This window comes from Zingiber officinale, chromosome 7B (assembly GCF_018446385.1).
Source record: "Zingiber officinale cultivar Zhangliang chromosome 7B, Zo_v1.1, whole genome shotgun sequence".
NCBI classification, from domain to species: Eukaryota; Viridiplantae; Streptophyta; class Magnoliopsida; order Zingiberales; family Zingiberaceae; genus Zingiber; species Zingiber officinale.
Window position 1 is genome coordinate 11,170,622 of NC_055999.1, and position 143,479 is coordinate 11,314,100.

Genomic DNA, 143,479 nt, shown 5'->3' on the forward strand with positions numbered 1-143,479 from the left:
ATTATTTGTTTAATTAAGATTTAGGTTTAAATTAATTAACTTAACTAATTAAGCTTTAAGTTTAGGAAATTCAGAGCTCACCTGGCACGGGTGGAAGAGCCCACCTGGCACGGGTCAATGGTTACGGTGAAAGTCAAAGTCAAAATGGTCAACATCAGAGCTCAGAGGCTCAACCGCGTCGCCCGAGAAAGAGGGGCCTATGTAGGCCGATCAGAGGAGCCGCTGTCCGGTCGGCCGTCTGGATGAAACAGCGTCCAGTCAACCCGATCAACAGGAGAGTGGGTCAAGCGAGCCACCCGTCCGGCTCGAGGTATGTCGTTGACAGTGTAATGAACCGATATAATAAAAGAAGAAAAGACGGATAATAAGGGGAAGAGAAAACAAAAGAGAATACTCCATCTATCATTAAATGAGGAGAAGCCAAGACAAAGATGTCTTCTATCTGCAATTAATATAATTAAACAGAGGCATATGAAGGGTCACTAAAACAGGTATAAAAGAGTATGCTAGGTATGAAGAAATGAAAGGATTCATCTATATCCCTATTATTTTCGATTCTTTTTCTTCTGTTTCTAACTTAAGCATCGGAGGGCCAACACCAGGGACTCCTTCCCTGGTTTGGTTTGTTTTGCAGATAGGAGCGAGGTCTTCATCCAGTCAACGAAACTGACACATCCTCGGCTTTCCAGTTTCACGCCTTCAGATAGGAACATTTTGGCGCCATCTGTGGGAATGTAGCCTGCATCCGAATGAGAAGATGGAAGATGCTAGACAACTCACAACAGTGATGCTAACGTAAGAGGATCTTGACGTACTAATGCAGGCTCGAGTGACGAAGGTATTGGAGCAATATCAACAACAGGCGTTGGCCGATCGCCAAGCGCAGGAGCCTGCAGCCTCCACAGCAGGTCGCCAGGCTAAGTGAGGGAACCGAATGGAATAGCTTTCCATTCCGGACCTGAACAAGAGGCTGATCGGCAACTATAGGGAAGCACCTCATGCCCCGGTCCCATTACACCGAGCGTCGTTATGGACTCCAGCAGAAGAGAGGGTCCGAGCGGATAGAGACCGGAGATCTTCCTTGGATGAGACACTTGCTCAAGAAACAAGGAAAAGGAAGGCACCCAGAGAGGATAATTTGTTCGAGCGGGTCAATTAGCAATTTTAGGAGGGGATTCTAAATGACCCTTTGCCAAAATATTACACCCCACTAATGATCGGGGAATATAATGGAGAGACCGACCTCGATAACTACTTAGCCAAGTTTGATAACATGACCACACTTCACCAATACACGGATGGGGCGAAATGCCGAGTCTTCCTCACCACGCTATCTGGATCGGTGCAACGCTTATTCAAGCGGTTGCCGAGCAACTCGATCCACAGCTTCAAGGATTTCCGAGCGACCTTCCTGCATCACTTTCTAGCAGATGCCACCATTAGAAGATGAGTATAAATCTATTCTCACTAAAGCAGGGGCCCGAGAAGCGTTAAGGGCCTATATTCAGCTCTTTAATCAGGTGGCGATGGACATCCCGACAATCTCTTTGGACGTGTTGGTGAGCACCTTCACCCAAAGGCTCATTGAAGGAGAGTTCTTCCGAACACTCATTCGGAGTCTGCCAAGGGACTTTGGTCATTTACAAAAGAAGGACAACGAATACATCAACGTGGAAGAAGCCCAGGCGACAAGGAAGAAGGAGACGCATGTCGAACCCGCAGGAGTATCTGAACGGCGTTGGCCGAGCAGTCATCAACCTCACAAGGGGCCTCGATCAAGAGGAGCCTCACCACACGAGCCCAAGACACATGTCATACAGTATGTGGCGGTCGCTCGTCCAAAGGTTGCAAAAGGCAAGGTGTGGAGGCCGATGTTCTGCTCCTTCCACCAGTCAGTGACGCACAACACCTAGGACTGCTATGACTTGGCAGCCACCAGGCCAGCCCTACGGGGATATCACCATCACCTGATCGGAGACAAAGGCGCCGATCAACTGTCCGAAGGAAGGGAGAAAGGACTGTTGGGCGCTTGGGCATTACTGGAGACGAAGGGTTTCCCTTCGTTACTCTCCTTTTGCTGCAAACGCCAAGGAGACGAAGGGGCGTCCTTTCCCCTTCGTCTTCCTTAGCCTTCTTATAAGAGGCGTCCAAGTGCAGATCTAAAAAAGAGAACTTTTGGCGAAGGTGATCAGGGAGCGCTGAGGTGATCGTAAAGGGAGAGATTGTGTGAGAGCAAAGGGAGAGCATTCGACTGGGATTTGGCTCGTGAACTTTGAAGTGCTTTCCGGTTGCTCCGTGATCGTGCTTCCGACAGCGGCAACCTCTTCGTCGACCGCCAGCGTCTTCAACAGCACTTCGGGAGATCACTGTGAGTTTATAATTACCGCATCGCTTTGTTTTATCTTTGTATAGTTTCAATTTCATGCTCTCAAATTACCAACAATGGTATCAGAGCATGCTATAGATTTGAAAGCATGAAAATCGACGCGAAAAAAAAAAACTCGCGTTTTTCTTCTTCTGTCGCGAAGAAGATAATGAACAGTGCATTTTTTTATTTTAATCGATTGTTTAATCGATTCAAATATTTGAATCGATTGATAAAGAATTGAATCGATTCAATTGATGGCACAGTGCCTTGCTGAATCGATTCATGAATTGATTGAGAAAAAAATTGCTCACAGAATCAATTATGCAATCGATTTAAGAGAAATCAAAATCACGAACAGTGCTTTTTACGAAGAGAAAAAAAAATATGAACTGAATCGATTCATGAATCGATTAAAGATATGAACAGTTTGTTTTTTCTCTCAAAGCACAGTAAATCATGCAGAAAAAAAAACGTGAACAGTTGTAAAATTTAATTATAAACATTTTTCTTGCATGGAGAAAAAAAAACGTGAACTTTTGGTGTTAAAAAATTTAATTAAATATTTATTAATTAATTAATAATATATATATATATATATGTATTTAATTAATTAATAAAAATATTTAATTAATTTGTGGTTCAATTTACAAAAAATGGAACCAGACCAACTTGTCCAATCAAACCGAGGTCTGGTTTAAATTATTAGCTGATTTAGGCAGACCAATTTGATTCAATGATACCTAAAGCTGGTTTAAATTATTTGTTGGTTTAACCAGTCCGGTTTATTATTGAATTAATTGGGTATTCTTGATTACAGAAGTTGGGTTGATCAAATATGACCGGATTAGTTCCGTTGTGTCAAATTTGATCAGAAACATTGGATTTGTTCTAATGAGTCAAACTTAATCCAATGGGCAATTGGACGAGTCAAACGAACCTGAGTTTGATTAATAAGTCTGTGATTGACTCAAATGGGCTTAAACGATAACAGAACATAGGTCTAATTAGATTAGTTCTAATGAGGACAATAGATTAAGTTTAAGATTCGGATTCATGATCGACCAATCCAATGTGTCAGTCACATGAGACTCCCCAAAATAAGGAAATTTGTTTTTCTTAATTGCTTGTGTATACTGTATATTTTGTTCTATATGTGGAAATTGAATTTGACCGGTTTTGTACTGGTCAGTCGGTTTTGTACTGACATCATGTTTTCAATTCCAGATACAAAGAACGATATACTCGATGACTGGTCACTATGAACGACAACATTAGAGGAGATCAAGAAGCTGGAATATGACCCGGATCACGGAGTCGGTAGACTTATTGGTCGGCTCGATTGGTTGTTCTTGAATCTCGAGCAAGAAGGGTATCCAGTTCAGGAAACAGAAAGAATATGGTATCTGGTTTATTCATTATCGGAACATCTAAGGCAGATAGCATTCCAACTTTGGGATGAGTCTGAAGGGCACATCTCATACTCAGAGATGTGCAGACAGTTACTTCATTTAGAATGAGGTCCTGATGAATCTGAAAAGAATCCAGATCCCGAAAATATGGGCCTCGAAGAATTTGAGGAGGATCCAGAAATGGATTCTGAAGATTTAGAGGATCCAAATCCCGAAAAATATGAAGATGATCCGGAAATGAACCTTGAAGAATTTGAAGAGGATCGAGAAATGGATCCTGAAGATTCAGAGGAGGATCTAGAGATGGATCCAGAAGAATCAGAGGAGGATCCTCAAGAATGTGTAGAAGATCCAGAAATGGATCTGATGGATACATCTGAGGCTAATCCACCCATCATAGAATCCGGGATGAACGGGATGCAATTACCCACTGCTCTAGCATTTATCCTAGTGAGAGTAGTGCTAGCTTATCTAGTCTATTAGTGTTCTTTTTACTGTCGTTATGTATGAACAGTGTTAGCTCATTTAGTTTTGAGTCATGTAATAATTTCTGTTGTTTTGTACGAACAGAATTATATAATAAAAGTTATGTTATATGTTAACTAACTTGGAAATGATTAGTTCATTTCATGATATGATTAGTTCATATAAATATGATTCGTTCATATTAAATGATTCGTTCATTTGATGGGATGTGTGCAATAAAATTGATCAATGTTGATTAGATTAGAACATACAAATGATGAGTGGAAATAATGTTATCACTTGATTTTGTAAACTAATTCTAATTTACACTGAGTCAATGATTAATTGCACATATATGAATTACACTGAAATAATAAATAATTTGTTTATTTATGTAGATCATGGTAACTAAAAACATCATAGCTGAACTCAATAAGGGTGAGAAATTATATGGAGATAACTACAAAATCTGGCACCTCAAGATACAATATGTTCTTGAGGAACAAGAAGTTCTAGAGGCTGTAAATCAAATCATAGAAGAACCAGCTGATGGTTCTACAACACAACACAGACGTGACCTTGATGCCTATAAGGCATGGAAAAGGAAGGACTCTATTGCTAAGGGTATATTGATTAGTTCAATGGTGGATGACCTGGTATTTGAGTATGAGCCGTTACCATCGGCTCATGCTGTCTGGGTAGCCCTTAGAGAGAAGTACAGTGGAGTCAGTCTGAGTAAGCTCCGTCAGCTAACTATCAAATTTGATAGTTGTAAAAAGCGCTCAAATGTTACGATGGCTCAACATCTCAGGAAGATGGGTAACATGATTCGAGAGCTTAAGACTGCTGGTTATACGTTGACCGATGAACAACAGGTTCAGGCAGTTATCCGTTCCCTTCTTAATTCTTGGGAAACGATGAAACAGAACCTGACCCATAGTGAGAGTATCAAGACTTTCACTGATGTCTCACGCCATGTGGAACTTGAGGTGGAGAGGATTCAATCCGCAAGGATTTCGGGTCAAGCTTTTGTAGCTGAAGGTTCTGGTTCCAAGAATAAGAACAAGTGGTTCAAGAAAAGAAAGGGGAAAGGAAAGGAGGCTAATGCTGTTGCTACGAAAAACCAAATCAAGAAGAAAGGAAAGAAATATGGACAAAGACCTAAGAGCAGGTTGACTTGCTTCAACTGTGGCAAGAAGGGCCATTTTGCTCGGGATTGTATTGAGCCTAAAAAGGTAAGTCCAGTTTTGTCTTCTTTCCACGAGCAATATGTTGCAAGTACAGTGTTGTTAGCTGATTCGTATCCTTTGTGGATTGTAGATTCAGGAGCAACGAACCACGTAGCTCGTGATCGAGCTACATATATGGAGTACCGTCGGCTACTAGCTAGCAACAAATGAATATATGTAGGAAACAATGCAAGAATTGAAGTCAAAGGAATTGGCACTTGCAAGCTCAACCTACGTGGTGGAGGCACCTTGTTTCTACATGATGTCCTGTAAGCTCCTGAGATTCGACGGAATCTGGTTTTCGTTATTTGTCTTCTTGATTTAGGTTACAATGTAAATTTTTATAGCCGTTGTGTGGAACTTCGAATTAACTCTGTGTTAATTGGATATGGTTATGTAACAAATAGTTTTATGGTTCTTGATGTAGAACCAAATAATAATAGTTGTTTTTCAAACATTGCTCTTACTAGTAATGCTGATGTTAATGATGAAATTTGGCATGCTAGATTGGGACATATAGGACAAGAACGAATGAATAGATTAGCTAAGGAGGGCCTATTAGGCACTCATGCTAAGATTAACTTGTCTGTATATGAGCATTGTCTTGCTGGAAAGACGACTATGAAACCGTTTGGTAAGGCTATTAGGGCTGAATCATCATTGCAATTAATTCATTCGGATATTTGTGGTCCGATGAATATGAAGGTTAGAAATGGGAGTTCTTATTTCATTACATTTATCGATGACTTCACACGTTTTGGTCATGTGTATTTGATTTCTCACAAATCTGAAGCATTGGATTGCTTTATTCGTTACTTGAACGAAGTTGAGAATCAATTGGAACGTAAGGTTAAAACCTTGCGCACTGACCGTGGAGGAGAATATTTGTCTGATCAGTTCAAGACAATGTGTAATGAGAAAGGGATTATTAGACAGCTAACTGTCCCTGGAACTCCACAGCAAAATGGGGTTGCTGACAGAAGAAATAGGACTCTTCATGAAATGGTTAGGTCTATGATGGCGCAGGCTAATTTGTCAATCTCCTATTGGGGAGATGCATTATTAGTTGCGGCCTATATACTTAACAAAGTGCTTTCAAAGTCAGTTCCATCTACCCCACATGAACGTTGGACAGGCAGAAAGCCGGATTTGAGTAATCTGAGACCCTGGGGGTCAGCTGCCTACGTTCATGATAAGACTCACGAATATGGAAAATTAGGACCTAGAGGTAAGAAGTGTATCTTTATAAGGTATTCTGAGACTTCTAAAGGTTATGTTTTTATTGGTGAGCGACAAGATGGAATCATATCTGAAATAGAGTCAAGAGATGCTACTTTTCTAGAAACTGAGTTCCCAACACGCGGTGAAGTTGATGAGACAATTCCTCTATATGAGATAGAGGAGGAGGATAATGTTCCTTTATCAACAAATCAGGAGATGTCAGAATCTAGTCAACCGAGTGGGAGTAATTTGCCACTGAATGAGTCAGTTTATCAACAGTCTAACCTTCGAAGAAGTAGTCGTCAGATTATTCCTTGGAGAATGTTTGATATTGAGAATGAGGCATTGATGGTTCTCCCAGTTGATGATGAGGAACCTCGAACAGTTGAGGAAGCTTTGAGAAGCTCAGTTAGAAAAGAATGGAAAATTGCAATGGATGAAGAAATGGAGTCAATGAGAAAGAATCAAGTTTGGGATTTAGTCGATCTTCCTCCGGGCCGAAGGGCTATTGGGAATAAGTGGATTCTCAAAGTAAAGAGGAAAGCATATGGATCTATTAATCGATACAAAGCTCGATTAGTTGCAAAAGGATATACCCAAATGGAGGATATTGACTTTGAAGAGACATTCTCCCCAGTTGTGAAGTTTGTGTCAGTACGTGTCATCCTAGCTATAGTAGCACAATATGACATGGAATTACATCAGATGGATGTAAAAACGGCTTTCCTTAATGGTAATCTTGACGAAGAAATCTATATAGTACAACCAGAAGGTTATGTTGCTGAAGGCCAAGAGAAAAGAGTATGTAGACTTCGGAAGTCTATATATGGGCTAAAGCAAGCGTCAAGACAATGGAACATAAGATTTAATGAAGTAATATTATCTTATGGTTTCGAAATGATCAATGAGGATCATTGTGTTTACCTAAGAAAGGAAAAAAGAAAAGCTTGTCATTTTATCATTATATGTTGATGATATGCTAATAGCTGGAAGTGACATAAAGTGTGTGATAGAAGTCAAAAGTTGACTTTTATCACAATTTGACATAATAGATATGGGAGAAGCAGAGTACATCTTAGGAGTGAAGATCGTTAGAGACCGATCAAAGAAGCTTTTGGGTTTGTCTCACGAAACTTATATCACTAAGATGCTGCAACACTTCAATATGTCAGATTGCAACATTGAACAGACGTCTATTGCGAAAGGTACTGTCTTGAGCAAAAGTATGTATCCCAAGACTCCTGAGGAAATAGCCGAAATGAAGAAGAAACCATATGCCAGTGATATTGGTAGTTTGATGTACACTATGTTGTGTACTCGTCCCGATATAAGCTATACTGTTGGCTTAGTTAGTCGTTTCCAGTCAAACCCAGGATCGAGACACTGGAAAGCGGTGAAGAGGATATTCATATATCTTAAAGGAACAGCTGATTATTGCCTCTGTTTCCAAGGATCAGATATGAGCCTAAGTGGCTACTCAGATGCAGATTGGGCAGGGGACCTTGATGACAGAAAATCCATATCTGGCTATGTCTTCTTGCTGAATGATGGCGCCATCTCATGGAACAGCAAGAAGTAGTCTTGTGTAGGCTTGTCGACAATGGAAGCTGAGTATGTGGCTTGTGCAGCGGCTGTGCAAGAGGCTGTCTGGCTAAGAAGGTTCCTGAAGCATCTGAGGATTGCCGAGGATAGTGGGAGTCATGTTACTGTGTACTGTGACAGTCAAGCTGCGATAGCTTTTTCCAAGGATCCCAAATACCACAGCAAAGGCAAGCATATAGAAATTAAGTATAATTTTGTAAGGATATTGTTGACAAGAAAAAGATTATTCTTGAGTACATCCCTACACGGAATATGCTTGCTGATCCTTTTACTAAGCCATTGACTAAAGAGTCATTTCATGGGCATATGAAGTCTTTGGGACTTCGGAGAATGTAACAATTGTAAAGACATTTTGATAAATGAAAAATTCCATGATCTATTCAGTGTATATGTCTTGGTTACATTCGAATAAAAGTCTCGATAAGCATGTTGGCAGATTGGGATTGGTCCACTCACATGGACAATCATCTCTATTTGTTAAGTACGAATAGAGGTAAGACCGTTGCTTATGGGACAGCTTATGTAGCTGTGAATAGAGACATACCCATAAGTTAAGGTCGCCTTGATATTTGTGTCAAGATGAGATCATTTGGGTAATGATTGGAGTAAATGCACCCACCATTTACTGAATCTGATTGAAGCCAGATTAGAATTCATATGTTTAATTCAGGATTAGACATTGGGAATGTCTAGATCGAAATCTGTACGATGTTAAATTTGGAAAAAAAACATGCGCTCTTTTTAGTAAAGAGAATAACATCGTAGCATGTGATTCATACCACATGTGCTATGGCGACAAAAATGGTAGTAGGAGAATGGATCCCTGCTTCTCTACTGTGTAAGACCCTTGAGATTATAAGTTAATTTCGATTTTACCCTAAGTGACTATTTAGCTGTCTACTTGAAGTTCTGATTAGTGTCTGCTACTTTAGCATGTTTCCTATTGGCAATGGATTATTCGGTCTATGGAGCATAACTAGGAAAGCGACTGATTAGAATGAATGAATTCTAGCTAAAAAGGAATATTAAGATTGATTTACATCTGTGACATTTATTCACTGGTACCGGTTACATTTTTAGTTCAGTACATAAAATGTAATTGTGAATAATTTGTTTAATTAGAGATGTTGAACATGCTCTTGACATATGGTCAATATGAGGGATTAGAGATGTTCATGATGATGTAAATAATTTAATCTGGGGTAAAAGAAAGCCAATAATGTCTTTGATTCGTTCTATGGGCATTTATGTCTCTGATTCGTTCTGTGGAGCAGCTAAGTAAGGGGTGACAATCTTCTTAGCAATTGAATGCTCACTGTGCTTGCTGTCGCATGAACTATTTTCCCTAATGTATGGAATGGATGTTCTTATTTGGTCTTTGTGACTAAATTTTGCTCTGGTCTTCGTGACTTGATCTCCATAAAGTCTTCATGACTTATTTGGTCTTTGTGACTAAATTTTGCTCTGGTCTTCGTGACTTGATCCTCATAAAATCTACGTGACTTATTTAGTCTTTGTGACTAATTTCGCTCTGGTCTTCGTGACATAATCACCTTGTAGTCTATGTGACTGACATGGTCTATGTGACCATATGGATTCACTTGGACGAGTGAGAGATGTTGGGCGTTTGGGTGTTACTGGAGACGAAGGGTTTCCCTTCGTTACTCTCCTTTTGCTGCAAACGCCAAGGAGACGAAGGGGCATCCTTTCCCCTTCGTCTTCCTTAGCCTTCTTATAAGAGGCGTCCAAGTGCAGATCTAAAAAAGAGAACTTTTGGCGAAGGTGATCAGGGAGCACTGAGGTGATCGTAAAGGGAGAGATTGTGTGAGAGCAAAGGGAGAGCATTCGGCTGGGATTTGGCTCGTGAACTTTGAAGTGCTTTCCAGTTATTCCGTGATCGTGCTTCCGACAGTGGCAACCTCTTCGTCGACCGTCGGCGTCTTCAACAGCACTTCGGGAGATCACTGTGAGTTTATAATTACCGCATCGCTTTGTTTTATCTTTGTATAGTTTCAATTTCATGCTCTCAAATTATCAACAAGGACAACGCCCAAACCACGCCAACATCATCCTCAGCGTCGGAACATTCGAAGTCCGGCTCGATGCTTCGCCGAGCGGAACAAACCATCAGCATGGGAGGAAGAGAATCAGAGTAATGCTGCTCGAGGGGAGATAGGTATGATCGCAGGAGGACTAATCGGTGGAGATTCTAACCGAGCAAGGAAGCCGTATGCTAGGTGACTCGAGATACACGCTGTTGGCTGCAGCAAGGAGAAAGCTGAAGGACCCGAAATCAGCTTCACCCCTAAATACTTAGAGGGAATAGAGATCCCTCACGATGATGCACTGATCATCCGAGCGGTAATTACTAATTATACAATCCATCAAACTTTTGTTGATACAGGCAGCTCGGTGAACATCATATACAAAAAGGTATTCGATCAGTTGCAAATCGATTGGAGTGAACTATTGCCAATGATAACCCCACTCTACGGCTTCCTAGACAACAAAGTGTTGTCAATCGACCAGACCAAGCTAGCCATTTCACTTTGCCAGGAGCCCTTGAAGAGGAGAAAGACCACAAACTTCATTGTGGTAGACACACCGTCAGCATACAACGTTATATTAGGCCGACTGGCCCTAAATGAGTTCCAAGCGATGGTGCCCATCTACTGCCAAAAGATTAAGTTTCCAGTGGACGACAAGGTAGGAGAAGTCAAAGGTGACGAATTGGCCGCTCGACGATGTTACATCGAGATTGTTAGATTAGAAGCAAGGACCACTCAGAAAAACCCACGCTTAGAGGTGAACGCCATCATTAAGAAGGCTCCTGTGATGATTTATGAAGAAAAAGAAGAAGCACATATTCGCCCAAACCGGTCGGATGTGACAACCTTCATTGCCGGTAATCTGGAGAGTGAGAAAAAGGTGGAACTGTCCGCTTGCCTCAGGCAAAATCATGACGTGTTCGCCTGGTCGACCCATGAGCTCCCCGGGATCTCGCCGAGCGTCGCCCAACACGAACTTCATATTTGATCATATGCCTGTTGGAACCGAATTTGAAATTCGGTTATCGTGGTTCTACACTCCTATGCACAGCAGAAATTTAAAATTTTATTTATGATTTAACAATTAAATCAAAGGAGTGTTCGTATGATTTTCAAAACAAACATAAGCATGATTTTTATCTAAGCTTGCATTACAATCTAACCATATAAAGTAAGATCCTAAAAGCATAACAAAGATACATTATCATGTGATTGATTCATATAATGTTAATTTAATCATTTTATTTATACATGTTAAACTATCTAAAATAAACATATTAGATCATTTAAGCATAACATAAATAAAACTATTAACATGCATTAACATACATATGATTCATAGTACAAGCATAAACATACCTTCCAAACAGCCTATGTTTGGGGATGACTCTAACTATTCTGGTTGTAGCAAAATAGCTCTTCGTTGTTGTCACAAGCTCGTACTTCCTTCGACTAATCCGGTCTATGATCGAAGTCTACTTTCCAACACTTGATCGCATTAGAGATCAGGTGTCGTTTTTCGTCAAAATAATCAAAACGACTTCCTCAAAGATGAGGAACGGGCTACCCGATTACCTCTTCACAAGGGGTTATCTAATAGCTCTCAAGAAGGAGCTACACCTTCCAAAATTCTGCAAGAAGGTGGGCACCGATAATGCTTCTCGAAGAGAAGTAACAAATAAGGAGATCGAACTTTTCGATGGAAGAGAGTGAAGAAGATCTCTATCTTCTTCTCTGGAAGTGGCGGCTGAAAACTCTAGAATATAGGATATGGCTTCCAAAACTCCAGGGAGAAAGAAGAAAAATTCTGTCCGAATTTTTCAAGAATAAGCTCTCTAAAATGTTACTGCCGAACTCTGCTTTTTCAACAAACGAAGCCCTTTGTCATAAAGACTCACCACTCAACTCTCAAATGAGAATGACAACAAGAGTAGGAAGAAAAAAAAACGTGGAGGGAGAGGAGAAAATGGAAAACGTAGATGAGTGGAGTGGAGAAAGTGGTGAATGTGGCGAGGTGGGAAAGGGGAGGAAAAGGGAAAAGGAAATTTAATTATTGTTCTTTAATTTTTTTTTTTCTTTCCTTGGTCTCATCACGTTGAAATGAATTTTTTTTATTTCATGATGCAATATTTAATGTATTGGCTTAAATTTGTAAAGCCGAATAACTTTTCCATCTTTATGTATTTAATTTTTAAAATTTTTCTAGAACCCAATAATATAAGTTTATTGTAATCATATCAATAATTTAATATCGTTGACACGACAAATATATTTGCTCGCTATTACAATAATATAAATCTAATTTATAGAATTTATGTGGAACTCTTTCACTTTCCTTGTTTCTATTGATTGGAAATCAATCTAATATTTAATCATATCAAACTTTATTTGTCGATACACTGTTTGATCACATCAAGCTTATTCGCCAAATTCAACTACTTGAATTTGACTTTCTCAACAGGAAATAGGGAAACCAATACTTGTGACCCTCAATGGTTTAGGGATACAACTAGACATAGGTTCACAACTCTTTGTGATTTAGGACTATACTTGTCCTTTATTCGGGCATACCCTTAATAGTCTCATCATATGATTAACTCATTAATTATAGAACGTCAAAACTAATTCTGATTAACACCCAACGAATCATGGTAAGAGCATCTAGCAGCACCGCCCCATGATTCTCTAGGTATCACTAAATAGTGCATGCAAAAACCAGTCGATTATGGTTAACATACAGTCTGGTCCCTTTATCTCATATATCTCGGTCGAATCTACAACTATTGGTACATCGAAGATTGTATATTGATTTGACAACCATGTGATATATATTATAGTGATATCGCATGTGTAACTAGGAAACTCCTTTCCTAAAGTACATCTTACAGCTCTGATCAGAGACTTCATTCACTATAAAACAATATATTACATAGGATATCCACACCTATGGGTGTGTGGTAAATCCCCGACTACAATACACTGACTCCTATATATTTCGTTACTACACCCAATCTCACCACCTGATGACCCTATTATAGTCGGTAAATGAGTCAAAGTACAACCCCAGCATATAGAGTCTCAGTGTTGTCCCGGGTCATAAGGACTACTAGTGTACAACCACAACCAAAGACTTATCCATTCAATAAATGATAACCACTTGGAAAGTCTATGTGAAGGATGTTCGATGAACTCATCATATGATCACCCATTTGTATGTTTGAACATCTCTATGTCCTTACCAATGAAACATGGTACACTACATCACAGATGCTAGTCTCTAGCTCAAACAACATTCTATCCTTGTTTATTATGCGACCCAATTGACTAGAAATAAATTTAAAATATACGGTGAATATTGATGTATTTCATGATGACCATCATATGTACTACCACATCTCACTATAATATATTCAAGAACTTTATCTATGCATATAGCATGAGTATAAAGATAAAGTAATGTCAAACTGAATTGAATTATATTAAAATAAAAGTTGTTTATTTACAAGAGTCAATAAAGCCTTGGCCAACAGTTGGCTTTGTAGGGCACCTACTCTAACAATGCCCGACCCGTGAAGTTGCGGAAAAAGGACTTCAGCGCAAAGCAGAATCTGATCATTCGGGCAGAAATAGAGAAATTACTGGAGGTCGGCCACATCTGGAAAGTCTAGTTCCCGAGTTGGCTCACTAATGTCGTGCTGGTCTCCAAGCCAGGCAACAAATGACCAGTGTATATCGACTTCCGCGACATGAATAAGACGTGCCCGAAGGATTTCTATCCAGTGCCCTGGATAGACCAGATGGTGGACTCTACAACGGGCTGCGAGATGATCTGCATACTCGACGCATATCAAGCTACTACCAAGTGTCGCTCACCAAAGAAGATCAAGAAAAAGTGAACTTTATCACGGTTGATGGAACATTCTGCTACAACGTCATGCCGTTCGGACTAAAGAACGTCGGTGCCACCTACCAAAGGCTCATGAACAAGGTGTTTCGGAAGCAGATCGGCGGCAACTTGGAGGTATACGTCGATGACATATTAATAAAGTCAGTCTGAGCTGTTGATCTGTGTGCAAATATCGAAGAGACATGTCAAACCTTGAGAGCATACGACATGAAGCTAAACCCGAGCAAGTGTCTGCTCGGCGCTAAGAGTGGACACTTCCTCATATATATCACCACCGAATGGGGTATCGAGGCAAATCAGAGCAAGGTAAAGGTGCTGCAAGACATGCCTCCGCCATGTAGTTTAAAGGAGGCCCAACGACTGACCGAACAGATTATAACATTGTCCAGATTCATATCCAAGTCATCTGACCGGAGCCTATCGTTCTTCAAGGTGCTGCACCGAGCGACAAAAGTCCAGCGGGGCATGGATTGCGACCGGGCGTTAGAGGATCTCAAGGAGTACATAAACACTTTACCTGTGTTAGCTAAGTCGAGCGTTGGGGAGCTGCTTTAGATCTATTTGTCATCCACAGAGTATGCGGTTAGCTCGACATTAGTCGAGCAGAATTACCATGAGAAACAACCCGTGTACTTTTTAAGCCATATATTGAAAGGCATCAAATCCCGCTACACTGGTATGGAAAAATTAGCTTACACTTTGGTGCTTGCCACTCAGAGACTCCGCCCGCACTTCCTGGCTCATCCAATCATCGTTATGACTAATAGTACCTTGGGAAGAGTCCTCCTCAATCGAGAAGCGTCCAGGCGGCTAATCAAATGGACAGTTGAACTAAGTGAGTTTGATATCCAGTATTAATCCCGAACGACAATCAAAGCTCATGCCTTTGCTGATTTCATCATGGAGGTCCAGAACACTGAGCCAGCAGCAACTTGGAGAATATATGTCGATGGTTCACCCACTCGACAAGGCAGCGGGATCGACATTTTGCTTATTTCACCACAGGAAAATCGGATGCAATTTTCTGTTTGGCTGGATTATCGGGCCACCAATAATGAAGCTGAGTATGAAGCCTTGATAACCGGCTTACAAGTAGCACGACATGTCGGAGTCACAAAAGTCCTCATTTACTCGGACTCTCAGTTGTCCGCCCAACAACTATCAGGGGCGTTCAAGATTAGCTAGCTTTCGAGAAGATGAAGGTAAATTTTCAAGAGTTCACTATACAGAAGATCTTCCGATTGGACAATCAAACAGTAGATGAACTGACTAAGTTAGCTAACGCATTATCACCAATCGTGATCAGCCAGGCGATCAAACAAGTCTCATTGGTGGCGCACATCGACCAAATGGAGGGAGTGGTCTTCTTGAGTGATAAGAGAACGTCACTGATTTGAAGTGCATAAATCGAAATGTGCAAGTACGAAGGAGCCGAAGCACAACATCGCCCTCAAGGCAGTGAGAGACAAACATGAGTCAGAATCTTCTCTCGACGATGAGGAAATGATAATGATGGTAAGGCGTTTTAAAAAGTTGTTTAATTCAAGTAAAACTAACCATCAGCAGGGTAGAAAGAAAATGGCGATCAGATGCTACTACTGCAACGAAGAAGGGCATGTCAAAGACAACTGCCTCAAGCTAAGGAACAAGGATAATGACAAAGGAAAGAAGCATGTCCAAACAAAAAGGTTCAAGACACTAAAAGCGACATGGGACAATACGTCGTCAGAATCGGAAATCGAGGTCTTCTCCGGACTTGCATTAATGGCAAGTCATCAAGACGAGGACTACGATTCAAGCTCGTCCGAAATGAGCATTGATGAAGGGGGAGCTACATCGGAAAAAAAAACAGCAGTTCAGGGGGAGTCACGGATAACTAGGTCGACAAGGTAACTTAGGTATGATCTCTTCCTCCTGATAAATTATTTAAGTTTGTTAAAGTATTAACTAAAGATTGTTGTAAATTATAAAAAGAGTTTAAAAATTTAAAATTAATTCTACCTAAATCTTGCTTGTTAGAAGAGTTTGACAAAGTAAAATTAGAAAATGATAATTTATAAAAAGAAATAAATAACTTAAAAAATCTTGCATGCTCATCTAATACAAGTTATAGAAAATTTAACAGTCTAAATTGGTACTTTAGATATCACAAAGGATAAATTAGGAAACTTTCTAAGAAATACATTCCAAAGAAATTACTAGTTAACTCAGTCGGAAGGAATTTACTGGGTTCCAAAGTCTTATCTTAATTGAAAATTTTAGGATTTTCAGAGAGTTTTTTAAATATTTAATTTCTCTATGAGGCTTTATCTAGAAGTGGTTAATGATCCAATAACCAAGAAGGCCTAGTGTCTCACCACAGCCTGGAAGCTGAAACATTGAAATAAAATGTTTAATTGATTAACTGATAAAACATTAAATTAGGATTAGTTAATGCTTTAAAAAAAAATTCAAATATTTTTCTTACTTGGAAATGTCTCAAAAATATTTTTGCAAAATGTCTAACTTAGATTTTTTTGGAAAAGTTTTTCGGCTTGAATTTGTTTTCTCTTAGAAAATTATCAAAAAAAAAATAGTCAAAAATATTTTTATTGAAATTTTTTACTTAAATTTTTTTTAAGGTTTCTAGAATTATTGTAAATGTTTTGTGATAACAAAATAATTTTCAAAACTTTTTCAAAGTTTTTTAGTACCCTTAGATTTTTCTTGATACCCCATTTTTTATGTGATCAAAGGGGGAGAAAGAAAAGATTAAGTCTAGGGGGAGGTAGATTATAATTTTTTATTTTTGGACTTTATTGCAGAATTTATTCTTTTAATTTTATGTCTTTTTACCCTAGCTTAACTTGGGTTCCTCACATCAAAAAGGAGGAGATTGCTGGAATCCCAAGGTTGTTTTAATGTGATCAACCAAGTTAGGTTAGGTCCTGTGGTGTTTTTAACCATGTGTCTAAGTGTGCAGGAGCTTAGGAGCATAGAAAGTCGAGCAAAAGATGCAGCTAGCGAGAAGGATGATACGGGAGAGTAGACGAGTTCGGTGCGTCTGAGGGACGAGGTGCTGCAGAAGAGTACGCAGGCGGACGTGAAAGAAGCGCGCGATGTTTCTGAGGGCGAGAAGCCGGAGCGGAAGGTTGCTCGAGAAGGCTGAAATTGGGTTCAGGTGAGCCTTATTTTGGTTGGCCGAAATCACCCAAACAAGCGGAGCCGGAGCGGAAGAGCTGAACCGAGGCGAGCAACACCGGATCAGAGGGCCCGGACCAAAAGTTAACTATGTTGACTTTAGTGGTCCGGGCGCCTGGACACAATCTGGGCGCTCGGACCAGTCCGTGCGCCCGGAGCGATTCCGTGTGCCCGGAACCCGATTTTGATCGAATCACGTTTAACCGCGATCCGTTGTGAAGGGGATAAAACTTTATCCCCCTCAGGCACCTGGAACGTTTCCAGGTGCCCCGACCAAGGCTATAAATACAGCCTTGGTCCAGAAGATTTTCATTAATTTTAATTCAACAAGCAATTGTTACAACACTTGTGCGCTTCTATTGTTTTGTTTAGCTTCCTTATTTTTGTGCTTACACTGCTGTAAAAAGAGGCTTCTCCGCCTGAAGTAGAATTTAGTGCGATCATCTTCCTTGAATTAACAACCTCCCCAGTTGTAATCAAGTAAACTCCGGTGTCTCTTTTCTTTTAAGTTCAGTTTTTAAGTATTTATACAAGTGTTATCTTAGAAAGTTTGAGAAGCGTATTTTTATTTCGTAGGGATATTCAACCCCTTTAACAACCGGCAACCAACGGTCCACAACAACAAGGTCGTACAGAAACTTCATTCGGGGGCATGCTATTTGGAAGACGAAGACAGAAAATGGCTCGAGCGGCCATGGAGTGCAAATCATCTCCAACCCTACAGGCCCGGATGAGAGGTGTGTGAGCAAATATAAATGTATTTGTGTATATGCCTTCTGGATGTAGGGCATACATGAATAAACGATAAAAGTTTTCTAGACTCTTGAGTCGAACGACAAAGTTAAAAGTTGAGCGGCAACTATAAACCTCAGTCTTCACCAACGGTCAAGCGGTAACCTTAAATCCTTGTCGTCATCAATAGTCGAGCGGCGACCTTAAACCTTTGTCGCCATCAACAGTCAAGCGATGACCTTAAACCCTTGTCGTCATCAACGGTTGAGCGACGACCTTAAACTCTTGTCTCCTTCAACAGTCGAGCGGTAACCTTAAACCCTTGTCTCTATCAACGGTCGAGCGGAAACTTTAAACCCTTGTCTCCGTCAACGGTCGAGTAGTGACCTTAAACTCTTGTCTCCGTCAACGGGCGAGTGGCGACCTTAAACTCTGGTCGCCATCAATGGTTAAATGGCGACCTTAAACCCTAGTCTTCACTAACGGTCGAGCGACGACCTTAAACCCTTGTCACCATTAACGGTCGAGTGACGACCTTAAATTCGGAACTGATCGATCGACTATGAAAACAGATAGCCCGTTGTCGATCGAAAGATCACGAAGCCACACTTGGGGGTATAAGCAACTCAGTTTCACTCGAGTTTGCGTGGCAACGCATGAACTAAATGCAAGTTGAAACCGAAAAGGTCGAACGATGAGAAAAGGACAAAAGAAAATAATGCCAGATGAACGATCATTTATTGATACTTCAAAAAACTACAAAAGCAAAACTCTCATAGGCTCACTCCAAAAAATCCAAAACATCATCAGGCAGTGACTCAGTCAGTTTGTCTCGACTAATGACCATGCTTGTCAGAATGGACGGGAGATAGTCTCTTTCCTTCAGTTGATTGAGCGTCCCGTCGATAGCAAGGTCGAATAGACGGAGTGCCTGATCGGTGACCTTGTCATTAAAAGTGTCTGAGCAGATGTAGGCCTACTTCATGAGATCGAACCTGCTCGACTCAGCTCCCTAATAAGTCTCTAAGGCTGCTCGAGAGGCCTTCAACTCTTCCTTTAACTTGGCCAGCGCTTTATCTTGGTATCGAATTAGGTCTTTGTTGTAGACTGATTGGCTAACCTACCCTCCCGTTCGACGTCCAGAGACGCTTCTGTATCCTTCAGTTTCTGAGCCAACACACCAAAACTCCTTGTTTTTGATATCCAAGTCCTCGATGGCCCGGAGTTTCCTGGTGTTGGCCAAGTTGAGCTTGGACTTGAAGGATCTGACCTATTTATCCAGCCGAGCCAATTGTGCAGCCTGCTCGGTGCCTTTGCTCTTCTCCGCCTCCAACTGCTCGGAGCTCTTACTCAGGTCGACTCTTAGTTGAGTCATCTCAGCACTCATCTGCTCCAGCTGTGCCTGGGAAGCAGACGATTGGCCACTCGGTGCACGCAGCTGCTTGACTTCCTACTTTAAAAATGCGACCCTTTGGCACATGGCCAGACTCTCTATCCAATACTGCAAGGAACCCAGAAAAGTATTAGAGCCAAGAGGAAATAGATCAATACAAGTAAAATGTTCCCCCAGTGAACATCTGGTTATGACTATCGGTGATTGCTCCCAGAGGTATGACTGTCGCACGAGCCCTAGCGTCGACCCATATCTGGACGAGCGACCTCTAGATAATTATTTGGTGCTCAGGAGATTGGGATTCGTCATTGTCTGAGGCATGCTACTCATCCGTAGGCAGATGAATGACTGTTGTTATGTGGCATCGACCGCTCGGAGTGGGCGAGGGCTGATGTTGCTCTGCCAGCCGAATGAGGCGATGACACCAGTTGAATGCGGGACACTTGTGCCATGGGCAAAGGGAGTGGCATGAAGGCGACCAGTGGTGCAGCTATTAATCTCCCGGGCAGACTGAACAGTGATGATGTCCGGTCGAAAGATATAGAGCCTGGGAGAACAGTGACTCCCTGATCGAGAGCAGGCGCGGAGGTTTCTCCCAGCTCGGAAGGGGGATGAGAGACGATCGGTGTTGGAGTATGCAAGGTGGAAGTCGCAGACCAAGAGGAACCCCCTTCCACTTGCCGCCTCTTGCGGTGTCGCAGGGGCTCATTGGAAGTCACCAACTCCAAAGCGACTGCTATCGGGACCATGGAGGGTTGTTCGGGCAAAAGATTCGTTGTTGCAGCTACCGCATCGCTCGCAACTAGTCGACTTCCTCTAGCACCGCTCCCTATCACTTGAGTTCCCTCCTCCTCACCGAGCCGATCCTCGTTGGAACCGACCGGCTGCAGACCGCGGCTCTCCAGCTTGGCCACGACCACAACGTTGATGTCTACGTTCGCAAGCTTACACTTTCCGGCCAGACATGCTCACAACATGATTCGAGTTGCACAGAAGGAAGAAAAATCAGTTAGATTCAAAGGTTGAGGGAAAGAAAGAGCATACCTAGGCTGGATGGAAGCCTTGTGCATATTGGGCTCAGGCAGAACACGTAGAGGACGCCCTCCAGCAACAACTTATGGATATGGTATTTTTGACCGGCCAAGTTGGAAGTTGCATGGAGGTAGTCCGATCGACTCTTGTATTTGTTGAGCTTGGGAGGATGCGACACCTCTAATTGCCAGTTGGTCGAAAAGTCCGGCCGCCCAAGAAAGCGAACAGAAAAATAGTAGTCATTCCAATGTTTATTGGAGGACGATATCTTGTCAAAGAAGACTAGGCCCACTCGGGCTTGGAAGAGAAAAGTCTCCTGGTAAGACAATTTGGGATAATAGAAATAGTGGAAGAGCCGAGAAGTAAAAGGAATGTTGTGCAGGCGGAACAGAATGATGACCCCACACAGCAGCCGAAAGGAGTTCGACACTAGTTGATGGAGAGAAATACGAAAATATTTACAAACGACAGAGAAGAAAGGGTGGATCGGAAACCGCAGACCGACGGTAAATTGATCCCTAAAGAAGCATACAAAATCTGGAGGCGGCTCTTTCGGGTGGTCAAAAGCCGAAGGAAGACCAATTTGATAATTAGAGGGAATTTCAAAGGCAGCTCTCAAACTCTCAGTATCACCTCTGTCAAACCTAGACTCGATGGATGTGTACCAGAGTCCAGAGACGGAGACAGGAGGTTGAAGGGGAGGCTTGTGTTGGGGAGGTTATAGTCGTTGAAGACATATCTTCTTGTCCAATCAGTCAGACTTGCAGCCTCATTCGACTAGATTTGAAGGGGAGGCTTGTGATGCGGCAGAAAGGAGGTGCCCACCTAGCACGGGTCAACACCCATGGTGGAGGTCAAAGTCAAAACGGTCAACATCAAGGCTTAGAGGCTCAACCGCGTCGCCTGAGCGAGAGGGGGCTATATAGGCCGATCGGAGGAACCGTTGTTCGGTCGGCCGTCTGGATAAAACAACGTCTGGTCAGCCCGATCGGCAGGAGATTGGGTCGAGCGAGCCACTCGTCCTACTCGAGGTATGTCGTTGACAGTGTAATAAACCGATATAATAAAAGAAGAAAAGACGGATATTTAATAAGAGGAAGAGAAAATAAAAGAGAACGCTCCATCTATCATTAAATGCGGAGAAGGCAATACAAAGATATCTTGTGTCTGCAATTAATATCACTAAACAAAGGCATATGAAGGGTCACTAAAACAGGTATAAAAAAAATATACTATGTATGAAGAAAGGAAAGGATTCATCTTTGTCCCTATTATTTTCGATCCCTCTTCTTCTGTTTCTAAGGTGGTGTTTGGTTAAATGATAGGAATGACTATGTGTATAAGTTTGATAGTAAGGTAGAATGAGAATGAAACCTACCTAATTATATAGGTTTGGTTGATTCCCATAAATTTAGAAATCATTCCTAAATTGTCATTCCCAAACTCATAATTCAAAAACTATCTTTTACTATCATTCCATTATCTCATTCCCAAACCCATCAACTTGAGCGTCGAAGGACCAACACTAGAGACTCCTCCCCTGATTTGATTTGTTTTGTAAATAGGAGCGAAGTCTTCATTTAATTTGTAGAACTGATATATTTCTAGCTTTTCAACTTCCCGTCTTTAAATACTAATATTAAAAATTTCATAAATATATCGGCATATGTACGGTATAATGTTATTTTTTATATTTACTTTCTAGAAGGGAGGTTCAAAAGCTGCCTTGGGCGGATGGATGGTGATCCTGTTGTTTACTTGGGCGGATGGCTTTGAAAGGGTGGAAGATTAGGTGAACCAAAATGCACTTTCATCTCCCATGCTACACAAATACGATCTCTCCAGTTTCATGGTGTGAAGAATCTTCCTCAGCCCTCACAAACACAACCGATTTTTCTGTTGTTCAACTTCTATTTTCAGGAATCCCTTCCAGTTCAAGTTCTGCTTCCTTCGATGAAGCGCCTTGACAAACTTTTAAGTTTGTATTTTTACAAGTAAATTTTAAAAATGAAGATAATTCTTACAGCCGCATTTTTCTCTTTATTTTCTTTGATAAAAAAAAATTTAAAGAAAAAGACAAACAATATTTTTAATAGTATTTCAGTGTTAGGAGCTCAAGTTAGACAAATAAAATAAAAAATTATAAATTTATTATATATATAAAATATATTTTTAATATTTTTTCTTTTTCTTTCATGAAAAATTTAAATAAAAAATATTCTGTTTTCTTTTAGTGATGGCCCACTTAAAATTATAAAATTTCTAAAAGACTAACGTAATTTTTAAATTTTACCTTACTCTTTATATTGTAATTAAACCCTTGCTGAATTCTTTTTAAAAAAATTATTTTTTAGTAAAAGAAATAATAAATCTAGTTCATCGGTCATTAGGATAAATAAGAAATAGTCACGATAAACGACCAAAAAATATGACATCTTTTAATTACGTACCTTATTTAAAAAAAAAATTATAAATTTACCATATCTAAGCTTTGGTGAACAACAACAACAACATCATCATCGTTGATATTAGGATGTATGTCACAGATTTTAGGATTTATGTTTCAGTGGTTCTGATAAAATTAGCATTAAAAATATTTATAAAATTTCTTTTTTCTCGATAATTGGATTGGTTCAAATTATTACAACATCACGTGAGAGACACGTGACATATGTTCGAGCTTCCAATCGAGGGTTTTGCAGATTTCAAGTTAAAAACCCTCTTCTGGTTCTCAGCCGATCCAGTGCCTGGCTGCAGCTCTGCCTCTGCGGCCGCCGGACTACTGCAGTTAGCTGGCGGCGCACAAGCCGAGCCTTAATCCTTCCGTTATATCAATGAACACCCGGATTTTTCGATTTGTATCCCCCGTTCATTTCTACTCGCCTTCTCCTCTCTCCCCTCTTCGTGTTTCCCTCCTCCTCATCCACTCGGTCGCCGGCGGCGCAGCGCTTCCGCGGAGGCCGGACCTCCCTCCGCGACTGCCTCGAGCTTTCTGTCCTACCCATTCTTTTTCGTCTTCCTCGAAGAAGCATCACGAGGAGGATGGCAGGGACGTGAAGGTCGCGGTTTGGTGGGACTTCGAGAACTGCAGCATACCTGCTGGCGTCAATGTTTTCCTGGTGGCGCAGCGGATCACTTCGGCGCTGCGTTCCAATGGAATCAAGGGTCCGGTCACTATTACTGCATTCGGTGACGCTTTGCAGCTCTCGCGGACCTCTCAGGAAGCTCTCACCTCCACTGGGGTCTGTCTCACCCATGTTCCGCGTGGTTGGTTCATTTTCTTTGCTCATATTTGGTTTCTGCAATCAAGTTTTCTCTTTACTATTGCCTATGAGTTTTGTCTTAGCGTTGGTTCTGGTTTTCATAGCTGGAGAGCTCTAATTGTTTTTGAAGGATGAATTTTATCAGGTGTCGCTTATTTATTGAAGTTATTGTGTTCAAGGATAAAATGCTTTTGGAGCATAAGTGGTATACAAGAAAATTACAGCTCAAGCATGGGAATGTTACTCCTATTAGTTAGACTTTTTATTCTATTTCTTGAAAAAATTTGTTAATTCTAAAGCCTAAGAACGGCTTGTAAACCTACTTGTTTTTCCTTCCCGTTTAAAATTTATGATTTTAGACAAAATGTACTCAGTTAGTCATATGCAAAAGGCTTGGATTGTTTAGTTTTCTTATATTTTTTCTGCAAAAATTCTAAGCTGATCGTGAATTTTCATCTAATTGTTTTTGTAGTAGTTGTCTAATATCTTTAGTGCATTGATGAAGTTGAACTATCAGTTAAGATAATTTTTTTTTGTCAACCTTGTCTATTAGATTTCATAAATATATCTTTAGTGTGTTAAAAATCTAGAACTTTTGTTTCATAGGCGGGAAAAACAGCTCAGATAAGTCCTTTATGGCCGATCTTGTCTATTGGATTTCACAAAACCCACCTCCTGTTCATTTCTTTTTGATATCTGGTGACAAGGATTTTGCAAACATCCTCCATCGCTTAAGGATGAGCAACTATAACATACTGCTTGCCAGCAGGGAATCTACCCCGGCTGTTCTCTGCAGTGCTGCCACCATGATGTGGTCCTGGGCTTGTTTAGTTAAGGGAAATAATGCAACTGCCAAGCATTTCAACCACCCACCAGACGGTTTATATGGTTCTTGGTATGGACATCACAAAAATGCCTTGGATGATCCTTTCTCTGAAATGGAACAAGCTAATGGAAAAGGCGAGGAATCTGTGGAACTAAGTGCTGAAAGTAAGCCTCGCCCAATTCCGAAGGTTTTTGTCAATGCAATCCGGCAAATTCTGCACTCATATCCTGAAGGGATCAATATGTCAGATTTACGAAATGAGCTCAAAAGGATTAATGTGAATGTAGATAGGGATTTCTTTGGTTATAAGAAGTTTTCCCACATTCTCACATCAATGCCAAGCATTTTGAAGTTCATACCCAGTACAAGTCTTGAAGGTCAACCGCTTGTGGTCAGTAGGCATTTTAAAGCAGCAGATTCGTCTCCAATGCGATCTAAAACTACGCAGGATTTTGATCAGAGTGTTGGAGAGGTGAGCCATACTCCAAAACAGGATGGGAAGTCAATCTCTGTGGCTCCAAACAATGATGTGGGTCATACACCCCTTACACCCGATAGTCCTGCTAACCAGGAAGAGATTGACTCAGATAATAATAAGAGGTCCTCCCGTACCCATAGGCAGTATGGTGTGAATGAGGGGGGAGTATTTCAAAATTTTAAGAGATATTTTTTCAGGTTTCAGCAACTCAAGGAGCCATCTTCTTTGTGTGCTAAAGAGAATAATGCTGAAGCCAATCATGATGTTTCCACTTCCAAGCAAAGAAAAAACATATTTGAAAGCAGATTTCTGCAAAGGATCTGGGTACTTATGAATCATCCTAGTACTAATCTTCCAGCTGGGAGAATTGCTAGCATTTCTGGTCTGGATTCTACCTCTAATAAGGATTCTGGTGAGGCAGAACCAACCTGTGATGTAATTGAGAAATTAAAATGTGAAGACAAGAAGACAAACTGGAAGAATAAGTTTAGTCCTAGCAAAATTTTTAGGGAAGTTAGTGAATCACCTGAAACTGATAAGACTACTGGTCATTCTGACATGCAAACCTTTCATCCCGAGACAAAACAGAACTTCTTCAAGAGAATTGCAGGATGGTGGTCTAAGAAATCTGAGAAAGACCAGGAAGCTGTTCTTGAACCAGGAAAGGAGGTTATCAATAAGTGTACAATTGTCAATCAGACACCACCTCTTGATGTTTTCTCAAAAGGATACTTTTGGGATGCTCTAGAGTCATTTTTACTCACTTCAAAGGGAGCTGAGCTTATCTCAAAATCAAGAACAAGGCAAGTCTACGTTGTTTATTTCATTTTCTTATATAGAAGCACATTCATTGTTAGAAAGCTATTCAAATTTCATTATTACTATTTTTCCATTATAATGTCTGAATGCATTGTTTGTACAATTTTTGCTCGTTCACAGTTGTTTAACCTCTATCAGATGTAGAGATACATAGATTGTTTCACTTCTTGCCAATCAGAAGCATAGATAACTTCTACTCCAAAAAATTTCACTTCTTGATGCCAAACTACACATAAACTTCCAAGATGTATTCCAATATCACTATGCCAAGCTTCAAGGATGTACTAATGATCTTTGTTGTAGTTTGAGCCACAATGAGTGGTCATTTGACAACATTGTTTTGAGACTCAATGCTTTTTGTTTAACTGCATAAATTGTCTTTTCGATTTTGTAGATTCTAGTGTTTCCCGAAGCAACAAAATTTGGATGCTGTTCCATATAAAACCTGCTCAAAAAGTGATTAAGAAAGACCTTTGACATTGATTTGAAACGTCTCCCAACTTTAAGTAACAGCTAAGGAAATTGGATGGTGATGAAATTGAGATGAGCAACTGGGGATGGCATTTCAAAGCTGTTTTAGTGCAATCAACAGGACTTATATCAATCAATTTTTCCATCCAAAACTACTTAACTATTCAAATGGACTGCACAACAACCTTTGTGTAGTCCCCTAGAAAATCCACTTTATACAGTTGTATATATCGTCCAAATGGAGGCCTTTAAATCTATTCTTAAATATATCAAGACTACTAGAATAGGTTTTTTGTAGGTAAACCTATGGCACTGAGAATAATCACTAATAAATAGATGAATGAAAAATGTCATTACTAGAGTGAAGACATTCTGAACGTTAGAATGAACCAGATCATTGAGAAGAATAACTGTGTTCACAGTACCAGAAGTCAAACACAGAAGGCGATCTTTGTCAATCTTACACAGGCATTTGGCAGAAGTCAAGATGAAGAATGTAAAACATCTTTTGACTATCAATCAAATGAGATGAGTCACCATCATCTGGTAATTCCTAATCTTGGATCTTAATCTCAAAGCTACTACAGAGGAAGTATTGATGGTAAATACAGACAACCTTAAAATTGTTTATACGTGACTGAATTAACACTAATGGCCAAGAATGTTGAATCAGATTTAATGATAAAGTGAGAATGACATCTGGAGTTGTTCGCATTTCTATCCTGTTTGATGGATATTCAGTGCGACTACATTCTATATAAGATGAAAATGGATTCCAGCCTATTCTATAACCACATACATCATTTTCACAACCTCGTCAACAATATAAGGAACAATTTCAAATGAAGATGTGCATGCTGCAGATGCATGAGCTAAGTGCAGAGGCCTACATATTGGAGGGAGTTGTTTTTTGTGACATTTCCAAATGTGGTTGAACAACATTGTGATAATTATCAAGACTGGACAACAATTTTTCCATCTTGAATTCTTTAAGTTGGCACTTCAGAATTTTAGGATAAAATAAAATAAGGTGATTAAGCTTTTAAAAGGTGTTTTAGGTGGCAAGCAATTGACTCACTGCATAGCACATATGTTATGTTGTTGATTTTGAAAATGGATTAAAATAATTGAATTTATAATAAAAATGTTTAACATATATATTTAATGAAGAACATTAATTATTCAAAACAAGTTCATGAATAAGCAAATAGTTGGATAGAGAGTCTTTCATGATGAGTTGGTTAAGCAAATGTAGAGTTGGGAGATGCGGACAAGGGAGTGTGCTGCAATGAGGAGAGGGTGGAGTACTGCACAAGGAGTATGCTATGCTGCCTTGCTGCCGTGAGAAGGATAGACATAGAATTACCAAGTAAAGATAGTGTTTAATTATGGACAAGATATTACAAATCATGTGTATTTAAACATCGAAGCTTCACATTGTATTAGTAACTAGTAATGTGTAAGTAGACCCATTTATTTCTCACATGAATCATTAGCAATATCATTTTTTAATAATGATTGCTTTTACGGTCACACATTCTACCATGTGTCTCCTATTGACTGTACAAATTATTCAGTCCCATGTTTTACATTTTGTTTAGAAAAAACAAAAAATCTAGTAAAGGTGTTAATTGATTTCAATAGTACTCATGTAGTCCTGCATAGAGCTCCATGGATGGATGAGATCCATGTAGTTGGGATAGACACGGTTGATGACACCAGCTTTACAGATGAATATAAAATTTTCCTTTTCATGCAAGGATACATTGATAATACAACTAAATAATCAGTTGGCTAGCATATCTTCAATCTATGAATGAAGGCACGGACTGTTTAGGGTACCTATAAGTTTCACATAATAGGTATCTGTCAGTTGGCTTTTGGAGTAATTTAAGAATTTATGTAACATTATAGTATTTGCTCAATAGAATATTGATTTTGGAGTTTCATCTTTTCCATCATGGGGATTTTGGTTTTATTGGTTATGTTTGTTAAATATGCTTATTTAGCAAGCCTTTGCTTTTCAGGATTAAGATTATGGAACCATTTATTTTTGTACTGTGTTCCCGTGATTTGATCAAATCCAAACCCAGTCTTTGGGAGCTTTATGTTTGAATTGTTAGATTGTTGATCTAAGTCATTATGGTTGTGGATTGAGGTCATGATATTCTTGTTGGCATATTTCTTAAAATGGAAGCCTCTATAGAAGTTCTGAATTGGCTTACAACATTAGTTACTTGATGGTTTTTGAAGCACTAAAGGTTCTAACAAGTTTATATGGATTTTAGAAAATTTTGGCAGTTTAGTGAGCTTTAATAAGCGTTTCTATTTTGTCCTAAATTATCATCCAAACCATCAGATTTATCATATCTAACCTTGATGAAATAAAATTTTACAAATTCTTTTATTCTACTTTGTATTTTGTCAAACCAGTGACTCTTTAACCTTTTAACAATACTGAATTTTTCATCTTATCACACTAAAATCATCTCATAAACAACAATTTCATGACTGCCTAGGACTGCTAGAACCACTTAGAGGGAAAGCAAATAAAATAGCACCACACAGGCTAGTACCATTATTTTATTGCTCATACCATTCTGGAATCTATAATCTTGCAATTCTGGAAACCTGAGGCTGGTCTATGTTTTCTAGTCCCCCTCCCCTTCCATATTTCATACTTCGTATTAGTTTCAAGAAAGAACGATTCTGCTAACTTTTTATATTTTTAGGGAAATACTGTGGCATTCATACTTGTACAGGACTTGGGGATAATTCTAACATTTCTTTGTAACAATCTTCTAAAGCCCATATAAATCTTCTGGAGAGTATTTAGTAAATTAATCTGTCATATTGAATCTTTATTTGGCTATGGCGTTATTGTTTAATTCAGGGACCAAGTGGTACATGGGTTACAGAAGGAAGGTCCTTGGGTCCTTAAAGATCTCTCAAAAGCCCAACTTCTTGATCTGGTAAATTTGATGATTACCGAGAAGAAATGGATCAACGTGTCAATTTTTCAGACGTTCCCTTTTAAGCTTACCTTTAATGAACAGAAGTGTGTCACGTCACATTCCTATAATTCTAATGGTTTAAGTTCTCTTTTCACTGCAAAAATATCAAAAGCTAGCACACAGAGACAGCCTGAGCAGAAAACATCTGATCATAAGTCTGGTTTGATGGGGAGTTCATTTACTGAAACTACGTCTGCTAATCAACCTCAAAACTTCGTTGAGTTCAAAGCTTGGTTTCAGAAAGCCTATAGAAGTAAGGAGGACCTACAACCTGAAGATTTAGAAAAGATGTTTGAGAGCATATTCAGCATAAAAGTTGTTCCTTCCTCCTATGGATATCCAGATCTGCAGAGTTTGATTGCAGCTTGTTTAAGTGATGACAATCATAAGAAAACAAAATCATCTCCTAGTCGAGAAAAAATACTATCTGATTGCAGAAAGCTCTTGATTGAGCTTTTTGATGAATATCCTGATGGTTTCCTCATGAGCACATTCAAACCAGCTTTTCTACAGAAGTATAGTTATGTTTTGAGTTGTCAAACACTTGGCTATCCCAAGCTTGCTTCATTGTTAGAGATAATGCCTGGGGTGAGGATAGAATCCAATTTTGTACTCCCTGCTGAAAGATTCCTCTCAGATTCCAGCTTTACAAATCAACCAACACAAGATGATAAAGTCGATACTAGTAACAGCACTGATCCGGAAACTGCTGCTGATGACTGTGCATGGGAGGAGCTGGGCCCTGTGCATGAGACAGTTGCATGCGGGGATCTTACTGCTGCTCCAATTAAGGATAAAGAGTTAACCTATGATGAAGCATCTCTTTCTGATGATGAATTTTCTGATCCAGAAGAGGTTAACACACCTCAATTGCAGGATCCTGAAGGGAAATCTGGAAGATGTAGGGAGGAAAGCTCTCTTATTCAAATTCTTGATTCATGGTATGGTAACAAGGAAGGTGGTGAGAAGTCACAAGCTCAGGGTTGTAAAGGAGTCAATCACAATGAACAAGCTAGAGCTAATCAGGAAGGTGGTCAAAGAGAAAGTAGCAAAGATGGTTGTGAAACAGAACAAGTTGGGGATGCTGCTGTCCTCGTGGATTGCTCTAAGGATAAACCCGAGAACCTGAATGATGTTAAGCCAAAATTACGATTCCGTAAAAGATTTAGTTTTGTTTCAGATTCAAAAGATGACAAGGAAAAGTTGGTTGATAGCATACTGGGTAGTCTGAAGAAATCTGGAAATTCAAAGTTAGCAAGTTAAAGAAGATTCATCTAGACAATAAACAGATCCAACATTCAGTGCTCACATTATTAACTCCGAGCCATGGATTTAGTTCGGCTATTGAGTATTTGGCTTGGACCTGTGCCATTCAATATCGGCCAATTATTTTGCTGCTTCTGGCACAATTTATAATTGTCAACAGATGAGAATGCCATACAGGTTCTTTTTATTGAATGTCATCTGAAGTTATTAATGTGAACCAAAGAATGAGCTTTATAGAGGAATTACTTGAACCGGCATCAAGTGTATTAACTTATATAGAGGTGTTTTTTTTTTGCATGACGGTCAATCTTTTTTCTTAGGACTTGAAATTATGGTTCATGGTAGTTAAGCCATACCAAATCTGTAATAGCATCAATCTAAGAAGCTATTTTTGCTGGATGAGATCAGCTAGTTTGATTAGGCTGATTGTGTTGAAATCCGGGTGTGCAAGTGCTGCTTTCGACAACGTTACCTACCATCTGTTGGCTTCATTGATTGTCCCTCCCATGGGATGTCTAGTTGATTAGAGGGATGGTAGACTTATTATAATGGGATAAGGGATTAATTTCTGATAGGCATATGTTCTCGGGAAAAAAAAACCCCTCTCATTTCCTATCTAATTTGGGTTACAAGTTTAATCTCTGTGATTTATCTTTGTTTACATAACTTGGGATAGACTATGATGGACGTTTGGGATGACTATAATTATTTTTTCATGTAATGTTGGTCTTATTGATGCTGTTTTAATTGATCCAATCCAGTCTGTTTAGAATCGAGTTAAACTGGGTTTGTGATAAGAACAAATAATGCTCTAAATTGTCGTGTGAGCAAATTGATAGCAAACTGGTCATTGATAAGTCGTTGGATCAGTAAAGAAAAACTTTCTGGATAGAATTCAATTATATGTTAAATATATTTGTGCAAGACGTAGACAGTAAACATGTAGATAAATGAATCCTTAGTTATGAAAATAAGATCAGATTATTAATCGACTGCAAAAAAACGAAAGGAATTTGAATACTTCTTTGGATGATTACCCTGTGTATTGAACAATAAAAAAAAGCTAAATAAAAAACTAATCAAATCAGTTGATTTTTTTTTTTATCAAAAATGAAATTTTAAAAGCCCAGATCAATTAATCATTTGACTTAAAATAAAAACACTCATTTTGTAAGTTCAAATAATTGAATTTAAGATAATAATATAAATTATTTTCATATTTTAACTTACCTAAAATATCTAAATAGATCCTAATACTTTTAAGTTTTTTCATTCAAAATTAGCATTCCCTACCAAGGCTATGTTCCGTTTTTTTATATCAGATATTAAATTGATAAAAATAAATTTCAGTAAATTATTATAACGGATTCTTTTATAAAAAATTAATTTAATATCATATTCAATTTTAATAAAAAAAATTTAAAAAATATATTTTCTAATATCAAAATATTTATAAAAATTTTTCTATTCGTAATATTATCAATTCTAAAATATGAAAGAATTTTAAAATTTTAATTAATTAATAAAAAAATTTCTAATAATATGTAAGTGAACATGTGATAAAAAGTGATTCGCTCGCCCCAACGTCCTCCCGTCAATCCGTCCCTAAGCCAACACGAAGGAGATAAATAATGGGTGGCTACTAACTATTAGTGCAAATGACCAAGACATGGAGGAGGAGCAACACCCTATGTTTTAACCATCACATCGCCCCGAAAGGACAATATGTAGGCGAACATGGATCTTTATCAATTCGGTTGATTTTAGATCAATTTCATATGATTTTTGATTACTGGCACACGACTGCATACAAAAATTGGTAGCTTAACTGTTGGAAATGGCTGAAATGCCACAAAAAACTATGGCATTTTCTCTCCGATCAAGTGGTCCAAGTAATTACGGCGACGATACTGCAGAACGACTGTGATTAATCCAACTTTGTAGGAACTAGGAAGAACTAAAGCAGAAGTAGCTTTGAATAATTCCAGTCGCACCAATAAAGCAGAATAAAAGCAACAAAAAAGGAGATTTAAAAGGAGGAAAAAAATAAAATAAAATAAAATAAAAAGAAACTACACAAGTTCCTGCTTTGCTCATGCGCTACGAAAAGCGGCCGGAGGAGTCGGCGTCAGCCCACGACCACGAGGGCAAGGCAAAGCGAAGCAAAGGCGGGAATGATGGACAGCATCAGCGACGGCACGCCCACTGCCTCGCACGACGACGCCATCCCCACCGCCTGCCCAACGCAATTTAACCTCTCAATCATCATCGTCGTCGTCTTTACTTTACGAACAAAAAAAAAAAAAAAAAGGAGAGCAAAGTTGCGCACGCACCGGCCGGTTCTGCGAACCCGGCGTCGGGAATGGCAGGATGGTGGCCGTATCGGTCTCTCCCACCGGAAGTGGCACCGCCGGGCTGCTGCTGATGAACGGGATCGAGCCTCCCGTCTCCGACGAAGGAGCGCTCGCCGGGGTCGATTTTTCCTTGGGCTCCAAAGGCCCCGAGTCCACCCACGGCGTCGGAGCAGGGCCGGAGGTCGTCGGAGCCCTTAGCACAGGAGGCGCCGCGACGTCGGCTCCGGAAGTGGGCGCCGGAGCAGGGAATGACGGGAAGTCCGGCGAGGATTCTGGGGCCAGCACAACGTCGGCTGCTTGAGAGGCTTGAAAGAGGAGGAAGAGAAGGTAGGGAACGGCGGCAATGAGCTCCATTCTGTGGACTGTGCGTCGACAGAGCAACCGAAGCTTAATTTGAAGCGAGAGCAGCGCTTTAGTGGCACGGCACCAGACTTTACAGTGAGGCAGCTTCAGTGGGGAACAGGACAGGCGAGGAGAGGGGCCAGGGCACGGGAGGCTTCGATAACCGAGCTGCTCTCTGTGGTAGAATTTCGATGGAGAGGAAAAGGTTGGAAAGGGCCAAAAGGACAGACTAATTGCGCAATGATTACTTTAATCATTCATTTAATTAGTCTAATAATTCGGAGAGATCGATCCCGGTTTGACTGCATAGCCAAAAGGTGAGGACTGGCACAGGAAGGCGTGCGAGATAGTAGGGTGTTTGTTTGTATTCGTGTGGAGTGAAGGGGGCGTCCATTTCCGTGTGTAGGGCAGTGAGTTCGAGGTGCCTTTCCTCGGGCCAAAGTATTAAATCGGGCCCGAAAGGCGAGCTTTATGACTCGAGGTCGGAGAAAGTAAAGTAACGTAGAGCGAGCAAGAGATTCGCCGATGCTGCGATCACGGTATGGATAAAATTCATTATATATATATCGGAGTGTTCTACTGCAGATAAAATGCCGCACGCCTATGCCCGCCGTAACGATCCGGTGCCTGGATTCAATCCGGACCTTAGGATTCAATTTTTATTTTTTTTAAATTAACATTTCTTTAAAGATGAACAATATATCCCCTAAACATCTAAAATTTTTAATTCTGAACATTATAACATTATAACTTAAGAAAGAAAATTTTATTAGTTTAAAGATATTATAATTTCATCCTTAAATTTTAAAATCTTAAACCCTAAATACATATAATATATCCTGTGAAGATTTAAAATTTATAATCCTGAACACAATAATTCAAAAGGAAAATATGAACTCTAAAGTAAAAATCTTATTGACTCAAATGCATTACAACTCAACTTCTAAAATCTTAAACCCTAAATATATATAATATATTCCAAAATAAAATAAAAAAAAACCGACTAAATGAATCTAGACGCTAGGATCAATGTCGCGCATAGTTGCGCAACGAAAGGTCCACAACAGAGCATACTTTGTAACCCTTATCCTGCATACTCATGGACGACTGAGTGTAAATCTAGACATCCAAAAATTCATCCAGATATCTCGATCCACAAAAGTGAATCAAACCGTTTGGACAAACTTCCAAATGTCTGGATTTACTTTCAATGACCTATCACCTATGAGTATGCAAAGTAAATTTCCTCTCTCTATATAATTTTAATATTCATCATCTTATGTTTTTCTGCTTAATACTATAAATCCCTAAATTACAATTACAAAATAAAATCTAGTTGATATTGTTGGTGCGGTTAGCACTAACGATTTAACCCAGGTTTTGATGAATGACAAATCAGGTTAAGTTAGTTTGTTGTTGTCTAACACTCTGATCGAGTGTGCAAGAGAAGTTCAGACAGGTCGACGGGTTGACCGGATGTCTGGCACGAAGCCCAGCTAGGTCGACGGACTGACCGGATAGCTGGCACGAAGTCCAAGCGGGTCGACGGGCTGACCGGACGCTTAGGCACAAAGTCCAGCTAGGTCGACGGGCTGACCGGATAGCTGGCACGAAGTCCAGACGGGTCGACGGGCTGACCGGACGTCTGACAGGTAAGTGAGGTAAGTCACTGGAGGGGAGTGACTGCGAGGACGCGTTCCTGGGAAGGGAACATTAGGCGTCGATCCGGCTTAGATCCATTTCGGATATCTAAGTCGAGATCGTGACTAGATTCCGGTCTCGGAAAGACTGAATCTAAGTCATACTCTTTTTGCTAATTCATACTCAATTTGCTTATCTATAAAACTGTGCTAACAATCTGTGTTGCAGTTTATATTTGCCTCGGACTAACCTTTTCTTGCAGGAGAAGGACTTTCTGGAGAAGAGGGGTCCGGGCGCCCGGAGGTGAATTTTATCCAAGCCGAGTCGTCGTCACGTGGAGTTCGCTGATTAGACCTGCCACGTCGCACCAGGGCGCCCGGAAGGGATCCAGGCGCCCGGAGTAGCATATAAAAGAAGCCCCAGGGGTGGAGCTTTAGCATTAATAAAAAACTCTTAGACTGCTTGCTCTGCTGCTCTGTGCTCCGACGACGCTAACGAAGCTCCGACAACGCGATCTTTTCTTTGTAGCTTTCCTTCTGTCGGTATAGCTTTGTGTTACTGTTTATTAGCATTTCTTGTACTACCTTTGTACTTATCATTCCGAATTGCTAGTAAATTGCCCAACGAAAGTACTCACGGAGTACGGGCCTTCGAGTAGGAGTCGTCACAGGCTCCGAACGAAGTAAAAAACACCGTGTTCACTTGTTTATTGTTTCTTTTATTCCGCTGCGCTTAACTCTCTTTAAAACTGTTTTTCGAATCGATATTCACCCCCCCTCTATCGACGTTTCACGATCCAACAAGTGGTATCAGAGCAGGTGCCGCTCTGATTTGGTGCAACCACCAATCAGACAAGGGTGAAAAATTAACCTTTATTTTTTTCGGTTTTTCGTATTTACGCTTAATTCCAATCTGGTATTATTACTACCTGTTTTGGAAAAAAAAAATTCGTTGCAATTAAATCTAAATTGGTGCAACACCAATTTAAATACTTCTATTAATTTTTCCCGCACTACTAATCCAAGACCAAGTCTTGGGATATTTTTCTGTCGTTGTTTACTTGTGTGCAGGATGTCTCAACTAGAAGGCTTCAGCATAGTACGTCCTCCTCTATTCAACGGGGATGACTTCTCGTACTGGAAGAAAAGAATGGAGGTGTACCTAAAGACGGACTACGATCAATGGTTCAGCGTCATAAAGGCCTACCGAGCTCCAGCCGACAACTCCGGAAATCCACTAGACACGGAACAGTGGACTCCGGACATGAGGAAAAAGGCGTCCACGGAAAACAAAGCAATCAACATGCTACACTGCGGTCTAACAAGAGAAGAGCTGAACCGGGTCGGACCGCATCAGAACGCTAAAGAATTATGGGACAAATTGATCAAGCTGCATGAAGGAACGAGCGACGCAAAGGTAACAAAAAGAGACTTACTTTTAAATAAAATATTTAATATAAAAATGTAGGAAGGGGAAACGGCAAGTCAACTGCACGCGAGGATCAAGGACATCCTCAACGGACTCCACGCGATAGGTCACCAGATGGAAAACAGAGATTTAATAAGGTACGCACTAAATGCTTTTCCACGTAATAGTTTGTGGGCATCGATCGTAGATGCCTACAAAATTTCTAAAAACTTATCTAAATTAAAGTTAGACGAGCTTTTTTGTGAGTTAGAACTGCATGAACAAACTAATGCTGGAGCCGAGAAAGGTGTTTCTTTATTTGCAGGCTCCTCCAAGGAAAAGAAGAGCAAGTCTGAATCTGAAGAAGATTTCGATCAAGATTCCGAAGATGAAGAATACCTGGTGAACTTGGTAAGAAAAATGTTCACTAGGAGAAAAAGAAGCTTCAGCAAGAAGGACCTTCAAAAGATCAGCTCTCCCGCGGAACAAAAGAACGTGACTTGCTTCGGATGCAATAAAAAGGGGCACTACAAGAGCGAATGCCCAAGACTGAAGTTCGACAAACCGAAGCCGACCAAAAAGAAGGCCCTCAAAGCAACGTGGGATGACTCCTCGGACGAATCGGAGGTAGAAGAGCAGAAAAACCAGAGCCACCTCGCGCTGATGGCCCGCGAAACTGAAACGGAAGACGAATCGGGAGATGAATCGAAAGACGGGTCCGAACCCGAATCGAGCCACGAGTCCGTACTCATTTCCGAAGGCCCGGATGAGGTATATTTTAATTTAAACAATTTTTTTTTAAAAATAATTTCCTACTTAAATAGTAAATTAGTTAAAATAGAAAATGAAAACAAATCACTCCTTGAGAAAAATCAAGACCTCAAGGAACAAATAAAAAATTCAAATCCAACTCAAGATCTAACACTTGAGGAGAATTCATCATTAAAATCAGAAATTAACAAGTTAAAAGAAATGCCAGAAAAATTCACTACAAGATCAAAAAATCTAGACTTAATCCTGAATAATCAAAAGGCGTGTTATAATAAAACCGGACTCGGATACAAGTCGAACTCAAATAAAACTTTTAAATCATTAATAACTCAATACAAATCAACTAATCAAGCTTGGGTTCCGAAAGCGTGTTTGACCACGCAAGTAGGACTTAATCAATATTATATACTCAAAGAAAAAATATATTATATAAACTCGAATAAACCAAATCAAAAATCAAAATACAAACCTAAATCAAAATTTAAACATTTTAAAACTCAACAAAATATAAATTATCACCAAGTTAATTATAACTATAAAAGAAATAGACACAAACCTAAAACGAAAATTTAAATTAAGGGTCAATAATTCAGGGGGAGGCTCCAGAATAGCTGGCACCTCCAAAACTAACTTACTCGACAGGGTAATCCAAATAAACTAACCCGACAGGGTAATTAAGATTAGTTAAAAAGGGACTCAGTTTAACTTGAATTATGGTACTGGTGAAGTTTTTTGATGATAGTACGTTGGGGAAGCTTGGGCATCGCATGTCTAGAAAGATATGGCTTCAATCTGGTGCATTTGGCCAAGTGAAACCGACCGAAGCTACCTTTAAACAGATCCTAACTAGTTAGACCAAGATTTAGTACTAAGCTCCGTGGATAGGACTATTCGGAAAACCTCGAAAGGTTGGTTACTTCTAATGACGTGAAGTGACTCACCAAGTTTAAAAGTTTATCCGAAGAATGCCTATTTGTAGAGACCAAAGCTAAACCTAAATCTAACACAAGTTAAACCAAACTCTATAATTAAATCTAATTCATCTCACAAAATTATAGCATACCCTGATTGATAATCTAGATCGGGTGAGATGAATAAGGATTAAATTAATTAATTTTCAAATTAAATTAAAATTAATTAAAATTAAATTTCAAATTTCAAATTAAAATTAAATTTCAAATTAAGTTAAATTTAATTAAAATTAAATTAACTATTTTAAGTTTAAAAATTATTTTAAAAATTAAATTAACTTTAAAAATTAAATTAACTTTAAAAATTAAATTAATTTTAAAATTATTTTAAAAAATTAAATTAACTTTAAAAATTAAATTAACTTGAAAAATTATTTAAAAATTATTTTAAATTTAAAAATTATTTTAACTTTAAAAATTATTTTAACTTTAAAAATTAAATTTAAAAAAAAACTATTTTTATTAAATTAACTTGAAAAATTATTTTAAATTTAAAAATTATTTTAAAAATTATTTTAACTTTAAAAATTGTTTTAAAAAATATTTTAACTTTAAAAATTATTTTAAAAATTAAATTAACCTTAAAAATTATTTTAAAAAATTATTTTAACTTTAAAAATTATTTTAAAAAATTATTTTAACTTTAAAAATTATTTTAAAAATTATTTTAACTTTAAAAATTATTTTGAAAATTATTATTTTAACTTTAAAAATTAAATTAACCTTAAAAATTATTTTAACTTTAAAAATTATTTTAAAAAAAATAAATTAACTTTAAAAATTATTTTTAAAATTAAATTAACTTTAAAAATTATTTTAACTTTAAAAATTATTTTAAAAATTAACTTAACTTTAAAAATTATCTTTAAAAAATTAAATTAACTTTAAAAAATTATTTTAACTTTAAAAATTAAATTTTTAAAAAAATTATTTTTATTAAATTAACTTTAAAAATTAAATTAACTTTAAAAATTATTTTAAAAATTAATTTAACTTTAAAAATTTATAATTTTAGAAGACTAACTTTAATTTCTACTCATTGTAAGAAATCAAGTGGATTTTGGACAGTGGTTGCTCCAAACACATGACTGGAGATTACATCAAGTTCACTCAACTCACTTACAAAAGCTTAGGAACAGTGCCTTTGGAAACAACGGCAAACTCAAGGTAATTGGGATAGGTAATATTGAATTAAAAATAGATTTTATAATTACAAATGTTCTACTTGTCGAGAATTTTAAATACAATCTCCTGAGTATAAGTCAATTGTGTGATACTAGGTATAAGGTTAAATTTCTATCCACAGAATGTTTAATCAAACATCTAGATAATCCTACTATAAGCTTAGAAGGTTTTAGAAAAGACAACATCTATGCTATCAACTTAACCACTTCTTCGATTAAGTGTTATTTAACACAAAAAGAAGAAATTTGGTTATGACATAGGAGAATGTCTCACACCAACTTTAGAAATATAAGTAAATTAAATGGACTAGTGAGAGGCTTACCAAAATTACCTAACCTAGATTCAACCATATGTAATGCTTGTCAACAAGGTAAACAAACAAAAGCCACTCACAAACCAACCAATCAGCCACAAACCAACTCAATATTAGAACTTCTACATTTAGACCTTTTTGACTCCCATGGAGTCAAATCCATAAATGGAAACTTATACTGTTTAGTAATAATAGATAATTATTCTAGGTTTACTTGGGTAAAATTCTTAAAACATAAAGACGAAACTTTTGAAATCTTTACAAACTTTTGCAAACAAATTGAAAACGGAAAAGATCATAAAATTAAAAGAATTAGGAGTGACAATGGGGGAGAATTTAAAAATCATAATTTTAACAAGTTCTGTCTTGAGAATGGCTACCCTCACGAATATTCGTGTCCTAAAACCCCCCAACAAAATGGAATTGTAGAAAGAAAAAATAGAACTTTACTAGAAGCCTCTAGAACTATGTTAAATGAATATAACTTACCTAAATATTTTTGGGCAGAAGCTGTTAGTACAGCCTACTATGTGCAAAATAGAACAACATTAAATAAAAGACATAATAAAACCTTCTTTGAAATATTTTATAACAAACAACCCAACATAAAATATTTTAAAGTATTTGGGTGTCCAGCCTACATCTTAAATACTAGAGAACATTTAGGAAAATTTACCTCTAAAGTAGAAAATGGAATTTTTGTAAGATATTCTCTAAACAGTAGGGGTTACAGAATATATAATAAAATTACGTTAAAAATCAAGGAAATCACAAATGTAAAAGTTTTAATTGACAATATTAGCTCAATCAATTTAACAAAAAATCCAGTGCATCATTCACGAACCAAACACATTGAAATCAGGCACCACTTTATCAGGGATCATGTTACTAAGGGTGACATTGAGCTCAAATACATTGAGTCCAAGTCAAACTTAGCTGACATATTCACTAAACCACTCCCTGAAAGTGAATTTAGTAATTTGCGTAGAAAACTAGGAATGTGCCTAATAGACTAGGAGTTTCGAATTTTAAAAATATTTTCAAACTGATTGTTCTCAAATTATAGGTTAAACATGTATCATTTTCAAAACTTTCCTATTTTTAGATTTTTAAAAATATTTTTAGCCTTAGCCTAGTTCAAAATCCTTAGAAAGTATGTACCCATAGGACTAGTTTTTGAGCATCTCACCAAAACCCTAGGTTAAACATGTACCCATTATTTTGAGTATTCTCTCTCATCACACACACATTCTCTCATTATTTTTTCTCTCTTCATTCTCTCCTCATTTTTTCATCATGCTTTCTCTCTCCTCAATCTCTCTTACCATACTCTCTCTCTCCATATTTTCCCTCATCACACTTTCTCTCTCTTCATTCTCTTCCATCACACACTCTCTCCTCATTTTCTCTCATCACACTTTCCCTCTCTTCAATTTTTTTCCCATCACACTTTCTCTCTCGTCACATTTTCTCATCATACTTTCTCTTCTTAGAGCATCCATAGTGGTTAAAACCCACTGTGAGCTCCTTCGTTGCCACGTCTGCGCCACATCAAAAGTTAAAAACCCCATACCTCTTTCCACTATCAAAAAACCTCTCAACAACTTCTTCACGGGTCCCACACTTTTCATTATATATATTTCATTATCTCTTCTTCATATTTACATTTTATATAATTAAATTTTAATAAAATTTAAATTCATAAATTACTAACATAAAATAACTTTCATAATTAAAAAAATTACATAAATATCACAATACATATATCACAATTAATAAATTATTTTTTCACTGATTACAATTATAGCGTGCCCAGATATACTTGACTAAGTCAGCTCAAAGTTGATGATGTAGCTGATTATCACGTAGCTCGTAATTTCTACGGATATATGCTTGGAATTCTTGAGTGGAGCCTTGAAATATTTGTGATTGAGAATCTCCTTCATCGTCCGACCAATTGACTACTGCATCTCCCTCATTCTCAATAATCATATTGTGCAAAATAATACAGGTATACATAATGTCTTTCAAATTATCCTTGTACCAAAATCGTCCTGGACCTTTTATCATTGCTCATCGTGATTGGAGCACCCCAAATGCCCTCTCGACATCCTTTCTCGCAGCCTCCTGTCATTCCTTAAATATTTTTCTTTTGGGATCCTGGGGACATGGAAAGCTCTTGACGAAAGTAGCCCATTCTGGATAGATCCCATCGGTCAGATAGTATCCTTTTGTATATTGTGTATTATTAATCGTGAAATTAACCTCGGGTGCATTCCCTTGTAAGACGCCGTTGAATAACGGTGATTCATTAAGCACATTGATATCATTGCGTGACCCTGCAATCCCAAAAAAGGCATGCCATATCCACAAGTCCGAAGATGCAACGACTTCGAGCACAATTGTTGGGACGCCATGATCTCCTCGAGTAAACTGACCTTTCCAAGCAACGGGGCAATTTTTCCATTGCCAATGCATACAATCAAGACTGTCCAACATGCCAGGGAAACCATGTCTCTGCTCATACATTTCAAGCAAGTGTTGGATATCAGCAGTATTAGGTCTTCTTAAATATTGGGCCCCAAACACTTCAATTACACATTGGCAAAAGTTGAATAAACATTGGATGTCAGTTGTTTCAGCAATTCGTAGATACTCATCATAATGATCAGCAGGGGCTCCATACGCCAATTGACGAATAGCCGTTGTGCATTTCTGAAGTGGTGACAAACCTTTTTTCCCCGCTGCATCGACCTTCCATTGAAAATATTCGGAATGATTTTTCACGGCATCAACTATACGAAGGAATAACTCTTTTTTCAATCGAAATCGACGTCGAAATATGTCATCAGGATATACCGAATCATCAGAAAAGTAATCATTGAAAAGACGAGCATGTCCAACTTCACGATCCCGATTCAAATACCTTCTTCTCTGTGTTCTACCGGAAGAACTTTGAGCTCTTTGACGTACCGTTTGTCGCTGCTCATATAGTTGGAGCATTCTTCGTTCATCTATATCCTCCACATCTTCCGCCAATTCATTTCTCCAGAATTCCTGGAGCATAGATCGATCTGGATTTTGAGTCATTTGAAATAAATCAAGATATTTTTGTGGTTGAAAAATATAGAGAATTAAGAAAAGAAATCGAAAGCAAAGGTAACAAGGAGATGAATGAAAAATATGAAATCGATCATGTATTTATAAAAAAAATAAATTAAAAAAATTTAATTATAACCGTTGAACAACGGCTAAAAATTAGTCGTTGCTCTACGGCATACAACGGTTGTTCTCATTGAAATGAGAAGCAGACTTTAATTACCAGGTTTTTTGTTTTTTTTTTAATTATTAAAAAAAAAAATGAAAAGACGAAGAAGCGGCTCCGCCGCGGAGCCGCTTCTTCGTTTTAATCAAAAAACCTCCCTCCACTATGGGAGGGAGGTTTTTCGCCAAGTCCACGTCACAGTGGGAGCTCGGAAAGAGTTCCCACTCTGGATGCTCTTAATCTCTCATTTTCTCTCATCACATTTTCTCTCTCTTCATTTTTTCCCTTCACTCTTTCTCTCTCAACACACGTTCTCTCTCATCATACTTTTTCTCTTCTCAATTTCTTCTATCACGCTCTTTCTCCTCATTTTCTCTCATCACAGTTTCTCTCTCTTCATTTTTCCCCATCACACGTTCTCTCTCATCACACTTTCTCTCTCATCATATGTTTCTCTCACATTCAACTTTATCTTCCATCTAATTTTTTCTCTTATTTTCCTCTAAAGGTAAAAAAGAAAATTTAAGTTCATTCCGACTAATACTATGATATTCATTCCCATTCCAATTCCTAGGAGAAAACCAAATGCCACCTAAATATTCACGGGACGTGTAATTAAGATGGACAGCATAATAAAATTAACTAACTAACTAACTAACTAACTAACTATATATATATATATATATATATATATATATATATATATATATATATCAACTATTTACTGGTTAACAATAAATTACAATTTTTCATGAAATTGGAGAAACTTTGTTGGTTCCGAGTTTGAGATATTGATCCACGGTGCAGTATGAACTTTCTAAATGAATCATATCCATGGGTCGAGGTCTTAGTTTTCTATCACACCGCACATGGTAGATGAAGATGCCAGTGACATATTAACGAGATAAAGCCAGAATGATTGCAGTAATAGTCTCAAACTCATGTATGAAATAAAATAGAGAACGCAAATATACATGACTATATAAATCTACCGTCGACGACAACCGAGAGAAACAACCTTTTGCAGTTTGTTTTGAAACAAATTCTGGAGGATAAGTGCGACTGCCATTTCGATTTGTCAAACTCGTCCGTGCAACAAGGGAAACCAATGGTAATGGTGGCTGCATCTGTATGTCTACTATGTGAAAAACACCAACACAAAAAGAATGATGAAGAGCACAATCAAAAACCCTATCATCATGAATTGACCCTTCGCACCAGCCTTCTTCATCACCACAGCAACTTTTTTCTGCATCGGAAAAAGGTGCACTACATTAGGGGTCTCATATGAAAAGCTAAAGGATGAATAAAATCCACCTTTCAGTGACAGTAAAAGCTCTATCATATTGAAATACAAAGGTTTGTTTATATCAGAAGTAAAAGTAGCTATGGTTTCAGTCGTAAAGGCACCAAGAATTCTACGCATTACAATATACTAAATGAAGGCCCAATCATCAGAGAAAAGTTTGCAAATTATAAAGCAATCCAACAAGTTCTGAAATGCTAACCTGAACAAAGTCGAGCCTGTTCGATGTGGTCTCCATCTCCAAACTCAAATCATCCAAAATCCTTTCCTACATCACAGATGGAATTATGGAATTTAACAATAATGGAAATCATTTGTTGGAATCTGTTAGGAATCAGATGAGGATGATAGAACAGCAAAGGACATTTATTATCTCATCAGAAGCAAGTTAATCTTTTATGTCAGTAGAATTTCTTCTAGTTCTAGAGAATGTTTCTACCACGTCATGCTGCAAAATCATATCATGACTAGTAATACATGTTTTCTTTTCCCATGTTGTGTTCATTTACAAATGGACCTATGCAACACAAAGTCCATCCCTTCTTCCAACGATTACGCAATGAGAACATAAAAAATTATGTTTCAAATAATTGCACTAAATTAAACCTAATGAAACAAGCCTAACTAGATTAAAAAAACATCTTCTGTAAATGAACATAGATTGTTTTTCTAGGCTTCTATCCTAATATTGGATAAAAGAAATTTTATTTCTTAGAGGACGAGTTAATGACATCCAGTAAGCTTTATCAAATTGGTTGGGAAGTGTTCTATAAACTCATTCTCTATCATCATAGGACAGGGCAGCATAATATCATTTCAACCTTACCTGTCCAACTAGTTCATCATGTATAGTAAGGCCGATGCCACCTATCCTCTGAACACTAGCACTGAGTTCATCAAGCTCCTCATCCTGTTGCCTGAAGGATAACTTGGAATCATCTATGTTGTCATGAAATAAATATTATTTGCTTAATAATACCAATTGAAAATTACTAAAAAAGCAAAATTCAAAAGACAACGATGTCAAGGTGGATCCTAAATCATCTTTAAAATGACTCCAGCAATCTCTATGTCATATTTATGCAGCCAATGCTCAGTCTTAGAAAAAATAGCAACCATGTGAATAACTGTGCTTGCAGCATCTTTTTTTCTGCAGCATCTTCCCAAGCCCTTGAAAAATATAGTACAACTTCACATGAACATTAAAGGGTAATTACTCAAGGACTACGTGTCATGCCCCATTGAGATGGGAGAATTCACCCATCAACTTGTTAATTATAACTCATTTATTTAAAATTATATATTTTTTTTATTAGCTCACAACTCACAATGTGGGAAAAAACTGGAGTATTGTGATATCCCTACTCAAGGCTTGCACTGTGTCAAAACCTAAGTCCAACTCATAGCTGAGAATCATCCTGATCAGTGGCACATGAAGCCTAATGGTGGCAATATCATTATGCAGGTAAGCCTCTTCAACACCTCATCATGCTTACGATTAGGTCCGCTCTGATCCCAATTGTCACAACCGACTTAGATGAAAAAACTAACATTGTCAAATTCAACCATTAGTCCAAGATACTTAAATCTAAGCCACTTCACATTTATAAATTTATATTAGTCCGTAACTCACCATGTGAAACTAAATAGGAAGCCACACAAGGACAGCTATCTTATAAGACTTTGGCATCTTCTTGGAATACAAAACCATATTGGGTAAAAAATAATATAAAGGTTAAAAATTCATAAAGAACACAACACATGGTAAGACAGATGTGAACTTGTAGAACCAGCTACATATCATTCTATGCCTAAACTTTAGGAGGGGTGGGGGAATCCAAAAAGGGTGAATTATATCTACATAACTGGTCGTTTCGAGTATGCAGTGTAGCCCCTCTAATTCCAAAAAACACTATTTTAGTTCCTCATCTAAATCAAATGGGGTACATAAAATACCTTCCAACTCAAAAGGCGGTGCATATGATTTACCCGAAAAGAAATACAAAATTAAGCCTTTGACTAATCGACATCTAGATAACCTCTCAGAAAGCAGACAGATTTAAGTGAAAATATTACTTCATTAAAAGTAGCTGCCTATCTGATTCTGAAGATATGAAGTCATCGGTGTCAGAATCTGATCTCCCTGCCTTGGAATTGTAATCATTTGGATGCCTCATTAATTCATGGTGAGCACCATTTAGATTAGGAGCAAGTGAGCCCTTGCTTTCAGCTTGCACTGTTCTCCTGATGTTAAAAACCTACATAAGAACTAAATCCATTAGTCAATATAGTTAGAACCAAGATAATGATTAAATTCGTTAGTTTCTTTGAATATAAAATTCAGGAATAAACATGACAGTGATTGTATAGTCAAGACTACATAACTAAGATGTTAAAAATATAGATACAACAAGATCTCAAACTGAAACACAGTAAATGGAAGCAGCCTTCAAGATAGACAAAGAATGATGAAAGTGAGCTTAGTTCAACATGTTAAAGTAGAAGACTAGAAGAGAGAACATGTCCATGCCTGATGACGAGAAGTGGTGGTCCACTTTCTACGTCTTTCAAGTTCAATCACATCAAGACTGTAACGAGCTGGATCCTTCACAGCAACTGCAATTGCCTTGTCCAATTCATCAACCTTTTCAAAAAAAAAAAAAAATGTCAAACTATAAGTGAAAATAAAAATTGGCCAATTAAGAAGCATATAAAATAATATAAATTGGAAACACACATTTACTGCCTGAAAAAATAACAATTTCCCCCTTTTTTACATAATTTTTCTTTTATTGTCCATATGTTTTATTATCGTAAGAAATCACTTTATAAGTGCATTCTTGCCCATACAGACCTGCCACTCAATGCTTTCACAACTGGAAAGGAGCTCTTTGGTAAGATGTACACGCTCGCCAATATCTAATGGTGCTTGTTCCCATTGCTTAAAAGTAGATTGCAACTTATCGATCTGCAAAAAGAGAACAGATCTAGATGAAATGATTCAGGAAAATTTCGTAAAAGTTGGTTATAGAAAGTTTTTGCAATGTGCCATAGAATTTAACCTACATATTTTGTCAAAAAAATTACTCAGGGCTGGTAAAGAAATGTACATTGATATATCTTTTCCATGTAACGAGTAGAATGTCAAACAAAGGTCATATTCTTTTAAAAGAATAAAGAAGCTTCATGCTCAGAAAAAAAACATGACAACTATCGTTGCAATAATAAAATTCGTTTTCATGCAAGCCTTATTATGTTATAGATATTTTGGAACCAATCAACTTTAATCAAGGTTCTATTTTCTTTCTAAAACATGACACAAATTTCAAATCTAGGTTTAGTGATGATACCAGTCTTTTAGATGATCCAATTGTTGCCACCCAGTTCATCTCCCTCTGGTTTCATTAATGTCTTTCTATCTCTATTGTTCTCTTCTCTGTGTTTCTTATTCAATTACACACTTACATTTTCTTATTGAATTTTCCATTTGTTATCCACTTCATATTTCTCATTGGATTGCCTTTCGACAGTCTCATTTCTCTGTCACTTATTAGATTGAAGTGAGAGCTGAGTTACCGCTTATTCGTCAGCACAACCGGGCACCAATCATATCATTGGGCAATGCTATCATGATTTGTATCCAGTATAAGGCGGTATTAATTCAATCTGGAAAAATTACTTGACACAAGATTCTATCCCTGTTGGTCCTCACTGAAACAAATTTTCAACTTATTTGTATATATCAAGATACTACTCTAAGGAAATATCTTAGTAACAAAATATAGAGTAATCACTAACTGCCCTGAGCCTTATTACCCTACTACTTCGAACATAACTTTTGAAGCATAGAAGACGCATCTGGTCACTCAATAGGTTGCAATCTGGGAACAATGGTTCAGAACAAAGAATTTGTAAATATGTACTCAAAAGTCAAAACTCAACCTAGCATTTGACAAATGAATGATATCCTCCACATCCCATGTTTGCTCCTGTATTTGGACTTACTACATGGATTTTATTCCCAAGATCTACACAAGGATATTCTCTCTATAATATTCGAATCAATTAAACCAATTGTCATTTGGTATACCGATACCCTATACACCTTCAAATTTATTTTCTTTAACTTTACGTCTATTCAAGCTACCACAAATTATTCTCATGCATGTGCTCTTTCTTTTATAAAAAAAAAATATAGTAACCCTACACATCCATCATACCACTCTCATCTCTACGATATTATTTATTAATTTTTGACCTTGTTACTTCTTAACAACTAACCCATACAGTAGGGCTGTAGGTTGTGTCACTTCTTAACAACTAACCCATACAATAAGGCTGTAGATTGTGTCACTGTCTTATATTTTCTTCTAGACTAAAGGGCATACAACAATCACATAAGACTGCAGAACTTGTATCTGTTTCAACCACTCATTCTTTGTCCTATCACTGATAACTTCATTAGAGGCCTACTTCTTATTGAACAATAGATCCAAATATCTAAAATTAGCATCTAAAAGCATTTGAAACACTGTGATTACTCATTGATCAAATCTAGTTAAGCTATTTATGATATCCTGAACTTTACTAAAGTTGAAATTTCTTCAATTAGTTCATAAAAAAGATATAGCAAACCTATACTTCAAACTTCAAACTAATGCCTCATGATGAGCATGATCCCAAAAAGTCCAAGAGTATGGCTCTGCTAAAATTCATCAAAAATGCAGAAGAACTTCACTATCACATCCATAATGAGTTTGATTGGCCAAAAACAAAATTAGAAGTTTGATAGTACTATTGCATCCCTTGCAACCCTAATTAAAACGATAACAAAAAGATATTTATTATGCTATTTGATTTGCATATCCTACTCAATATTTCACAAAGGAAAGTGCTTCAACCGGCACATGATCTCCATGCAACTAACTGCAAGTTCCTTAACCTAATCAAGCATCTGTACCCAACCTTTAAGAATCATGTTGTCTACAGATGTCAAATACTCTCAAAATTATGATTGTCTTCCTTATCCATATGATGGACTGATCACTGGGGTCTCAACTAATCTGAACGTCAGACAGAATTCTCTTTATCTGTTATGTTAATTATGGAGGGGAAAACAAAATTAAAACTATATTATAACCTTAATCAAGCAACCAAACTTAATTCTTAACAAAAGTAATCAAATAGTAACAACTTACCGATGCCTGAATTTCTTCCTTAACAATGTAAAAGGGGTCTCGAGCGGGAGTCATCTCAGAACACTCTTGGAAACTGATCACCTCTTCTCAACTGGTGCATCAATTCTATATTATTCTGCACGCACAAGAAGAATCTCAAAAAACGGAAGATGATAATGAAATGCAGATTAAAAACACATTGCGATATGACATGAAGCAAACGAAAAACTATTAATAATACGCAAAAGCTTTGTTGCAACCAAAATTGCTGTTTGGAATAATCGATCTTGAGACAGAAACCTCAAACAAAATCTCCTATACCAATGCAACATATAGGAGATCTCTGTAACGGCCATCTGACTAAGATGGTAAATTAAATCAGAAGATCGCGACAATCGAAAACCAAAATTCCCCAGAGCGAGCATCAGATAAAGATGCAGGGGGTGAGAGGAGGGGCATTGACGGGAAAATAACTAGGATTGGCACATGTGTGCATGGATCTGCGAAGAACTGAATGGAGGGGAGAATACAAGGTCACGGATGAGTAAGAGAAAGGGGGAGGAGAAAAAATAAAGAGAGATTTCCTTTCTAGTGTCAGCTTTATGCAGAGCGCGGGATGAGATCTTCACCTTGCTCGCCGTAGACGTGAGATGGCAGCAGCATCCGATGCGGAGAAGATCTCCGACAAGTCTTTCTCTTCCAACGACACCGCGTTTGGGCTCGGCGAGAGGGGGCCTATCCTCTCTCGGGTTTGATCCCTTGCAGCGAATGAGAATTACGGGTCGGATTTTATTGGATTGTAAATAAACCCGCAAGGTAGAGTCACCCGAACCTAATAATGCCTACGTGGCCAAGTCCGTCTTGAAAGCAGCTAGAGAGCGCATGCATTTTTCCTCTCCGGAGTGTCAAAAGCGCGTTGACAGCTGGACCTGAAGCAATGGGCAGCTGCCGCATGGGCAGCGGCCGCGTCGGCATGCTTATGCCGCTGGAGGTCTACCGCGCCGCCGAACTGGAGGCGGCGCGTCTTACCGCAGAGCTCGCCGGAAGCGGTGGGCCAGTAGAATATTGCTGGAAGTCGTTGCTGGAGCTGCGGTGGTGCACCAACGAGATCGTGCTGTTCTTCCTGAACTGGGAGTCGTACTTTAGCGGCTTAGCCTCGACTGCTGCCGCGCCATCCGCGTCATCACCCACCACTGCGGTGCTGCCTGCTGGACTTCCATGTTCTCCAGCCTCGGCTTCACGATCCAGGAGAGCAACATCTTTCGTCAGCTACTGCAACGCTGAGACCGCACACACCCCGCCCCCTCGCCCGACGCCGCTGCCATCCGCTGCCTCCATGGCTGCCGTCGCAGGGGCGGAGATCACTGGCGATGCTCTGATGCCTTGATTAAGCCTTCACTACTAGCAATAATTATTTTTTCCAATTAAGTAGCTCATAATTAAATAAATATTAATAATGTATCGCAATATCAAATTCTGTATTTGGCACATCATCGTCACATTTACTGATCAATACGTGGTTTTCGTGTTCTCGTGGAGGTGGCCATGCCCTCCGTGTGTGCTCCTTCAACCTCCATCTTCGTCGGCCGATCCCTGACAGACTGTTCGATTAAGCCCACTCCGGCCCACCGCGGAGTTGAGGAAACATACCAGCATTGATATTGAGTAGCTAAACTAATTCTTGCCACGTGATAATTACACGAAATTATAGCCGTCACAACAAACATTTAAAATAAGGTTAACCCACCAACCATGCATCACGCGGCCTCCTCGACGACCACGCCAAGGCACCTACCGGCTGAGGAAGGTGGCGATTGGCAACCATTTTGCTCGCCTCCTCGGCTATAAGTACCGACCTGCCCCGATGCTGGTTCTTTTTTTCCCCTTCCTTTCTCTTCGCTTCTTTTCAGCTGCTCGCCATTGCCTCCGCCGCCCCGCCGTCCCGCCGTCCTCTTGTTATTCTACTACCCTCAATCTCATTAGCCATCTCGAAATACCAGATCCACACAGGTGACTATCCTGTCTCACCGTTGCTGATTTTTTTTTTTTTTCGTTTCTTCTCCAATTTTTGGTTCCTGGTTCACTTTTTGTTATTCTGCATATATTCAAATAAATGATGCTCCTGTTTTGGACGTTTATGCTCTTACGCCTCTTTAATCTGTTCCAATGGAGTTTTGCCATCTCCTGGAATGAAAAATATGAGAGTTTTTTATCCGGTCGCAAATCATACGCACCCTTTTATCCGGAGCCTATTTGGAGCTCTTTTGTTTGCGTTCTTTCTCAGATTTGAACCACTGTGCGATTACACAATCCACCATGCACCTCGTCTAGATATTTCAACTAATGTGCAAAATAGTTTTCCTCTGCTTAAATGGATTTTTGAGAGAATTTATGTGAGGAGTTTGATATTCATTTGAGAAGGATTTTCGTGACAATGATCGAGGAAATGGACGGGACGCACGAGGCGGGTCTCTGGAGAGTGGAGCCGCTCTGCTCCATGGCGGAGGCCGACGACTTCGACCACCTGTCGCGGTTGCTGGACCGGCCGAGGATTAAGATAGAGCGAAAGCTATCATTCGATGAGCGGTCGTTCAGCGAGCTCACGAGCAATCTCCGGTTGGTGGATGACATGTGTTCCCCTGCTGCCGGAAGGACATTCTCGAACATACCAACCTCGTCGCCTCGTGACTGGTTTGAGCCACATCCGATGATCGCAGAGGCATGGGATGCTCTCCGAAGGTCCATCGTGCTCTTTCGTGGGCAGCCTGTTGGGACCATAGCTGCCCTCGATCATTCCTCGGAGGAAGTCCTTAACTATGACCAGGTACATGGTTGAACAAATATTCTATTAGATTCAGAAAAAATGCCTCCTTTGACTTTGTTTTCTTGGATTCAAAACCTTCACCTAACCTTCCTAAACTGTCAACTCGATAGAATCTTCTTGAATTTTACTCTCTTCAGGATTCTATTTCAATTAAACCGAAGAAGACACTATCGGTTGATCCCTTGTTTGTTAAATGGACAGTTTTGTTGGTTCATTTCGAAGCTTTATAACATAATCCTTTTTTCAATATCTGTTAATATTGTTGTATTTAGGTCTTTGTGCGTGATTTTGTGCCAAGTGCTTTGGCTTTCCTTATAAATGGCGAGCCCGAGATAGTTAAAAACTTTCTGTTGAAGACGCTCCTCCTCCAGAGTTGGGAAAAGAAAATTGATCGATTCAAGATTGGGGAAGGGGTCTTACCAGCAAGCTTCAAGGTGAAACATGACGCTGTTAGGAAAAGTGAAACACTGATAGTAGATTTTGGTGAGAGTGCAATTGGTAGGGTTGCACCCGTTGATTCTGGTTTTTGGTGGATTATTCTTCTTCGAGCCTATACAAAATCTACTGGAGATGTGTCTTTAGCAGAAACACAAGAATGCCAGAGAGGGATGAGGCTTATTATGTGCTGATGGGTGCTCAATGATAGATCGTAGGATGGTAAGTTCAACAAGTACTCCAACTACAAAACTTAATATATGTGTAACTACACGATCAGTATGTTGCACAAAGGGCAGCTGATAAAAAGAAGGTAGAATTTCATGATATTATAGCACAATCATGTTGAATGAACTTATAATATTCATCTGGTGCAAGGTTAGACTTAGTTGTACGAGTTACATAGCCAAAGTCTTAATGACATTACCTTTACAGAAATATTATGCTGCTTTAAGTTTCTTCTCTGGTATTTTATCATAGGAGCAATAGGCTTTGCGTGTACTGGAGCTTGAAGCCTAATCAATGGAAATATATATCATGGTTCTAATCTTTTGTACAAGTCTGAATCAAATCAATGGAAATATAACTTATATAACAATGTACTCTACCACTCTACATACCTAATGTTATACTGATTACTGAATCCTGTAGTGTCTGGTATCATCTGGCAATTGGTCAAAATGTGCCAAAACAGTTTTAATAGTTAATCGTTCCAATACCACTAGGTAGAATGCACAATTTCTATCACAAAGTTTCATTACTGAAGCTGATTGCACAGTTTGTTCTACTATTGCAATGATTGTTAACTGTATCTGTTATCTAAATCATGAAATTGTTCCTTTCTGATTAATATTGCTTCTTTTTGGAAAAATTTAGGGTGTGTATGGTTATCCCATAGAAATTCAAGCCCTCTTTTTCATGGCTCTTAGATGTGCATTAGCGATGCTTAAACCTGATGCAGAAGGCAAAGAATTTATAGAGAGAATCGTACAGCGTTTGCATGCCTTAGGGTATCACATGAGGAGTTACTTTTGGCTGGATTTCCAACAATTAAATGATATATACCGCTACAAGACTGAAGAATACTCTCATACTGCTGTGAATAAGTTCAATGTCATTCCTGAGTCAATCCCAGATTGGATATTCGATTTCATGCCTTCTCGCGGCGGTTTCTTTGTTGGAAATGTCAGCCCTGCAAGAATGGACTTCCGATGGTTTGCCCTTGGAAATTGCATTGCCATATTATCATCCCTTGCTACACCAGAGCAATCAATCGCCATTATGGATCTCATCGAAGAGAGATGGGAGGAACTGGTTGGTGAAATGCCCTTAAAGATATCTTATCCTGCTATAGAAGGCCATGAGTGGAGAATTGTGACAGGGTGTGATCCTAAAAACACAAGATGGAGTTATCATAATGGAGGATCTTGGCCAGGTTAGTTGAAATGCTTTTCCTCGTTTTGTTGGACAGTACGATTCCTTAGTGAATTATTTTCTCGTGTTGATCGCAGAAACTTTGCATATCAGAGAATTCCACTAGTTCACCGAAACATGCTTATTTATAACAATTGAAATATTCTATGCCAAAACCTCAACTGATAGGAGCTAGTAATTTGTATTCCTTTTCATGGTATGCTGCTTGTTGCAGTGCTTCTATGGCTACTCACTGCAGCCTGCATCAAGACCGGCAGGCCACAAATTGCAAGAAGAGCCATTGAGCTCGTGGAGAACAGGCTTTCAAAGGACGGCTGGCCAGAATATTACGACGGAAAGCTTGGAAGATTCATCGGCAAGCAAGCAAGGAAGTTTCAGACATGGTCAATCGCCGGCTACTTGGTGGCGAAAATGATGCTCGAGGATCCTTCTCATCTTGGAATGATCTCCCTCGAAGAGGACAAAGGGAAGAAGCCTTTGATAAAGAGGTCAGCTTCGTGGACTGCCTGATACTCAATTGAGGTCAGATTCACACCATTCTTTGTTGGAATTCACTACTCATCTTGTGAACTTTCCGACTTCAAAATGTCTGTTAATGCTCTGGAGTTCTATATGTGAAACATTTATGGCATCTCCATCGTTAATAAAATCGAGCTGTGTATATTGATGGTCTCATTATGCTACTGTTGGTTATGACGTGCCATCCGCACTCGCCTTCTTTTGCCTCCGTCGCCGTAGCACGCCGAAGCCATGGCCTCCTTCCTCACCACCGCCTCATTTGTCTCGCTGTCTCCGCCCTCGCCCTCTCCAAGCTCCGTCGGTTCTACGACGCCGCCGCCGCCGCCGCCAAGATCGACTCCCTCGACGCCCCTCTGGATTCCCCTCGCTTCCGCTTCCAGTCGTACGCTTCTTCCTACCCCGGACGTTCTGGTTCAATGATCCCATTCGCCCTCCGCTTCCTCCACGCTGAGTGACCTTCCCCAGCGCCTCGGTACCAGATCCGTCACCGTCGACCGCCTCTACGCCCTTTACGACCTCGTTCAATCCGAGATCTGGGAGGAGATCACTACCGCATCTACAGATCTATGGCGCCGCAGGGAGGCGTTCGTGATAGCTGTCCTCTGCGGCGACCGCTTCGTCCACCGGGAGTTCGAGGCGGCTCTCGCGCTGGTTCGGCTGCAGGATCCATCGAACCCTTCGCTCCTCTCCCGACTCGGTTATGTCCAACTCCAGATCGGTGACCTGACTGGCGCTAAGGCGCCATTTTCGATGTTGGAAAGCCTTCACCACCAATCTCGGGGGAGCGGACATTGGAATTGGAAAGCTTGTGGGGAGGAACAGGGCACCGGCGTCCATCGCTGCCCAGGATAGTGTATTGAGAGGGATCCTGCTGATGCAGTGGCACTGGTGATGGTGCTAGGGGGCTTCGGAAAGGATTCCAAGTAAATGAGGTGTGAAGCAAATAATCTTCTTTTTGTAAAATATAATTTCTTATTTTTATAATATATTTATTGTAAAGTAGTAATTATTATTATATAATGGGAGTTGTTTTAATTTGTATTTTTAAGATTATTCATTTTTAAAATTTTATTTTTAACATTCTACAGTCAGAGTCATTTTATCTAATCGACAGTGAGAATTATTTAATACTAAAAATAGTTTTTTTTTCTAATTAATATAATCTATATTTGTAGAATAACAAATTAGTTTTTCTATTATTAACCTCCTATTTTACTCTCAAAATACTTTAAATTTAAACTTAAAAGATGAGTATGCATCGAAGATTTTTTTAAAATAAAAAGCAACGAGATTTTTTTTTTTCAAAAACTTTTTACTGAGCCATACCAGCTAGTTTTTTTTTTTATTTTGCTGAAAATAAAACAATCTTTTATCAAAAAATAAATTAAAATATTTCATTAAAATAAAAGTCCTATTATCTTACGTGCCTCCATGTTTGAAGTGATCTATTTAGATATTTGTTTGTGTGGTAGCAACATGTCAAACAACATACCTAGCTTCACACACACCTATTTTATTATATTAAGAAATTTATTAATTATTCATTGAATATGTGCATACATTAAGACTAAAGATAAACGTGCCCATCACGACTCCATTATGAACTCATATGAACACCACTAAATATATTTCATCATCTACCACATGCATTAAAATAAAAAGTCAAATAGAATTTTCAAAAAAGAGATACGAAGTCAACGACTTTTGCTGCCTCTAATGGCGAAAGGGCAGGTTTGACAATATTGAAGATATCATTAAATGACTAATTCTATATCTTATCTAAATATTCTAAAAGATTTAAATTAATCACTTCATGTCTTATTATGAATTCTTTGGTTACTAACTTCTCTCCAAAAATCTAAATGCATTATCTTGTAAATCATTTTATGGTATGATTTTTACATAGCAATTACCAATTCAAAAGAGTCACTAAAAGACATTTTATATTTTATTTTAAATAAATTTTCTACGTAAGCTATTTTAAAAAACAACTAAAAAGAGGATCAATTCGCCATATTAAAAAGTAAATTTGTATAGAATTGAAAAGATAATATTGAGGAAAATTACAATATTCAGCATCTGTCTGATGAAATTTTCTATGCTTAATATGTTTGCTTAGGAACCAGGTCCCATGGCTTACAAGGGAGTCCTGGGGCTAAAAGAAGAGAGGCAGAGAGAGAGAGAAAGCATGTGATGGACGTGGAACAGTGGAAGACAGGAGAATGGGATGATTATCGTCTTTTCTTCCCTTTTTCAAATTCATTTATAGGAGAGTATTTCTATAGTATGGAAATATGGCAGGAAGACAGAAAGAAAGGAAACTACTTAGAAGTAATAAATATGAATTTTCCATGCTCTTGTCGCCGATTGGAGCAGAGAGGATGACCCGTTCTCTGTTCTTTTCTTGACTTGACGCCGCTAGTTCCTTGGTCTCTTCCTCCCCTTTCCTTCCTGGCTTCCTCCCAGTCGTCTCAATCTATTCTGTTCCTCTTCCTTTATCTGCTTCAAATCTTGCAGGAATAGCTCACAATCGTCGGAACTCGAAGAGAAAAATGATGAAGATGGGATTTTGGTGATGAAGACCCTGTAAAAATACAATCTTTCTGTGTAGGAATCAGCTTTCAGGGCCCAAGATCTGGACTTTGCAACTATTACCATCACCGATGAGCCAGTCGTCGGTCAATCCCCCTCCCCATCGCTCCTCTAAGCCCACCTCCGTCCTCCCGTACAAGACCCCCAACCTCCGGGACCAATACCGCATCGGCAAGAAGCTAGGGCAGGGGCAGTTCGGCACCACGTACCTGTGCATCGACAAGAACGATGGCAAGGAGTATGCGTGCAAGTCCATTCCCAAGCGCAAGCTCATCTGCCGCGAGGATTACGAGGACGTGTGGCGCGAGATCCAGATCATGCACCACCTCTCGGAGCACGCTAATGTGGTCAGGATCAAGGGCACCTACGAGGACGCGCTTTTCGTGCACCTGGTGATGGAGCTGTGCGCGGGCGGAGAGCTCTTCGACAGGATCATCCAGAAGGGGCATTACAGCGAGAGGAAAGCGGCGCAGTTGATCAAGACCATCGTGGGAGTCGTAGAGGCGTGCCACTCGCTCGGGGTGATGCATCGCGATCTCAAGCCAGAGAACTTCCTGTTTTCCAGCTCCGATGAGGATGCGGCACTTAAAGCGACGGATTTTGGGCTATCCATATTTTATAAGCCAGGTCTGTTCTTCTTCGAGATAAGATTTCTATTTCCTTATCTCCTTACTCTCGTCAATGATTAATTATGCATTCTATTTCGTCTTTCTAACACAGCTACTGTCCATGTTGTTCAACCCAATTGGTACTTTTTTTACTTTTTATTTCTGGAACATGAGAACTTTGCACTAAGTTTAAGTCTGATGAAATTTTCTATACTCTTGTAAGATATTAGATGAGCAAACATGGAGAAATGGCTGTAAGGCCTTTTAAGCAATTGGTCTTACCCATTCTTATATCACATATTCATATTTTCATTAAGACATGGTTATGGATTTTCAATAGTGGCACTTTTGTGGCTTTGAACTGTTAGCATCCATGCTCATTTGACTGCTCTTTTTGCCATATTGGTATTGACTTTTTGCTATCATTTCGTTCAATTTTTCTTGCATACTAGTTCTGTAATTATCCTCCATAGGGATCACAGATGAACATTTTCTTCCTTTGTTCTATCAAAGGGGATGCCATATCTTCAGGTTTGCATCAGTGCTGCAACACTTGCATGAATGAAAATATAAGACTTAAAATCCCAGTCAGATGTGAGATTTTGGATTTATAACGTGTGAGTTAAAAATATATATTGGTGAAGTAGGAAGGTCTTGTTGAGATAGTTTAAGACAGTAGTAAAGAGTACTGACATATGGTGAATGATGAATATCTTTGGATTAGCAGTGAAAGTTTAGTTTTAGGAACTTGTTTCATGGCTAGCATAGTGAAAATTTTAGTTTGAGGAACTTGTTTCATTGCAAGCATACAATATAATGGGACCCCAAAAGAAGACCAAATTATATGGGATTGGTTATTTACACGGAACATTTCCCGTCATTGAAATCGAACCAACTTTGAACTTATAAGATAGAGAGTATATCTGTGCAGATTGAATTTCCTTTTACATTGAATTTCATATGGTAAAACTGATCCAAATTCATATTTTACTTGCTTTAGATTGAGGTGTCCATCAAACTTTGTAGGATGCAAACTCTCTTTTATGATACTTGTAAAATCTCCTTCTGATATAGTTTGATATATCACCTCAGTCTACTGTTTGATTGATGTGTGAAAGCCAAATTGAGCTATATTAAAAATTTTGCGTGAGTAAGAAACTTTGCCATGTCTCTTACCAAAATTTAAACAGTTCTTTTATAGAGGGGCAGAACTAGGCGAGTCAGAGAACAAATCTACTTTTAAATTTCAACTATAATAGAAAATTTGCATGAGTGATAAAGTTTGCCATGTCTTTTGCAAAAAAATCTTATTGATTCAGACTACATCTTATTGTCATTTCTCATAAATCAAAATCTAGATTTTGTAATTAGGTACAAATCATTAATTTTAAATTTCAAAAATTGTAAAAATATATATCGAAGTGGATACTTTTTTCAAATATTCAATTTCTGGCTTAGACTGCGTAACACATGTATTCAATGACAAGCAATCCAATTGATTACCACTATCATTACTCAGAGTGGCGCATGGTAGTGACACTGAAGAGCTGAAGTGGCAGAGATAACAGTTGAGAGGTGGAGATTGAAATGATAGTCATATAAAAGCAATTGATGCAAAATTGTGGTGGCATGATCATCTTTTGCTTTGTCTTTTTCCCATTACTTTTCTCTTTCTATCCTCTTCTTTTCACTTTCATTTGTCTTCTTTTCTTTTTCACATTTCTTTGTCCAACTATTTTTTTCTTTTCTTTGTCTCCTTTATGAGAGTGCATATGTAGAATGCTTGTGTGCCTGCTAGAAAATCTTGTTTCTTTTTTTGTATAACATACTTGTGTGTCTGCATCAATATGTTTATTGAACCATACACCTGCTTTTTGCCATGTCTAGACTGGTTAGTCAAACTGTGGATTTTATGAACGGTGTTTAAGGACACCTGTGTGTATAGGCACGGAAAGCATGAAGGATTAATTGGTAGCTAGACAAAGCAACACAATACTGAAGCTTATATTAATTAATATTCTGCAGCAGTGTTAATATTCAATGAGTTGATTGTGAATACAACTTGAGGATGGTTGGTTTGACCATAAAGTCAGTAGCTATTGTCATCAAAGATCATTGCATTATCAAACTTGACCTCTCTGCTAACATTTTTTTTGTAAGCTGATTGTTCTGGAACTTTGCAGGTGATACCTTCTCCGATGTTGTTGGAAGTCCGTATTATGTTGCACCTGAGGTACTGCGGAAGCTTTATGGACCAGAAGCAGATGTGTGGAGTGCTGGTGTCATCTTATACATTCTGTTGAGTGGAGTTCCACCTTTCTGGGCAGGTGCATAATTATTGATGTTGATTTTTGGTTTTATCAAGCTAATATCCAAAGTCTGAATCTACTTATTGTTTGAGATAACAAATTACCTTATTGCACTTTTTGTCACTTTCAGAAACTGAAGCAGGGATTTTCAGACAGATATTACATGGTCGTCTGGATTTTGAATCTCAACCATGGCCTGGTATTTCTGATAGCGCAAAGGATCTAATAAGAAATATGCTTAATAGAGACCCAACGAAGAGATTTACAGCACATCAAGTTCTTTGTTAGTATTTTGATCTTGAGTTTTTTTCTATGTATTCACACTTTCAAGAATAGCTTCAGTTCTGTACTGACATGAAGTTTCTTCTTCCAGCTCACCCATGGATTGTTGATGACAAAGTTGCACCTGATAGACCCTTGGACTCTGCTGTGCTTTCACGTCTTAAGCAGTTCTCTGCAATGAACAAACTTAAGAAGATGGCTTTAAGGGTAATCTTCTTGAGATTATATTGATAAGATTTTCTTTTTCCCAGCTAGTTAAAATATTTTATTGGAGATGCTGAATACCATATAGTTACCAGAGTCTATGGGTCTTGATAAAAATGTGGGGAGAAAGTAATGCTTTTAGAGTTGTAGAAGATTGTATATACACTTGTGAATTCACTTGTTTTTTCACTGTTTAATGTTTGTGTTTAAGGAGGATTTCTAATATTTATGGATTTTGTTCGTAATTAATCTCTTTCTAATAACCCAGTGGAGTTTACAATATTAGTCCCCAGCTTTTTTAACATTAAATGACCTGTTACTACTTCTATATCTAAAGATATGATTTTGTATTAGCACAATTAATGAATATGCATGTATCCTTCATAAAAGTTTTCAGGCCATAGTTGCTCTGACAGATATTGATTTAGGATCTTTGATGCCCATTCTCTAATGGCTTGTAGCAACTAGTAAAAGAAATGGTTGATACACGCGATATCCAAATAATGTTTTATAGTTATACAAATGGCAAAAGGCGAAGCGCTTGCCCCCAGCGCCCCCGCCAGTTGGCCCCAGGACCAACACGGAGGAGGCCAAACTGCTTGTATGTTCTTAAAATGCAATGGTTGAAACTCGACTTCTGCTAGAAAAAGAAAAGAACGAAAAATACTTTGTGAGACGTTTATCTTACCGAATTATGATTCTACCTTTCACATATGTGACGGCTTTGATGTAGTAGTATTATTTCCAGAGGTTTTTATTACCGCATTTCCTTAGCAATTATTATTTCTGCAAGATGAATCTTTATTGTGTCTGAAATGCATTGCTCAGTTCGGTTCTGCCAATTGTGATTTGTCAATGTGTTATAACAGAAATTGTTGTGGAAGATTGTGGTGATTTGCATGTAAGTCTGAACTGTGCAACTGTAGTGTCACTTCATTTTCGTTTTTATCGTCACGCTCTACCTGTTTAAAACTCAATTTTGTACACAACCTCTTATGGTGGAAGTTGAATTGTCTTAGTGTCTCATACCTTGCCAGATGGGTGTACTTGTAAGTGCATCCAATGTGCCAAGGAAGTACCGAGTCTAGATAATTAAGATTGAATGTTTTAGGGTGAGAACATGCAACCATGGTTTAGAATATCTACAAATCTCTGTGTTCCTAAAACTTGTATGTTTCCTCAACTATGCATTTCTTCATTTTTCAGGTTATTGCAGAAAGCCTCTCCGAAGAAGAGATTGGTGGTCTTAAAGAGTTGTTCAAAATGATTGATACAGATAACAGTGGAACCATAACCTTTGATGAACTGAAAGAAGGCTTAAGAAGAGTGGGATCGGAACTTATGGAATCGGAGATACAGGCACTTATGGATGCGGTAAGATTGGTCAATGCTGTTGTACCGTTCTATTTCTCCAAGGAACACTGCATCGATTCTTGAAAAAAAAAATCTAAATTTTAATTTGCTTGATCATCTGGAAATTGTAGGCTGATATTGACAAAAATGGCACAATAGACTACGGTGAATTTCTTGCAGCCACAGTTCACATGAATAAGCTGGAGAGAGACGAGAATCTAATGGCAGCATTCTCTTATTTTGACAAAGACGGAAGTGGTTACATAACTCTCGATGAACTTTCACAAGCATGCAAAGAATTTGGTCTTGATGATGTTCACCTTGATGAGATGATCAAAGAAGTTGATCAAGATAATGTGAGTCTTTTACAATCTTTGTTTCGTTTTGCCCTTGGATGCAAATATTCTCTATAGTAATTCAGTTCACTAAAATTTGGCTTCTTAAATTGTGGTTGATTTGTCATAGTATCGGTAGAACGACATTAAAATTTACACATGTTGCTTTGTAGGATGGCCAAATAGATTACAATGAATTCTCAGCAATGATGAGAAAAGGCAATGGAGTTGGAAACGGAGGTCTCGGAAGGAGGACCATGAGAAACAACATAAATTTTAATCTGGGTGATGCCTTCAAAACTACTTAAGAAAATCATAAGTGTGATTGACAGTTTATTTTAAAATTGTGTATGAGGTGATATCGTTATAGAAGGTTTAGAGACCGAGAAAGAATTTATCTTTTCTCTAATGAGTTTATCAGACTCTAAGAATCGTTTTGAATGAACATTTTGTCAATAGTTTCTTGAGTAAGCTTGCAGAGAATGTTATTTGCTTATCGCACTGTATCCTCTTTCCTTTTGTCAAGGATTTTGCATGGGAAGAACGTCTCAATCTTTCTGAGAGGATTGGCAAGAAAAGAAGAAAAACGAGAGGAGTGAAAATATTTCTTTTTTATTTTTTTTTCTCAATCACTTGAACATCCCTAGAATGTTTTGTATTACAAGACTCTTTGAGATTTTTACAATTTGTCCTATTTTTATAAAACAGTTATTCAAATTGAGTATAATTTTTTTAAATATTTTAATAAATGTACTAGGAATTTATAATTTTAATAAATTCAACATGTTATTAACTAAACATATTACCTAATCTGTTTTAACCTATAGTATCAACTACTAACTAAAAAAAATACTATATAATTTTTTAAAGAAATATTATGCAATATATTATAAAATATCATATAACATATTATACCGATAATGTGTTACATTTATTATAAAATTGAAAGTGCACACATATGTATTATCAAAGTTAAAAATTCATGTTATATTTATTAAAACATTAAAAAATTATTCTAAAGTTAACACTTAGGACAAACTGTATATGCAAATTCTCTCAAACTGCCTTCTAATATTTCATCTTAAACAGAAACTCTTGCGCCAGAAACTTTACATTTTCCCCTAACAAAGCGTTTTAACTCATTTCCACACTTTCTATCAACAATTAAAATATAAAGTTTGTCTATATTGCAAAATTTTGACTGCAAATATGTTTCAAATAGATTTTAGTGAGGTTAATATAACTTATCTTACACAGGGCAAACTGCATCAGTGACAAATATATCGAGAAAATTAGACGTCTGTTGTAGTAACTGAAGAGTATTCACATTCAATGCTTTCAGCCTTAAAGTGCTTGTTTCTTATTGTAATCCATTGAATCCTCCATTTGTGAAGCAAACTCGTCCTGCACCATATAAAAAAATGTCATATGGATAGACGAGAATCAAGCACGGCTGGAAAATAGACGTTCGCTGGTGTTACAGCATGTGATCAGTGGAAGAAAACAATGTCAAAAAGCTAATAATACAATAAACAGGTTCATTTTGAATATATTCAGGCTTCCGTGCTCCTCTCCAGAGCTTTGATTATTCACATAAAAAAGAAATAAAACATCTCACATAATGATTTTTCATGGGTCTCAGTTAGGATGAAAAAAATCAAGATTAGCACTCACATAAAGAAACAATATTAAGAAAATTTTACCTGTCAGGTTCAATTTCTCGCTTGGCAAGCATGAGTGCCAAGAAAACAGGAACCATTGCAGCAAATAGATGCTTAAGGGTGTGTCCACTGAGAGTTTGATGCGTAAATTTGTAGATCTGCTTATCCTCAGCTTCTTCCACTTTCGCCAAAAGATAAAATGCTGCACGTCTGACAGTCAATATTTTTTTTTCCTTTGACAATTAAAAAAAGGAAAACAAAGTAACCACTATTTCAGTGGTGAAAACAATTCTACTTGGTTCTCAAAGCTTTTCTTATAATTTGAGAGTGAGTAGGATCTTGTCTAGAATCTGTTAGAAATTGTTAATGCTCACTCATACAAAGAATTTGCATTTTGGACAATTCAATGTCGATTTCAAAACATAAAACCAACTAAAATCAGAGGTTAGTAATATTTCAGTTTTTTAGGTTGGTAATGATTCTGGCAGAATATATTCGTTCGTGCTGAATTTTGGTGCCAGTGGAGTGGTTTTGCCAGATGGCAAAATGGATTTTGTGCAAAATTCCTTTTTTTTTAGGTTGCTAACACTCCGTTGCAAGATTGCTGATTTCCCTAGCAACTATATAAAAAGGATATCATAATAGAATTCAACAAAAAGCCAAACACTGACCTGCTGCCCATAACCAGTATGATGAATGTGTATACATTGGTGGAATCAGTATAGCCATCAAAGGAATAATGATACAAGGAAGGAACTGAACAAGCGCATATGGCCGCAAATCATCAAAAAATCTGTATATATTGGACATGTTAAGGAAGGTGGATGATGCTATTCCATAGATTGTTTGTAAAGAACAAAAAATAAAATGGTTAAGAAAAGAAATGTGGTAATAACAAGCTTACCTCCAATATAAGATGCTAAATATACCCGCAATAACGAGTGGTGCAATTGATGTTGTTCCAGTCTTCTCATCAACCCTCTCAATGATGAAAATGGCCATGATAGATGTGAAAGCAACAGTCATCTGGGTTATCAAAGATTGTAAATTTACAAGTAACAATAGCCTTTAACATCCATTCTCACACTGAGAGAAAAATGGGAAAAATATAGTGGACTTATTAAATAGGATGCACTTGCAAGAAGACAAACTAACAATATGCCATCAAAAGGCCAAAACACAGGTTGGTGTGCCACATTAGAAAAGGGTACAACAGAAATAAACCAGTATTATCTACAAGCATAACATACATTAGCAGTTTAACCATTAAGCTTATTATCTAAAATATACTTAGGAATATAAACTCAATATTATTATCTATAATTCAAAGTATATTTCTCGAATTTAATTTTTAAAAAATAAACTAATATAATCAATTCAATTATACCAAGCAAATGTGCAGTTAATTTTTATATATGATATTAAAATTCAATCAATTGTCCAAAATTTTGTAAAGATTTTAAAAGGATGTTCAACTTAGTTATTATCATTGTTTATTCAGTTCATGATTACTCATAATCACTGATTTACACATCACAAGGTCAACAGACACTAGCATGGGTTTAGTTCTGAGTTCATTACTCAGGTGGCAATCATGGAAAATGGCATTGAGTCTGCTGACTTGTAGTTACTGATCCTATATGAACAGGAAAGAAAATCAATTAATTTATATGTACATATATAGAGAGCAAGAAATAGAAAAAGAGAGTGAGAGAAACTGGTTCCAGTTCTTTAAACCTTGAATATATTACTTGCACAATATCTACAAGGACATTGAGTCTATCATAAAAAAATCCATGAGAAAGAATCCAAGTTCAATGTTGGAGACAATGAAGTGTTCAAAATTTAGACAACATGGTTTTGTATGTGCACCCATAACCCCTATATGGGTTTTCTAAGGAATAAGATAAATTTGTCTTCAGATATTTTGACATGAATTTGTACCAGAGGCTTTGCCTACACATCTCCTGTCACTAGTATTCTTATCCTTGCCTATGGATGTGCTTGCAACTTCTGCAGCTTCAGCCCACCACCTTCAACTAATCCATGTCTCTGGCTGCTGCATCTTTAAACACACTTTTTCCCATTACCCTTGTCACTAGAATGGCACAAGCTCTCTTCCTCTCATAGGCCTAATGATGCAGGATGAGTACAAAGGAGAAAGATAAAAGGAAGAAGAATAAGGGGAAGAATATAGATATGGAAGAGAGAATTAGTAAATCTAGATATTAACAAAGTCAAGATCTTGAAAGAGTTAAAATCCAGATCTTTAGGGTATTTAACATTATTCGGTGACACCAGAAAGAACACAACCTTGCCAAGTGAGCTAACTAATTGATGATCCCTTCCAGAGGTCAACTTATATTTGAACGCCTTTCCAATGAATAATATAATATTGCAATTTAAATTGAGCAGGATGGATTATTCAAACACCCTTTCCAAATGCATAACCGAGAGATTCAAAAAGTACACACCATAGTAGTAGTGGTCAGAGCAATAGCATAAAACTGTTGCTGGCAACCAGTGGAAGGACTATGGTAGCTCCTTACTCTAGTTGGCATAAAGGTTCCACCTGTTTGCTTCTTCCAACACTGCAAGCCATTTCTCCAGGCGCTTTTGATGTTGTGATATATGTGCTTTTGATGAAGTTGTGATATGAGATTTGAAAATGATCTTGCCCAGGGATAGGATCAGAACAGAGGTAGTATGTCCCTTCGAGGTTAATGGGTTAAAGTTACTGAGTTGCATTTGGAAAGGAAGTGTGTGTCTAATATTTACTGCAATTTTTTTTTTTTTGAAAGCTAAATATGTGAGCCAAAGTTAATCCTAAACAAACTAGGGACGCTATCAATGGAGCAGATCAGAAATTCCAAACTTAACTTTACAAGGCTCATAGAAAGACCTAAACACAGAACAACTTTACAAGGTTGCATGAAATAAGGAGACAAACAAATAACTTCATCGAAGTAGAGCTTTACTTTGACATTGGATTAGACACCCAAGAAGTAAGATTCTCAAAAATAACTCCAACAAATCCAACTAGAATGCATAAGAAAAAAAAAGGACAATAGTTGCTCTGAGAAAAGATTTTGCAACCTCATTTGTCAGTAACTAGTAGGGCATCTTCTATGCATCAAAATAAAATCATAGTAATATTCATAAGAAATAGAAATGAAGGAATGAAAAGAAACTAACAGGTAAGCGATCCCAAACAAGCGTAGCATCATTTGGCTTGAGGTGGTAATAGGAAGAACCAAATGCAACAGCTGCCACACCAAGAAAGAAGATTGACCAACCCCAGGTCTCACCCTCCAATCTGTCATAAAAATGAACGGGATAATTGAAGACACTAGCTGTATGCAATTGTTATGACCAAGTATCAAATCACCACCTTAACTTAAAGTAGTTCCTGTGAAAGCAAAGTATAAACCCAGCAATCCCAATAAAGAGAAAAGGAATGTTCGAAATCACATTTAATGTGTTGGGTATTCCTGTAATAAGGGCACAGACAAAAAGTCAGTAATTAAAATCAATCTAGTAAACATGAAGTTAAGAATCAGAAATTCAACAATGGTACTAGAAATCCAGGGACTATATAGAACTGTGAAAGCAGGCACACTGCTAACAAATCCTAGATCACTTTTTTTTTTTCTGTCCAAAGAAATGTTCTTAGCATGCCATCATCAAATACTTAGCCAGGACACTTACCCATCAATGTCGTGATCAGATTAGACGTTCTTATAAAATCTGGTATTTAATGCAATAATCTTATAATCCTGCGAGAACATTATTTGGAGCTGTATGATCTAGTGTGCCATAAGAATTCTAAGAAATTAGTTTTTCATGTGAATTGGCCCTGGTTTCACCACGTCACTTATTGAGGCACTATCTGAAAACTCTTTCAGGACCAAGTGCATGCCAATATTGAATTTCCCTGGCTATACTTTGTACCCTATTGAGAACCTATTTGAAATCTCTTCTAAAGCAAAAGAATTCTCAAGAAATCAGTTTGCATGTGAAATTTGCCTCATTTCGCCATGTTGCTTACTGAGAAGACACTTTCAAACCTTAGTGTTCACTGTGTCAAGTTTAACATAAATCTTAAGCTCAAACAAAAAGTAAATATAGCTACAGAAGAGAAAAGACCCTACAAAAATTCCAACACATTTTATAATCCAAACTCACATGCATCGAAGATCAAATGTAGAACAAATTAAATGTCATAGCTTGGAACAAAGTAAGGTCACATCAAAGAACGTTTAGGTTAAGTTCAACTTCCATTTTTAACTTAAAACGAACTGCTCAAAGTCTTCCATGAACCACACACTACTAAAAATAAATCAAGATAACGAACTTAAATAAATAAGATGTAAGTTAATGAACACAATTCTAAAAATAGAATTGAAACCGAAAACAAAATTACTTCTTTGGTACAAACAAGGACTTGGCTATGGAGAATTCAGTAGTGAATAAGATTTCCAAGAAAATTAGAGCTGCGCTAAACCAAGAAATCCGATGCCAACAAAAACCCTAAGTTTGGAGTGGGTGCTACCGAGGAACAACTCGCGTTGATCGGCGAAGTCATGGTATTCCTGAGATTGAGGGATCGCCGGAGTGACGATCATCAAAACGACGAAAATAACGATGGCCGCTCCCCAAGCGTACAATTTCCTCGATCCCCTCATTGCTTCTTTCGCGCTGCCGTGATGCCGTCGCTGGAACTCGGAAGACAACCGCATCCCTTGGCGTCGAAGGAAGAAGAGGGCAAGATTTAAAACGGATCCCATACTGATCCCGATCCGAATCAACGAACCGATCCGATCGCATTAATGATCATAAACGAATCCATTTTAATTTAATTAGAATCAAATTTGATTCTCGATTAAATCTATTAAATTCGACCATCATCTAACCTATATTCCCAATTTGATGATCCTTCAATTAAAATGTTCTTATTTGAAGTCAAACCAAATTAATAAAATAATAATAATTCAGATATCTGGATGAAATTTCATCCGAAGTTTCCCTTCTACTTGACTATCAAAAAAAATTTAGATTTATAGATATTTAAAGGTTGACTTTTGGAATATATATTCTTTCCTATTAAAATTAAAATTTTGATTTCTTTTATCCCTTGAAGATTTTACCATTGTACCGAGCTCAGGGGTTAGATCCCACTCGGATTAGATTGGCATTACTCACATGGATTCATCTGACTAAAACAGATCGAAATCAGATTTGTCCACGGATCTGTCTAATAAAGGCCATCACGTCCAATTTGTCAGGCCCTCGTTTTATTCGATCGCGGAATGCACCTCAAAATAGTTGATTCCAAAGTGTGAGAATTCGAAATCTCGAGTCTCGTCGTGATTAAATTTCTCAGCTAACTTCATACTGCAAAACGACAAGTCAATATGGACATCGATATGGAGCTGAATTGCTTCCAATCAGGGAGATCAATGTGCCCATACAGTAACACGCAATCAAACAATTCCACGTACCACGTAACGACAGTTTAAGTTCCTCACGAAAAGCTTTTGCTTTTACAGTAATTATGCGAATTAATTTTCTGAAGAAAACCCAACAGATTAGCTAGGAACAGATTCGACCTAGAAGACAAAGGAGTCCGTTCGCAACCTTCTTCCACATCAGACCTCCATACTTATCTCGAACACACGATAGATTCTGATGGCGACAAGAAGACGATGAAATGAAGTGACTGAAAGGGCCTCCATCTCCATGTGCACGCTAGCTAGCTGCTCGGACAATGAATCGATACCTTCGCGCAAAATTATTACTGAATCAATGAGCCTATTTTAAATTCTCCACCAAGACGAGGACGTTAAAGAACGGACGAGATTACAAAAAGTGGGACAAGATGGAGCTTTGACAGCTCCCATTTTGATTGTAGTAGACAGTGGCATTTGGCTAAGGACAGAACGGAGGATAAGATCTCTTTTCACCACATGACGGTTAGCTACAAATAGTTCGTAGATTTGGCATCATGCCCTTCCACTCTTCTATTGCTACAAGATATGAGATCTCTCATTACAGATTTACAGGCACATGCAGCATGTCATAGCTTCTGGTCCAATGCTATGCAAAAGTTTCAAAATATATTGTTAACTTGAACTCGGGACCAAAAAGGAGAAACAAAAGTAATGGATTTTTTTTTTTAAATTTTTAATCAATTTGTGCCTCCTTAAGGATACATATACAAGCTAATTAATCATAAGTAAATTAAATGGCACTTGCAGACGCACAGGCACAAATTCATTCCCATAATTCCCTCAAACTTAACAGGCAGAGAGTTAAGTAGCATCAATCGATTGATTGGCATGATCAGCGCCTGGGAGGGCACTGGTAGCACTTGGTGAAGAGGCCAAATGTGTCCACCTGGTGCACGAAGTTGATCATGCTCGCCCACCCTCCAAACCCAAACCCAACGACCAGCACCCACACCGCCACGAACACGTTGACGCAGTAGTGACCCACCCAGCCTCCTAGAAAAGACGGAGGCCTCTCCACGGCATTCTGTCGAACAGTTAATCGCCATGGCAGAGAATTAGCACACTCAAAGCGAATTAAACAAAACTGAAACTTTGTCTAGCAAATTTAGACACCTCTCTTGCTGAAGCCGGAGCGAAGGTGATCATGTGAGCCATGGCAGGGATGATGTAGACCGTGAAGCTAACGAGAAGGGAGCCGACGGTGGAGTTGATGGGGCCAAAGAAGGGGAATACGATCGCTAGGAACCATATGGGAATCACCACGGGGAGTCTCGCCAGTGCCCGCTTCAACACGCTCTTCGTCTCGTGCATGCCGATCGCCTTCTCCCACACGAAATAAAGAGGCGTGCACGCGAATCCGAAGGTTATAAACTGCATGTGCATGAGCATATACATATAAGCAACGTTAAAATGATAAATATGGAAGTGTTGCAATGTGTTTAGTTGATTAATTACCTGATGGATGAGCATGAGAATGACAGCAGTGTCCCTGAAACCAGTCCTCGGAAGCAAGGAGAAGGCATTAGAATGATTGAGGAGCATGTCCCCGAAGGCCCAATACATGGCAGCTGCTGATGGAAGGGTGAGAGTTAGCACATAAAGTGTGGCAAACAGGTACACAAGCTTAAACTTCTGTGGCTTCCACATGGCATGCATGATCTCTCTGCAGAATCAAAAATCTAAACAGTTAGTACGAAGAGGTTTATATATATATAGAAAAACAATTCGTTGGTCGGAAGGGATTAAAATAATTGTCTCACACTGTGACAGCATGGCCTCCAAAAGTGTAGAGAATGTTAGTAGCACCTGTGAAGTATAGTACCATCGTGGTCGGACCTGAATGGACGACACCTTCCACCTTGAAATAGATCAAAACATTCTCTAGAGGATGAGAAATTAATAAGAAGGGTAGGTGCATGCTTAGTGGCTAATTACAAACCTGGCCATGGATCAAGGCAGCTATTGCTAGATACCATGCGGTAAAGGTGGTCATCATGAGGCCTAGGAAGGACCAGATTCTGTAATTGTGGAAGGAAGGGATGAAAACTGTTGTGGCACAACATGCCCCAAATACGTAGGTCCAGGTTCTCTTGTCGAGATTATCATTAATGTAGTAAATGTTGCTGCAAATTAAAACAGCAGCAGATCATTTAACACTAGAGATAATTAGTTAGGAAAAGCTAGCATTTGTTGTAGGTTCGTTCATTTGCATAAGTACCTTGCACATGCTATTAACTGAATCACTGAACCAAAAAGAAGGAACGTGCAGTTGAAGAATAGACCAGCGTTCCTCCAGTGCTTCCCAAGAAGCCCGTCGAGCACTTCAAACCACTGAAGAGAAATTGAAACCATATTAATTTATTGACGTTTTTAAGAATTAATTTCAGATTTATGCATGGGTTGATTTTTTTCTTTCTCTGGTCATATCAATCGAATCACCTGAATGACATGGTTCCTGAAGTCCACCTTCTCCCTTTCCTTCCTCGTTCTGTACTCCACATAGAGCACACTGATAAGGTATGCAGTCCAGCTCCCCATCAGCCCATAAAACAGCTGAAACAGGACGCCCGAGAGCATCCCCAGCTGGGAGAAGGAATATGGCAGTGTGAGCAGCACTTGAGCTACCTGAATTAATCAAAACCACATGAGAACAAAGCAAAGAGCCAAGATGAATGAATGCGCGCATGCCTATACGCAAACCTGGTTGGAAGCACAACTGAACCAAGCATCGTAGACAGAACCCCCATGCCAGAGGTATCTTGAGAGCTTGCTCTTGGAGGCTTTTGCCTCGCCGCCTTCAGTCTCCATCTCGACGTAATTCCCGGCGATGATGGTCTCCACCTTCTCAGAAGCCATGCTCTCTCTCTCTTTTTTCTCTTCCTATGGCTTGTAGTAATCGGTAGCTGTGAGACATCTCCAGTGATTATAAAGAATCTTCTCCAAACTTTCCTTCAACTTTTTTCCTTTCTCATAGTGGAGGCTGGGGCCGAGGCCTTGAGGCAGCGCACGAGCGGCTTGCCCCACCAAAGCTAGCCATGGTGAGTCATGGACCAATCTATGGTCGTATAAGTTAGCCTCTCATATACGTAAACGAATGAAATTGATGTAGAAATAGTATATGTACATGGAGAACAGAAGATCTCATGACTGCAACAAATGGAAGCTTGTGCGACAAGCAGAGATGGGTTAAGATGACTTAACCTAGAATTGCAGGAAAGAACAGGTTCTCAGAAATGGGCTGAATGATTGCATTTGGAGATGAGGGAAGTGCCTCACATCATGAGTGCACACATGTTACAACTGGCTGACACCATTAGATTAAGCAGTGGGGAACAGGGGGATCCTAAATCCTTATTGATTGGACAGAACAGAGTTTAAGGAGCTCAACCAGGAGGCAGCCATTCTTATCTTAATATTCATGCATCTTCTAGCTTCTAACGATCCATCCAAGCTTTGCTTAAAGTGATCTTAGCACAATTTAATAACGAGTGCGGTGGGTGAGAGCAATCATGCTTCCCTTCACTCTGTCTAAATGCAATTATTTATTAAATTTGTTAAAAACAAGTCAAAGGAAAAGAAAGGAGAGTGACTCCGATTAAACCAATGAATTGAAAGTAACCCGTGGATCATTACTATCCAAGCTATTGTTTTAACAAGTGAAAGTGGACTAGGCATGCAAAGTTTCATTTCATAAGTCATCATTTCCAAGACTTCCGCTTCATCAATGATAATTAGTTCCATAAATCCTAAGGCATCATCGCTCTTTAACTATTGCGCACTAACATAAGTGAATCATTGAAGTGCTAGTTTGATATCAAATGAAATAGAAGGTGACGTGGCGGACATAAGAGCCCATGTGTGGTGTGGTCAAGTGAAATGTCAAGACACTCAATCAAGAGTCAAGCGGAATTATAAGTCTAGGAGATCAGATCGAGTTAAAACAGACCCTAGTCAACGTCAGACTCCTCTAGCTTGGTCCATTCGGCTCCTGTAGCTCGGTTCACCCTACTCCTCCAACTCGATCCATCCGACTCTTTCAGCTCGGTCATCCCGAGCTCCCCTGTTATGTCACTCCCGATTCCCTAAGCTTGGCAACTCTCGACTCCTTTGGCCCTATTCGTTCTAGACATCTTGGGGGTGTTGGGATAAGCAAAGAACGTGGAAGGATCAGAGACATGGATAACTGACTATTCGAACATTGGCCAAGGTATAAAAGGAAGCCGATGACACCGATCTCAAAATAAAAGTATAATTCTTGTTCATGTTTAATCTTGGAACAAGTTGACGTGAATTCTGATTAAGATAATGCTGAAAAAGTTGGCATAAAGATTGATAGATATGGATTCAGCAGTCGTTTATTGGCTATGCTATCCACTATCCATAGATTAGTTACTACAAGGTCGATCTTGATAGTACCAATTCCTCCTCTTTTGCAACTTTTTGCTTTAATATCCTCACAACATGCATTGGTTTGCTATCTCTTCAGGACCATATTTTTGACCTTGAAATGTCAGTTAGGTGATACTTTTTTTTCCCCAAAGGCCACATGTGTGAGATGAGACGTTCCCCTAAGAAAGTTAGGCTGTGACCTCTTTTACTGCTTTATGCATTCATCAGTCATCATCCTTTTTTTCTGGTTAAATGAATCTTCTTCATCATCAGGAACTTTATTTTTTTTCATCAAGGTAAAGCTGATCCATCTCGAGTCCCATGCACGTGCACCAAATGATAAGCTGAATTCTTTGCTTGCCTAATTCTTTGCACCAAATCTTCAGATCTTGTGTTGTCCCAATCACGTACATATGGGTCATTTGTAATTGTAGTTGATTATGAAAATTGCCTTTCTTACTAATTGTAAGTCTATTGCCAGTGTTTCGCATCACTTACCAATAGAGATGCATTGAAAAAAGAGACGAGCCTGGTGTGTCAATTTTAGATTAGGTCATTCAAATTGATTCGGTCTGAAAGCGAGAAACATGATACGTTAATTTGATGACTTCAGTATCGTGAGAAGATGAAAACCCTGGTGATGCAGATGAATCTATGCAACAAAAATAAGAAATAAGAGAAGATTGAAAGTGTGAGTTATCGAGCCAGAGAGGGGGTCCCTGACACAGGTACTTCGACGCTCAAGTCATCACAGTATTACTGGCGAAAAAGGTGAAAGAAGATGAACAGTAGTGTAGATGCGCGTGTACCTAGCCAACGAAGAGGACTCCCTTTTTATATTGGCCCTCATAACTTCTGCAATAATAAGTCGTTAGAGAATGTCTGGTGTCAAAATATGTCAGGTGATAGAGTATGTACAGTAGTCCTACTCTAGTCAGAGGAAGGTTTCATTTGATGTATATGCCAGAATAAGAGAATATTCTCTGATAAGTAACTGTTATTCTCTTATAGGTTGTTACGATTCTCTAATAATACTGTCTTCTAGAGGAGATCCAACCGACTCTACGGCTAGGCAGATGTAACTAGGAGCCACACCCAGGAGAGGTGAGGAATTGAGTTTGGTAGTCTGATCTGCTCTGGGGCTAAGCGGATATATGCTGGAAGCCGCGCCCAGGAGAGATGAGGAACTGAGTCCGGATACATCCATTGTTAATGTACTGGCCTGGCTACTCTTGCCTTGCATGCTAAATGTACCATCAAATGCACCATTATTGTGAAAAAAGATATAACTCATTCTTCAGTTTTTTGTAACTCATCTTCTCTTAAGGACTTTCCACACACTCTCTTAAAATATTCACACAAAATGATTAATGGCGCAACTAGTTTTTTTTGACAACACTCGACAAAGAGCAATTGGAAAGAAATATTCCATAATGACATGATAATCATGACTTTTTAATCCCATAATTATATTCTACAACGTCCAACATTAATACACTTTGAAATGTCAGATGACATACCATCAGGGACACGAATAGCTTTAATAATTGAACAAAATATTTTCTTTTCAGGTTTACTCAAAGAATAACAAGCAGTTGGAAAATAATAAGTACCATCTAGTTATTTTTGCAGCCATAATTGTTTCATAATGCCTAAAATTTTTAAAGCTCTGCACTCGTCAACATTATCTTTGCTCTTGGTTGGATCATTTAAAAGTGTATCAAGGATATTGTCACAAATATTTTTTTCAATAAGCATGGGATCCAAATTATGTATGATCAAATTAAACTCCTATTAAGGAAGAGTAAAAAATATACTTTTTTTCGCCACATTTGTTCAATTGACCAGTGTTTTATTCATATAGTTGGCTTCGATACATTACTCTTACCATACAAGACATTTTTGTTTAGAGTCATTTTAAGAACATCATATCCAGACAACGAAGACAGATCGAATGATGGGACACTCGGGAGCTAGAGGGGGGTGAATAGCTCGCTCGCTTCTTCGATGATATCTTGCAGTGAAAAATCAAAGTGAATACTCCACCAATGCTAATATAAAGGATTTACTTAGTATCCACCTTAACGAAGTGACTAATCCAAGGATGCACACATGAGCACACTCTCCATTATCAAAAATACTCCTTCTCGGAAACACTCCAAAGGTGGAGAAACTTCATACAACACTCTCAACACACTCAACAAGAATATAATACAATGTAAGAAGTAAATACAAGATTACAAGTGAAAAACCTCTTCTTGCCTAATCTCTTGTTGATGTAGAAGCCTCTTGTAAGTTTGGAAATGCAACAACACTTCAACCCTAAGCTCCCAAGAACTGGCGATGAGTTGTCGTGAAGAAGTGGAGAGAAGAGTCTCATGAACAACTACAACGAAAACCCTTTTCTAGGGCTTCTTTGGGCACCGTAATCGATTAGGCATTCTCCTAATCGCTTACCACGTCAGCAACTCAATTTGAACCTATAGAATGACCATATTTTTGAATCTTAAGCGAGTGCCCCAATCGCTTAAGCAAGGCATGATCAATTACCCTAATCGATTACGCTCCTTTCTATTTGATTGCTACAAGGCCATAAGTGATTAAGCAACTTTGCTTAATAGCTTACCAACCTTTCTATTTCTTTACAGAAAGAACCTTAAGCGATCACCTTGATCACTTTAGAAGGGATGAATCGATTAGCTTGATTGATTCCGCTCCCTTATGCTCGATAGTGAGAAACACCATTCTTAATCGCTTACCTCAGCTTATATTTCAAACAGAAGGTTTCTTAAGCAATTTCCTTAATCGCTTATGGCCTGCTGAATCACTTACTTTAAGCGATTCAACACCCTTCTATTCTCGCGATTTTGAGCCTTAAGCGATTAACCTAAAGCTTAATCATTTAAGATATGCTAAATCGATTGTCCTAATCGATTTGGCAACCCTAGCTCCTAAATGAGTCCTAGGATTCCTTGCCCAACATTCGATCAACCGTGGCATGTTTGAACTCCTCATTGCCTAGCATCTGGTCACCCTTGATCAGTTGGGACTTCTCCACCAAGTGTCTGGTCAATCATTTGACCTACTTAGACTTTTCTCCTCGTGCCAAGTGTTCGGTTCTTCATGACCCATTTGAACTTCCAAATACTAGGTATCTGGTCAACCTTTGATTCACCTGAATTTTTAACTACACGGTTTTACTCATCAGGACTTACTCACTACCCAACTTCACTGATCAGGACTTCCTATATGTCTGGCTTCACTTACCAGAACTTTCTATCCGTCTGACTTCATTCACTAGGATTTTCTATCTATATGGCTTCACTCACTAGGACTTTCCATCTGTTTGACTTCACTCATCAAGACTTTCCCAATCAAATATTTGGTCAACCTTGACCTACTTAACTTATGGTCAACATTTGACCATCAATCTCCCAAATAGACAATTGCACCAGCAATCTTCATATACTATCAAACATCAAAACTTAGGCATCAAGACTCAAGTTTGAGCCAATTCAAGCTTAGTCAAGCTGGTCAACTGACCTAGGGGGAGGTTATCGGCATCGCGAAAAAGGGGATAACCCTTGGCTTGAAGGCGCCTCCTATGGAGGTTGGACCTCAACAGGCTATTTAAGCCTGGTCCAAGCAGCAGTAGGAAGATAACATAAACTTGCAATCTTTCTTCCGTGTGCTACTCAAAGGATGATCCGACAAAGTCGTAACTCGACTCTGACAATTGGAAGCCTTTATTTCTCCTGCCTTATTTGTCGGTATACTTTTAGTTAGTGCATTAATATTGTAATTTAAAGTTGTAATTTTCCGAAGCTATAGTGATTGCACATCGAAAGTACTCTTACGTGCGGGCCTTGTAGTAGGAGTCGCTACAAGCTCCGAACCAAGTAAATCCTTGGTGTTTGTGTTTTGTTTGTCTCTCTTATTTTCGTTGCGTACTTACGAAACAAATTAGCCACGAGTGCTATTCACCCCTCCCCTCTAGCATTTTTCGATCCTACATCACATGGCTATGTGAGATCTCTAGAGAGCAAGAAGAGCATGGTTGTGTGATCTCACACGGTCGTGTGGGATTTCTAGAGGACAAGAAGACTGTGGCAGTGTGAATCCACATGGTCATGCTACCTGACTAGAGGCCAAGCAGAGGCTGACCATGTGGATGCCACACGGCGATGGCACGAGCTGTGCTAAGCCCGTGCCCAACACTCTTTAAAGGGTTCCTTCCCCTTTCTAAGGGGATGAAGGTTCTCCCTTTGGGAGATCCATCTTGGTTTCGATCTACACCTTCTCTACCCTCCGTTTATCGATCCAAAGCCATTTTCATCATCTCATCAACTCCAGGAGCAAGGATTGGATCCAAAGACCACTCAATGCATCGAATAAGCTTCTTCTCCATTCTTCTTGTAGTTTAGGTTTGGATTCTTTTAATTCTTATGTCTTTGGATTCTTTCCTCTGTGTTATGGAATAAATATGATGTTCTAGGATTAAGGGAGTAATTGTGATGTGGATTGATGTAAGAACTCATGAATATGCCAATTTTCTATCTATATGACATTGCTATGCTTTGTATCTATTTTATCTAATGTGTATGAATTGTTCTTGAGCTAAATTCACATGCTTGATTGAATATTTATGTAGAATTGTTCATCTCATAGAGGGAATGTCCTAAATCTATGATCGAGGGGCCCTAGTAACAAGGGTATCCTGTTACCGAACGTCTATAGCATTACCTTGAAAGAAGAAGCAATTCTCCACATGGAAGCAGGGAATTAGACATAATTGTAGTTTTTATTTCTATGTTAATGAGTGCTAGTGTGTTCTTGTGATTTATGACCGGGGGCCCTAGTGATAGGGGTATCTCATTACCTGACTTCATAGGAATCACTTTCTTTCAGTAGTGTACAATATGAATCTAACTTCCTCAAGTCCATAGGAATAGAGGATAGGCGGTAGGTGATCTATGCTACATTGATTAACATCACAATGAAACCGAACCCCTGGAACATTTCCCAAGCCAAGTTCTCCAATACCTTTCCTCTTTCTCTTTCTCTTCTCACTTTACTTCTCCTCTCTTAGTACATAACTCTCAACCCTCGATTGTTTAGCTAATTCGTTGTGAGGAATCATTAGTGCTTATAACTAGTTCTCATGAGATTGATAATCTTTTATTATTTGACAACACCCGTGCACTTGCGGGCATGCATCATTTGTCTTTCTAACTCTATGGTATAGGTGAATGAAAGCAAGAGACGACTAGAAAATAGAGCTCTAGGTGCTCAAAGCTTGTCCGGGTGCCTGGAGATCTAGGCGCCTGGAGGTCCAGACACTCAAAGTTGCTCCGATGGCCTCAGTAAGGGGCTTCAAGGGAGACCAAGTAGACACCAGGATGGTCCAAGCGCTTGGAGCATGTCCAGATGCTTAGACAAGCAAAGTTCATCCAGAAGATAATTTGGAACATGACGATTGTGTTGGAACCCAAGGTTGTTTTGGTGTGATTAACAACTTAAGTTAGGTCCTGTCGGTTTTTAACCTTATGTCTAAGTGTGCATAAGCTTAGGAGCACAGGTAGTCGAGCGGAAGACGTAGCTGGCGAGAAGGACGGCACGCGGTGCGTCTGATGGACGAGTCGCTGCGAAAGAGTACACCGGCGGACGAGAAGGAAGCGTGTGGTAGTTCTGAGGGACGAGAAGCCAGAGCGAATGATTGCTCAGGGAGCAAGAGACGCAGCTAGCGAGAAGGTCGGCACGGGGTGCGACCGAGGGACGAAGACTGCGGATGAGTATGCTGGCGGACGAGAAGGAAGCACGCGACAATTCCGAGGGACGAGAAGCTGGAGTGGAAGCCTGCTCGAGAAGACCGGAAGTTGGGTTCGAGTGAGCCCTATTCCGGATGGCAGAGATCACCCAAGCGAATAGAATCGGAGCAGAAGACCCAGACCGAGGTGGGCGGAACCGAAACAGAGGGCCCAGACCAAAAAAGTCAACATAGGTTGACTTTGGGGTCCTGGGCGCCCGGAACCCTTCTTTCGAGCGCCCGGACCAGAATTTCATCTAGATCACGATCAAACTACTATCCGTGCGTAGGGGATAAAATTTTATCCCCCCAAAGGCACCTGGAACCCTTCGGGGTGCTCCGACCAAGGCTATAAATACAGCCTTGGTCCAAAAGCTTTCAACGAACAAGAAATTATGTATTTTAACACTTGTGCGCTTCCAGTTGTAGTTTAACTTCTATTTCTTTGTGCGTCATTGATATAAGAGGTTTCTCCGCCTGAAGGAGTATTAGTGCGACACTTTCCTTGGATTAACAACCTCCCCGGTTGTAACCAAGTAAAACCTTTGTGAGCCTCTTCTTTTAGTTTTTGCTTATCTATTTTATGCAAGTGTTAGTTTAAGAAAGTTCAAAAAGGGTTGTGCTTTTTATTTTTGCAGGGCTATTCAACCCCCCCTTCTAGCCGGCCAATGCGATCCAACAAGTGGTATCAGAGCAAGGACGCGTCAGAAGGACTAACCACCGACTGAAGCAACAAGATGGTTGAAATGAGCATCTACCCACCAACGTTCGAGGGGGAGTTCGCTTTTTGGAAGCGACGGATGGAGGTTTATTTTAAAACCGATTTTAATTTGTTATTGATAATGACATATGGTTTTGATATGCCCAAAAACAAAGAAGGAAAATAACTTGAGGAGCATCAATGGACTGACGAGCAGCGGGACGAATTCATAACAAATGGTAAGGCTGAGTCTTGCCTTTTAAGCGTACTACCTGCCAAGGATCTCGACAGAGTCGAAAAATACAAAAGCACAAAAGAACTTTGGAAAAAGTTCTTGATGCTATACGAAGAACCAGTTGAGGTCAAAGTCGACTCCTCAATGGACATTGAGCCTGTTGGATTCTTCGGGCCGCGAAAACCGCTTTTTCGCGTCGCGGAAACCCCGAGTCACCCAAAGCCATGGAACTCGTGCAAAGATTCGTAAACAAAATTTTTGAAAAACCTTTTCTTGTACGAGTTTGTAAAAACTTTAGATCTACACTAAAGTTAAGATCATTACCCTTGTAGCGAAGCCCTTCGCGTTCCCGCTTGTCCAAGATGTCGCCGGATCTCTAGTTGTCAAAGTAGACAACCTCTATATGTATCCACACGGACACAAGTAGAAGGAGATGACCAAAACACAAGGTGTGCTAGCACCAATAGAGTGTTCGGCCAAGGAATGGGAGAAGGAGAAGAGAGAGCACCCAAGGGAGAAGAAGAGTGAATGAATCAATTAGAGGAAAAAAAAAACACCTTAGCCATCAAGTGGCCGGCCACTCTAGGAGGTGTAAAACCCCCACATTAATTCCAATTAATGTGGAGACCATTAAGAGTTGTAACCCCCATGAGGTGGCACTCTAGGATGATGTGGATCAACACTATTGGTCCACATCTTGCCACCTCACTAAATGACATGACAACAAGTGTAACCTCCTCATTTAATGTGGGCCGGCCACATTAAATGCTATGGAGGCTTGTAACCTCCATGAGGTGGCACACATTGATGATGTGGAGCAATCCTATTGGTCCACATCTTGCCAACTCACTAGTGATGTGGCAAAAAGTCAAGTCAAACATGACTTTTTCTCTTCCTCTCAAATCAAGTCAAACTTGATCAAATCTATCTCATGGTTGATCTAATCCAACCATATGATTCAAGCCAACTTAATATAATGAATCTAATTCATTAAATTAAGTTGATTTAATGAGTCATAATCTAAATTAGACTCATTAAATACATGAATCAACTTGAGTCCAACTCAATTAGCCCAATTTGGATTACTCTTAATCCAATATGATTCATCAAATGAATCTAATTCTCTTGGTTCATCATATGAACCAAATCTCCATCTAATTGTCCTTAGTGTGTGACCCTATATGTTCTTGTAACGTTGGCAATGCCCTAAACCCATTTAGGAGCATAAGTAATGAGCGGTATCTAGCAACACATCATTACTACCCAAGTTACAAGAATGTCGAGATCCGACATCACCTTGTGACTATCAATTGTGACTCCTCACAAAATATGTCAAATGTCCTTCTATCCTTGACATCTAGATTGATCAATGTGAGGCATAGACCGTGTCATCCTCTAATCAATCTAAATCTTGAACTCCAAGTAGACTCACTCGATCAAATGAGCTCAACATCTAATGTTGACTCATTTGGGCATGGCCATGCACTTCGTGGTCTAACTCTATCAAGAATATTGATGTCGCTCCCGTCATATGGGAGGGATAGATCCCATCTACATCACTCACATCCCTCTGCATAATTTATTATATACCCAGTAATCACCTTTATAGTCCACCCTGTTACGGGTGACGTTTGACGAAACCAAAGTACATAACTCCTTATGTAGGGATCTATGGTGACTTCAGGTCAAAGGACTAATAGTCATACTAATAGCCACATGAGAAAGTATATGACACTCATATAACGATCCATGATACTTTCTCATGGAGGGTCATTCAGTATACATTCTCTAATGCATACCCATGTGTCAGCTTGATATCTCTATATCCATGACTTGTGAGATCAAGTCATCGAGCTGACCTACATGCTAGTCTTATTGTATTAACATTGTCCCTGAATGTTAATACTCGACTAGGAATGATTTAGAGTAGTGTTCCCTATATCATCTCACTATCGATTCAACCAATCGATTGATATAGGTAAGAACCTTCTACTCTAGGACGTTACTATACTTATTTTATCTGGCACTAATACAAATAAGCATAATAACCAAAAACCAAATGCCTTAATATATATACGTGAATATGATATACATGAGTCCATACAATCATCAAATGATTGGCTCTAGGGCTCTAACTAACAGAGCCGTCGTCAGAAGAATCTGAAACTGAGAAAATTGTCGGTGTTGGTTGGTCCTAGGAAGATCGTACCGGTTCCACTGTACAAAAATCTTGTACAAGTGTCGAACCTTTCCTAACAACCTATTGTGTTCTTTAGAAATTAAATTCGGAATCACAAACGGAACTTAACATTATTGATTCCAAATTTAACTTATCCGTTCTTAATGGTTTAAACTTGGATCACAAACGATGCTTAACATTATTGATCCAAATCCACCTATATTATAAATTCAATTAAATATTAATTTCTATAATTGACTTCCAGGACTGCATGGCGAGGCACTAGGCCTTCTTGGGTATGAGATCATCCACCACCGCCTAGACAAAGCCTTTTAAAGAAATCTAATATTTAATTTCCTTATATAACTCTAGGTTTAACCAAAAAGAACAATCGAATAACAAATTCGAAAAAAACAAAACAAAAGAAACACAACTTTGAATATCTAATCCGAAAATCTAGAATCACTAGCCTCTTGTATTTGGAATTCATATAAAGAAAACTAGTATGATACGGAAAACAATTTCTAGTTATACCTTTCTTTGTAAGCAATAACCTCTTGATCTTCTACCGTATTCCTCTTCTTATCCCGGACGTTGTGTGGGCAACGATCTACCGAGATGAGAACCACCCAAGCCCTTCTTCTTCCTTCTACCAAGATTCGGCCAAGCAATCCTTCTCCAAGAGATTATAAATCTTGGCCACCAACCAAGCTCCAAGGGAAAACTAGGAAACAAAACCTCCTCCTCCTTCTTCTTCTCAAAGCTAGATCCGGCCACCAAAACAAGCTCCTAGAGGTTGATGAGGTTTGTTGGTTGCTACTCGGAAAACCTAGAGGTTCCACTGTACAAAAATTTTGTACAAAGGTCTGAACCTTTTCCTAGCTACCATGTGTTCTTTTAAATTAAATTTTGGATCGCCTGCGGAACTTAACACGTTTGATCCAAAACTTAATCTATTTGTTCTTTTAGGTTTTGACTTGGATCTCCTGCGGAACTTAACACGTTCGACCCAAGTCACCTTAAGTTATTAATTCCATTAAATATTAATTTCCATAATTGGTTCCCAGTACTGACGTGGCGAGGCACATGGCCTTCTTGGATATGGGAGCAACCACCACCGACTAGACAAAACCTTTTATGGAAAGCTAATATTTAATTTCCTAAAATAACTTTAGGTTAACCAAAAAAAAAACAATCAAATCACAAGGAAAAGAAAAACAAAAGAACACTATATCGAAAACAAATTCGAAACACTAGAATCGTATGCCTCTTGTATTTAGTATTATTTCCAAAAATAACTAGTATGATGCGGAAAGAAAAATTACTAGTTATACCTTTTAGAAAAACCTCTTGATCTTCTACCGTATTCCTCTTCTAACCTCGGACGTTGTGTGGGCAACGATCTTCCGAGACGAGAACCACCATGCACCTTCTTCTTCTCCAAGCAAGGTTCGGCCACAAGAAGAACCACCTCCAAGGAAGAAGAACTTGATCACCACCAATACTCCAAGGGATCTTCAAGATGAAGCTTCCTCCTCTTCTTCTTCTCCTTCCTAGATCCGGCCACCAACAAGAGCTCCAAGAGATGTATGGTTCGGCCACCAAAAGAGAAGAAAGGAGAAAGGCTAGGGCCGGCCACAAGAAGAAGAAAAGAGGGAGAGAAAAATAGAATAGATTCGTTCGCCATGAAGCCTCCTCTACCCCCTCTTTTATAATTCTTGATCTTGGCAAATAAGGAAATTTTAATAAAAACTTCCTTAATTCTTTTGCCATTGAAAAGGAAAATTTATTTAATTAAAAATAATTTCCTTTCTCAATTTTATAATGGCCGGCCACAAGAAAAAAAACTCCAAGCAAATAAAATTTTAAACACCAATTAAAACTTCCTTATTTGCTTCCGAAATTTTATAAAATTTCTCAATAATTTTATCCCTTCATGATTGGTTTATAAAAGGAAATTTAATAAATTAAAATCTTTCTTTTAAACATGTGGATAAAAGAAAGTTATCTCTAAAATTAAAATCTCTTTAATCTACAAATAAGGAAAGATATCAAATCTTTTCTTAATCTCTTGTAGAAACTTATAAAAGAGAATATTTAATTTTAAACTTTCTTTAAATCATGAACATGTTTAAAAGGAAAGTTTTCTTAAAATTTAAAATCCTCCTTTAATCAACAAATAAGGAAAGATTTCAAATTTTAAACTCTTTTAAACATATAGATGATTTACAAATAAGAAAAGTTTTTACCAAAAATTAAAACCATCCTTTTAAACTACAAATAAGGAAAGAGATTAATCTCTTCTCTTAATCTTTTGTAGAAAGCTATAAAAGGAAATTTTTAATTTTTAAACTCTCTTTTAAAAACATGATATCCACATAAGAAATAATTTTAATAATAATCCTTTTTAATATTCTAGTGGCCGGCCACCTAAGCTTGGGACCCAAGCTTTGGCCGGCCACCAACTTAACTCATCCACTTGGTCTTGGCCGGCCCTAGCTTGGGTTCCAAGCTAGCTTGGCCGGCCCCATTGGATGGGTAAGAAGGTGGGTATGCGGTGGGTATAAATCTCTATATACTAGAGGCTACGATAGGGACCGAAAGGAGGAATTGGTTTTGGTCTCCCGATAAAATTAAGCATCCCATGTTCGCCCCGAACACACAACTTAATTTTATCAATAATAATTCATTCCACTAGAGAACTATTATTGAACTACCGCACCAATCCCAAATTACATTTTGGGCTCCTTCTTATTATGAGTGTGTTAGTCTCCCTGTTTTAAGATGTCGAATGCCCACTAATTAAGTGAGTTACTGACAACTCATTTAATTAATATCTTAGTCCAAAAGTAGTACCACTCAACTTCATCGTCATGTCGGACTATGTCCACCTGCAGGGTTTAACATGACAATCCTTATGAGCTCCTCTTGGGGACATTCTCAACCTAGATCACTAGGACACAGTTTCCTTCTATAATCAACAACACACACTATAAGTGATATCATTTCCCAACTTATCGGGCTTATTGATTTATCGAACTAAATCTCACCCATTGATAAATTAAAGAAATAAATATCAAATATATGTGCTCGTTATTATATTAGGATTAAGAGCACACACTTCCATAATAACTGAGGTCTTTGTTTCTTTATAAAGTCAGTATAAAAGAAACGACCTCTAATGGTCCTACTCAATACACTCTAAGTGTACTAGTGTAATTATATAGTTAAGATAAACTAATACCTAATTACACTACGACCTTCCAATGGTTTGTTCCTTTCCATTATGGTCGTGAGCTACTGTTTATAATTTATAAGGTACTGATAACATGATCCTCTGTGTGTGACACCACACACCATGTTATCTACAATATAAATTAATTGAACAACTACATTTATCATAAATGTAGATATTTGACCAATGTGATTCTTATTTTTAGATAAATGTTTATACCAAAAGCTAGGCTTTTAGTATACACTCTAACAGTTCGGCCACTAAGGAGGAAGAAAAGGAGGAGATGGAGAGATCATATGGCCGGCCACTACCAAGGAAGAAAAGAGAGAGGAAAAATAGAAGAGAGTTGTCATCCATGAAGGCACCCCTACCCTCTCTTTTATAATCCTTGGTCATGGCAAATAAAGAAATTTAATTATAATTAAAATTCCCTTTATTTTCCTTGCCATTGGTTAATAAGGAAAATTTAATAAAAATTCCTTTTAACCCCTTCTATGGCCAGCCACCTTAAGAGCTTCAATTTAGGCAAGTTTTAAACACAAAATTAAAACTTCCTTATTTATTTTCGAAAAATTTTAAAATAAAAATTTCACTATAAATTTTCTTTCCATGGTTGGTTATAAAAGAAAATTTTATAAATTAAAATCTCTCTATTCAAACATGTGAATGATTTACAAAAAGGAAAGTTTTCTCTGAAATTAAAATCTCCTTTCAATCTACAAATAAGGAAAGATATCTAATCCTTCTCTTAATATTTTATAGAAAACTATAAAGGAAAGATTTATAATTTTTAAAACACTCTTTTAAATCATGAACATGGCTACAAAAAATAAAAGTTTTATCAAAAACTAAAATCTTCCTTTTAACTACAAACAAGGAAAGATATCAAACCTTTCTCTTAATCTTTTGTATAAAACTATAAAAGGAAAGATTTAAATTTTAAACTCTCTTTTAAAACCATGGCTTCCACATAAGAAAAATTTTAATAAAATAAAATCCTTTTAATTTGATTTAGCCGGCCACATCAAGCTTGAGTTCAAGCTAGGGCCGACCACCTTTTACTTTGGTTTGGCCGGCCCTAGCTTAGGCTCCAAGCTAGGCTTAGCCGATCACCTTAAGGTGGGTAAGAAGATGGGTATGAGTGGGTATAACACTTTATAAATAAGAGGCTACGATAGAGACCGAGAGGAGGAATTGATTTTGGTCTCCCGATGAAATTAAGCTTCCCGTGTTCACCTCGAACACCCAACTTAATTTCATCAATAATAATTCATTCCACTAAAGAATTATTACTGAACTATCGCACCAATCCCAAATTATATTTTGGGCTCCTTCTTATCATGAGTGTGTTAATCTCCCTGTGTTTAAGATGTCGAATGTTCACTAATTAAATGAGTTACTGATAACTCACTTTAATTAATAACTTAGTCAAAGAGTAGTACCACTCAACCTTATCATCATGTCGGACTAAGTCCACCTGCAGGGTTTACATGACAAACCTTATGAGCTCCTCTTGGGGACATTATCAACCTAGATTACTAGGACACAGTTTCCTTCTATAATCAACAACACACACTATAACTAATATCATTTCCCAACTTATCAAGCCTATTGATTTATCGAACTAAATCACACTCATTGATAAGTCAAAGAAATAAATATTAGATATATGTGCTTGTTATTATATCAGGATTAAGAGCACACACTTTCATAATAACAAAGGTCTTGTTCTTTTATTTAATCAATATAAAAAGAACTTACCTTAAATGGTCATACTCAATACACTCAGAGTGTACTAGTGTAATTTATTAGTCAAGATAAACTAATATTTAATTACACTACGACTATTCCAATGGTTTGTTCCTTTCCATCTTAGTCGTGAGCTACTGTTTATAATTTATAAGGAATTGATAACATGATCTTCTGTGTGTGACACCACACACAATGTTATATACAATATAAATTAATTGAACAACTACACTTAGCATATAAATGTAGGCATTTGACCAATGTGATTCTTAAATGTTTATACAAAAGCTAGACTTTTAGTATACACTCTAATAGCCGGAACGTCTCTCACCGCCGAGCATATACCAGAAGATGCAATCAGCTCTTCCTCAATGAGCATCGAGAGCATCAATGAAGGGGGAGCAACGTCGGAACAAAATAACTCAACAGGGGGAGAGTTAACAGCCAAAAAGGTAAGTCAGGTATGACCTCCACCTCCTGACCAATTGATTAATTCAATCAAAATTTTATCGAAAGACTTTTTTGATTTAGAAAATATATTGTCAAAAGATTTTTACAAATCAGAAATTATTTTGTCGAAAGGATTTTGTAAATTAAAACCCAAAAAATTATTAAAGAATAGTGGGTTAAAGGAAAATCATGCAACAACTTGTCGATTAAAGAATTTCGACAAACTAACATTAGAAAATAACATGATAAAGGAAAGAATACAACTTTCTGCATGCTTAATATTTTCTGCATCAAAGTTGAAAAATTGCGACTTGAGAAATTATGATAAACTAAAATGGAAATTTAAATATTGCAATATTAGAGAATTTGATCTAAATTAAAAACTTAGACTTAGTATTTTCTGCGAGAAAATTAAACATTTAATTTCTTTATGTGGATTTATCTAAGAAAGTGGTTGTTGCTCCAATAACCAAGAAGGCCTAGTACCTCGCCACTGCCTGGAAGCCAAGTATGGAAATAAAAAGTCTAATTGACTAACTGAAAAAATATTAATTTGAAATTGAATAATGCTTTAAAGAGTTACTCAATTTGTTTTAGAAAATTCTCAAAAATAATTTTTGCTTGCAAAAACTTAGTAAATTTTTTCCTTAGAAAATTCTCAAAGATTTAAGTTAGATTTTTTTTACAAATTATCTAACTTAGAATTTTGTTTAACTTAGAATTTTTTTTAAGAAACTTAGAAATTTGGTTGAAAATTATTGCAAATGTTTAAGTAAAATCATTGAAATTATTTTAAAATTTTTTCTAAGTTTTAACCCTTAGATTTTTTCTCGGAACCCCATTTTTTATGTGATCAAAGGGGGAGAAAGAAAAGAATAAGTCTAGGTGGAGGTAGACCTATAATTTTTTTTCTATCTTTTTATACTTTATTATAGTATTAGTTATTTTATTTTTATGTCTATTAACCCTAGCTTAACTTGGGTTGCTCACATCAAAAAGGGGGAGATTGTTGGAACCCCAAGGTTGTTTTGGTATGATCAACAAGATAGGTTAGATCCTGTCAGTTTTTAACCTTGTGTCTAAGTATGCAGGAGCTTAGGAGCACAGGTAGTTGAGCGGAAGACGCAGCTGGCGAGAAGGACGGCACGCGGTGCGTCCGAGGGATGAGCCGCTGCGGAAGAGTACACCGGCAGACGAGAAGGAAGCGTGCGGTGGTTCCGAGGGACCAGAAGCCGAAGCGGAAGATTGCTCGGGGAGCAAGAGACACAACTAGCGAGAAGGTTGGCACGGGGTGCAATCGAGGGACGAAGACTACGGATGAATACGCTAGCGGACGAGAAGGAAGCACGCGACGATTCCGAGGGACGAGAAGCCGGAGCGGAAGCCTGCTCAAGAAGACCGAAAGTTAGGTTCGGGTGAGCCTTATTCCGGATGACAGAGATCACCCAAGCAAACGGAACCGGAGCAGAAGATCTAGACCGAGGCGGGCAGAACCGGAGCAAAGGGTCTGGACCGAAAAAGTCAACATAGGTTGACTTTGGGGTCCCAGGCATCTGGAACAGTCCGGGGCACTCGGACCAGAATTTCATCCAGATCGCGGTTAAAGGACAATCCGTGCATAGGGGATAAAATTTTATCCCCCCAGGGCGCCTGGAACCCTTCGGGGCGCCCTGACCAAGGCTATAAATACAGCCTTGGTCCAGAAGCTTTCAATGAACAAGAAATTGTGTATTCTAACACTTGTGCGCTTCTAGTTGTAGTTTAGCTTCTATTTATTTGTGCTTCATTGCTGTAAGAGGCTTCTCCACCTGAAGGAGTACTAGTGCGATACTTTCCTTGGATTAACAACCTCCCCGGTTGTAACCAAGTCAAACCTTTGTGAGCCTCTTCTTTTACTTTCTGCTTATCTATTTTATGCAAGTGTTAGTTTAAGAAAGTTTGAGAAGGATTGTGCTTTTTGTTTTTGCAAGGCTATTCAACCCCCCTTCTAGCCAGCCAACGTGATCCAACAGATTGGCCAATCCACGTCAGCGGTCTAAGCGCCTCGATGGAGTTCGGGCGCCCAAATATGGATAAACTTTGAAGATGAAGTTTCAACGAGAGTTCATCATGTTAGCACAATCCAGGCACCGAGGAGGGGATCTAGGCGCCCAGATGGGGCTATAAAAGGAGGGTTCGACCAGCAGCTTAAGTACAACATTTGCTACAACTTTCGTGTTTGCGCGCTGCTCCGAGAAGGCTCCGGTGATCCTGAAAAGCTACTCTGACAACCGATGATTAAGGAATTCTTTCATACTTTCTTCTTGTCAGTAACCTTTTATTTTACAATTTGTGTACTCAAATTTTGTAACTTAAATTTTTAAATTGATAGTGATTGCCCAACAAAAGTACTCAATGAGTGTAGGCCTTGGAGTAGGAGTCGTCGAAGGCTTTGAACTAAGTAAAAAAATTACTTGTGTTAGTGTGTGTCTTTTTTTGTTGTCATCTTGTTTTTATTCTTAGTTTTATTTCTATTGCAAACTCGGTATTTCAAAAAGAAAAGAATGATTTTAAAATCATGTGATTCACACCCCCCCCCCTTCTCATGTGCTCACGATCCAACAACAACTTTAGCCCAGAGGTATTTGATATTCATTAAGCATTGTTCTAGTGGCTTCTTATAGTATCCTATTTTTTTTCAACTACTCCATTTTATTGACATGTTTTAGGACATGAAAAATTCTTAGTGATAGTCATTTTCTAAGCAAAATTGTGTAAATTTATGATTTTTAAAATTTTCACCATTATTGCTCCTAATTCTTTTAATTTTTAATTCTTTTTTATTTTCAGTTTATTTACAAAAATTACTAAATATTTCAAATATTTCGTCTTTGTTTCTTAATAATTTTATCCAGGTAAATCTTGAATTGTCATCAATTATTACTAAGCAATATAGGCTGCCATTAATTGACTTATACTCCATGTTAGTTAAATAAATTTAAATGTAGTAATTCTAGTATAAAATTGGTTTAAGTTTGATTAGTCAGTTTATGAGTTAATTTGGTTTATTTTCATTGTTGACAAGCATTACAAATAGTTGGCTCAAGGTTAGGTAATTTTGGTAAACCTCCAACTAACCCATTTAATTTTATGATATTCCTAAAGTGAGTATGGGACAGTCTTCTATGTCAAGCCAGGTTTCCTCTTTTTGTGTCAAGTGACATTTAAGTGAGGAGCTGGCTAGGTTAATTATATAAATATTATTATGCCTAAATCTTTTTAATTTTATGTTAGGTTTTTTATGTGTTTAATTAAACATTTAGATGATAAGAACCTAACATTATAGTCAAAATCACACACTTGACTAATGCTAACCAAATTGAATTTGAAATTTTCAACAAGTAATATTTTTTGAATAAAGAAATCGGATTCAATGTTACCTATTTCAATTACCTTAAGCTTGTCGTTATTTCCAAAGGTAACCATTCCTAGGTTTTTATGTTTTAGTTCGATGAATTTGGTGTGATCCTCAGTCAACAACCACTATCTAATATTCACTTGGATTCTTACAAAAGGTAGGAGTCAAAATTAATCTTTAGTTTAATTAAGTTTGATTAACTTTAAATTTAGTTTAAAGTTTAAATTTAACTTTATTTTGATTTAATTTGAATTTGAATTTGAATTTAATCTTAATTTAATTTTATGTTTAATTTAATTTTAATTTAATTTTAATTTTATGTTAATTTAATTTGAATTTAAATTTAATATTAATCTTAATTTTAATTTTATGTTAATTTAATTTGAATTATAATTTGAATTTAATTTTTATTTAAATCTAATCATCTCACCCAGTTTAATTATTCAACCAAGGTATCCTATAATTTTGTGAGAAAAATTAGTTAAGTTTTGAAGATAATTTGACTTTGTGTTAGATTTAGGTTTGACCGCTAGTTAATTAAATGAACATTTTAAAAATTAGCTTCCAGGCAGCGACGAAGCATAGGGGCCTTCTTATGTATTAGAGCAACGACCACGTTCAAAGACAAAGTCTTTTAATGAAATTATTTATTCGATCAACTTACTGAGAAACCCTAGTCTAACTAGTCTAGAATGTGGCGAGATAGCTTCAGTTAGTTCCACTTAACTAAGTAGACCAAGAGGGGTACACCTTACCTAACTTGACTCCCTAGACCAAGTTTTCCTAACGTACTATTATCTTGCTCTACCTTGGTACTATTGTTGGACAAGAGTTAAATTATTTTTATAGTCTAGACCTAGTTACCCAACTAGGTAGACTATTATTTTAGAAGTGCCAACTAATTTGGTGTCTCCCCCTGAATTATCGAACTTGGGTTTTGCTTTAAGTTTAGGTTTATGTTGATTTATTTTAAAGTTGTAGTAAACTTGATTATAGCTTGAGTTTGGATTTAATTTGTTAGGGTTGAATTTTAAGATTGGTTTTGATTTATTAGAGTTTAAGTTTTGGTTTGATTTATTAGAGCTTAAGTTTTGATTTGATTTTAGATAGTGGATTTCACTTTTAGGTATGTAATATTGGTTTGACCCTACTTTCTTGGTTAGACAAGATTTTGAAACTTATGTTTTAGTTGATTTTTTAGTATTTGCTATTAATGAAATAAAAGTTTTATTTATCGAGCTAGACTTATATCCGAGTCTGGATTTATTGTACACAACTCGTTGAAATTTAGGTTAATTTCATTTTCATATTTAGTTAATTTTTTATTCATGCATAAAATAATTTTTTAAAAATTTAGCAGTTAAGTTAGAATTTACCTTGTTAGAACTTCAGAAATGAGTACGAACTCGTGGCTTGACTCATACTCAGACTCGTCTTCTTGTTCTGACTCACTTTCTGACTCAAGTCTAGTTGCCATGAGTGTGAGGTAGTTGTTCTTCATAGTTCACCGTTGTCCGATTCCTCCGAGGATGACTCATCCCAAGTCGCCTTAGAGCCTTCTTCTTCTTCTTGAATTTTTTCAGCTTGTCCTTCTTGAGATTTGAACACTTGTGCTTGTAGTGCGACTTTTTGTTTCATCCGGAGCAAATGATACTTGATTTGTTGGAGTTTGGCTTGATCATCTTTTGAAGGTCTTTCTTGCTGAAGTCCTTCTTCTTTCTGGTAAATATCTTCCTTACCATGTTCACAAGCTGCTCCTCTTCATCTGAGTCAAGGTTAGATTTAGAATTAGGTTTGGACTTGGTCTTTCCCTCCTTTGAAGAATCTGCAAGAAAAGTCATACCTTTCTCGACCTGTTTTGAATTAGTATGTTCGTGGAGTTCAAGTTCACAAAATAACTCATCTAATTTTAATTTTGAAAGATTCCTATAAACTTTATAGACATCTATGATAGATGCCCATAATGTATATCAATGAAACGAGTTTAGGGCGTACCTTATAATGTCTCTATTCTCCAGTTGGTGGCTGATTAGGTGAAGCCTATTGAGGATATCCTTGATCCTTGCATGTAGTTGATTCACTATTTTTCCATCTTGCATTTTAATATTAAACAGATTATTTATCAATAAGTCATGCTTCGCTACCTTTACATTGCTTGTGTCTTCGTGTAGCTCGATCAATTTTCCCAGAGTTCCTTGGCATTCTTGAACGGTCTGACCGAGTTATGTTCTTCTTTGGTTAGTCCACATTGAAGAGTGTTTACAGCTTTGAACTCAATTTGTGCCTTCTTCTTCATCTTTGGGTTCTAATTTTCTAGGTTGAGAGGTATTTTTGTTGCTTCGTCTATTAGCACCTTGTATCTTCATCGAATGGTGAACCATTGATCTATATCAATCTTTAGATATACCTCCTTTCTTTTCTTCTAGTAGGGAAAACCATCCCCGCTAAAAAGTGGAGGGTGAGCAGTACTGTAACCTTCATTTTGGGTCACTTGAAATAGAACCTTGCACATATAAAACAAACTAACAAAGAAATCCCAAGACTAGGTTTTAGATTAGTAGTGTGGGAGATGAAAAAAATAAGAAAGCTTGATTGGTGTTGCATCAACTCAGAGTATATTGCAACGAGAAAACGTGCCCAAAAGAGGTTATTACACCAATTTGAACTAGATTGAAAAGCTTAAAATTAAACGAGGCTTAAAGAAAAAGAAAATAAGAGAACCCCCCCTGTTTGATTGGTAGTTGTACCAACTGAAAGCATAACTTGCTCTGATATCGCTTATATGATCGAGGCACATGAGAGGAGGGTGAATTATGTTATTTTTAAAAATGATTATCTTTTTCAAAACAAGGAAAAAGTGAGTGTGTTGTGGAATTAAAAGTACTAATGAACAAAAGAAACCCAAACACGAGGAGTTACTTAGTTTGGAGCCTTCATCGACTCCTACTCCAAAACCCATGATCCCTCAATTATATCGATGGGCAATCTACTATAAACGTCTTCCAAAACCGCCAAAAGAGAGAATCGAATACAAGTATAAAAAAATGGAAAAGTGTAACAGCGTACACTTTACTTTTGCAAGTATGAAATATGTAAAAAAATATTAAAGCATTATCAACACTTAGAAGTGTAGAGTCTGAATGGGCTCATGTGTCGATGTTGGTATGCTGACAATGGTCGGATGTCTCGGAATAATAATGCAACAGTAGTAGGGTGTGTTCGGTGCAATAGAAGAGTCATAGTAGCTCAGGTGGAAGGTATGTCTTCAATGTTGTCCGAACCCTTCTTTTATTAGCTGTGGAGGGTGCCACCAAGCTAAAATCTAATCTTAGAAATTTCGGACTCAATCAGTTCCATGAGCTTCGATTCCTATCCATACGAGGGCGCCTCCAAGCTCTTCTAAGGTGCCTCTAATGTGCCTCAGAGGCACCTCCAACACCTCTAGAGTGCCTTCGCACCACGAAACCTTATTCACAAACCTTATCTCTTCAAGGGCGCCTCCACCCTATCCATGGCTCTTTATACGTGGATCCGAGGTGCCTCCGGCACTGTTCATCTGAAGCTGATTTTTACCATTTAACCCTGCAAAAAGGAATTAGTCCAAAAACAAAGTGGAACCTGTAAAATAAAGTTAGCACAATATATAATAGCATTATTAATAAGATCCTGTCTTTCCAAGACCAGGATCTAGTCATGGTCTCAGTTTAGGTTTTCAAAATGGACATAAACTGGACTAACGCCTACAGTCCCATCAGGACTCGTCCTCATTGGATCACTTTTCTCCAGTGACTTACCTCACTTAACATTTGTCATCCTTGACTTATCTTTTGATCCACCAGGTCTTCCCACCAATTGTTAGGTTTGTAGACCCAATTAGACTTCCGCCAGCTGTCAGGTCCCGTAAACTCAGCTAGACTTCCCGTCAGATATCGGATCACTCCTTAACCTATCTAGACTTCTTACTAACTATCAAGTCTATAGAACTAGCTAGATTTCAGTCTGGTGTTAGGTCTTCTAAATCCATCAATTCCTACACACTTGATAAAAATATCAGATCATATAGAACCTAACTTTAACCATTTATCATTCATCAAAATATAAGTTTGACCATTGATGTTAATTGCACCAACATAATTAAGTCCGGAGGTTTGACGGATTCTGGGGTTGGGTGGATATATGTCGAGATCCGCGTTCAAGAGAGATGAGGAACTGAGTTTGGAGGCTTGGCTGGCTCTGGGGCCAAGTAGATTTTTGTTGAGAGACTTGCACAAGAGAAGTGGGGAACTGAGTTTGGAGGTCTGACTGACTCTAAGGTCGAGCGGATATATGTTGAGAAACTTGCACATGGGAAGTGGGGAACTGAGTCTGGAGGTTTGACTAGCTCTAGGGCCAGATGGATATATGTTGAGGGACTTGCATAGGAGAAGGAGGAACTGACTCTAGAGGTCTGACCGATTTTGGAACTGAATGAATATATGCTAGAAGTCATGCCTAGGAGAGATTAGGAACTAAGTCTAGAGGTCTAACTGGCTATGGGGCCAGGCAGATATATGCTGGGAGTCGCACCCAAGAGATATGAAGAACTGAGTCTTGAGGTATGACCGGCTCTGGGGCCAGCGAATATATGCTGAGAGATTTGCACAAGAGAAGTGAGGAACTGAGTCTGGAGGTCTGACCAGTTCTGGGGCCAGACAAGTATATGTTGACAGACTTGTACAAGAGAAGTGGAGAATTGAGTCTGGAGATCTAACCGGCTCTGGGGCTGGGCGGATATATGCTGAGAGACTTATATAGGAAAAGTGATAAACTAAGTTTGGAGGTCTGACCGACTCTATGGCCGGACATATATATGCTGAGAGATTTGCACAGAAGAAGTGGGGAGGTCAGTCTCAGAAGGTCCGATTGGCTCTGGGGCTTGGCGGCCTTATGTTGGGTCTGGCGATCTGATTGACTCTAGGACCAGGCAGATATATACTGGGGGCCTTGCCCCTTTGGAGTGAGGAACTGAGCGAAGGTCCGACTGGCACTATGGTTAACCGTCTGTATGCTGAGTGCCTCAACTATAAGTGAGGAGCTGAGTCCCTAAGGTCCGACCGACACTGTGGCCGATCAACCTTATGTTGGGATCTTGACCCTTGAAGAGTAAGGATCTAAGTCTCGAAGGTGAGTAATTATCCAGCTACGTACACCCTAACTGTCACCTCCCTTTAATTTTAACTACCATATCAACTTGACCATTATATTGATCCTGTATTATCTTGGAAGTCATCCATAACATATTGTATTATAAATCGTCACAGATCAGGAAAAATTCCTAAAATATACCAATTATTTAAAATGTGGAGAACAATGTGTTTGTTTTTAGAGAAGTTACCTTTGTGCGTGTTTCACATTTGCAAAATGTGAAACTTAATAAAGTTTCACATTCTTCAAATGCGAAACTAGATGGAAATAGCAGGCGCCCCAAAAAAAGATTTTTTTAAAAATTTTTATAGCTTTCACATTTCTTAAATGCAAAAGCTGTAATTTGTTATTTATATAATTTTCATGAATATTGATAGAAAATATTTATTATCTATATTATGGTAATTACAAAATGTGAGTTTTGAGTTTCTCTCATGTCTCATACATACACCTAATAAACTCTAAACCGTCATTGCCGCCGCCTCTCCTCCTTCTTTTTCTCACAGTGTCCGCCCACCCCATGAGCTGTCCGATCAAGCCATATCGGAGAGTCTGAACCCTAAACCATAGCCTCCTCCTCCTCCTCCTTCTTCTTGCGGTGCTCGCCCGCCCCATGAGCTGTCCGATCTGGCCACGTCGAAGCGCCTAAACCTTAAACCGTCGTGGCCTTCTTCTCCAGCTTAACAACAGTGAGTTTTATGGCCTAAAAAATCTTCCTTTTTTTTTTAAAAAAAATAATAGTTCATAAGGTAATATACTAATGTATTGCATATACCATGTAATTAGGACTGTTTGGCTTATTAGTATGGCTTTAGAACGCCCAATTCCTGTGAGCTTGTTTTGGGGATCTAAGATTGAATATGAGAATGGTTCAATTAAGTATGGCCAGTCTATCTCTAACACTAACATAGTGATTGAACATAAATTGAGTTACGACTAGCTGGTAAATGAGATTTGTCAACAAGTTGGTGTGGATAGAAAGCATTTTAAGCTTAATATCATCTTGGATTATGAACAAAATGGGAAATTCAGATCCACCCTTATTACGAATGATAAGTCATTACGAATTTTATTCCATTTGGCCTAGATAGTTACAGATTTTTGGGCTGACATCTATGTTGAGATGGAAGAAATTCTGCAAAGTTTAATCCAACAGGAAGCATTATTGGCAACCGAACACACGAGCATGGTTGCGCTTCTTAATAACTTTATGGGATCAATGTCTCATGTTGGATCTTCTAATGAATCTGTTGAACTGAATTATGTACCAAGTTTGATATCCGAACCTGTTATTCAGATGACTATAGGTGAAGACATCAATATGGGTCCTCCGTTACCATCTCAAGATTTTGTTGAGCTTCCTCACGTAGAATCTCCAATGTATGATACCATGATTCCTTTTCCATTACCACCGGAGGAGCAATTGGATGATGAGGCATGGAGCAGTGAATATTTTCATTCTCAATCTTCTGAAGATGGTGGGGACATTTTAAGCGTTCTTATGGATGATGACTCTCCTGATGATGGTGATTGTGATACTTATCTTAATCGTGGTGAGATTCCACCATATAATGAAAGGGTGATGCACTTCATGAATGATATAGGGGAGGAAAATGATGATGAATGTAGATCGGGAAGATAATGTTCATATTGATATTTGGAGTGAATAAAAAAAAAAATCAAATTTGGCCAGGAATGCTATTTGACAGCAAGTCTCAACTGCGGAAAGTCGTGACATTATGGTCTATTAGTCAAAATCTAGAGTTTAAAGTAGTTGAAAGCAGAATCAACACATGGGTTGCAAAATGCAAAGTGGTGTCGTCAGACATAGATTCTAACACTGGGCCTGTGAATTATAGGTCATCGTGTCTTTGGTTTTCGTGCAGTTCATAAGAAGACTCATAAGATGTGGCGAATCACTCGATGGGTGAATACGCACAATTGTCTTGGCTCCATCAATGGTAATAATAATAGAAATTTGACTTCAGCTATTATTGCGTCTCACATTATCCATCAAATTGAAGTAAACCTTGGATATCTTGTAAAAAATGTCCAGGCTGATATTAAACAGTCATTGCATGTTAATGTTTCATATAAGAAGGCATGGCATGGGAGGAGAAAAGCTATAGAGATTATTTATGGAAATTGGGAAAGTAATTTTGCTGGGCTACCTTCGTATATTGCAACCTTAGAGCATTCTAATCCCAATATTATTGTTAAGTGGCATCCTCACCCAAGTAGCACTAAAAATGTGAAAGTCTTCAAATATATATATTTTGAGCATTTGGACCAACAATTGATGCATTCCACATGTGTAGGCTGGTTATCAGTGTTGATGGTACACATTTGCGAGGGGCTTATAAAGGAAAGATGCTTATAGTTGTTTTTAAGGATGCAAATTAACAATCGTATATTACCTGTTGCTTATGCTATAATAGATGAGGAGACTATAGCTAGTTGGTATTGATTTTTTGAACAATTCAGGTATTATGTGGCACAAGATAGATAATTATGTGTTATTTCTAATAGACACCATGATATTATTCATGCTATGTCAAATTTAGAGGAATGGAAGGAACCAATTGCATATCATAGATTTTTCCTTCGACATGTTCAAAGTAATTTCATGACAAAGTTTAAGAATGCCACTTTGAAACATTATTGTTGGGCTATTGGTAGTACTACTCAAAGATGGAAATTCAATAGATTTAGGAGATAGATTAGGGCACTTGATCTAGCGGTATGATAGTATTTGAGAGATATTGACATAAGGCGGTTGCATCTTGCTTACGATGGTAACCATCGATGGGAATGTCTCACAACAATCACTTCTGAGAGTTTGAACAATGTTTTGCGAGGGGCTAGATTGTTGCTAATTAAGGCATGCATTGATCTGTCATTTCATAGAACTATTCACAACCCTCCCGCCACATCATTGGAGTAAATTCATGGAGGCTGAAAGACATGCACAAGGGCATCACATTGATGAGTTTAACTATGTAGATGGAGTGTACAAGATTGTAACAACAAGACAATTGAATGGTAAAGGTGGTCATGCACACACGGTTCTTTACTATGAAAAAGATTGCACATGTGGAAAGTGGAAAATGCATAGATTTCCATGTTCACATGTAATTGCTATTTGCCGACATAGAGGGGATAATGTTATTGACCTTGTGGATGAAGTTCACACCACAAAGACTTACATGGCATAATATTCTGACAATTTTTATCCTATTCATCATAAGGATTATTGGACAAATCTAAGTTGGGAGATTCAAGAAAATTACTCAAGAGATCAATCATGGGCGGGGTAGGAGACGTGAAAGTCAAATTCAAAATGAGATGAATCTGAGGCACCCTGATGAACCTCGTAGATGTGGAAGGTGCCACCAAACTGGTCACAACAGGAGAAATTATCAAAATAACACCCCAAGGTTGATAATGAAGTCGATAGTTGATGTTTTTTTAATATAATGTATCTCAGTAAGTGAATACCATGTTATGAGAATTAGTATTTTACATTGTATCTCAGTAAGTCAAATACATTTATGTTATTTGGGATTTGAAACCTTGTACAACTTTATTTATACTCTATTTTTTGGTGTTGATGTGATATAAGACTCTGCACTTTTGTCTTTATTTATTTTTTTTATTACAAATATTGTTTGTTTAATGTCAGTTCTTTATGCTGTTGTGAATAGATCAAATACTGTTTATTTAATTTTTAAATTTTACAGGGTGTTTAAAATGACATCACCTCGAGTTTATAATTTAAATCTAGCCACATTGATACCAGACTTGTTATTCTTACACAAGGAGCATAAATCTTTGGATCTATTTTATGGGAAAAATCAAGGATGGTCCACTTAAAGCAAGAAGATGTGATAGTAGTTGATCCTGTCCGTGCGCTGAGTAGATGGAAACTGGGGACGTGGCGCTCTCTACTGCCTCCGGGTGATCTCCGCAGTGACATGGGCCTCCGATGAACCTGCAACAAAGCCGGGCCAGGAAGGGGTTCCCGGCGATGACCCTCCGACGCTCAAGTCAGACGATGGCGAGATGAAATAGAGGCAGAATAGAGAGACCGTGGCTACAGTAGATGAGGAGAAAAACCATACCTCCGCCAAAGTCGGGAGGTCCTTATATAGGACCCCGTAGAGGCGCGTGCACTCTTCCCGAGGCGTGCACGCTCCTCAAAACATACCTCAGAATAGTTGTGTCAGAAAAGCGTGCCTGACGCCATACCACAACTGTCTGAGCATATCTCTGCCACGACAGCGGAAACTTCCCCCGTACGATCCTCGGTACGACCCGGCCACCGACCATGTTGTTTGTGGGCGGCAGGTGTCTCGAGAATGATATCACTAGCTGCCCCTTTTGTCCTCTTCTAAGCCTTTTGTCTCTAATTGGGCCGGACGGGCCGGTCGCTCGGCCTCCAGGGCACTCGGGTATACATGCACCTCGGACCGGGCGAGAAGGCCGCTCGGTCACATACTCGGACGGGGTACAAGCTAGCTGTTCTGCAGTTTGGCCGAGCAGATTGGACACTCGGCATAGCGGTTCCTCTATAAGGGAGCTTGTGAGCGTCGGAAGCTCGACCCGAGGTCGAGCTGTCTTCGTGCCGGCCCAGGATCTACTAAGGCCGGTCGGCCAGGTGACTTCCTCCCCACTCAGTCGGAACTTTGACTCTCCCGTGTCGTTGACCCCTTCCTATGTGGGCCCCCGATCCTTACCACCGGATCACGTGCCTTCCCTCTAAGTCTAGTCAAAGGAGGCAGCAAGTCTGACTGACTGGACCGTTGGCTTGGTGACACGCCTGCCGCTCGGCTACCGATGTTAGTGTCTATCTGATCAGGGACCGCGCAAGTGGGTGATGCCGATCGGCGCGACATCGGCTGGCACTTGGAAAGTTTTGTTTGCCAACAGTTGTCCCGCTGCTCCGACATTAGTCAATGCTAATCCCTAGAATCTCCTCGGAATTCATGCAAATCACTTCCATTAAGGCTGAGCACGCGACCACGCCCGCATAATGGTGCTCATTAAATGCGACAAGTGAGCGAGCGCCACGTGGTCGCGTAGCCTTCACCGCTCGCTCGAGCTGTTAGGGCTGATGTGACCTTTGGCCTTTCGAATTCGACGGTCAGATCTGTTCCTCGGATCCCGTGACCTGGATCGGACGGCTCCAGTCAATCGAGCCCAACGTTTATAAGGACATCTCCTCTTCCCCAGCCGCTTCGCGTTATCGCGTGTGCGCATCCGAAGGCTTCTGCTCCATCTCGTTCAGTGTTCCAGCGAACTCGTTTCTCTGTGTTCCGGTGATCCCTCGCCTCCTCCTTCAATCATATTTTCTGTAAGGCCCCTTTGTCCTTCTCCTTTCAGTTCTTTTGCGTTTTTCTTTGCACTCTCGCCGTATTCGTGCCCCCCTTTGACACTGTTCCAGTCATTCTTCTCATTAACCCTTGCCTTCTTTTGCTTCGACCCTTGTCCTGGTAATGGCCAGTTCCTCTCGCCAGTCCGACCTCGCCCCTAACCTCTGGTATACCACCATGGAGAGCCGGTTCGATGAGAGGGACGTGCTGAGCCTCGTCTGAACCTTTGAACTTCCTTCTGACCATGAACTAATACTAGATACCCCATCCGATCGGCCACACGACCCTCCGATCGGCACTATTTACTTTTTCCGAGACCAGTTTGTGGCCAGTCTACGTTTTCCTGTTCATCTGTTCATCCTCGAGGTGTGCAACTACTTCCGCCTCCCGCTCGGCCAACTCATCCCAAACTCCTTCCGGTTGTTGTGCGGGGTAGTTGTCCTTTTTAAGCTACACAGCATCCCCTTAGTCCCCAAGACTTTCCACTATTTCTACTATCCCAAACAGTCCGAGTGGGGCACCTTCCTCTTCCGGTCACGGATCGTCTTGTTTTTTTCGACAAAATGCCGACCTCGAACAAACATTGGAAGGAGAACTACTTTTACCTTCGTTTTCCCGAGCGGTCACCTTTCTGAACTAAATGGCAGACCACCGTACCGAACCCACCGGACCTTGGTAAATACAAGAGCCAGCCAGATTACCTCCACGCAGCCAATTTGCTGGCCGGGCAGAGATTCAACATCCACAAGCTGCTTTATGAGGGTGTGCTGTACATATTCGGATTGAGCCCGATCCAAACAAAGCTTCCATGCAGCATGGGTAAGCGTTTTCCTCGCCCCCCTTCCTTTTGGTCTAACTGATTTATTCTTCTTTTATGCAGCCGACATCATGTGGCGTGCCAAGGCCATTGAGCGGATAAGGTTGAAGGCTGTCGAGGTAGAGGTGGCGACAGCTAAGGAGATGGCCGATCTGGGCATCGCACCGCTCGGCTCACATGAGGGTGAAAGCGAAGAAGCTCCACCCGCAGTCGGAGAGTTGGCCGTTCGGCTCCCTGCAACCGAAACGGTTGGCGATGCCAACTCGTCTGCTGGACATCCGGCGTCGGAGGATGCGGGGCACTCGGTCGATGACTCCCCACTGGTGATACGCAAACGGCGCCAGACGGACCTTCACACCCACTCAGTTACATCTATGGAATCGGTGACAGAGCAGGTCGGCGCCCCATCTGCAGCAATCAACCCAACCCCCGCTTCAGTCGAGGCCATCTCCTCGGACTGAACTCCCTCCCAGCTTGATCTGCCGGTGGCTTCCCTTGAAGCGCAGCCCGTCAGTTCCCTGCCTCGGGCTCGTCTTCAGCTTAGGCACTCCGGCATAATCTCTGCTCCGCTCGGCGAGTCGTCTGGTCGCTCAGCCTCAGCCCAGTCTGATCCGAGCGGCTGTCGAGTGATTAAGGCCATCCTCCATCTCCCCACAAAAGAATTTCTTCTGGCGGCTGATCGGCCAGTTGTCCCAGAATATCAGATCACCATCCGCGGACCGCTCGGTAAAATATGGGAGGATGCGAGGGCCCATGTGGCGTTAATGACCCCCGGTCAGCTCAGTGACAGTCATTTGCAGCAGGCTACTGGGGTATGCTCCTCAAACTCTTATATAATTATTTTGCTCACTCCTTGATATTATTCCATTTGAGTGCAGATCTGGGTGGAGAACATCGCTGTCAGCAACCGTTTGGTGGCGCTGGAGGAAGAGTTGAAGAAACTTCAGATTTCTGGAGGGGCGTCTGCTCAGGGGCCCTCATACGCCACGCTTCGGTCCGAGCTGAACAAAACAGAGAAACTGCTTACCGCCGAGCGACACAAGTCTTCTGGCCTGGAAACCAGGGTAGCTGGGCTTGAAGCCCAGGTTAAGTCTCACGACCAGGAGATCAAGCTGGCGACTAACAAAAAGAATAGGGCCGTCTCTGATTTAGAAGCAAAGAATGTGCAGGCCCGAGCGCTGGAGCAGCGCGTCCAAGAATTGACTGGCCTGCTATCCACCGAGCGAGAAAGTCGATCGGCTGCTGAAGCTAAACTTCAAGGAGATAAGAAGGATCTCCAAGACGCTCTCGAAGCTGCCCGAGCTGCACTCAAGGAGTACCAAGACGACGAATCAGGCCGCTTTGCGGTGATGAGGCAGAACTATTTCCGCTCGGATGAATTTGGTGAGAAGTTGAGCGATCGGCTGGTCTTGGCTTTTGAGAAGCCAACCGGGCTACAACTGCTTATCTGAAGGCTAAGGGCCATCTCCCGGAGATGACATCTATCCCCCCCAAAGACCTGGTCGGACTGCTGGAAACCATCCCCGAGCCCATCTTTGATGTCCTAGAGTGAGGAGCGTCTTTAGATTTTGAAGTTTCATCTGTATGTTCGTCGTTCCACGAGTTAATATTATTCACCGTTATCTGACTTTTAGCCCATTTTTGTCTGTGTACTTTTATACGACGAGTCAATATAACCTTTGATTCTGTTCTTGTTTACTTCTTCGAACGCATTCTCTCCGAGCGGCATTCGGCGGTCTTAGGGACGGGGGGTTTATAGTCGCCGGTCCAACTCTGGGATTTAACGTCGCCGCTCGACGGTCTTCGGGCTGGGGGGTTTATAGTCGCTGGTCCGACTCTGGGATTTAACGTCATCGTTCGACGGTCTTCGTTTGACCTAAATTGTTTGTATCCTTGGTTTCCTTTGATTTTACTCCTGCGGTCAAAAGATACAGCAGGATTAAATATTACGAGTTACAATGGCACACCTTTCACCCAGCTCGGTACGGCTGGAGATGATTTGCGTTCCACGGTCATTCTAGCTTCCGCCCATCTTCATCTTCGAGGTAATAGGCGCCTGATCGGAGCTTCTCTACAATCTTGAACGGCCCAACCCAAGGAGCTCCCAGCTTGGTCACATCGCTGACCGGCTTGACTTTCTTCCAGACGAGGTCGCCGACCTGAAAAGATCTGGGAATTACCCATATGTTGTAGCTTTGCTTCATCCTCTGCCGGTACGCCATCAACCGAACGGTGGCCTTAGCTCGCTCTCGTCCACCAGGTCCAGCTCCAAATGCCTACGCTCAGCATTGTTCTCATCGTAGACTTTGATCCGGTCGGATTCTACCCCAACTTCTACCGGGACGATGACTTCTCCCCCGTACACCAGGTGAAAGGGGGTCGCTCCTGTTCCCTCCTTGGGCGTCATTCAGAGCACCCATAATACCCCGGGCAGCTCGTCCACCCAACTGCCTCCTTCATGGTCGAGCCGAGCCCGAAGAACTCGTAAGATCTCCCGATTGGTGACTTCGACTTGCCCGTTACTTTGGGGATGTGCTACAGAGGTGAAGGCTTGCTGGATGCCGTACCCCTCGCACCATTCCCTAAGTTGCTGACCCGAGAACTACCTCCCATTATCGGAGATGAGCCGTCGCGGGATGCCGAACCGACAGATGATATGCTGCCATATAAATTTTTTGACCATCTCCACGGTTATTTTAGCCAGTGGCTCGGCTTCAATCCATTTGGAAAAATAGTCCACTACAACCAGCAGGAACTTTTGCTGTCCGGTCGCCATCGAAAATGGTCCCACAATGTCCATGCCCCATTGATCGAACGGGCAGGACACCATGGAAATCTTTAATTCTTCCGCGGGATGATGTGAGAAACTGTGGTATCGTTGGCAGGATAAGCACGTGGCAACTGTCTGGGCGGCGCCCTCCTGTAAAGTCGGCCAAAAGAATCTTCCTCGCTAACGAGCGGCCGCCCGGATGCTCGCCACATGAGCCTTGGTGTACCTCTTGCAAAATATAGTCCACATCCTCCGGGCCGACGCATTTAAGCAGAGGCCTGGAGAACGCTTTTTTGTAGAGCTGGTCGTCAATGAGGGCGAATCGACCAGCTCTCCTTCTGAGCAGATGTGCCTCCGACCGATCGGACGACGTTGCTCCTGACTTCAGAAACTCTGTTATAGCCGTCCGCCAGTCATTTGGAAATGTGAGTCCCTCCATCCGATCGATGTGGGCGACCAGAGACACCTGCTCGACTGGCTGCCCAATGACGATCGGTGATATCGAACTGGCTAGCTTAGCTAGTTCATCTGCAGCCTGATTCCCCGCACGGGGGATCTTCTGTATTACCACCTCTCGGAAACCGACCCTCAGTTTGGCGAAGGCTTCCGCATAAAGCTTGAGCCTGACGTTGCTTATCTCAAATTCTCCTGAAAGTTGTTGAACGGCCAACTATGAATCTGAATGAATCAAAACATTGCTAGGTCCCACATGCCGAGCAGCCTGCAAACCCGCTATAAGCGTCTCATACTCCACTTCATTGTTGGTTGCTTTATAGTCCAGTCGTACAAACAGGTGCATTCATTCTCCATGGGGGGAAACCAGCAGTACGCCTACCCCACTTCCCTGCCGAGTGGACGATCCATCTATGTACACCTTCCAGGTGACTTCGGGCTCTGGATTTTGTACCTCAGTGATGAAGTCTGCCAACGACTGTGCCTTGATTGCCGTCCGGGGCTGATACTGTATGTCAAACTCGCTAAGCTCCGTGGTCCATTTGATCAGTCGCTCGGACGCCTCGGGGTTTAGTAGAACTCGGCTTAAGGGGCTATTTGTCATGACAATGATCGTATGCCCCAGGAAATAGGGCCGGAGCCTTCGAGCGGCTAGAACAAGTGCGAAGGCAAGCTTCTCAAGACTAGTGTAGCGAGACTCAGCATCCTTTAGAATGTGGCTAAGGAAATACACTGGCTGTTCTTCGCCGTTCTGCCGGACTAGCGCCGAACCAACCATGTACTCAGTTGAAGACAAATAAATGCAGAGAGGCTCGCCGACAGATGGCTTAGCTAATACAGGTAATGAGTTTAGGTAGGCCTTCAATTCTTCGAATGCTCGGTCACATTCCTCATCCCATTGGAATGTGGTTGCCCGGCGCAATATCCTGAAGAAGGGCATGCTCCGATTGGCCGTCCGGGAGATGAATCGGGATAGCGCTGTTATGCGGCCCGTAAGACGTTGGACTTCCTTCAAGTTCCTGGGAGGCGACATATCCTGTAGCTCTTTGACCTTGCTAAGGTTGGCCTCAATGCCTCGCTTGGTGACTATGTAGCCTAGGATACGACCACTTTTTGCTCTGAACAGACACTTCTGCGGGTTCAACTTGACCCCGTATGCCCGTAATGTCCGGAAAGTTTCTTCTATATCTGCACAGAGGTTGACCGCTCAGAATGATTTAATGAGTATATCATCAACATATACCTCTAGGTTTCGCCCGATCTGCTTCTGGAACACCTTGTTCATGAGTGGCTGGTACGTAGCCCCGACGTTCTTCAGTCCGAATGGCATCACGTTGTAGTAGTAAGTGCCGTCCGTCGTGATGAAACTGACTTTCTCTTGATCTTCCCGGGCGAGCGACACTTGGTGATAACCCTGATATGCATCAAGCATGCATATCAGTTCGCATTCGACGGTTGAGTCCACTATTTCGTCAATCCGGGGCAGTGGGTAAAAATCCTTCAGACACGCCTTGTTCAGGTCACAGAAGTCGATGCAGACTCTCCATTTGTTGCCGGGCTTAGAGACTAGCACCACATTTGGGAGCCATCTTGGGAACTGTACCTCGTGAATGTGGCCGGCCTCTAGGGGCTTCTCGACTTCCGCCCGTATGATGACGTTCTGCTCGGCACTATAGTCCCGCTTCCTTTGCTTGATGGGACAAGCGTCCGGCCAGACATGTAGCTCGTGCTGCGCGACGCTTGGCAAGATTCCTGGCAGCTCGTGCGTCGACCATGCGAAGATGTTGTGGTTTTGTTGGAGACATCTGGTCAGCTCCTCCTTCTGGCTTGCCTCCAGGTCAGAGGCTATGAACGTCGTGGCCTCCGATCGAGCCGGGTAAATCTGTACCTCCTCCTTTTCTTCATAAACAAAAGTAGGTGGCTTTTCGGTTATAGCGTTTACCTCAATACGGGGAGCCTTCCGAGCGAACCTCGACTCGGCTCGCACCATTTCCACATAGAAACACCGCGCTACCAACTGATCGCCTCTAACTTCTCCCACTTGATCTTCCACGGGGAACTTGATCTTCTGATGGAAAGTTGATACGACAGCTCGGAACCCGTTGAGAGTCGGTCAGCCCAAAATGACGTTGTATGCCTAGGGAGCGTCCACAATGATGAAGTTAGTAGTCCGCGTCCTTCTGAGTGGTTCTTCCCTAAGCGAAATGGCCAACTTCATCTGACCGACTGGTTGAACCTCGTTACCCCTGAATCCGAACAAGGGCATGGTCATCGGTAGCAGCTCCGCCCTGTCGATCTGGAGTTGGTCGAACGTTTTCTTGAAGATGATGTTGACCGAACTCCCTGTGTCAATAAAGATACGATGAATAGTATAATTTGCTATTACCGCTCGGATGATGAGGGCGTCATCGTGCAGCACTTCGACTCCCTCGAGGTTGCCAGGACCAAAGCTGATCGTCGGCCCGCTCGCCTTCTCTTGGCTGCTTCCCACAGCATGTATTTCCAGTCGTCGGGCGTATGACTTGCGGGCTGGGTTGGAGTCACCACTTGTTGGTCCACCAGCGATGATATTGATTTCCCCCCGAGCGGTATTGTTTCTATTTTCTTCTCCCGAGCAAACGGTCTGGCTCGCTCATGGGAGACTCGAGGGTTGGCCCTTGGTTGGTGATGTTGCTGCTGATGGTGATGTTGCTCGGGTGAACGCCTAGCTACTTGCCGCTCGGCGTTCTGATGATGAGCTCGCCTATCCAGTGAAGGTGATCGGCGGTGATAGTTCCTCGGCTCAGGTTGGCTGACCGGGGGGAGACTTCGGCAGTCCCGAGTGTTATGAGTGGCTGATTGGTGGATTTTACAAAACATGGGCGTCCATACCTTGCCTTTTTGTCTAGGACGCTCGGCCGCAATGTGCTGAACGGCGGGCGACCTGGAACCTTGAGGTGGTCTCATCCCCTCGGCACATGGTCCCCTCGGCGGTTGTTGGTTGGTGTGAGTTCTCCGTTCGGTTTGGGCTGGGGGCTCGCCTGGCGCTTCCTTTTTCAGGCCGTTTGCGCTTCCTCCACATTAATATACTCACTTGCTTTCTTCAGCATGTGGTCGTAGTCGCGAGGCGGCTTCCTGATGAGCGAGTGAAAGAAGTCTCCATCGACTAAGTCTTGTGTAAAAGCATGCATCATTGTCTCAGACGAGACCGTGGGGATGTCCATAGCTGCTTGGTTGAAGCGTTGGATGTAGGCGCGGAGAGTTTCTCTTGGTCCTTGCTTCATGGAAAAGAGGCTGACGCTGGTCTTCTGATAATGTCGACTGTTGGCAAAGTGATGGAGGAATGCCGTTCGGAAGTCTCTGAAGCTCTGAATGGATCCGTCCGGCAACCTCCGGAACCAGCGTTGTGCCGAACCAGACAGTGTAGTAAGGAAGACTCTGCATTTGACCCCGTCGGTGTATTGATGGAGAGTTACAGCATTATCGAACTTATCGAGATGGTCGTCCAGATTGGTTGTACCGCTGTACTCTCCGATTGATATGGGGACGTAATGCTTTGGGAGAGGGTCTTGTAAGATCGCCTCGGAGAACTGGCGATTGACCCGCTCGAGGGATGACCCTGCACACAATGCCTTCCCCTTCCTAGCGTCCCGCACGGGCGCTTCATCGGACGATCCCTGGTTGGCTAGGGCTAGCTCCGACGGAGTTTGAAACAGTGCCCGATGGAACGGAATAGGGGCGGCTGGCGCATCCCTTGGTGTGCCGATCTGCCCCTTATTCTATGCCCAGGTAGAGTATTGTTCCGGTCGGTCCTCCATTGCCGCTCGGCCCTCCAAAACCGAGGCGGCCTACTGGGCTACCCGCTCGGCCAGTGCCTTCTGTTGTTGCTCGACCATCTTCGTAGCTCTCGCTTGGATGAGTGAGTCAAGCTCCTTGGGAGAGAGCGTCACCATGAGTTGGCGTCCAGCTTCTTCCATCTTCTCTGCTCGGATTCAGGTGCGTTCCCACAGATGGCGCCAATTTGATCATGTCCGTGCACTGAGTAGATGGAAACTGGGGACGTGGCGCTCTATACTGCCTCCGGGTGATCTCCACAGTGACGTGGGCCTCCGATGAACCTACAACAAAGCCAGGCCGGGAAGGGGTTTTCGACGACGACCCTCCGACGCTCAAGTCAGACGATGACGAGATGAAACAGAGGCAGAATAGAGAGACCGTGGCTACAGTAGATGAGGAGAAAAACCATACCTCCGCCGAAGTTGGGAGGTCCTTATATAGGACCCCGTAGAGGCGCGTGCATGCTTCCTGAGGTATGCACGCTCCTCAAAGCATATCTCAGAATGGCTGTGTCAGACAAGCGTGCCTGACGCCATACCGCAACTATCCGAGCATATCTCTGCCACGGCAGCGGAAACTTCCCCCGTACGATCCTCGGTACGGCCCGGCCACCGACCATATTGTTTGTCGGCGGCAGGTGTCTCGAGAATGATATCACTAGCTGCCCCTTTTGTCCTCTTCTAAGCCTTTTGTCTTTAATTGGGCCGGACGGGCTGGTCGCTCGTCCTCCAGGGCTCTCGGGTATACATGCACCTCGGACCGGGCGAGAAGGCCGCTCGGTCACATACTCGGACGGGGTACAAGCTAGCTGTTCTGCAGTTTGGCCGAGAAGATTGGCCACTCGGCATAGCGGTTCCTCTATAAGGGAGCTTGTGAGCGTCGGAAGCTCGACCCGAGGTCAAGCTGTCTTCGTGCCGACCCGGGATCTACTTAGGCCAGTCGACCAGGTGACTTCCTCCCCACTCAGCCGAAACTTTGACTCTCCCGTGTCATTGACCCCTTCCTATGTGGGCCCCTGATCCTTACCACCGGATCAGTAATTTTTGGAGACATGTTGATAATATACCAGAGCGTGTAATGCATCACATACAAGAAGCTAGGTTTGAGGGTGCCATTCAGTCTGGATATATCCAACTCGATCATGGTCTTATTACTGCTCTAGTGGAGCGATGGCATCCAGAAACTCATACTTTTCACTTCCCTATTGGTGAGGCGATAATTACCCTAAAGGATGTTGAGGTTTTGTGGGGCCTCCAAATTATAGGATCTCCTGTGTGTGCTGCTGATATGAACAAATCTTTAGAGGAGTGGATAGATATATGTGAGACTATGATGGGTTTTACTCCTCTGGATGGTGCCATATCAAATAATCGAATACTACTAAGGTGTTTAGTATGATATCATCCGCAGGCCTCTACCTGAGAATGCATCAGATGAATCATCTATTCAACGGGCGAGAGTCTATATTTTGTATTTGTTGGGTGGTAATTTATTATCTGATTTATTTGGTAGCGCTGTGTACATGCATCACCTCATCAATTTGATCGATATGTCTGTTAGTGCATCTATGAGTTGGGGGAGTGCTATTTTGGTCTGTTTATATATACGTTTGTGCAAAGCGTCATATTCAAAGGCGAATGAGATATGTGGTCCATTAGTATTATTACAAGTATGAATATAGCTTAATGATATCTTGTATTATATTGTAATTCTTTTAATATATATTATTTTCTTTTAGTTGTGGGCTTGGGAACGGTTACCCACCATTCAACCCATCCGATGCACTGATGAAGTCGATTTCACTCGCCCTTATGGATCGAGGTTCGTTTACTTCAATACAATGGATTAAATTAATTATTTATATTTTTTTATATATGCAGCGTTAAGTTTAATAACCTTCCATCCATATATATTTAAGGTGGAATGTGGAGTTTGGAGTGACTAGAGTTTCGATGCATGTTTTGCCTGCCTTTCGAGATGCATTCGCTAGTCTACAACCTCATCAGGTATAAATGAACGATAATATGCTATATGTTTTTTATTAGGATGGTATAATAATATTGGTTCTTAACATTCATATAAATAAAAATTCTACAATAATTTTTTTAGTTTATCTGGCTACTGTATGAAGAACATGTTCTTGAATTATTACCTTCGTATTGTGCAAGAGGTCGAGCATGTTGGAGATCTGTCACCTATTTGATATGTTGGGAGATTGTTGAAGCTCACTTACCAAATAGAGTCTTACGACAATTTGGTATACATCAACCGATCCCTATTCCTCGCCTGTTAGATAAACATGTTGCATTGTATAAAATGACACGCTGTGGCAGAGCCAATAGTAATTGGATAGAGACGCATAAACAGTACATTGATCATTGGCGTGATTCACTTAACCATGTTGAAAATGGCGAGTTACTGAATGATCCAATACATGCCTCTGTAGAATATATGTCTTGGTATTGGCAGCGGATAGTTATATACATTACAAATCCAAGTCAGCGATTTTCTTCTAATGGCTTTCAAGGTGATGGAGAGACTACTGAGTATTTGACATTTTTTTCCTATATTAAATTTTTAGTAGTACCTATTAATTCATATTTATTATGCTCATACTAACTAATTCATCTAATATATATTGTTAGATGGATGGCATGTGCTGAGTGTTCTACACATCATTAGACTTGATGGCGACCAGTAATGCTAGGTATGCTGGATATTTTGCACAAATTTAAGACATAGCTAGCCACTACATGCATCAAGCTAGAAGACAACAATGTTTAGATATTAGGCATGTTAGGATCCTTCGTACGGCTAGAGAGGGGGGGTGTGAATAGCCGACCCCAAATTCTCGCGTTTCTTCCTACAATTCGTCAGCGCAGCGGAAAAACAAACAAGGAAACGAAAACAAGAAGATCAAACCTCAACGCGTCGATGTAACGAGGTTCGGAGATGATACTCCTACTCCTCGGCGTGTCCGTAAGGTGGACGAAGCCTCTCAATCCGTCGGTGGATGAGTCCCCGGAAAACCGGCTAATACAATATACTCCTTGTGGGTGGAGAAACCTCGCCACAAACGTTTGCAACAGCAGACTAGAATACAAGGAATACAAGTAGAAAGACAAGAACAATGTATAAACACTAACTCGCCTTCTCGTCGACTGCCTGTGAAGCAACAACTTCTCGGACAACAGCAGCAGCTGATCCGCCGGAAGCTCACACGAAGCTTTGGAGAGCTCAACAAAGCTCAACAGCAAGCTTAGCAGCACCAAGAACAGGAAGAAAAATGAAGAAGAAGAAGAAGCCCTCGATCCTTTATACCTGTGAAGAAGAAACAGCGAAGAAACTAGCCGTTGCGTCGCAACGGCTAGAACCCTGATCGGTCTGTGGACCGATCAGGCAACATCCTGATCGGTCTGCAGACCAATCAGGGAAGAAGCCTATGCTTCTGTTCCGTCCCTGATCGGTCCACAGACCGATCAGGGAACCTCCTGATCGGTCTACGGACCGATCAGGCTTCTTTCTCCGCTGCCACTGATCTCCTTCTGATCGGTCTCCAGACCGATCAGATAACCATCAGTAGCATACTGATCGGTCACTGATCGGTCACCAGACCGATCAGATGAGCCATGTATCATTGGATCGGTCTGCAGCCCGATCCAAACTTTTCAACCCTAACATCCGGTCAACCTTGACCTGTTGGTTGCACCAACAATCTCCCAAACATCTATTCTTGTCCCACATCAAGAATAGAACTCTCTCACGAGTGTCAAACATCAACATGCAACACAACTAGGTCAACCTTGACCTAAGGTTGCACCGACAATCTTCCCAAGTCAAACATCAAAATACAACTCGAGTCACGTCAACTCGAGTCGGGTCAACCAGGTCAACCTTGACCTAAGGTTGCACCAACAATCTCCCCCTTTTTGATGTTTGACAAAACCATAATCAAGTTAGGTTAACCCGATAACCTAACTTAGGTTTTCAATCATCTTCCAATGTCCAATGTTCTTTCCTTGAACATTCTCTGGACATTCTCCCCTTAGGTTAACCCAATAACCTAACTTGGGTTCTCCAATAATTCTCCCCTTTTTTGACACACATCAAAAAGAATTCCAATGTTCTTCCTTGAACATTCCTTGACATTCTTTCCCTAACTTAGGTTAACCCGATAACCTAACTTGGGTTTTCCGATAATTCTCCAATGAACACTCTCCCTTTTGACACACATCAAAAGAACAAGGAGGGTATCAAGGTCAAGAGTTTCTTCCTAATGAAAGTCCCATACCTTTCATTTGAAACTCTTAATTTCCTCCTTGATACTAAACTCAACAATCAACTTAGTGATAATCTATATCACTAATCCTTAAAAGTCTTTTGGAGTAAAAACTCCCCCTAAAAGTCAACTCCCCCTTGACAATTAGGTAAAACTCCCCCTCAAGGTCAACTCCCCCTTGACCATTGCACCAACAATGTCTTAGAGAGTTCCAAACCTTTAGAAATCCAAAAACACCACTTCCATAACTGAAATTTCAGACACCAGCTGAAAAATCAGAAATTCGGCACGCCCTGATCGGTCCCCAGACCGATCAGAAGCCCCCTGGATCGGTCCCCATACCGATCCGTCCTTCACCAGATCGCATCAAGCTTTCTGGATCTTACTGGATCGGTCTGCAGACCGATCCACAACACTCTGGATCGGTCCGTAGACCGATCAGAGCTTCCCTGGATCGGTCCCCGGACCGATCCAGACACTGAAATCAGAATTTCTGATTTCCCCTTCCGGAAATTCAGAAACTCCTAATAAATTCAAGAAAATTCCAAAAATTACGAAACTTTGAGGATACATTCCTCATATCATACACTATCAAGGAAAAATAGTTTTCTATGAAAATAGTTTCCATTTTTCAATCTTGATACAAAGTTCAAAAACTTTGAAATAGTTCAAGTTTTAACTCAACTTTGTATCACAATGTTCAATGATGAATGCAATCACTAAGATGGCTTCATCAAGGTTTTCCAAATCAATTTCAAAATGATTTTAAACCTTTTAATTTAGGACCACAATCTTAGGGCTAAATGTACATGACTTGTACACAAGCTTTCCCTATGATCCCCAATTTCTTGAATTAGGCTCATCTAGGTACAAGAACTATGCACCTTGATCCTAACTCATGATCCTAATATCTCACACACATCTAAGGTGTATCAAACCACATTCAAGTCAATTTGATGTGAGATATGGGTAAAGGTCAACTTAGGCTAAGTTCTCATGCATTTTCTAAACATCAATTTGATCTCAATATCAAATTATATGTTTGTCCTTAAATCAATTTTATTGATTATAATGCAAGAGATGATGACATGTCATAAATGATATCATAAATGGAAAACATGTGCCAATGTCATGATGTCATGGCATAAAGTTTGAAACGAAACTAACACATGACATATAGATAACCTAAGCATTATCATGACATTTCAAATGATAATAAAATAAGTATGATGTCATGGCATGGCATATGGCAACCAATCATGGGAAGTTAGCACAAATAAAATACCTAAATTCCCTATCTAAGTATCCTTAGCCTTAGCTAACTTAGATTCTAATCCTAGATTGCCCAAAGTGCTCCAAGAAAATGTCAAAACCCAAGTTGGCATTTCTTGATCTCTTGTTTGATTTATACCATTTAAAATTCTACAAGAGTAGCACTTCTAAGTTAAGGCCCGGATTGCCTTGATTACCTAAGAGAATATCAAAATCCCAATTTGATATTTCTCTAGGTTTTTCAAAATTGTGTCAATTTAAAGTAAGATTAATATATTCTCACTTTGGCACAACTTACTCTTCCAAGGAGTGAATGACAAAGATTATTCCATTTCATTTTCAAAGGTTCCCAAACACCTTGAAAATGCTCCTTGAGTGTCAATTTCCTCAAAGTTGGGTTAACTACCCTTCTTATTGGAGTTGACACTCTCTAACCCATCTATGGGGTAGAGAAGATGCTCCTAGGAACCCAATACTTATTAGAGCTCATTGGGTTCACTAAATATTCACTAGGGATAACTTCCCTAGCAACCCTCCTAATGACCCTCTTAGGCTTTGAAGCCTTGGTCATTTGGGTCTCATCAAGGTCAACTATAGGGGTGACTCCCCTTGTAACCTTGGTAATGGTCTTCCTAGCCCTAGGTTTTGTTCCATAATCAAATGGAACATTGTGGTAAGTGGGCTTGACCATTTGGGACTTAGGTTTGTGACCCAAACCTTTCTTGTCCTTGGACTTGAGTTTTTGACTCTTAAACCCTAGAGATGACTTCTCCATGTTTTTAAGAGCCTTTTCTAAATTATCAAGTCTTGAACTCAAGACTTGATTTTCTCTCTCCAATACCTCAAGTTTTAATTTGTCATTTTCTCTTGAGATATTCCTAGGCATGTGTCTAGTCTTCTTGGGATTTCTACCTAGGTTTTCCTTAACTTTAGAAGCGTTAATCCTAGGGTTGGTATTTCTAGTGTTATCCTTACCTAGGCTAACATGTTTAGCTCCTAAGCACATGTATTGGTTCCTAAAGTTAACATGCTTATCATTATTAACAATTGCAACAAAACTACTAGCATGAGTTTTATTAGAATTGCAATAATGAACCTTAGAGGTTACCTTAGGGTTTGCCTTAGCTCCCCCTATCGTTGTGCCCGGTCTCTTGCCCTTGTGAGGTTGCCTCCCCCTCGGACAATGGCTCCTATAGTGTCCCCTTTGCTTGCATTGGAAGCACACGATGTGCTCCTTGCCCTTGCGTTTCGGGACTCCGGCTTCCTTGACCTTTGGCGCCGGTGGAGTCTTTCTTACCCTCTTTGGACACTTACTCTTGTAATGTCCATGTTCCCTACACTCAAAGCATATTATATGTAACTTATTTGAAATTGAAATGCTTGAGTTACCTAGGTTTGGGGATGGGTGTGAGCTCTCTTCCTCATCCCTTCCGGAGGTAGATGTCTCTTCTTCTTGCTCCGAACTTGAACAAGAGGAACTCTCCTCCTCTTCTTCCTTGGATGTTGAGTAGCCCTCAACTCCCAATTCGCTCCCTCCATGATGTGAGCTACTTGGCTCACTTAGCTCCTCTTCATGGCTTGAATTTGAGCTCTCCTCATGGAACTTTGCCAAGTTGTTCCACAATTCCTTGGCATCGTTGTATCTACCTATCTTATGCAAGATATCACTAGGTAATGAAAATTCAAGAATTTTCGTTACCTCGTCGTTGATTGTGGATTGGTGGATTTGCTCTTTCGTCCACTCCTTCTTCTTGATAGGTTTTCCTTCCTCATCCATCGGTGGGGAAAACCCTTCTTGTACACAAAACCAATTTAACATATTAGTCCTAAGAAAATACATCATCCTTACCTTCCAATATGTGAAGTTGTCGTGAGACTCGTAGAAGGGTTGAATCGTGACATCTTCTCCATAGAGATCCATCTCTAGCCCGTGCTCCCCCGGGTGTTGATCCGTCGAAGAGCGGCCTCGCTCTGATACCACTTGTTAGGATCCTTCGTACGGCTAGAGAGGGGGGGTGTGAATAGCCGACCCCAAATTCTCGCGTTTCTTCCTACAACGCAGTGGAAAAACAAACAAGGAAACGAAAACAAGAAGATCAAACCTCAACGCGTCGATGTAACGAGGTTCGGAGATGATACTCCTACTCCTCGGCGTGTCCGTAAGGTGGACGAAGCCTCTCAATCCGTCGGTGGATGAGTCCCCGGAAAACCGGCTAATACAATATACTCCTTGTGGGTGGAGAAACCTCGCCACAAACGTTTGCAACAGCAGACTAGAATACAAGGAATACAAGTAGAAAGACAAGAACAATGTATAAACACTAACTCGCCTTCTCGTCGACTGCCTGTGAAGCAACAACTTCTCGGACAACAGCAGCAGCTGACCGTCGAAGCTTACTGGGGAGAGCTCAACAAAGCTCAGATCGCAAGCAGCAGCAAGCTAGAAGCAGGAAGAAGTAGAAGAAGAAGTATCCCTGTAGAAGCTCTCAGCCCCTTTATACCTGCGAAGAAGAAACAGCGAAGAAACTAGCCGTTGCGTCGCAACGGCTAGAACCCTGATCGGTCTGTGGACCGATCAGGCAACATCCTGATCGGTCTGCAGACCAATCAGGGAAGAAGCCTATGCTTCTGTTCCGTCCCTGATCGGTCCATGGACCGATCAGGAAACCTCCTGATCGGTCCACAGACCGATCAGGGAACCTCCTGATCGGTCTACGGACCGATCAGGCTTCTTTCTCCGCTGCCACTGATCTCCTTCTGATCGGTCTCCAGACCGATCAGATAACCATCAGTAGCATACTGATCGGTCACTGATCGGTCACCAGACCGATCAGATGAGCCATGTATCATTGGATCGGTCTGCAGCCCGATCCAAACTTTTCAACCCTAACATCCGGTCAACCTTGACCTGTTGGTTGCACCAACAATCTCCCAAACATCTATTCTTGTCCCACATCAAGAATAGAACTCTCTCACGAGTGTCAAACATCAACATGCAACACAACTAGGTCAACCTTGACCTAAGGTTGCACCGACAATCTTCCCAAGTCAAACATCAAAATACAACTCGAGTCACGTCAACTCGAGTCGGGTCAACCAGGTCAACCTTGACCTAAGGTTGCACCAACAAGGCATTCACATGTACTTGAACAAGTTGGTCACCAAAGTTCAATTACACAAGAGATTCATAGAGAATGTTCAGCGAGGAAGACAAGGTGGTAGGAGATGTCGAACTCAACCTACTCAATCTCATTTTTCAAATATTGGTCTTGGAGGTTCTTCAAGTAATTTCGAACATGGTAGTTGTTAGGACCCGTTGGCCGGCTAGAAGGGGGGTTGAATAACCCTACACAAACAAAACAAAACAAACCATTCTCAGACTTAAAAGAACACTTATATAAATAAAAGATAAACTGAAAAAGACAGAGGCTCAGAGGATTTACTTGGTTACAACCGGGGAGGTTGTTAATCCAAGGAATAGAGTAACACTAATTTCTCCTTCAGGCGGAGAAGCCTCTTTACAGCAGTGTAAACACAAAAAATGAGAAGCTAAAAGAAAACTAAGATGTGTACAAGTGTTGATGCAAGAATACTTGATCTTTTTTTTTTTGGCTTCTGGACCAAGGCTGTATTTATAACCTTGGTCGGGGCACCTGGAAGCGTTCCAAGCGCCTGGAGTGGGATAGAATTCTATGCTTGACGTAACAATCAACATCCACATCGAAAGTGGATAAAATTAGGTTTCGGGCGCTCGGAATGGGTCCGAGCACCCGAACCCTAAAAGTCAACATGGTTGACTTTTTCCGATCTGGGCCCTCTGCTCCAATGCTGTTCGCCTCAGTCCGGGTCTTCCGCTTGGATGATTTCAACCATCCGGAATAGGGTTCACCCGAATCCTACTTTCGGCCTTCTTGAGCAACCTTAGCTTTCGCTCCGGCTTCTCGTCCCTCGGAAACGCCTCGCGCCTCTTTCTCGTCCACTCGCGTACTCTTCTGTAACACCTCGTCCCTCAGACTCACCGAGCTCGTCAGCTCTCTCCTATGCCGTCTTTCTCACTAACTGTGTCTTTTGCTTAACTTCATGTGCTTCTATACTCCTGCACACTTAGACACAGGGTTAAACACAACAGACATAACTTAACTTGTTTGATCACATCAAAATAACTTTGGAGTACCAACAATCTCTCCCTTTTTGATGTGAGCAACCCAAGTTAAGATAGGGTAAACAACTATAAATTTAGAACACTAAATTTTGCAATAAAGTGCAAAAATTTAAAAAAAATTTAAGTTACCTCCCCCTAGACTTAATCCCTAGACTTAATTCTCCCTTCTCCCCCTTTGATCACATAAAAAATAGGATATCAAAAAACCTAAGGGTAACGTTTATAAAACTCTGATTTTCAAATATTTTTGAAAAATCTTATCAAGATTTTTAAAATACTGAAAATAATTTTGATAGCACTAAAAATGCAATAATTTTTTTAAAAAAATTCTAAGTAAATTTTTTTGTGAAACAATCAATAATTTCCTCAGTTAAACAAATTTTCAAAAAATAATTTTTTAGAAATTTTGATAAAGTAAATCTGATACTTAAAAAAAACTTTTTTAAAAAAATTCTAAGTAAGAAAAAAAATTTCTAAGGAAAAAAACTTCTAAGTTTAAAAAAGTTTATGCAACATATAAAATACATTTTATTAAGCACAAGTTTATAAAATAACTTAAAAAAACTTTAAGTTAAAAAAATGAGATTTTTTTTTAAAGTTGAATAGATTTGCATAGAAAAATTTAAGAATTTTCCAAAAAAAATTGAGTAACTATTCAAAGCAATATCTAATTTCAATTTTAATCTTTATCAGTTAGTCAATTAAACATTTTATTTCAATATTTGGCTTCAAGGATGCGGCGAGGTATTAGGCCTTCTTGGTTATTGGAGCAACAACCACTTTCTAGACTGATACGGTTGATAATGGAGGGGCCCCAGGGGAAAGGGTGAGAAGGGCCAAGGCCATGTAGCGGTCAAAAGTCAAGAGAACGTGGCGGTCAATAGTCAAGGTGACGCGGCAGCCAATGGTCAGGCTGACGGGGCGGTCAAAGGCAAGCATGCGGGGTAGTCAGAGGTCAGGCAGACTGGTTGATCGAGGGGGCAAAACAGTTGAAAGACGAGGGAAGACGGCAGGCGGAACACCGGGCACGGGTCGGATCGGCCGAGCTGTTTTGAGATGGCCCGAGCTGCAGGCCTGCGATTCAAAGGACTGGAAGTATAGGCCATGGGTCGGAAGCGACAGAACTGATCAGAAGCAGTCCGAGCTACAGGCCCGCGATCCAAAGGACTGGAAGTATAGGCCATGGGTCGGAAGCGGCAGAACTGATCAAAAGTAGACCGAGCTACAGGCCTGCGGTTGAGAGCCAGGAAATACAAAGCGCAGGATATAGGTCAGGATCGGCATAGTTGTGTAGAAACGGCTCGGTGCGCAGGTCTGCGACTCGAGGGCTCGGAAATGCAAGCCACAAACCAAAGGTTGTACGCGGCAGGGCTGGGTAGAGACGTCCCTGCCTGTGGGTCTGCTATTCGGAGATCCGGAAGGGCAAGCCACAAGTCATAGGGCTGTGCAGGGTCAGCCCGACTAACAAGCGAGATCTGGTCGAGGCGTGCGAGGTAGATGCCGACCGCGATGAATAGGATGAGCCAAGCTGTGCAGGAGTGGAAGGAGCCCAATTGTCTGTCAAGGTTAATCATTACATACCAGTGAGACGCGCGAAGGCGGAGGTTTCCAAGGGAGAAGATGCTCTCATGACCAATAGAGACCTGACAGGTGTCCCTCACTATAAGACAAAATCCATGTGTAAAGGCGGAGGTTCCTAAACAAGAAGATGCTTTCACAACCAATAGCAGCGCGACAGGTGTCCGGAACTAGGCGACAAAACCTAGCGTCTAACGTTTTCTGACAGGATGGCAGGTTCTAAGAGCAGAGGACACATAAGAGGGGAGAGATCCCTCGTACGCAGGTACGCGCACATACTCCTTCGTCATTTTTTCCACAACTGTTTTCTTTCTTCTGCTTCTCTCTATTTTTTCTGGGGAAAAAGGACCTGACTTGAGCGTCGGAGGGCCAGATCCGGGGACTTTTTCCCTGGGTTTCGGTCTCTAACGTAAGGGGGGAGATGGTCTGAGTGTGGGCAGGGTCCTGCCGCATCGTCAGCCACCCGTGGGAGCCGGATCACCCACGACTTTCCGTCAACAACCAGGCCACCGCGACCAGCCTCCGTCCGACTCAGCCTCCGGACGGGATCAAATTTGGCGCCGTCTGTGGGAAACACAACAGCCTGATCCGGAGCATGAAGATGGAGGACTCGGGTCGCAGCTCTAGCAGGAGGATCAACGTAACCATGACCGCGGGGGAGTACGAGCTCTTCATGGAAGTTAGAAGGCAAGCCGCCTCTGAAAAGCAAGGAACAGTTTCGCGACCTCGCTTGGCGCCCGAAGCGTCTAAGGAACCAGCCCCTGCCTCCGACAGGGGCTCAAAGAGGAAGCAGCAGGAAGAACTCCCTCGTACTTCATTCCGGGAGCCTCGCCGCAACTATCATCGAGCCGAACCTCGTGCGCACAGTCCAAAGAAAGAGGAGCCGCCGGCGTCGGTGGCGGAAAGCTCTCTACATCCACCTCGGGATTCAAGAAAGGGTAAAGCTATAATCCCTGCCAGAGATCTGCCTGAAGATCCGGATGACAAGGTACCCTTCTCGGCTCAGATCCTGAGGGAAAGCCTGCCCAAAGGGTATCGAGCCCCGAATATTGGAGAATACGATGGGAGCAAGGACCCGGAAGAGCACCTGAGGAAGTTCAAGAACGCGACTATCTTGTACCAATACAGCGATGCTGTCAAATGCCGAGTATTCCTACACACCCTGTCCGGGTCGGCGCAGAAGTGGTTCGACGAATTGCCCCCGGAGTCCATCAATCCCTTCATGGATTTCAAAACGGCCTTCCTGCGCCGTTTCGCCAGTAGTCGTAAGTATCAAAAAACCGACCACTGTCTTTTTGCTCTCAAGCAGGATTCGACTGAGCCCTTGCGGAGCTACATCAATCAGTTCAGTCAGGTGGCCAATGACGTCCCCTCCGCCACCTCAGAAATATTGATGAGCGCCTTCTCCCACGGATTGCGAGAAGGGGAATTCTTTAGGGACCTCATCAAGAACCCCGCCCGAAGTTTTGATGACATGGTGGAGAAAGCTTCTTGCTACATCAAGGTGGAGGAAGCTCAGGCCGCTAGGCGGAAGGCTGAAAAGACGGTGGCTCCTGGCAACCGACCCGAGAGGAGAGCACCACAGCCAGCTCAGCCCTTCCAGCGAGTTCAACCCAGGCCTGCCCCCTAGCCCGCTCAGGGAGTCAGGCCGGCTCCGCGAGTCGTCGCCATACACGCGCCCAGGCCTGGACCAAGGGGAGCACCATACTGCACATATCATCGGTCCAGGACGCACGATCTCAGTAACTGCTTCCAATTCGCCCGTGACTCCAGGCGAGCTGCAGAGCAGGGTCTGCCCCCCCCCCCCCCCCGGAGTTAGCGCCCTAGATACAGAGGATGGAGGAGGAACGGGCCGCAGCGGGACGTGCTCGACAGACCCGGCCCGACCTAGCTGGCCCAGCCAACCAAGCTGGCCTCGGGGAGGACTGAAGAGATGCCGGAGAACTGGATAACTGGGGCAACGCTGCTGTGCGAGAGATCGGTATGATCTCAGGAGGACCCACTGACGGGGACTCAGGCCGAGCCCGTAAGTCACACGTTCGGCGGCTGTATGTGGGAGTCGTGGGATGCAGACACGAGCAGGCCTCCGGCCCTGTTATTAGCTTTGGGCCTCAAGACCTGGAGGGTCTGGAACTGCCCCACGACGATGCCCTCATAATCAAGGCCATTATTGTTAACAGCCGATTAGCTCGGGTCTTTGTGGATACCGGGAGCTCGGTCAACATTTTATTCAGAGCTGCGTTCGAGGAGATACTGATCGACGCCGCTGAGCTTCAACCTGTAGCCACTTCCTTGTATGGGTTCACAGGTAACGAAGTCAAACCCATGGGTCAGATCAAGCTGGCCATCTCCATGGGCACTGAGCCATTGGTGCGTACCCGGAGGAGCACCTTCATTGTGGTGGATTCGCCTTCCTCCTATAACGTCATCCTGGGAAGGCTAGCCCTACATGAGTTCCGGGCTGCCGTCTCCACCTTTCACCAGAAGATCAAGTTCCCAGTCGGCGAGCAGGTCGGAGAAGTCAAGGGAGAGCAGAGGGTGTCCCGAAGTTGCTACATCGATATGGTCCGGGTGGAGGCGCGCAAGAGCCGACGCACTCAGGATGGCGGTGTGCATGCTATCCAGGAGGAGCCCCTGCCTATTGCTGAGGAGCCTATCTCCTGCGAAGATATTCAGTTGCATCCTGACAGAGCAGAGAGCATCACTCGCATTGCTAGTGACCTGCCACCGGAGCTGAGGTTAGAGCTGATACAGTGCCTGATCCGCAACAAAGACGTTTTTGCTTGGTCACCAGAAGAGTTGCCCGGGGTCAAACCAAGGGTAGCTGAGCACAAGCTGCATATTATACCCGAGGCCAAGCCGGTTAACCAGAAGAAGAGAAACTTTTCTGCCGACCAGAATAAGATTATCCGAGCTGAAGTGGATCAGCTCAGGAGGGCAGGACATGTTCGAGAAGTGCAATTCCCGTCCTGGCTTTCTAACGTGGTATTGGTGAAGAAACCTAACAACAAGTGGAGGGTGTGCATAGACTTTCGCGACCTCAACAAGGCCACCCCCAAAGATTGTTACCCACTCCCGCGGATCGATCAGGTGGTGGATTCAACTGCTGGCTGTGAGAGGATATGCATGATGGACGCTTATCAAGGATATCATCAGATACCCTTGGCTAGGGAGGATCAGGAGAAAGTCAGCTTCATAACGGCCGACGGTACTTTTTGTTATACGGTCATGCCATTCGGACTCAGGAACGCTGGGGCTACCTACCAAAGGATGATGGACAAAGTCTTTCGGAGTCAGATCGGGCGGAACGTAGAGGTCTATGTTGATGACATCCTGATCAAGTCCCCCCTGGCGTCCAGTCTAATAAAAGATGTAGAAGAAACCTGCGAGACTATGAGGCAATATGGGGTAAAGCTGAATCCCCTGAAGTGTCTGTTCGGGGCCAAAGGAGGGAAGTTTCTGGGCTACCTGGTGACCGAACGAGGAATAGAAGCCAATCCTGAGAAGGTTCAAGCACTTCGGAACATGCAGATCCCTCAGAATTTGAAGGAAACACAGAAGCTGGTCGGCCGGATAACAGCACTATCCCGATTTATCTCCAGATCTGCAGATCGAGCGGCGCCCTTCTTCAAAGTGCTCAGGAAGGCAGCCAAGTTTCAGTGGACGGAGGAGTGCACACAGGCCTTAGAGGAGCTAAAGCAATACCTGGAGTCCTTGCCATCACTGTTTAAGCCTGTTGTGGGAGAACCCCTTTGGGTCTACTTGTCAGCTACCCCCGAGGCCGTGGGGGCCGTGCTGGTTAAAGAGCAGGACAGTGTACAACGGCCAGTGTATTTTTTCAGTCATCTATTGAAAGGGGCTGAGTCTCGGTACATGGCCCTGGAAAAGTTGGTTTATGGACTTGTTCTCATGGCTCGACGCCTCCGACCCTATTTCTTGGCACATCCTATTACCGTCCTGACAAACAGTACAATGGGTCGAGCTCTTACTAAGGTGGAGGTAGCAGGTCGACTTATCAAATGGGCAACCGAGCTAGGGGAATATGATATACAGTATCAGCCCCGAACCGCCATCAAAGCACAGGCTCTGGCGGATTTCTTGACAGAAGTTTATCAAGCAGACTCGGAGGAGGTATGAAAGATTTATGTGGACGGATCAGCTACCCATCGGGGAAGTGGGGTAGGCGCACTCCTAATATCTCCGCAGGGGGACATTATGCAGCTGGCTGTACGGCTAAATTTCAGAGCTACCAACAATGAGGCAGAGTATGAAGCCCTATTGGCAGGTTTGCAAGCAGCTCGGCATGTGGGGGCAAGCAAAGTCGTAATATACTCAGATTCACAGCTAGTAACTCAGCAGGTGATCGGGCATTTCGAAGCAAACAATGAAAAGATGCAAGTTTACAAGGAAACCTATGAGAAGATGAGAAAAGATTTTAAAGAGGTCACAGTCACCAAGATTCCCAGGGCTGAAAATGAAAGAGCGGATGAGCTAGCTAAAATGGCCAGCTCCCTGACTACTTGGGTACTTGACAGATCTATAGCGCAGACCTTCCTTATAGCTCAGATCAATCTGCAAAATAATCTGGGAGGAGTAATTGATTGGAGGGCGCCCATAATGAGTTTCCTCCAGCAGGGAATTGTACCCGCCAACCTAGAAGAAGCACGTATGCTCAGGAGATAGGCCCATTCTTATGTCGTGATTGGAGATCAACTGTACAAAAGGTCTTTCTCCAGACCTCTGCTCAAGTGCCTGAATGTGGAAGAAGCAGATCAGGCCTTACGGGAGATACACTTAGGGTGCTGCGGCAATCATGCAGGTGGAAGAACGTTGGCTTGGAAAGTACTATTGGCTGGGTATTTCTGGCCTACCTTGTAGAGGGACTCACAGAAGCTGGTGAATACTTGTTTGTCGTTCCAAATGTACCAGAACCTGACACACCGACCTACAGAGCTGCTGAGAACTTCTACAGTGTCTTGCCCGTTTGACCAGTGGGGTATGGACATCGTAGGACCGTTCCCGATGGCTACGGGGCAAAGACGTTTCTTGCTGGTGGCAGTAGATTACTTCTCTAAGTGGGTGGAAGCGGAAGCTCTGGCCAAAATCACCGAAGATGCGGTGATCCAGTTTTTATGGAAAAATATCTTTTGCAGATTCGGCTTGCCTCACAAATTGGTGTCGGACAATGGCAGACAGTTTCAAAGACGCAAGATACAAAATTGGTGCAAGGGGTTCGGCATAACCCAAGCCTTCACTTCGGTGGCGCATCCGCAAAGCAATGGTCAGACAGAGGTAGTCAACCGAGAAATAGTGTGGGGACTCAAAGTCAAGCTGAATCACACGGGAGGCAGTTGGGTGGACGAGCTGCCGAGCATCTTGTGGGCCTATCGTACAACACCCCGAGAAAGTACAGGTCTGACACCTTTCCATTTAGTATATGGCAATGAAGCAGTGGTGCCTCTGGAGGTCGGGATACCGTCCGTGAGAAGAATGATGTATGACGAAGGGAACGCAGAGCGACAGCTGGCTGAGCTAGATTTCATCAGTGAAATCCGTGAACAAACAGCTGCCAGGCTGGAAGCCTATAGACAGAGGATGAGACAGAACTATAACAGAAGGGTGATCCCTTGTTTCTTCGGAGAAGGAGACCTAGTCTGGAAGCAAGCGAAACCCTTAGGGGAAGTGACAAAGCTAGCGCCACAATGGGACGGACCGTACAAAGTCATCAAGAAGCTGGCATCAAGGGCCTATTATTTGCAGGATGCTCAAGGAAGGAATCTAGACCGACCTTGGAGTGCTAACTACCTACGACCCTATCGAGTTTGAAGGGTGCCAACTCTATGGGTATGAGCCAGGTCGGCCGAGGGTGCTGGAGATGGGGGGATAGTCAATCAAAAATTCGAAGAGGCATGTGTACATGTAAAAATTTCTCAACTTAAGTGGCTAGTACAGATCATTTGAAAGGAGCAAAAATCTCGTCCGGAAAGCCCTGAATGATTTGGTCGTGATCCAAAAAGTCTGCTGAGGGGATGGAGCTCAAGAAGCCCTGTGCATGCAGTTGCCTGATAACTCCAGCCGCCGTGTATGGCACGGTCGTCGCAAAGCGCACCCTAGCCTGGGATAGAAATTCGGGAGACGTCAGATATGATATTCGGCTTCGCAGGCAACGAGCCTCCTCTCCTTCTTGATAGACGGTTAAGGCGGTAGATACTCCCGTCAATGCCGCTCGAGACTGGGATAGCTCTACCTTCAGCGCCCTCAACTCTGCTGCCTGAGTTTCCAGTTGAGCTGCCTGAACTTCCAATTTCTCGCTCCTCTCCTGCAGAAGGGTATCTTTGGACTGTATCACCTGAGCTTGGTGAGCTAGTTGCTGCTGATACCCTGCCTCGGATGCGGCTCTCTCCTCCCTCACAGATCGGAGTTCATCTTTCACCTGTATCAGAGACCATTTCTGACGGTCGGTATGATTGGTTAGGGCCTGAATCTCCGCTCGCAAAGCATAACTGGCTTGGGCAGGGTCGCTCAGTTGCAGCTCTAATTCGGAGACTCTCTCCCGGAGTTCTTTGCTTTCATGATGGAGGGTGTGGAAAGATTGGTTCAGCACCAAAGATTCTGCATGAGTCTGAATGGAAGATATAACCCTCAGCCAAGGGAAACCAATACCCCGTATAAGGCGAAGAATACTTACTTTGGCCCAGGACTTCGAAAACCTGTCCATCTGGACTAATGGAGGCGCACCACCCATTTGATCCATGCTCTCTACCCACAAACTGCCGAGGCAGCCTTTCATCATCAGAAGGCTCGTGGGGACGTCAGGCCGCCGAGCTAGAGCAGCTTCAGAGGGGATGGTGGTCCTGTAACGATGGCGGGCGGAGGAGGAAGATTGAGAAGGGCCGGCGTCAGCACCAGGAGGAGCAGGAGGTTGTTCGGGAACGGGCTCAGTTGGCGCGGGGTTCGGATGAGCGCCCGGGTTGTCTTCCTCTGCAGGAGTAGGGGCAGAGCGGAACGCAGCTGGTCTTCCCCTGTAAGGGTTGGGAGAGGCTGCCAGACAAAGGAAACAAAAATGAAGAGGGAAGTGATGTCAGAGCTAGTCACGACGGCAGCAAGGGGCAATGTGGTAATATAAGGAACAGAATCGAGCGTTAATAAAGTCAGACCTGGTCTTCGGCGCCGCCTGTGAAGCAAGGGCTGGTTATCAGAGTCAGAGTCATCGGAGCGAGGCTGACCCTGTGAAGAGGCTGCCGCATCCCTGTCTGTGGTGCCCCGGCCGGAAGAACTTAGACCTGCGCGCTGAAGAGTTGCACGACCACGTCTGGAGGCCCGGGGGGCTCCCCGGAAGACGCGTCTGGCCAGACGGTCGGTTGGATCGCAACCCCGACCTCGGCTCGGGGCGGCAGAAGAAGGAGAAGCAGCGTGTGTGGCAGGGCTGGGAGCAGGCTGAGCCGCTGCCCCAAATGAAGCGGATCCATGATGGGGGAGTAGCCTCCTATCCAAGATTGCCCGACTGCGCCGCAGTATTTCCAGGTCATCAAGAGGCAGAGGCAGAACCTCTGACGCACGATGCAAAACCTTAGCTGAAGGCGCCAATACGAAAAGTCATTCTCACAGGGAAAGCGATGGGAAAGGAGGTACTCAACACGAACTTACCCAAGGAGCGCGGTGTATCAGAGGAAGAATGGCTCAACCTAAAGAAAGAAAGTAGGTCTTCAGATAGCAGCCTTGTCAAATTCAAGCGTCAATCCTCCATTCGAGTAGCAGCTGTAGCATAGGGGAGATCCATGTGGAATTCGTCCAGCGCCGGAGTCAGAGGCAGCTCAGGTTGCCAATACATGGGCCAGTCTGTTTCTTCCGGAAACTGGAGAAAAAAGAACTTTTTCTTCCAGTTAGCGCTGGGAAGAGGAAGAGGCGAAAAGAAAGCGGTTTGGCTGCGGGCTTGGAAATAAAAAAGACCATCGGCGCGCCGAACGAGAGCAAAGAAGCAATGAAAAAGAGGAGCTGACCAGGAAATCTCACAAACTTCGCAGAGTATTACGAAGCCACATAGAATCTTTATGGAATTGGGAGTTAGCTGACCTAGGGGAATCCTAAAGTAGCGACACACTCCAGACAAAAAAGGATGAGGGGGCAGACGAAGGCCAGATACAAATTGTTCGGTAAAGAAAGTACACGAACCAGGCGGAGGGTCGAAGTACAAGTTCACACCAGTAGGAATGATGGGGCTAAAGCTAGTAGGGATTTCGTAAGTGTACCGTAGATCATCCCAATCCAACTCAGCGAAAGTTGAAGCGCTTGGAAAGTACTCCGCCCACGAAGAAATCCAAGAAGGAGAGGCCATTGCAGGGGAGATTATCCCAGGAGACAGAAAGAACAGACGAAAAGAAGATGCTTGAAGAAAAGGAGGAGCGCAACGCAGTCTCGGGAAGAAACAGTCGGCGACGGCGACGCTTGGGTGCTCTGTGGGGATGGCAAATCATAACGGAAGGGAGAAAGCAAGAAGATACTTATAGGTATTGCGGAGGAAGGACATTTTCGTACGTTGACAACGGACGGTCGATGTAGGGGCGGAAATGGATAGGAAACACCTTATGATGATCCTCGGAAATGTAACCGGGGGGCATTATGGGAAAGGCATGGGCGCGAGATACGAAGCGTCCCCTAACGAGGTCGCTCCAACCAATACAGAAGTGTACGGAAGAGCCGTCAGGAAGACGGGTAGAGCAGGTCAGCAGGCTTCAGGGACATGAGAGGTAAAAGTTGGCCCTGGCCGGGCTAAGTATAAAGGCAGCTATCGGGGGAAGAACTACGTAGCCAAGCAAAACGAGGAAAATAAGTAAGGGCGGGCAGACTAGCAGAGATCCACCGAGGCCACGGACGACCTACTAAGGAAAGAAACGAGCTAAGGATGCATGAAGGGGAAGCAAGACAATTATCCAGAGTTCAATGCAACCATACGAACAAGTACAATCAGGGAAGGTTCAACATCAACACATAAAAGGTAAGCATTACAACATGGTTCCGACTACACAACATCAGAAAAAGAGGGGGCAGGGTCACTGGAAGCCGAAGGAAGGAGCCCGGGGTCGGCTGGCACTATATCGGAAGACGCAGGATCAGCGGACGCATCAGATGCAGCAACAAGAGGGGCCTGGGCAGAAATATCACCGGGAGCTGGATCGGCCGCAGGGGGAGGAGCCTCCAAGAGGAAAAGTCCCTCATCTGCCTCGAAGGACGGGAAGGTTTCCTGCGGCAATTCCCTGGTCAGGCGAGTTGTGTCCAAGAAGGTGGCAGAAGGTGCCGAGCGAAGGAAACCTTGCTCAAAGGCCTGTCTGACCCCACCAGCGGCCCCATGACAGAGCAACAAGACCATCCAGCGTCCCAGCTTATGGAGGAAGAAGGAAGAGCGGACGTAGGCCAGTCTGTACGCCTTTAGCCGCTCTGATTCGCCAGCCCGGTACACCTCCAAACTGTTTTGGTTCGCCACAGCCTCGGCGCGGGCCACGGACAAATCGCTCTGGCTCTGAGTAGCCGTTTCCTGGGCCTTCAAGAGATCCACTTGCAAGGATTGGAGAGTGGCTTGGCACGCTTCCCATTGAGCCCGCATGGTTGTTTCTCAAGCAGCAGCAGCACTAGCCAGGGCCTGGGCATCGGCCAACCTCATTTGCAAGAGCTCCTGACCTTGCCGTAGAAGCGTTAACTCCTCCGATTGGGAGAGCAGCTCTGCCTCTTTGGCTTTCAGCTCAGAATCTGTCGCCTGATGACGATCCACTTCAGAAGCTAAGGAAGACTCACTTGTCTTCAAAGCCGCCTCCAGCTGTTGAAGTTTATTGAAGGCAGCATGGGAAATGGCCCGAGCAGAGGACGCCGACTCCTCGGCGGCACGCAGATAAGCATCCAAGCTTCCAAGAGAAGGCTCGGGAGGAGCTGAGGAAGCCGCAGGGTGCTCTAGTTCCTGAAGACGTGCCTTGAGCGCCGCGTTATCTCGCTGAAGCTCGGTCGCTCATTGCACGGCGCTCAGACTCGCGGAGCAGGTCTGCGAGTGGCCGGAAGAGGAGAAAGGGGGTTATGGAAATACACGGATACCAGGGAAAAGAAGAGAAGGAGCTTACCGCCACCAGGGAACGAGCAATTTGATCGAATTCCCCCAAAGGGGAACTGCTCTCCCAAAACTGCTGACTGGCTGATTGCCAGGAGATGGCCAGGTCCCCATAGAAGTTGACCCTACCGAAGATAGGCGAGGAATCGGCAGCGGGCGTGTAGGCCGGGTCGGTCTCCGAAGGGAGCCTCCATAGCGCTTCAAAGGCTGGGTCTGTAGAGGGCAGGTTCAGGATCGGCATGGCCGAGCTCGGAGGCGCGAGAAGAGGAGACGCGGGGGGCATCAGTAAGTCCGGGGGCTGATCGCCAGAGGACGAAGGCGGGGCAGGTAGTATATTCTGGATTGTCACCGGAACGGTCAAGTCCAATGGCGGGTCTGCCACCTCCAGATCAAAGGCCTTCTCCTGGACCAAGCTTGCCTCTTGGATCGAGCTCATATCCGAGGACCTGGTGGGGGAAGAAATGCTCACTACGCGTTGACGGCGAGGAGGTGGAGGAGAAGTTGCGGTGGCTGGGGCTGTTCCTTGCCCTTGCGCGTAAGGCGCAGCTTCATAGTTGGCGGGAGAGAAGACACCGGTCCTGTGGGCGATGGCTCAGCCGCAGGTTGATCAGAGATGCGGGGTAGGGCTGAGTCTGTAGGGCTGAGAACAGGTGGCTCAGTAAGCATCAGGGCCTCCTCTGCATCAAAAGCCCGGGGTTCCGAAAGCTGCGGACCGGCGGCGACGGCGGGATCAGAAGGTAGACCTTGCGTCAACTCTTCGTTCAGAGCTTGCAGAACGGCCACCGCAGGTGTCTCTTGGCTAGCAAAGGAACGGAGTAGGGCGGCCACTACAAGAATAAGGGGAAAAAAGCACCTCAGTTAGCGAAGAGCGGCATATAAAAAGTAACATCTTCCCAAAAGGAGCTCCGATTTCTGTGGAGACAGGACTAAGACCAAAAGCGTGCAGAATGCCTTCCAGCATCAGCACAGACAGGCGAACAACAACACCTCTTAGCTTGTCCGCAGCTGCGGAGCAGGCAGGTTCGTGGACATGCGAAGGGAAGTCCGAAGCGAGGAGAGAACGCCATTGAGAAGGCCCTGTTAAGGGGGCAGGGGGCTTAAGGAAGAAAAAGCGAGACCTCCAGCCTTTATTGGAAGAAGGTAGGTCATCAAAAAACTTAAGGCCCGGCTTGGCCTAAACGTTGAATACCCCCGCCTCAGCTCGCCGGAAGGAATAGAAGTGATGGAACAGTCTAGCGGTCAAGGGAATTCGATAAATGCGACACAAGATGATGGTTCCACAGACCGCTCGGAATACATTGGGGGCAAACTGAGAGATACCAATCCCGCAATACTGACTCAACTCAGAGAGAAAAGGATGTAAAGGGAAGCGAAGACCGCCTAAGACCTGATCCTTAAAGACAGTGATAAACCCTTCGGGGGGAGAAGAAGGATGTTCGTCTGTCGTGGGAATGCGAAACTCATATGTTGCGTCTAGCCCCAAGTTGGATTATAGTGAAGACAGGTCGTGATGGTCTAAATCAGAGATGTAATGTGAATACTAGAGGGGGTCCTTACCATCCATGGCTGTGAGGAGCAAGCAGGCGAGGGGGATGAAGACAAGAAGGGTCACAGGTCAGGCGCAAGCAGGAAGACGAGGAGCTGCACTGCTAGAAACGGCCGCGAACGAAGGGAGGAGGATGGCGAAGCATCGGGGTAAGGAAAGCGGACTGCCTTTAGGGTTTATAAAGCCCATTCATTCCTAGGAAACATCGAGAGTTGAGCCGAATATCTTTTTGGGGTAACGTGCCTCAACGCCGTCGGATGGGAAATAACCGCCGAAGGGTGCAAAAGGGGGTCAGATGCTGGTGTCAGGGGGCGTGCGCAGTAAAGGCGCCGGACATGTGTCATCGCGAGAAGAAACGCATTAAAGATCGACAAGGCAAGGCAATCATGAAGGGGTGTGGCCTCAAAAAAGAAGCATTCTTCGTGAAAAGCTCAAGGTTAGGCGGGAAGTTTCATGAAGCTGCAGAAGCCAAGCAATTCAAAAGGGTCGCAGGTAAGACGGGGCAGCGGAAGCGATTGCAACACCAGAAAAGTAGCAAGCAGGTCTGCGGGGATGTTCCTCGACCGAGTAAGCAGCTCCGCGTAGGTAGCCCTGATCCAAGCAGTTGACCGGGCGTGTAGCGAGAATTGAGGGGTCATCATAAGATGTAAGGGCACTGCGGCCCAGGGGTTGAGTAAGGTTTTTACGCTCCCTCTTCTATTCTCAATTCTATACTGTACGCGATGCAATTGAAGGAAGGAACGCGACGCATGTGAGTAAGCCCAAAGCTAGCAATAGCGACCAGATTAACCAAAGCAATGAGGCCGGCGTAGGCGGGACGGATGGAGGCGAAGAAGAGTGATGCATCTATGCCTTTGCCATTTGGGGGTTATTACTGGTCTCGGACCAGCGCCATCGCCACCGGTCTCGGACCGGAGTATTATTACTGGTCCCGGACCAGCGCCATCGCCACCGGTCTCAGACCGGAGTATTATTACTGGTCTCGGACCAGCGCCATCGCCACCGGTCTCGGACCGGAGTAGTCCCAGACTCTCGCCTCAGTGCGAGTTATAAGTGAGCTCTGCTCTCACGCCCAACGACCTTTCAGGTCGGCTCCTATGCGAGAATCAAAAGTGAGCCTTGTGCTTACGCCCAACGACCTTTTAGGTCGGTAGTCCCAGACTCTCGCCTCAGTGCGAGTTATAAGTGAGCTCTGTCCTCACGCCCAATGACCTTTCAGGTCGGCTCCCATGCGAGAATCAAAAGTGAGCCTTGTGCTCACGTCCAACGACCTTTTAGGTCGGTAGTCCCAGACTCTCGCCTCGGAAGTTATAAGTGAGCTCGCCTCACGCCCCGACCTTCAGTCAGCCCCATGCGAGAATCAAAGTGAGCCTTGTGCTCACGCCCAACGACCTTTAGGTCGGTAGTCCTGCACTCTCGCCTCAGTGAAAGTTATAAGTGAGCTCTGCCTCACGCCCAACGACCTTCGTGGTCGGCTCCAAATCAAAAGTGAGCCTTGTGCTCACGCCCAACCACCTTTAGGTCGAGACTCTCGCCCTCGGGCGAGTTATAAGTGAGCTTGCTCTCACGCCCAACGACCTTCGTGGTCGGCTCCCATGAGAATCAAAAGTGAGCCTTGTGCTCACGCCCAACGACCTTTAGGTCGGTAGTCCCAGACTCGGGTCAAGTTATAAGTGAGCTCTGCCTCACGCCCAATGACCTTTCAGGTCGGCCCCATGCGAGAATCAAAGTGAGCCTTGTGCTCACGTCCAACGACCTTTAGGTCGGTAGTCCCAGACTCGCCTCAGGCAAGTTATAAGTGAGCTCGCTCTCACGCCCAACGACCTTTCGGCCCCATGCGAGAATCAAAGTGAGCCTTGTGCTCACGCCCAACGACCTTTAGGTCAGTAGTCCCACTCCCTCGCGAGTTATAAGTGAGCTTGCTCACGCCCACGACCTTTCAGGTCGGCTCCCATGCGAGAATTATAAGTGAGCCCCGTGCTCACGCCCAATGACCTTTTAGGTCCAGACTCTCGCCTAAGCGCGAGTTATAAGTGAGCCTGCCTCACACCCAACGACCTTTCAGGTCGGCCCCATGCGAGAATCAAAGTGAGCCTTGTGCTCACGCCCAACGACCTTTAGGTCGGTAGTCCCAGACTCCCCCGTGCGAGTTATAAGTGAGCTCTGCTCTCACGCCCAACGACCTTTCAGGTCAGCTCCCATGCGAGAATCAAAAGTGAGCCTTGTGCTCACGCCCAACGACCTTTTAGGTCGGTAGTCCCAGACTCTCGCCTCAGTGCGAGTTATAAGTGAGCTCTGCTCTCACGCCCAACGACCTTTCAGGTCGGCTCCTATGCGAGAATCAAAAGTGAGCCTTGTGCTCACGCCCAACGACCTTTTAGGTCAGTAGTCCCAGACTCTCGCCTCAGTGCGAGTTATAAGTGAGCTCTGCTCTCACGCCCAACGACCTTTCAGGTCGGCTCCCATGCGAAAATCAAAAGTGAGCTCTGTCCTCACGACCAACGACCTTTTAGGTCGGCCTCATGCGGGAATCAAAAATCAACTCCCCTGCGAAAATCATAAGCGAGCTCGGTGCCCACACCTGACTACCTTTCTGAGGGATGTGCCTCACATTGAGCGGAGCGTTTTTAATAATCAGGTCAGCTACATTTGGCTTTATTTTACGCAAATTGCGAATATGCAGCAAATATGCAGGGCAAAGGATGCGGGAGGTCATCTACCCTACTCCTAGAGCGTCAATATTAACTACGAAATCAGGTTTTGCGCATTCATTACAGTTTTAAGTCTTAAGCACTATGTCGGTTTTATTATCCAAAATTCATACATGAAAAGGAATCATGAAGCGATTCTTAGCTCTTACATACGGGCCAGTTTCTAAAAAATACTTGCTAGATGAAAATTGAGCAGGAAAGACTATGCCGAAAGGAGACAGAGATACAAGCATAACAGCACAATCCAATAAGAAGGTGATACAGCCAAGGCCACAAGCAAGAACGCCTTATGACAAAGGAGCCACTGAGACAACTATCCCCCAGACCGGCTTTAACTCGGGGAAAGGATTGGTCATGGAGAATGAGCGCTGCCGTGTGAAGAAATGTCTGGGGACTCAGGAGCCTCTGGGGTGTTCAAGGCTCGCGCCAGCTGCGCGTGTAAGGAGTCGATGACTGTTTGCTGCTGAGCGATCGTATGTTGCTTATCGTCGAGACACGCACGGAGGAGAGATAACTCCGCCTCATGCTCTCGCTGCAAACGTTCCTGGAGGCTAAGTTGGCGCTGCAGGCTAGCCTGGCATTCCTCTTTCCTCGTCTTCTCCGCATGTACGCAGTGCTTCACCAGACGGTACAGATCTTCCATGGAACGCAGGGCAGCCATCTGGCGATCCCGATCCTGGGACATGCGCTCCAGTTCGCGTTCTCTCGTGACAAGTAGCGAGGTGAGTTGATTTACCAGCCTTTGGGAGGGCGGTTGATCGACTTCGTCAGAGGAAGGAGAATGCATCTCGGGGGGAGGAAGCTGGCAGAACGTGGATTAGCAAGAGAAAGTAGGCAAGCAGGAATGAGGGAGGATAGAGTAAAGAAGTGACCGCGAGGCTCTTTATAAAGAAGGAGGGTGGCCAAGTCAAAGCAATTGCGTGGCAACGGTGCCCCAAGCGACTGGCGACGCCATAAAGGAGGCATGGTATCCCAGGCGACGCGACACAGAGGTTGACGCGAGGGGCGGGAAGCAGAGCGCGCAGAGATATGCTGAGGTCACAGAGATATGCTGAGGTAGAAACTCAGAGATATGCTGAAGTCACAGAGATGTGCTGAGGTCTAGTCAGTCAGACTATCATCCTCCTTCGACTAGACTTGTGAGGGAGGCTTGTGATACGGTTGATAATGGAGGGGCCCCAGGGGAAAGGGTGAGAAGGGTCAAGGCCATGTAGCGGTCAAAAGTCAAGAGGACATGGCGGTCAATAGTCAAGGTGACGCGGCAGCCAATGGTCAGGCTGACGGGGCGGTCAAAGGCAAGCATGCGGGGTAGTCAGAGGTCAGGCAGACTGGTTGATCGAGGAGGCAAAACAGTTGAAAAACGAGGGAAGACGGCAGGCGGAACACCGGGCACGGGTCGGATCGGCCGAGCTGTTTTGAGATGGCCCGAGCTGCAGGCCTGCGATTCAAAGGACTGGAAGTATAGGCCATGGGCCGGAAGCGGCAGAACTGATCAGAAGCAGTCCGAGCTACAGGCCCGCGATCCAAAGGACTGGAAGTATAGGCCATGGGTCGGAAGCGGCAGAACTGATCAAAAGCAGACCGAGCTACAGGCCTGCGGTTGAGAGCCAGGAAATACAAAGCGCAGGATATAGGTCAGGATAGGCATAGCTGTGTAGAAACGGCTCGGTGTGCAGGTCTGCGACTCGAGGGCTCGGAAATGCAAGCCACAAACTAAAGGTTGTACGCGGCAGGGCTGGGTAGAGACGTCCCTGCCTGTGGGTCTGCTATTCGGAGATCCGGAAGGGCAAGCCACAAGTCATAGGGCTGTGCAGGGTCAGCCCGACTAACAAGCGAGATCTGGTCGAGGCGTGCGAGGTAGATGCCGACCGCGATGAATAGGATGAGCCAAGCTGTGCAGGAGTGGAAGTAGCCCAATTGTCTGTCAAGGTTAATCATTGCATACCAGTGAGATGCGCGAAGGCGGAGGTTTCCAAGGGAGAAGATGCTCTCATGACCAATAGAGACCTGACAGGTGTCCCTCACTATAAGACAAAATCCATGTGTAAAGGCGGAGGTTCCTAAACAAGAAGATGCTTTCACAACCAATAGCAGCTTGACATGTGTCTGGAACTAGGCGACAAAACCCAGCGTCTAACGTTTTCTGACAGGATGGCAAGTTCTAAGAGCAGAGGATGCATAAGAGGGGAGAGATCCCTCGTACGCAGGGTCCTGCAGCATCGTCAGCCACCCGTGGGAGCCGGATCACCCACGACTTTCCGTCAACAACCAGGCCACCGCGACCAGCCTCCGTCCGACTCAGCCTCCGGACGGGATCATAGACAAAGTCTCATAAGGAAATTAAAACGTTTAATTTTCTCGCTGAAAGCGCTAAGTCTAATTAAAGTTCAAGTTAAACAAGACTTTGGAACCTAATATAGGTTCCAGCCAACTGAATTAATTAAATATTTTTTAGGAACATATTTCTTTGAAATTATCCTAATTTGTTCTTTGTGATATTTAAAATACCAGTTCAAATTATATCTTCTAAAACTTGTACTATATGTGCATGTATGATTTTTCAAGTTTTTTTATTTCTTTTTGTAAATTGTTATTTTCTAGCTTTAATTTATCAAAATCTTCTAATAGATAAGATTTTGCTATAATTACTTTTAATTCTTTAATTTTTTTTCTAATTTACAACACTCTTTAGATAATAATTTTATGAATTTAAACATTTTATCGGGAGGAAGAGATTGTACCTGACTTACCTTGTCGATCTCGTTGTTTGTGGCTCCCCCTGAACTGCTCCTTTCTTCCGATGTCTCTCCCCTTCATCGATGCTCTCGATGCTCATTTTGGAAGAGCTTTCTTCATGTTCATTTTGATGACTTACCATCAACGCAAGCCCAGAGAAAGTCTCAACCTTCGATTCGGACGACGTTTCATCCAATGTCGCCTTTAAAGTCTTGTACTTGTTCGTTTGGACAGACTTCTTTCCTTTGTCCTTATCTTTGTTCCTTAGCTTAGGGTAGTTGTCCTTAACGTGCCTTTTTTCGTTGCAGTGGTAGCATTTGATTGTCCTTTTTCTTTCTACCCTGCGGATGGTTAGTTTTTCTTGATTTAAATAACTTTTTAAAACATCTTACCATCATTACCATTTCTTCGTCGTCGAGCGAGGATTCTGACTCATGTTCGTCTCTCATTGCCTTGAAGGCGATGTTGTACTTCGGTTCCTTCGTACCTGAACATCTCGATTCATGCACTTCAAAAGTTGAAAATAATTCTTCTAAGGTAATAGATTCTAAGTCCTTAGAGATATATAAGGCATCTACTAGTGATGCCCATTTTGTATTTCTAGGGAAGGCATTAAGAGTGTATCTTAGGGAATTTTGGTTGCTTACCTTTTCTCTGAAATTCGAAAGTCCGATGATGAGATCCTTAATCCTCGAGTGAAGTTGTACAATCGTTTCATCTTCTTCAAATCATAGGTTGGTGAGCTGGTTGCAAAGTAAGTCTTGTCTCGTGAGCTTGGCTTCGGACATCCCTTCGTGTAGCTCAAGGAACTTCTCCCAAAGCTCCTTTGTTGAGTTGTAGGTGCCGATCCGGTTGACTTCTTGTGGCGGAAGGACGCTCAGCAGATGGAACTTTGCTTTACTGTTTGCCACGTAGTCGGCCTGCTCTTTTTTCGTCCACTGGTATTCTTCCTTTCCCTCGGGTGCTACAAAACCGAACTTTATTATTAAAAGTAATTCAAAGTTGGTTTTAAAGAATACCTGCATTCACTTTTTTCAGCTAGCGAACTTCCCCTCGAACTTCGGTGGGTATATGCTCGGTCCAACCATTGATTTGTTGCTTCGATCGGCGATTAGTCGTCCTGAAGCGTCTTGGCTCTAATACCACTTGTTAGGACCCGTTGGCCGGCTAGAAAGGGGGGGGGGGGTTGAATAGCCCTGCACAAACAAAATAAAACAAACCTTTCTCGGACTTAAAAAAATACTTTCATAAATAAAAGATAAATTGAAAAAGACAGAGGCTCAGAGGATTTACTTGGTTACAACTGGGGAGGTTGTTAATCCAAGGAATAGAGTAGCATTAATTTCTCCTTTAGGCGGAGAAGGTTCTTTACAGTAGTGTAAGCACAGAAAATGAGAAGCTAAAAGAAAACTAAGATGTGTATAAGTATTGATGCAAGAATGCTTGATCTTTTTTTGGCTTCTGGATAAAGGTTGTATTTATAGCCTTGGTTGGGATGTCTGGAAGCGTTCTAGGCGCTTGGAGTGGGATAGAATTCTATCCTCAACGTAACGATCAACATCCACTTCGAAAGTGGATAAAATTAGGTCACGGGTGCTCGAACCCGTTCTGGGTGTCCGGACTCCGAGAGCCCGGAATGGGTCCGGGCGTCCGGAATGAGTCTAGGCCCTCTGCTCCGGTGCTGCTCACCTCGGTCCGGGTCTTCCGCTTGGGTGATTTCGGCCATCCAGAATATGGCTCACTCGAACCCAACTTCCGGCCTTCTCGAGCAATCTTCCACTCCGGCTTCTCGTCCCTCAGAAATGTCGCGCGCCTCCTTCTCGTCCACCCGCGTACTCTTCCGCAGTACCACATCCCTCAGACGCACCAAGCACGTCGCTCTCTCCCGTGTCATCCTTCTCGCTAGTTACGTCTTTTGCTCGACTTCTTGTGTTCTTAAGCTCCTGCACACTTAGACACAGAGTTAAACACAACATGACCTAACTTAATTTGTTTGATCACATCAAAACAACCTTAGGGTACCAACAGTAGACACTCTAATACTACATTACCAACCCAGACCCCCATAGTTTGTCCATCGCCTATTACTCCAATTCACTTTTTTTTATCAAACATTTGATTCTGGCATAACCAATGATAATGCACACAATGGTGGATCTAGTCAATTGCAAGTAAATGATAAGGAGCTGGATGACCAAAATGACACTACCGTTGAACATAATGGTGATCTCCCCATAGCTCTACGCAAACAAAAAAGAATAGTAAAACATATCGGTCGTGGTACATATGGGAGGCTAGGGATGGGGAACTAATTATTACTTAGCAAAATGTAAATTTTATTTGGACAATAGTGTATTATGAGAAAAGACTAACTTATGTTGGATGGTTTCAATTGGTAGTAGTGTGTTTCTTAAGTTGTATAAGACTAACTTTAAATTTTCGAGTAGATATATGGAGCCTGGTTGAGTTTCTGTTCTACGAAATTTTTTTCAAGAAGATTGTTTGTGGCTGGTTGCAGATTATTTGTGCAGATTTTGTCAGGATGTTAAATTTGTGTGCACGTTGCATAATATTGACTTTAAGCATGATACTTATGATCTATGCAATTGTTTGTAGTGTTGAGATTTTATTTCTTTGTGTGATGTTGCTATGTTCTTGTGATTGGCTGTATTTGGCAGTGCAGGTTTGGTTTTTGGTGGAGTATTTTTGTTTACAAGAGTTTTTCTATTTTATGGAGTTTTGGCATCATGTTTTGGCTTCATGAAGCATTCCTTAGTGTAGCGGATTATTTGTGCAGATTTTGCATTAATGTGTTAGAAGGATGAATTCATGTGTAGTGTGTTTGATGGATTTTTTAGTGGCCAGATATGGATTTCTTTTTGGTGTGGTAGAATCTGAATTTGGCGTTGTGCTACTAGTGATATTTATGCAAGGATATATATTATTGCACACAATATGCAAGGATATATATTAATGCTGGTGATGTTATGGTATGAAATTCTGAAATCTTTGTATGTTCTGGCTTTTATTGCCGGTGGTTTCTTTGCACGGATATATATTAATTTTGATCAGATTTTCTTTGCTGTTGGTGTTTTGGTTGGGATTTCGATGGAAGGTTTGTAAAAATATATAGGGGTGGGTTGCTGTAGATATTATGTGCAATTTGTCTTTTATAAATGTGATGCAGTTACTGATTGTTTTATTCTACAAGAAATTTGGTTTCAAATATTGCTGAAGCTGAGGAATTCTTGGAAGTTGTTGAGGTGCAAATATTCTTATGTGGTGGATTTTATTTCTACTATAGACTTGTGCTTATTTACTTGGGCGTTTATCTGAATATGCACTTTTGTTGCTGATTTTATTATGATTTGCTGGAAATAATGATGATGTTGGAAGTGGAATATGGTGGTGTTTTGTATGGTAAATTTGATAGAACTTTCTTGATGTTTCCAGATTTTGGTTGATATTGTAGAGATATTGATGGTTTGGGTTCGTGGTTTAAGGTCTTTTTTTATTGCTGATATCAGGATACTTTTGTGTGTGGAATTGGATGCTATTTGGCTTTCAGTGGATTCTTGTTTGTGTTATCTGATCTTGGTGCTGTGGAGATTTTATGATGTATCTGTTTTGAGGTGCATGGAATTCTTTTTGGTGCTTTTCTTAATTTAGTTCAGACTTCAGGTTCTCAGGGATATTCATTTGATATAAAACTTCATAATTTTTCTATCTTTCAAGGGGCTGATGACTTGGTGATACTGTTTGGTTGACGAATATGGATTCTTTGGTAGCTCAAGGAAAAAAGAGATGGAATTTTTTTTATCAAGAAGAGATTTTGTGATATGAGTTTTCTTATTTGGAGAGTTTATTGATTGTTTTGGGGTTAGTAGTCTACAAGGAAGTGTTTTTCTTGTTAAAGAGTTTGTAAGTATTTTCTTGTTTTGAGTATTTGGAATGTAAGTATGGTGACGAGTTGGTTTATTTTGAATATTCATGTAAATTTTTAGAGTCCTTGTAAACTGTTGTATGAGGTTAGATTTGGTCCTCTTCATATTATGATTCTTTTGTCATATATGATATTTCTTTAAAAAAAATTTACTCATCACTTTTCATCAGCTATTTTTACAATTCAAGATATTTGAAATAGGACTGTAAACTAGTCGGGCTGAGTCAAGTTTTGAGATGATCAAACTTATTTGATAAGGTAATCGAGCCGAGCCGAGCCGAGCTTAAAAAGAATCAACCTTTAGAAATAATTATTTAAGCTTGGCTTGGTTTATTTTGTATGAGCTTGAGCTTGTTTGAAACTTGGCTTGAGCTTGACTTGTTTAGATGTTATCAAGTTCTCAATTCAAGCATGTCTTGAGTTTGGTTCGAGCTTGACTTGAGCTTGGTTCAAGCTTTATTTGTTTAGATGTTATCGAGCTCTCAATTCAGCTTGTTTGATTGTTTGAAAACTTTAGTTGTTTGATTGGTTATTGAGCTTGATAATTTAAATTTATTAATTTATTTTATTTTATTTTATTATTTATTTAATATTTTGAAAAGAGTTTTATTAATGAATATGATTAGTGAACATTATTCATGATCGTTGTTTACGAACATTGTTCACGAACGTTGTTCATGAACATTAACGAGTTGAACATATATATATTCAAATTTATTTATTTAATTTAATAAACTATTCAAACTTATTTATTTAATTAATGTTATATATATTAAATGAATATAAATAAAATCTTATTAAGCAGACCAAACTTATATTGATTCATTTATAGTCCTAATCTGAAATGCAGTGTAAAGCTACAATTTCATGCAGTTTTGTAAAACTGCAGGAAAAGGCCAACGATCACCATTGCCTTGCCAATGACAGGCCAGGGAATCCCATGCCTCCCGCGCCCAAAGAGCCCCTTCAAGAACGACCAAAAGCAGAGCAAGATCCAGCCGCTGCACACGAACTCCCCGATCCCCGGTCCTTCGGCGTCGGTGGTATTGAGAACTCGCAGCAAACCGACGGCGAAGGCCCACAGAT

The 143,479-nt window shown here is 41.3% G+C and overlaps 9 protein-coding genes and 1 pseudogene across 9 annotated transcripts in view; 4 read left to right on the forward strand and 6 right to left on the reverse strand.

The window, feature by feature from the left end:
* The first annotated feature begins 23,310 nt into the window (after window positions 1–23,310).
* LOC122005289 lies at window positions 23,311–30,980 on the forward strand. The gene is made up of 3 exons (XM_042560276.1): window positions 23,311–23,853; window positions 24,456–25,956; window positions 29,337–30,980. The coding sequence occupies exons 1-3, from the start codon at window positions 23,421–23,423 to the stop codon at window positions 30,718–30,720; spliced, it is 3,318 nt and encodes a 1,105-aa protein (XP_042416210.1). The 5' UTR covers window positions 23,311–23,420; the 3' UTR covers window positions 30,721–30,980.
* A 1,701-nt stretch (window positions 30,981–32,681) lies between these two features.
* On the reverse strand, window positions 32,682–33,613 carry LOC122003564 (predicted GPI-anchored protein 58). The gene is made up of 2 exons (XM_042558660.1): window positions 33,057–33,613; window positions 32,682–32,959 (listed from the first exon to the last, which is right to left on the reverse strand). The coding sequence occupies exons 1-2, from the start codon at window positions 33,429–33,431 to the stop codon at window positions 32,852–32,854; spliced, it is 483 nt and encodes a 160-aa protein (XP_042414594.1). The 5' UTR covers window positions 33,432–33,613; the 3' UTR covers window positions 32,682–32,851.
* Window positions 33,614–41,599: 7,986 nt separating this feature from the next.
* On the reverse strand, window positions 41,600–42,971 carry LOC122003565. The gene has a single exon (XM_042558661.1). It carries the CDS (start codon window positions 42,795–42,797, stop codon window positions 41,838–41,840), a length of 960 nt encoding a protein of 319 aa, XP_042414595.1. The 5' UTR covers window positions 42,798–42,971; the 3' UTR covers window positions 41,600–41,837.
* Window positions 42,972–43,868: 897 nt separating this feature from the next.
* LOC122005290 (syntaxin-61-like) lies at window positions 43,869–50,230 on the reverse strand. Its single transcript, XM_042560277.1, has 8 exons — window positions 50,085–50,230; window positions 49,477–49,591; window positions 47,133–47,246; window positions 46,809–46,922; window positions 46,355–46,536; window positions 45,105–45,195; window positions 44,481–44,546; window positions 43,869–44,221 (listed from the first exon to the last, which is right to left on the reverse strand). The coding sequence occupies exons 2-8, from the start codon at window positions 49,528–49,530 to the stop codon at window positions 44,111–44,113; spliced, it is 732 nt and encodes a 243-aa protein (XP_042416211.1). The 5' UTR covers window positions 49,531–49,591; window positions 50,085–50,230; the 3' UTR covers window positions 43,869–44,110.
* A 1,341-nt stretch (window positions 50,231–51,571) lies between these two features.
* On the forward strand, window positions 51,572–55,708 carry LOC122005294 (annotated as a pseudogene).
* LOC122004167 lies at window positions 54,841–55,519 on the forward strand. Its single transcript, XM_042559094.1, has 2 exons — window positions 54,841–55,049; window positions 55,147–55,519. Exons 1-2 carry the CDS (start codon window positions 54,841–54,843, stop codon window positions 55,517–55,519), a joined length of 582 nt encoding a protein of 193 aa, XP_042415028.1.
* A 1,260-nt stretch (window positions 55,709–56,968) lies between the features above and the next one.
* On the forward strand, window positions 56,969–62,846 carry LOC122005291 (calcium-dependent protein kinase 24-like). Its single transcript, XM_042560278.1, has 7 exons — window positions 56,969–57,886; window positions 60,051–60,194; window positions 60,307–60,459; window positions 60,550–60,665; window positions 61,869–62,036; window positions 62,147–62,371; window positions 62,524–62,846. Exons 1-7 carry the CDS (start codon window positions 57,331–57,333, stop codon window positions 62,656–62,658), a joined length of 1,497 nt encoding a protein of 498 aa, XP_042416212.1. The 5' UTR covers window positions 56,969–57,330; the 3' UTR covers window positions 62,659–62,846.
* Window positions 62,847–63,514: 668 nt separating this feature from the next.
* On the reverse strand, window positions 63,515–68,779 carry LOC122005293. The gene is made up of 7 exons (XM_042560280.1): window positions 68,564–68,779; window positions 67,403–67,502; window positions 67,207–67,327; window positions 64,916–65,037; window positions 64,683–64,804; window positions 64,054–64,213; window positions 63,515–63,754 (listed from the first exon to the last, which is right to left on the reverse strand). Exons 1-7 carry the CDS (start codon window positions 68,748–68,750, stop codon window positions 63,643–63,645), a joined length of 924 nt encoding a protein of 307 aa, XP_042416214.1. The 5' UTR covers window positions 68,751–68,779; the 3' UTR covers window positions 63,515–63,642.
* A 1,383-nt stretch (window positions 68,780–70,162) lies between these two features.
* Window positions 70,163–72,447, reverse strand: LOC122005292 (auxin transporter-like protein 3). The gene is made up of 8 exons (XM_042560279.1): window positions 72,222–72,447; window positions 71,961–72,146; window positions 71,740–71,852; window positions 71,461–71,644; window positions 71,282–71,379; window positions 70,977–71,184; window positions 70,635–70,892; window positions 70,163–70,545 (listed from the first exon to the last, which is right to left on the reverse strand). Exons 1-8 carry the CDS (start codon window positions 72,375–72,377, stop codon window positions 70,354–70,356), a joined length of 1,395 nt encoding a protein of 464 aa, XP_042416213.1. The 5' UTR covers window positions 72,378–72,447; the 3' UTR covers window positions 70,163–70,353.
* A 70,718-nt stretch (window positions 72,448–143,165) lies between these two features.
* LOC122005295 (cellulose synthase-like protein H1) overlaps window positions 143,166–143,479 on the reverse strand; it is a 3,306-nt gene continuing 2,992 nt past the window's right edge. The window contains exon 8 of the mRNA XM_042560281.1: window positions 143,166–143,479. This exon is cut by the window's right edge and continues 316 nt beyond it. Coding sequence (XP_042416215.1) covers window positions 143,259–143,479 — 221 coding nt within the window. The 3' untranslated portion in view covers window positions 143,166–143,258.

What these genes read in the sequence shown, in the direction of transcription:
- LOC122005289 (XM_042560276.1), top strand. Translation starts at nt 23,421, where the DNA reads ATGAACACCCGGATTTTTCGATTTGTATCCCCCGTTCATTTCTACTCG. An exon ending in TCTCACCCATGTTCCGCGTG is followed by an intron (nt 23,854 to 24,455) that starts GTTGGTTCATTT and finishes TTTGTTTCATAG; the next exon opens with GCGGGAAAAACAGCTCAGAT. An exon ending in ATCTCAAAATCAAGAACAAG is followed by an intron (nt 25,957 to 29,336) that starts GCAAGTCTACGT and finishes TGTTTAATTCAG; the next exon opens with GGACCAAGTGGTACATGGGT.
- LOC122003564 (XM_042558660.1), bottom strand. Translation starts at nt 33,431, where the DNA reads ATGGAGCTCATTGCCGCCGTTCCCTACCTTCTCTTCCTCCTCTTTCAA. An exon ending in CGGGTTCGCAGAACCGGCCG is followed by an intron (nt 32,960 to 33,056) that starts GTGCGTGCGCAA and finishes TGCGTTGGGCAG; the next exon opens with GCGGTGGGGATGGCGTCGTC.
- LOC122003565 (XM_042558661.1), bottom strand. Translation starts at nt 42,797, where the DNA reads ATGACTCAAAATCCAGATCGATCTATGCTCCAGGAATTCTGGAGAAAT.
- LOC122005290 (XM_042560277.1), bottom strand. Translation starts at nt 49,530, where the DNA reads ATGACTCCCGCTCGAGACCCCTTTTACATTGTTAAGGAAGAAATTCAG. An exon ending in AGGCAGCTACTTTTAATGAA is followed by an intron (nt 45,196 to 46,354) that starts GTAATATTTTCA and finishes GTTATCCTTCAG; the next exon opens with GCAACAGGATGAGGAGCTTG. An exon ending in ACAGGCTCGACTTTGTTCAG is followed by an intron (nt 44,222 to 44,480) that starts GTTAGCATTTCA and finishes TTTCCGATGCAG; the next exon opens with AAAAAAGTTGCTGTGGTGAT.
- LOC122004167 (XM_042559094.1), top strand. Translation starts at nt 54,841, where the DNA reads ATGACGTGCCATCCGCACTCGCCTTCTTTTGCCTCCGTCGCCGTAGCA. An exon ending in CCTCGCTTCCGCTTCCAGTC is followed by an intron (nt 55,050 to 55,146) that starts GTACGCTTCTTC and finishes CCTCGGTACCAG; the next exon opens with ATCCGTCACCGTCGACCGCC.
- LOC122005291 (XM_042560278.1), top strand. Translation starts at nt 57,331, where the DNA reads ATGAGCCAGTCGTCGGTCAATCCCCCTCCCCATCGCTCCTCTAAGCCC. An exon ending in TTAAGAAGATGGCTTTAAGG is followed by an intron (nt 60,666 to 61,868) that starts GTAATCTTCTTG and finishes TTCATTTTTCAG; the next exon opens with GTTATTGCAGAAAGCCTCTC. An exon ending in TACAGGCACTTATGGATGCG is followed by an intron (nt 62,037 to 62,146) that starts GTAAGATTGGTC and finishes TGGAAATTGTAG; the next exon opens with GCTGATATTGACAAAAATGG.
- LOC122005293 (XM_042560280.1), bottom strand. Translation starts at nt 68,750, where the DNA reads ATGCGGTTGTCTTCCGAGTTCCAGCGACGGCATCACGGCAGCGCGAAA. An exon ending in TCAACGCGAGTTGTTCCTCG is followed by an intron (nt 67,503 to 68,563) that starts GTAGCACCCACT and finishes CCCTTATTACAG; the next exon opens with GAATACCCAACACATTAAAT. An exon ending in CGAGAAATTGAACCTGACAG is followed by an intron (nt 63,755 to 64,053) that starts GTAAAATTTTCT and finishes TATATGGTGCAG; the next exon opens with GACGAGTTTGCTTCACAAAT.
- LOC122005292 (XM_042560279.1), bottom strand. Translation starts at nt 72,377, where the DNA reads ATGGCTTCTGAGAAGGTGGAGACCATCATCGCCGGGAATTACGTCGAG. An exon ending in TCAGGAACCATGTCATTCAG is followed by an intron (nt 71,853 to 71,960) that starts GTGATTCGATTG and finishes ATTTCTCTTCAG; the next exon opens with TGGTTTGAAGTGCTCGACGG. An exon ending in GGAGGCCATGCTGTCACAGT is followed by an intron (nt 71,185 to 71,281) that starts GTGAGACAATTA and finishes TTGATTCTGCAG; the next exon opens with AGAGATCATGCATGCCATGT.